Source organism: Cetorhinus maximus, chromosome 7 (assembly GCF_964194155.1).
Source record: "Cetorhinus maximus chromosome 7, sCetMax3.hap1.1, whole genome shotgun sequence".
In the NCBI taxonomy this organism is placed as follows: domain Eukaryota; kingdom Metazoa; phylum Chordata; class Chondrichthyes; order Lamniformes; family Cetorhinidae; genus Cetorhinus; species Cetorhinus maximus.
In genome coordinates, this window is record NC_135885.1 from 2,858,073 (window position 1) to 3,002,251 (window position 144,179).

At 47.2% G+C, this 144,179-nt stretch overlaps 3 protein-coding genes across 12 annotated transcripts in view; 2 read left to right on the top strand and 1 right to left on the bottom strand.

The window, feature by feature from the left end:
- Window positions 1-1,250: 1,250 nt before the first annotated feature.
- rrm1 (ribonucleotide reductase M1 polypeptide) lies at window positions 1,251-52,605 on the bottom strand. 6 transcript variants are annotated; one of them, XM_078544940.1, is made up of 19 exons: window positions 52,453-52,605; window positions 34,418-34,506; window positions 32,100-32,277; window positions 31,567-31,667; window positions 30,382-30,441; window positions 30,262-30,301; window positions 29,313-29,475; window positions 26,396-26,537; window positions 25,296-25,379; window positions 21,276-21,437; window positions 20,433-20,512; window positions 19,512-19,713; window positions 18,306-18,455; window positions 17,553-17,774; window positions 7,056-7,132; window positions 5,879-6,014; window positions 5,660-5,755; window positions 3,046-3,234; window positions 1,251-2,003 (listed from the first exon to the last, which is right to left on the bottom strand). In XM_078544940.1, exons 2-19 carry the CDS (start codon window positions 34,484-34,486, stop codon window positions 1,809-1,811), a joined length of 2,346 nt encoding a protein of 781 aa, XP_078401066.1. In that variant the 5' UTR covers window positions 34,487-34,506; window positions 52,453-52,605; the 3' UTR covers window positions 1,251-1,808. The 6 variants fall into 6 exon arrangements, with proteins under 6 accessions (XP_078401066.1, XP_078401065.1, XP_078401067.1 ...); XM_078544939.1 differs by lacking the exon at window positions 52,453-52,605 and adding an exon at window positions 52,155-52,375; XM_078544941.1 differs by lacking the exon at window positions 52,453-52,605 and adding an exon at window positions 50,832-50,850.
- A 69-nt stretch (window positions 52,606-52,674) lies between these two features.
- On the top strand, window positions 52,675-113,705 carry slc6a7 (solute carrier family 6 member 7). Of its 5 annotated transcripts, XM_078544945.1 has the most exons (17): window positions 52,931-53,003; window positions 54,069-54,158; window positions 66,523-66,638; window positions 68,810-69,038; window positions 87,308-87,439; window positions 88,511-88,659; window positions 91,108-91,157; window positions 91,534-91,672; window positions 92,382-92,516; window positions 94,502-94,605; window positions 99,317-99,441; window positions 102,644-102,756; window positions 106,057-106,191; window positions 106,519-106,618; window positions 108,084-108,202; window positions 109,454-109,627; window positions 112,983-113,705. In XM_078544945.1, exons 3-17 carry the CDS (start codon window positions 66,597-66,599, stop codon window positions 113,115-113,117), a joined length of 1,881 nt encoding a protein of 626 aa, XP_078401071.1. In that variant the 5' UTR covers window positions 52,931-53,003; window positions 54,069-54,158; window positions 66,523-66,596; the 3' UTR covers window positions 113,118-113,705. The 5 variants fall into 5 exon arrangements, with proteins under 5 accessions (XP_078401070.1, XP_078401072.1, XP_078401073.1 ...); XM_078544944.1 differs by lacking the exon at window positions 54,069-54,158 and having other exon boundaries at window positions 52,675-53,003; XM_078544946.1 differs by lacking the exons at window positions 54,069-54,158; window positions 66,523-66,638 and having other exon boundaries at window positions 52,675-53,003; window positions 106,057-106,128.
- Window positions 113,706-126,562: 12,857 nt separating this feature from the next.
- Window positions 126,563-144,179, top strand: part of LOC144682529 (short transient receptor potential channel 2-like) — a 50,692-nt gene continuing 33,075 nt past the window's right edge. The window contains exons 1-3 of the mRNA XM_078544948.1: window positions 126,563-126,635; window positions 129,625-130,326; window positions 143,758-143,958. Of these exons, the coding sequence (XP_078401074.1) occupies window positions 126,621-126,635; window positions 129,625-130,326; window positions 143,758-143,958 (918 nt within the window). The 5' untranslated portion in view covers window positions 126,563-126,620. The remainder of the gene's footprint in view (window positions 126,636-129,624; window positions 130,327-143,757; window positions 143,959-144,179) is intronic.

Genomic DNA, 144,179 nt, shown 5'->3' on the forward strand with positions numbered 1-144,179 from the left:
ACCAAAAACTGAACTGGACTAGCCATATAAATACTGTGGCTACCAGAGCAGGCAGAGGCTGGGAATTCTGCAGGGAGTAACTCACCTCCTGACTCCCCAAAGCCTGTCCACCACCCACAAGGTACGAACAGCTTCTCTTTTGCCACCCACTGAACGGTACTCAGACAGAACATCCTGGGTTCAAGTCACATTCCAGAGACATAAACCATAATCCAGGCTGACAGAACGCCCACCTCAAGGGCCAGTACTGAGAAAGTACTGCACTGTCAGATGTCATCTTTTAGTGAGGGGAGTCCTTCACAAGGGGCCATAATGTTAACATTAGAGCCAGGCTATTCAGGGTTGATGTCAAGGAGCACTTCTTCACACAAAGGATAGTGGAAATCTAGAACACTCTCTCCCAAAAAGCTGAAGTTGGGGGTTATTGGAAATATTAAAACTGAGATTAATTGATTTTTGTAAACACACCGTGTCCTGCATCCGTACAATGGTCCTTTCTCAAAAGATCATTAATTTGTAAGGCACAATTTGTCTTGTAGAAAGTTGTTCTGGATCTCCAGGTCTTCTGATATTAATTCTATTCTACATTATGACATTTAGATTCATTCTGACTACTGAAGTTAATCAGTGTACATTTTGTACTGGACTCCAGATGAACAGTATTGGTGCAGAGTTTGGAACTGTTTCGATATTTCCTGCTGTGAACATTGAAACAGGAATAGCCCATCCAGCCCCTTAGGGCTGTTTCACCATTCAACCTATTCCATTTACCCATCTTTGTTCCATATTTTTGATTCCAATGAAACAGGCATTCAACTTAATTTCTAGAGTGAGGGGCAAAAAACCTCCAAGTGCAGTGCACACTCAGCATCAGCCTAGATTACGCACACAAATCCCTATCTATTCTATCAATTCCAACTTCCAAAGTGATGGCAACTGAGCAAAGATGTCACTACCTTGTCCCTCAGGAAAAAAAACTTTTACATAACACCTTTCACAACCTCAGGACATCCCAAAGTGCTTCACAAACAATGAATTGCAATATTGCCACTAGTGTAATGTATGACACCCTGAAAGTGCAACACTCAAAAGCACTGCGCTGCGAGTGTCAGTCTAGATTATGCGCTCAAATCTCTGGAGTGGGGTTTGAATTTATCACTTGACTGAAATGAAAGTACATTACCATTGAGCCATGATTGACATCTGGCCAGCAGGATCCAGCCAAACCTTCAGAAAAAGAATCAAAATGCTGTATAGGAACGTTTAATGATGGGTCACCATTCATAATAGTTAGAAACTGTACAAAGAATATACACTAAGAATCATGAGCTTACAGGAAAACAGGTGACAGCACCATAGATAAACCACTCGTCTAATCCAATGGCAGTGAGCAAAACTAGCACCGAGGACATACATACTTGCTCGTTATCCACTGTCATTAAAACCATATCATCAGCAGCCACCTGCTCAAAAGGGCACCCACCCATCACTAGAGCACACACAGATTTACCAAGCCCAGTCCCAGCGATTGGAAAGCTGGTTGATAGCCATGACTGGGTGCTGCACCTCCCAAAGCTCACATCAAGTATGAGGATAAAATTGTCTCCTAGCGTCGACCCCGTTAGTTCTGCAATTAAATCCAGGTTATGACAAAGATTCACAGGACATCGACTCTGTTAACGGTTGAGGTCTGGTGAACAGAAAGGGCTCCTAGAATGTTCCTTGTCATTGGGCTGCCAGTGACTTTTACATCCAGTATTAAAAAGGGCTGTAGGGCACTGGCGAGGCATATGGGAACGTCCCTGGGTTTAAGAGCCACACATCAGGCAATCTGCCCTGTTCTCCAGTGAGCACACCATAGCTGCTTTGTTCTTCTCCTTCTCCTTTTCCTTCTCGTCTGATGCCACAGCTGCGTTTTCCTGGAGGTTTTCCTTGTTCAGAGTGAACTGGATAGGATTGGCTGCAGGCCTGGTCCTTAAATAATACATCCCAGTCTTCAGTCCCTGTAAAGCGAAGGAGAAGGACTGTCAATGCAGCAGGTTCAGACTTGCAGCACTCACTGCATAAATACAAATGATTGTATCTCTAACAAAGTACAACCTTCCAAGGTATTTTTAATACTTCAAATTTGACACAGCGATAAATAAGGATTCATTAGGGCAGGTGACCTAAAGCTTAGTCAAAGTCATAGGTTTTAAGGAGTATTCAAGGAGGGAGCAGTGAAAAAGTAGTGTTTAGGGACGAAATTCCAGAACTTACAGTTGAGGCAGATCAATGACTGCCAATGGTGGAATGATTAAAATTACCAATGCGCAAGATGGCAGAATTGGAGGAGCATTGAGATCTCAAAGGCTTCAATACAGAATGTTCTCCAGGGTCCTATAAATCTTTGTATTTTCATTCATCTTCCTTCCATGTGCCCCCAAATTCACTCCCCTCCTGAAGACACTCACTCTCCCAGGGAAAGGTGCTAAGGGTTTTTCAACTTTGGAACTCTGCCTCAGAAGGTGATGAAGGCGGGATCATTGAATATTTTTAAGACAAAGGTAGATAGATTCTTGTTAGGCAAGGGAATCTAAGGTTATCAAGGTAGATGGGAATGCAGAATTCGAAACAAACAGATCAGCTGTGGTCTTATCGAATGGCAGAGCAGGCTTGAGGGGCCAAATGGCCTACTTCTGCTCCTATTTCGTATGTAAACACCAACAGCCTCAGTGAGTCAGAGTGAGCCAAAACATTGTTAATAGCCGATTCAACTTGTGGGGAGGGGTCAGATGGAGGGTAGTGGAAATAGGATATTTACCCCAGTGTCCAATCAGTTTTCCACATATCTATTCTCCTTAGATGTTGGAATTTCTTTTAATCTCCAGTGCTGCTTGAGAACTCATTTATTGCAACCCCATCTCCTGTAGACAAATACTTACAACCCAAGTCAAAAAGCCCGAGATCAATCTCTAACCATCTGGATCATCCCTTTGCACCATCAATCCCTTCACTTAGAATCTGCCATTCGGCAGGTGAAATTTCTCACCACCTGTTATTTACCTGCTTCCAGCCGTAGAAATGCATGCTAGTCAGCTTGCCGTAATTGGGCTCAGCAACATGTATATTCAGTGACTGGCTCTGGTCAATGTAAGCTCCGCGGTCTGCCGCCATCTTAATCACAGTCTTCTGTGATATCTCCCAAACTGTCTTGTACAGTGACTTTAGGTCATCAGGGATCTCTTCAATACTCTGCCAAAAGAAACAGGATTTGCAGCTCCAATAGGAAAGGCATCACATTGATCATTGCAGGCTTAGGACTTTCTGGCACGAGAGAAACTCAAAACAGTGTGCAACATTAGATGAGATTCCACAATCGGACAACATTTACTAAACAATGCTAAGAATTACACTGACAACCAATTCAAGATTATCGGTCGGGCTTGCAGTGTGTGGTACACTTACACAAGCTAGATGCTACATATATTAATACACAGGGCCCAGGTCTTTGCTGACACCAAGAACATGTACACACATTGAGCCCGTTCTGACTAAACAAAATTGGTGACAGCCATTTTCTGGTTCATTCCCCAGGTTGGACTTTAAACAAAGCTTGGCAGTTAACCTTTAGTCAGCAGTTGACTGGTGCATTTTCCATGGCAATGCCCCTGCCAGAGTCCACTTGCCAACCAATCAGCACTCTCTTTTTCAAGCATAAATTGTTGTTCCCTTTACATTTGGTATTCCTGCAAATTGCCCTGATGAGTGTATGTCAGGAAAATATAATAATTTTCATAATGTTATTGGAATTTATTGTAAAGTAGAAATAGTGTGTGTCTGTGTGGGAGACTTAATTGAATTAGAGACAACTGGTCTGAAGTCTTTGATGTATCAAAAAGAGAAGCTAGGTTTGAAATGTTAAATAGGTAAACATGGGTGAAGTTTTAGAATGTGCGGTGTAAAAAGAACATTTGCATTTTTAGATAAATTAGAGTAGTTAATTTCAAAGAGGTGGTAAGATGTTATACCTAGCCAACAGAGGCTAAACCAAACAGTGTGTTTATTTTTCCCAAAGTCTACTGATAAAATTGGTACTACAAAAGATTATTATTAGAAAAGTAGTCCAAAGCCATAGTGAAACAATGGGAATTTGCATTCAAAGGAGAAAATATGTAAGTAGGAGAGAAAGGCTGTGTGCAAGAGAAGGCATTTTAAGGTCTAACACAAGTATGAAAAGCCTCCAGTATCTAAGCCTCAAGCTGCTGTCTACGAGGAAAGAAGCTGAGAAAAACTCACTTTGAATTTGACTGTTCAGGGTATCGTGTTACTTTGCCTTGGTCTTTTAAAATCTGCGTGTTTTATTGTTGCCTTAACGGGGATGTAACTGGGAGTTAGATTAATCAGGGGAGCTAGGAGTTATCATGGTAGAAATTTGTAGAGCTGTGTGTGCTTAAAATTATTTCTTTTATTAATAAATGTTTAATTTAGTTTTGTGAAAACCCTCTAAGACTCGGTGGATTTATTACTACTGAATTCAAGGCACGCACCACAAAATAAATACACAAATTGCAAAATAGCTGTGGCAGTTGTTTCAAGTTTCCCTTTGGGGTTTGAGCAGCTCAGCCTTTACCATTGGCTGTGACATAATAGTGCAAGGCGAAAAGCTTCGACAACACGTGGCTTTTTTTCAGCAATACTATTTGAGAAGGTTTTTGTTCAGCAAGAATATTAGAGACTACAGAATCAAAACGTGTCGGGGTGGAGTTAATGTACAGGTCAGCAATGGTCTGATGGAATGACAAAACAGGCAAGGGGCTGAATGTCCGAATGTTGGTCTTATGTTCCAAACCTGTATTGTGTTGAGCCATGTAATACTGGGGTGACGGTTTGGTGGTTGCAGGCCTGTCACTGGGGTGGGAACACTGGGATCAATTTAAGTTAACGCATTAAAAACACAAATGAATTGAATTCAGCGGGCCCTCATTAGAAAAAAATATATTGAATGTCTCAAAGTGCTTTATGGCCAATGAAGTACTTTTGAAGTGCAGTCGCTATTGTAATGTAGGAAATGTAGCAGACAATATGCACACAGCAAACTCCCACAAACAGAAATGTGATAATGACCACATAATCGGTGATGCTGATTGAGGGATAAATATTGTCCAAGACACTGGGGAGAACTCCCCGCTCTCCACCAAAAGAACGTCATGATGGGTTCTTGTACATCCACCTGCCTCCTTAACAGCACCCATACCACATATACTGCAGTGGTTCAAGAAGGCAGCTCACCACCTTCTCAAGGAGCAATTAGGGATGGGCAATAAATGCTGGCCTAGCCACTTATGCCCACATACAGTGAACGAATAAAATAATCCAAGCAAGCAGATGGGACTTTGGTTTAACGTCTCAACCAAAAGACAGCACCTCCCTCAGTACTGCAGTCGAGTGCTCAAGCCCCAGAGTGGGACTTGAACCCAGAAACTTGTGACTCGAGACATACGAGTGCTACCAGCTGAGCTATGGCTGACATATTGTTGTTAGTATACTTCTGCAGGGGGAAAACAAGACACCAAGCTCAGACGTGATGGATATGGGACCAACTAGTGTTAAACCAATGCTAGCAACTGGAGCTCACCAAAGTGAACCAAGTTGAGCAGCAAGGTGCAGCGTTTCCTACCTGGATCGACCCATTCTGAAAAATGATTTGGTTCTTCATATCTTCACTCCACAGTCCACGTTCAGTCAGGTCTTTCAGTAAATGCGGGTTAACAATCTGAGAGAATTACACACAACATTACAAGGTGCTGCAGCCTGCCTATTGTCCCCCGTTTCTTTACACATTACACTTCCCACAATATTTAATACTTTCAGCTCATTTGGTATGAAGGGGACTGACCTGGAACTCCCCGGAGAGTACTCGGCGTGTGTAGATGTTGCTGGTGTATGGTTCAATTGATTCATTGTTACCCAGAATCTGAGCTGTAGAGGCAGTCGGCATTGGGGCAAGCAAGAGGCTGTTCCTAATACCATGTCTAAGTGGGGTGAAGTGTATAAAGAGCGTGAGACCTCATCATAATCAAGAATTCTCAAGAAAAGGTAAAGTTTAATACAAAGCAAGAAAGGACATAACCCAAACAATGAGATGTGTCTCATTATAGATCATAGTCAGGCAGTATTAAAGGTGGCCATTCAGCCCATCACATCTGTGCCAGCTCTTTTGACAATTGTCCAATTTGTCCCTTCCCCCTGCTCTTTCCCCATAGCCCTATATTTTCCCCCACATCTCTGGTGCAAAGAATTTTCAGGTTCAATGGGCTCAGATAGCCTGAATTTGTTCGAGATCAACTGTCTCTCCTCCTAAACCAGGTAGCTACAGACCTATTAGTTTTGATCAATGGCAGACTGAGCACTAACAATGGGTAAATAGGGAGTTGAGCTGGTTTTGTAAAGGGCAGGTCATGGTTGACCAATCAAGGAAATTTGCAAATACATAGTTAACAGGGACATACTTTCTGAAAAAAACATCCTTAAAGGCGTCTCAGATCTTTGAAAAGTGAATAGATATAAACTCAGCAGTTAACATTGAGGGGCAAGGGCAGATACATAGATGGGGGAAAGAGAGAGGCGCACCTCAGAACTTTATCATCAAGAGGACATGCAGAGGAATCATGTAGATTCATTGGGAGGATTACAGCCACTGGATAAATCAGGCTGTAGATACCAGAGCAGAGAAGATTAAACAGGGGGCTCTAATCAAAGGAGTCAAATGGTGAAAGATAACCTCCAAATTAGGGCCAGGCGCACTGAAGAGGAGGGGGAGGAAAAACATAATACAAAGTCTAATTGGACAAATGAATGGATCACAAGGGGCATCAAAGGCATTAGATAAACCACCAAAATTAATAAACAGTGAGGAGAAAGAGCAAGGGAAAATCCACCTACTTCTCTCCCATCCCCCAACTCCACCTATTCACCGCGCCCCTCCCCACCCAAAATCCTTCAACCCCACCTACCCACCGTCGCCCTACATCCCTCAGCTCTTTGCCCTTTCAAAATGATTTTCGGAAACCTACTTTGCGATCTTCTCCTTTAGCCCCTTCCAGTCCCAAAGATCAGTTGGAGTGACGTTCCACATGTCATACTGAAGGATCTGAAAGCAAAGCAGTCAGAATGTGACACATTCATGGGTCATGTCATGGTTAGTACAGAACAATTGCAACTGTTGGAACTTGAAACCGTTGGCAAATGGACACACACAGACAGAGTGTTGCAGAGAGCACATACCGTGCTCTCAGCTCAACACCACATGAGACATTGCAACGTCTGATGTGGAAGTGCAGAAGGAGCTTTACTCCATCTAACCTGTGCTGCATGGACACATGCTGCAGTAATGGTTCCAAACACAAGCTGTCCTGCAGTACTTTATCCAACTTGTGAGCAAGAACCTGCAAACACATCAACCACACAGTGCAGTCAGTCACACCTCACCTCACACAAGAGAAATCATTGGATAGCTATCCATAGCAAGTATTTCCCTTTTATAACCCAAGGAGTCAACACCTTGGCTTATATTAGTTAATTGGGTGCAGTAGTTATTTCACTGAATTAGTAATCCAGAGGCCTAGACGAATGATCCTGAGAACATGTTTCCACTAGTGGGGGAAAATCTCAAACTGGGGAGGGGGGGGGGAATCTCAAACTAGGGGACATAGTTACAGAATAAGGGGACACTCATTTAAAACTGAGATGCGAAGGAATTTCTTCTCTCAGAGGGTAGTGAATGTCTGGAATTCTCTACCCCAGAGAGTTGTGGAAGCCAGATCACTGAAAGTATTTAAAGAGGAGGCAGATAGGTTGTTGAAATTTGGGGAGTTGAGGGTTATGAGGAGCTGGCATGAAAGAGGAGTTGAGGACTGCGGCAGATCAACCAAGAACTTATTGGATGGCGGGGCAGGCTTGAGGGGCTGAATGGCTACTCCTGCTCCTACTTCTTACATTCTAATGTAACATACGTTCAGTCCAAAGAATGTTTAATAAAAGGTAGTTTACCAACAGTCTTGTCTCCAGCAGTCTTTATCTATCCTAACCAAGGACAACCTAAGCTAAGGCACACAACAATAACAGGTTGTGACAGCAATAAGACAACGGAAAAAAAGGAGTAAAAATCCCAGCAACACTGAAGACAGAGGGTGGGGGGGAGAAGCCCAGCAACTGAAAAACAGCAAGCAACAATGCTTGGAGGAAAGGACAGCCCAGGAGAACACAGTCAACAGAACTCAAAGAAAGGCTCAAGTGAAAAAAAAAGCCATGGAGAAAATCTTATTACCAGAATGCTTCGACCACCTGGAAGGCCTAAATCAAGCAGAGTGGCAAAACTGGTGTTGTAGGTTTACGGTGCAGAACCATTTTGGGACTAGCAGAGAAGCCTAGCAAGCAACAAATCGGTGCCCTTCTCTATGCCATGTGAGGAGAGGTGATGACGTATTGGTATTGTCGCTGGGCTAGTAATCCAGAGGCACAGGGTAATGCTCTGGGGACCCGGGTTTGAATCCTGCCACGGCTCATGGTGGAATTTGGATTTAATTTTTTTTTAAATCTGGAATTAAAAGTCTAATGACAACCATGAAACCATTGTCGATTGTTGTAAAAACCCATCTGGTTCACAGATGTCCTTTAGGGAAGGAAATCTGCTGTCCTTACCCGGTCTGGCCTACATGTGACCCCAGACCCACAGCAATGTGGTTGGCTCTTAAATGCCCTCTGAAATAGGGCAATAAATGCTGGCCTAGCCAGTGACGCCCACATCCCATGAATGAATATTTAAGAAATGGACAGTAGTGCAGACAACATATTGGTCAGACAGGGCATTAATGAAGAAATGGCAACATACAAAGATGTTATAAAAGCTATTGATACACATCAGCCTTAGAAAGAAAACAATCATAGAAAGGGCAAAGTTCAGTAGAAATACCCAAAGACAAGAGAGCGCATCGATTTCTTCATTAACAATTTATATCGACAGCTGAGACTTGCAAATATAGTGCCCTGGAAAACATTAATTCGGGATCGCATTGTTGTAAGAGTCTTAGAGAAGACTTCAGATTTTCTACAGTCAAGGGAGGCTGAAAACAGCCGATCACATAAAGCCCTGATGCCAAACCAGTGTGCTTGTTCACCCAAAAGAAAGTTGCACACCCACTTTTACAGAAGACAAAGCAAGAAATTGAGTCAATGCTGCATCGGGGAGTCAGATCACCTGTAACAAAACCTACAAGTTGGTGTTCAGGTATGTTTCTAGTACCAAAACCCAACGGCTCACTGAACCGGTGTTGACCATGCAGTTAAACAAAGCTGTGGATGAGAGTCTGGCAAAGCTAGACAAAAAGCACCATTTTTGTCAAACTAGATGTAAACAGTGGCTTTTGGTAACTACGTTTGGACGAGGGATCCAAATTACTGGCAACACTCATCGTTCTATCTGGAAGGTAATACTTCAATCGGCTACCCTTCGGTATTACATCAGCAAAGATTTCTCTGAGATTATGAAGGTATGTTTGTCTTAAAAAGAAAAATATTATTTCTAATGCCTTTTTTCTGGCTGGATTTTTAGTGAACAGTAATCCCATTAAGACATTGGAAAAGACTGGCAGCCAACCAAATATACAACTTACATTCCACCCCCAAGTGGGATGAAAAGGAACAGACACACAAGCCAATACCCTCACCCCCAGGGAGCAGGGAAGACCCCACCTCCTGTTGACTTCTACACTATTACTCCTCAAAGGTTTCTAAAATGAGATATCAAAAAATGTAATTACCTGTTCTTCAGCACTATGACTACAGCAGGCATGATAATTGAATTCTGCTGGAATAAACCACCAAAGAACTGTTTTTTTTAAACTGAGTCAGGGCAAGAGGCCGGAAGGATAGACTGAAAGGCTGCAAAACCCAAGAGCGAGAGCGTGTGAATGTCTGCCTTACTCCCAGTCTCAGGTTTCTCACTCACTCTCAACATTCACACACTCTCAGTGGATGAGGGTGAATGAGTGAGCACCCAGAGACTGGAGTGAGTCAAACACATGCTCTCTGACCCTCTCACTCTAGTCACTTTTATTAATTACTCTTTTTAACTGAACAATTTATTGCTAGGACATTGCTTTACTTTTGCTCAGCAACTATTTTTCTTTAATACCTCAACTATTTTTTTTGAAATCCAGTTTAATGCTATGCCAAACCTCATCTTTCAGAAAGTTGCTCACTGAGTGGGAAAAAAATGGAAACGTGGACCCCCAAGTGAAAAAGTTAGGCAAGCCTGTTTATGCAGTTCACAGAAGCCAATTTATCCACATGACCAACTCACCCAGAGACCCACAAGCTAATTGTGAGGCTGAAAGAGGCATAAGGACAGTAAAGGCTTTGTTGAAGAGAAATGACAATATCACACTGTTGAGCTGCCATTTCACCCTGCTCCAGAATGGGCTGGTTCCTTGTGAATTTCTAATAGGAAAGCAACTGTGGACTCAACTTCCTGCTCTTCTGCAGCAATTTTTTTTTTTATTATTCATTCAGGGGATGTGGGCTTCACTGGCTGGGCCAGCATTTATTGCCCATCCCTAATTGCCCTTGAGAAGGTGGTGGTGAGGTGCCATCTTGAGCCGCTGCAGTCCATGTGGTGTAGGTACACCCACAGTGCTGTTAGGGAGGGAGTTCAGGATTTTGACCCAGTGACAGTGAAGGAACGGCGATATATTTCCAAGTCAGAATGGCGAGTGATTGGGAGGGGAACTTCCAGGTGGTGGTGTTCCCATCTATCTGCTGCCCCTGTACTTCTAGATTGTAGTGGTTGCGTGTTTGGAAGATGCTGTCGAAGGAACCTTGATGAATTCCTGCAGTGCATCTTGTAGATGGTACACACTGTTGCCACGGTGCATTGGTGGTGGAGGGAGTGAATGTTTGTGGATGTGGTGCCAATCAAGCAGACTGCTTTGTGCTGGATGATGTCAAGCTTATTGAGTGTTGTGGGAGCTGCACTCATCCAGGCAAGTGGTGAGTATTCCATCACACTCCTGACTTGTGTCATGTAGATGGCGTCAGGAGGTGAGTTACTTGTCGCACTATTCCTATCCTCAGACCTGCTGTTGTAGCCACAGTATTTATATGGCTGGTCCAGTTCAGTTTCTGGTCAATGGTAACCCCCAGGATGTTGAAAGTGGGGGATTCAGTGATGGTAATGCCATTGAACATCAAGGGGCGATGGTTGGATTCTCTCTTGTTGGAGATGGTCATTGCCTGACACTCGTGTGGTGCGAATGTTACTTGCCACTTGTCAGCACAAGCCTGGGTATTGTCGAAGTCTTGCTGCATTTGGACATGGGCTGCTTCAGTGTCTGAGGAGTTGTAATGGTGCTGAACATTGTGCAATCATCAGTGAACATCCTCACTTCTGACCTTATCATGGAAGGTCATTGATGAAGCAGCTGAAGATGGTTGGGCCAAGGGCACTACCTTGAGGAACTCCTGCAGTGATGTCCTGGAGCTGAGATGACTGGCCTCCAACAACCACAACCATCCTCCTTTGTGCTATGTATGACTCCAGCCAGCAGACAGTTTTCCCCGATTCCCATGGATTCCAGTTTTGCTTGGGCTCCTTGATGCCGCACTCGGTCAAATACTGCCTTGATGCCAATAGCAGTCACTCTCACCTCACCTCGGGAGTTCAGCTCTTTTGTCCATGTTTGAACCAAGACTGTAATGAGGTCAGGAACTGAGTGGCCCTGGCGGAGTCCAAAATCGGCATCAGTGAGCAGGTTATTGCTCAGCCACTTCATAGCACTGTTGATGACCCCTTCCATTACTTTACTGATGATCAAGAGTAGCCAGGTAGGTGCCATTGTAGCTGTACTGGAAAAGCTTGGCTAGGGGCCTGGCAAGTTCTGGAGCACAAGTCTTCAGTACTATTACCGGAATATTGTCAGGCCCCATAGCCTTTGCAGTATCCAATGCTGTCAGCTGTTTCTTGATATCATGTGGAGTGAATTGAATTGGCTGAAGACTGGCATCAGTGATGCTGGGGACTTCCGGAGGAGGCTGAAATGGATCATCCATTCTGTACTTCTGGCTGGAGATTGTTGCAAATGCTTCAGCTTTATCTTTTGCACTTATGTGCTGGGCTCCATCATTAAGGATGGGGATGTTTGTGGAACCTCCTCCACCAGTGAGTCGTTTAATTGTCCACCACCATTCACAACTGGATGTGGCAGGACTGCAGAGCTTAGATCTGATCCGTTGGTTGTGGGATCGCTTAGCTCTGTCCATCACTTGCCACTTATGCTGTTTGGCACACAAGAAGTCCTGTGTTATAGCTTCACCAGGTTGACACCTCATTTTTAGGTATGCCTGGTGCTGCTCCTGGCATGCCCTCCTGCACTCTTCATTGAACCAGGGTTGGTCCCCTGGCTTGATGGTAACGGTAGAATGGGGGGTATGCCGGGCCATGAGGTTACAGATTGTGTTCGAGTACAATTCTGTTGCTGACGGTCCACAGCTCCTCATGGATGTCCAGTTGAGGTGCTAGATCTGTTCGAAATCCATTCCATTTAGCATGGTGGTAGTGTCACACAACACAATGGAGGGAATCCTCAATGTGAAGGTTGTACTTCGTCTCTGCAACAACTGTGCGGTGGTCACTCCTGCTGATACGGTCATGGGCAGGTGCATCCGCTGCAGGTAGGTTGGTGAGGATGAGGTCAAGTGTGTTTTTCTCTCTTGTCGGTTCCCTTGCCACCTGCCGCAGACCCAGTCTAGCAACTATGCCCTTTCGGACTCGGCCAGCTTGGTCAGTAGTGGTGCTACCGAGCCATTCTTGGCGATGGACACTGAAGCCCCCCACCCAGAGTACATTCTGCCGCCTTGCCACCCTCAGTGCTTCCTCCAAGTGATGTTCAACATGGTGCAGCACTGATTCATCAGCTGAAGGAGGGCGGTACATGGTAATCAGCAGGAGGTTCCCTTACCCATGTTTGACCTGATGCCATGAGGCTTCATGGAGTCCGGAGTCAATGTTGTGGACTCCCAGGGCATCTCCCTCTTGACTGTATACCACTGTGCCGCCACCTCTGCTGGGTCTGTCCTGTCGGTGGGGCAGGACATACACATGGATGGTGATGGAGGAGTCTGGGACATTATCTGTAAAGTATGATTGCATGAGGATGTCTATGTCAGGCTGTTGCTTAACTAGTCTGATAGACAGCTCTCCCAATTTTGGCACTAGCCCCCAGATGTTAGTAAGGAGGACTTTGTAGGGTCAACAGGGCTGAGATTGCCGTTGTCGTTTCCAATGCCCAGGTCGATGCCGGGTGGTCCATCTGGTTTCATTCCTTTTTGTGACTTTGTAGCGGTTTAAGAACGTAAGAACTAGGAGCAGGAGTAGGCAATTCAGCCCTTCGAGCCTGCCCTGTCATTCAAGACGATCATGGCTGATCTCATTTTGGCCTCAACTCCAATTTCCCACCCTCTCCCCATACCTTTCAACCCATTACTAATTAAAAATCTGTCTATCTCCTGCTTAAATTTATTCAGCGCCCCGGCATCCACTGCATTCTGAGGTAGTGAATTCCACAGATTCACGACCCTTTGAGAAAACTAATTCCTCCTCATCTCTGATTTAAATCTACCACCCCTTAGCCTAAAACTATGGCCTCTCGTTCTAGAATGCCCCACAAGGGGAAACATCCGCTCCACGTCTACTTTGTCTATCCCCTTTAGCATCTTATATACCTCAATTAGATCTCCTCTCATCCTTCTAAACTCTAGTGAGTATAGGCCTAAACTGCTCAATCTCTCCTCATAAGACAAGCCCCACATCTCTGGAATCAATTTAGTGAACCTCCTCTGAACCGCCTCCAATGCAACTACATTCTTCCTAAAGCAAGGGGACCAAAACTGTGCACAGTACTCCAGGTGCGGTCTCACCAAAGCCTTGTACAGTTGCAACACTTCATTATTTTTATACTCTATTCCTTTAGCAACAAATGACAAAATTCCATTTGCCTTCTTATTACCTGCTGTATCTGTATACTAACTTTCAGCGATTCATGCACGAGGACACCTAGATCCCTCTGCACTGAAGCATTCTGAAGTTTCCCTCCATTTATATAATAAGTCGCCTTTTTATTCTTCCAACCAAAATGGATAACCTCACACTTATCCACGTTAAACTCCATCTGCCAAATTTTGGCCCATTCACCTAACCTGTCCATATCCATTTGTAAATTTCTTATTTCTTCATTGCAACTTACTTTCCCACCTATTTTGGCATCATCTGCAAATTTAGCTATAGTACCTTCTATCACCGAATCCAAGTCATTGATATAGATTGTAAATAGTTGGGGCCCAAGGACCGAACCCTGTTGCACCCCACTAGTTACAGCTTGCCATCCATTAAAAAGACCCATTTATCCCGACTCTCTGCTTTCTGTTGGTTAGCCAATCCTCTATCCAAGTTAATATATTACCCTTAACTCCATGTGATCTATCTTGAGTATTAATCTTTTGTGCGGCACCTTATCAAAGGCCTTCTGGAAGTCCAGATATACATCTACAGGATCCCCATTATCCACTTTGCTTGTCACATCTACAAAGAACTCTAGCAAATTAGTCAAACACGATTTACTCTTCATAAAACCATGCTGACTCTGATGGATTGCATTTTGACTTTCCAAATGCCCCATTACTACTTCCTTAATAATGGATTCCAACAATTTCCCAATGACAGACGTTAAACTAACTGGACTATGCTTTCCTACTTTCTGCCTCCCCCCAGCTTTTTGAATAAGGGCGTTATATTAGCATTTTTCCAATCCACTGGAACCTTTTCAGAATCCAAGGAATTTTGGAATATTATAGCCAATACATCCACTATCTCCACTGCCACTTCCTTTAACACCCTGGGATGTAAGCCATCAGGTCCAGGGGACTTGTCACCCTTTAATCTCAATAGTTTGCTCAGTGCTTTTTCTTTAGTGTGGTGATTGCTCTAAGTTCCTCCATCTCTATACCCTCTGCACTACCTGTTACTATTGGGGGTGGTACCAGTGTCCTCCACTGTGAAAACTGAGGTAAAATATTGATTAAGCGTCTCTGCCATTTTGCGTTCCCCACTATTAACTCCCCAGTCTCATCCTCCAAGGGACCAACATTCATTTTAGCTACTCTCTTTCCTTTTATATACTTGTAGAAGCTTTTGCTATCAGTTTTTACATTTTGCGCTAGTTTTTTCATAATTTACCTTTGCTCTTTTTATTACTTTTTTAGTAACCCTTTGTTGATCTTTAAAAGTTTCCCAATCTTCCAACCTGCCACTGACCTTTGCAATTTGATATGCCTTAGTTTTTGCCTTTATGTTATCTTTAACTTCCTTGCTTAGCAATGGATGCTTTTTCCCCCTTTTACCATCTTTCTTCCTCTTTGGAATATATTTTACTTGGAAGGAATTGAATATCTCCTTAAATATCTGCCACTGCTCATCAACTGTCCTACCTTGTAATCTTCCCGCCCAGTCCACTAGGGCCAAATCTGCCCTCGTGCCTATGTAGTTACCTTTGTTTAACTCCAGAACACTAGTGTGGGACTCAAGTTTCTTGTTCTCAAACTGAACTTGAAATTCTAGCATGCTATGATCACTCTTCCCTAGGGGACCCTTTACTATGAGATCATTAATTAATCCCATCTCATTACACAAAACCAAATCCAGAATAGCCTGCTCCCTGGTTGGTTCCACAACATATTGCTCCAAGAAACAATCTCTAATGCACTCTATGAGCTCTCCCTTGAGGCTACCCTTGCCAATTTCATTAGTCCAGTCTATATGCATATTAAATTCGCCCATGATTATTGCCGTGCCTTTCTTATATGCTCCCAGTATTTCCTGGTTTATACTGTGCCCTAATGCTGAACTACTGTTTGGGGACCTATAGATTGCTCTGACCAGTTGTTTGTTACAACTGAGTTGCTTGCTAGGCCTTTTCATTTGCTGATGACACAAAAATAGGTAGGAAAGCAAGTTGTGAAAAGGACTTAAGGAGGCTACAGAAAGATTAGACAGATTAAGGTGAGTGGGCAAAGATCTGGCAAATGGAGTATAATGTGGAAAAATGTGAAATTGTCCATTTTGTCAGAAAGAATAAACGAGAAGCATATTATCTAAATGGAGAGAGACTGCAGAGCTCTGAGATTCAGGGGGATCTGAGTATCTTAGTGCATGAATCACAAGAGGCTTGTTTGCAGGTCCAAAAGTAATTAGGAAAGCTAATAGAATATCATTTATTGTGACAGGAATTGAATATAAAAAGCAGGGAGGTTATGATTCAGTTAAACAGAGCACTAGTGAGAGCACATCTGGAGTACTGTGTACAGTATTGGACACCTTACTTAATGAAGGATGTAAATGCATCGGAAGCAGTTCAGAAAAGGTTTAACAGGCTATTACCTGGAACGTGCAGGTTGTCTTATGAGGAAAGGTTGGATAGGCTAGGTTTGTACCTGCTGGAGTTTAGAAGAATAAGAGGCGATTTGATTGAAACATATAAAGGTCCTGATGGGTCTTGACAGGGTGGATGTGGAGAGGATGTTTCCTCTTGTGGGAGAACCTAGAACTAGGGGTCACTATTTAAAAATAAGGGGCTGCCCATTTAAAACAGAGAAGGCAAAATTTTTTTCTGAGGATCGAGAGTCTTTCGAGCTCTTCATGAAAAGGTGGTGGAAGCAGAGTCTTTGAATATTTTTAAAGCAGAGGTGGATAGATTCTTGGTAAGCAAGGGGGGTGATAGGTTATCGGGGGTAGGCAGGATGCAGATTTCAGGTTACTATCAGATCAGCTATGATCTTATTAAATGGCAGAGCAGGCTCGAGGGGCCGAATGGCCTACTCCTGCTCCTTGTTTGTATGCCTCAAGGCTGAGATATAGGGAGAGCAAGGCAGAAGGATGAGTATAGTGTACATAAAACCAGAAACTATAATCAATGACAGTATGGGATTTACCAGAACTGCAGGAAAGGTGAATCAGAATGGATTTGTGATCAGAATTGCAAAGGCCAGTATTTGATAAAAACACTACATCCACAATGAATGGAATGGACCAGTTACCCAGATGATCAGGAAGACAACCTAACGGTGAGCTGACATTCTCTGATAATTCACATATACTCTACAGAGTTTGAGAACATTGAATTCTATACACCCTCAGAGAGCTGAGAACAAGCTCAGGAAGAATGGTGAAACCACAGCGGTTATCTCTGTGAACCAGGGGTGAAGGCAGAGACTTCAGGGGGAGATGCATTGTAAAGGATTAATACTAAATATGTAAATAGACAATCTACATTATCGGTGATGTAAGATCACATGACAACAGACCTGCCCAAGGGGTGATTCTGCCTGAAGCCCCGTGCTAAGCCTGGTCCTTGAAGAATGTTTAATCAAAAGTAAAGTTTACCAACAGCCTTGTCCCCAGCAGTCTTTGTCTAACCAAGGACAACCGAAGCCAAGATCCGCAACTATGATAACAGATCACTTACCCCCTTGCTGACAGGGCAGCCCTGGTAACTCTCATAAGGGCCCAGTTCCTTGGCCAGGTCACAACTCGCATCAAGTGCTGCATAGTAAATGGTTTCAAAGATCTGGATGTTGAGTTTCTGTGCTTCTTCACTTTCAAAGGGGTAGCGCATCAGGATGAAGGCATCTGCTAGTCCCTGAACTCCAATTCCTATCGGCCGGTGTTTTTTGTTAGAATATTCCGCCTAAAACAAGTGGTAGAATGGCAGAAGCACTCAGCAAGGTTAAACACTCATCAAGCCATGTGATTTCTAATGTTTTGTCAGTAATATTCCGGACCGCAGCAACAGCCTCACAGCCCAAATAGCCTGCTCCTGTGCTCATGAAACCCAAGAAGCCCAATCATTTTCATAGTTCAACCTCAGAAACATAGAATTGAACATTTATGCACAGGAGACAGCCAATCAGTCCATCATGCCTCTGCCAAAAGAGCGATTCAGTCTAATTCCACTTCCCAGCTCTTGGTTTGTAACCCTGCAGGTTAGAGCACTTCAGGAACATATTCAACTGTAGGAACATATTCAATTTTTTTTCTCCCCCCAAATGTGCTGAGGGTTCTGTTTTCATCACCTTTTCAGGCAATAAGCTCCAGACCCCCAATTACATCAAATCTTTGCCCTGTATTTGACCATTTGCCCACCTCTCCACCCTACACCCCTTGGCCCTCACCCCCAATCTAAGAACTGGATTCTCCATCCTGCCAACTCTTAACTTACCTCTGGAATCGGATAGTAGTTCACTTCGATGATTTTATTCAGGTTCCGAACCACCACCCGGGTGACATCAGCTAGTTTGTTGAAGTCATAGGTACGATCTGCAGTGACATACATATTCAACGCCAGGGAAGCCAAGTTACAAACTGCAACCTGCCGACAAAAAACAAAGCAGGCGAATAGCATCAGCCGCAAGTATCTCACAATAATGCACAAAGAACACATTCCCAGCAACAATGAACTCCAGGCAGCTCCCCCGGTGGCCAAGAGAGAAAAGGCACCAAGTCATTGTGTTCCAGATGCACATTAACCACGAGCCCAACACTAGCCAGTACTGAATTAAAGTTGATTAAATTCAGCGAGAACATTTTTTGTTTTAGCTGGGCCTCAGAGACAAGGAAAAGGAATGATCAATGTCCATTAAAACCAGGTTTACACCAATAATCAACCATAAATTACCAAATTACTTTGGAGTAGACAATTAGCAAAAACTGACTTCCTGTCAAAATTGAGTTGAGTTGTGTCACAGGCATCATAGTATCAGTGAACATAGGGGGCAGCCTCCAACAATACTGCAATGTTTTCAAAATGAATATATTGTACTACATCCAATAACCCCAAAAGTATCAAAGTGGTTCAGTGGACAGCACTCTTGCCTCTAAAATTGCAGGTTAAAGTCCCACTCCAGGGACTTGAGCTCATAATCCAGGCTGATACTACCGTGCAGTACTGAGGGAGTGCCGCACTGTTGGGGGTGCACTTTGTCAGATGCAACACTAAGCTGAGGCTCCGCCCAGCTCCTCAGCTAGATGTGAAAGGTACCATGGCACAATTTAAAAGAGCAGTTCCCTGGTCAATATTTACCTTCAATTAATAGCACCAAATACAGATTACCTGGTCATTATTTCAGTGCTGTTTGTGGGATATTGCTGTGCACAAATTGGATGCTGCATTCCCTACATTACAAAAGTGACTACTCTTCAAAAAAAGTACCTCATTGGCTGTAAAGTACCGTATAAATGCAATTTTTCTGTGTCTAACAGCAGCAGAACGCTGGTAATGAACATGCTAATTCTTCAACCTGCCAATTAAAAGCAAGTTTAATTAAAAACACTTGATTATGTTGCAATGATTTTAACTGTTTCTATCAGGGTTTGATCAGCATTTCATAAATTAACAGGGTGATAATTAAGTGTGCACTAAACTCACCTCATTATTACTGGTATATTCCACAATCTCAGTGCACAGATTGCTGCATTTGATGGTGCCCAGGTTCTGCTGGTTACTCTTCCTATTGCAGGCATCTTTATACAGCATATAGGGAGTTCCCGTCTCCGTCTGCGACTCTATGACTGCGTACCACAGCTGCTGTGCCTTCACCACCTTGCGGGCACGTCCCTCTTTCTCATACCTGTCAGGAGAGAAGGCTGGTTTGCTCAGTCTGATGTTTAAATAAATCACTAGTTGCTCCGAAGATCAGCGTCTATGCCCATTTAAACCAATTCACTTTTGTCAGAAACAGGTTAGTTCAGTGGTTGAAGGGGGGAGATTTAAAAAAAAATAATCGAGGGATGCGAGAACAGAGTGAGCACATGGGACTAGAATAACAAACCATAGGGGTAATAAGCATCAACACAAATTCATTCGACTAAACAGCCTGTTAAGTGTTATAAAAACAAAAAACTGCGGATGCTGGAAATCCAAAACAAAAACAGAAATACCTGGAAAAACTCAGCAGGTCTGGCAGCATCGGCAAAGAGCAAAGTTGACGTTTCGAGTCCTCATGACCCTTCAACAGAACTAAGTAGAAATAGGAAAGGGGTGAAATATAAGCTTATATTTCACCCCTTTCCTATTTCTACTTAGTTCTGTTGAAGGGTCATGAGGACTCAACAGGGGCAAAGTTGACGTTTCAAGTGTTATAATTCCTCTCCAACTTTATTGTCAGATAGTAGCAAAATTCTGCCAAAAAGGGTCCATACTAACCTGGACTGTAATCAGTGTTACTGGTGAGAGACCAATCCCAGCCAATACTGTACCCTAGTGTTATACAGTGGCAGAATGCAAGTCATTCTTTCAGATATTTTAAACCTAGGTAGCCCCTCTTTCCTGGTTAAAGTGTCTGCTTACCTCTCGTACAGAGTCTCAAACTCTTCCCCCCAAGTATCATCCAGGCCTGGACAATCGTGGGGACACATTAAAGACCAGTCCTGCAAAAAACCAAAGCAATGAATTCAATATGAAAAGCAGCTGCCGTACCAAAGGAGCCCACTCACTACATTACACCTCAACTCTAAATCCCTGCTCCAATCCGACTAACTCCTGTCTGTTCTGGCCAGGCTGACTGTCAAGACACCACATCCTGCTCTTAGACCACACTGTCAAAGTTGTGGGTTCAAGTCCCACTCCAGACTTCATCACATAATCCAAACTGGCACCCCAGCAACAGAGGGACCATTGCACTGGTCAGGTTTGGGGTGGGGTGGGGATTGAAGGGATAGGCATGGCCAGCAACGAGAGTGCACACCATTATGGATGGGACAGTACCGAGGGAGCGCTGCACTGTGCGGAGGTGTCACTTTTCAGATAAGACTTTAAAGTGAGGCCCAGTCTACCCTCTTGGGGATCTCAAAGGCTCCAGGGACACTATTTAAAGAACAGCAGGGAGTTCCCTTGATGTCCTCACTAATAGTCATTCCTTAATTAAAATTGCAGAAACTAATTATCTAGTCATCTTCACATTGCTGTTTGTGGGTGCTTGCTATGTGAAGATTTGCCACAGTTCTTACATTACAACACTGAGTACACAGTTCAAAAGTACTAATAGGCTGTAAGTCACTTTGGGACATCCAGAGATCATGAAAAGCACTAGAGACAACAGGTGTCTTTATCGGCAACTCAGTAAATTGTCTTATCCCCAGCACTGGGGCTTCCTGCTCTGCAGGCCCTTAACCATCATCTCGATCTGCTTACCTGGTTGTTCTCTACGCGCTTCATGAAGAGATCCGGAATCCAAAGTGCATAGAAGAGATCACGAGCTCGCTGCTCCTCCTTTCCAGTGTTCTTCTTTAGCTCCAAGAAGTCAAAGATATCCATGTGCCAGGGTTCCAGGTAAATGGCAAAAGCCCCTGGTCTCTGCAGCAAAAGATCATAGCAAATTCCGTCAGATCGGTCACTGCATATAGTCAAGCTATACTAGACATTACGACAACTCTAACCTCCTGAACCATTTTCTAGACACAAACAAGAACTTAAGATACCCACTTACTCGGAAGCTTCGTTTAAGCCACAGCTCAAAGACTGGCCATCCACGTAAATCAATACAAATTACTAGTAGGCATCCATCTGTCTCAGGAGATGATGGACTGCGCCCAGGGTGTGTGTCACTTCTGGATTGAACATTGCCTGTAGAGGCCAACTCAAATGACAATCCCTTCCACAGCTCGCACATCTAAATAGCACTGGCCCAAGGTTGGCTTGTGTTTTTTCCTGCTGAAATCTCTTGCATCATCTGGTCATTTCTTATGCCCTATGCTTTCTCCATGCCCTTCCTGACTGCTCGTCTCCAGGCACTCTGGTCAGCAGCAAGGATTTCCCATGCAGCGACTCAGATCCTGGTCAGCTTGCAGTCTCGCTTGCAGGCATCCTTGTATCGCAGACGGGGGCGACCAGTTGATCTCGAACTGATATCAAGCTCGCCATAGAGCACGTCTACGGGATTAACGTGGCCGTCATCCATTCGGCTCACATGACCCAGCCGAGGGAGTCAATACTGACTCAGAGCAAACATGCTGGGGATCCCTGCCCGGGGGTGTACTTCCATATTCGACACTCAGTCCTGCCAGGAGATGCCCAATATTCATCTGAGGAAGCGGTGGTGGAGGCTGTTCAGCTGCTTTTCTTGCCTTGCATAAGTTGTCCATGCCTCACTACTGTAAAGGGGGGTGTTGGGAACGTAAACCTGGTATACGTGGAGTTTTGTATTTCAGGCTAGTTTGTTGGTCCATACTCGGCTCCTCACTTTTGACATGACAGCTTAGCATTCCTGGTGCTGATTTCAGCATCAAGGGCAGGTTGTTGAAAATTGTAGAATGCATGATACGTGAAGTCGTCAATGACCTCCAGAGTCAAAGTGGAGTCTCTGCTTCCTGGCCCATAACCTTAGGTCTTCCTGATAACAATAATCAGTCCAAACTCCTTGCAGGCCTGGGAGAATTGATCCACAAGCTGCTACAGGTGAAATGAGTATGGGATGCCAGTGTTGGCATCACCAGCAAACAGCTCATGAGCTAGAACATTTTGCATTTTGGTCTTGGCACGTACAGTCTTGCCAAGTTGGACAGGTTGTCGTCAACTCTGGTATGCAGGCAGAAACCCTCATTTGAGTCACCAAAAGCATAGAATAACAACATGGAGAAGAATATGCCAGTGAGTTGGAACGAGGACAGCCTTGCTTTACCCCGCTGATCTTGATGGCATCTGATGTTGCTCCATTGTAACTAACAAAACTGTGCATATTATCATAGAAAGAAGAAATGATGCCCAGGTGTTCAGAGGGGCAGCTTATTTTCCACAGCAGTTTGGGAAGTCTGTCTCTGCTAACAAGGTCAAAGGCCTTGGTGAAGTCTAGGAAAATAATGTAGAGCGGTCTGTGCTGTTCACTACACTTTTCATGTAATTGCAGGAGTGAGAAAGTCATGTCAGCTGTTAAACTGCCAGCTCTGAAGCCACACAGACTCAGGGTAAATGCGTGATTTTTGTACAAGGTGACTATTTTTGCGTTGCACATGTCTTCAGGCACAAACCTTTCCTCCCAACAGAGAGACAAACTTTCATGGAGATGCTGCAGTAATGCTGGTTTTCCACTTTTGATAATTTCAGATGGAATGTCATCATTTCCTGGGGCTTTACTGCTGGTAAGGTGGTCAATGGCCATGTTCCTTGTTGAGCTCTACTATGCAGACTCGATGTCCAGCTCCTCCATGACAGCAAAGTCTGAAATAGCTGTTTGGTAGTACTGAACTTGAGTATTGCTGAAAAAAGAGACATGTCAAAGCTTTTTGTCTTGCACTCATCAGGACACTTTGCAAGAATACCAATAAGGGGAAAACAACAATTTATATTGTATGAGAAGAGAGAGTGCTGATTGGTTGGCAAGGTGTTGCCATAGAGAATGCACCAGTGATGGTGACTGACAGCTGCCAAACATTGTTTGAAATTTAAACCAGGCAGCTTGATTCTGATTGGTCAAGGCATTGTCCTGAGGAATAAGGCAGTCAATGGCTGTCACTTATTAGGTTTAGCTGAAACAGGCACAATGTACTTACATGTTCTGTCTGTATACACATTACACTTGTTTCAGTTTAAAAAAAAGTGACAGCCATTCACTGACATTCCTCAGGGCAATGTCTTGACCAGAGTCAAGCTGCCTGGTTTAAATTTCAAACAATGCTTGGCAACTGTCAGTCACCATCACTGGTGCATTCTCCATGGCAACGCCACTTGCCAACCAATCAGCACTCTCTTCTCATACAATATAAATGGTTGTTTCCCCCTTCTATTCATATTCTTGTGAATGCCCTGATGAAAAGCTTTGACATGTCTCTTTTTTCAGCAATACTCAAAAGTCTGGAATGACACAGAGCTTCTTCACTGACAATGCTCTCCCTTGCTTAGAGTTTGAGCTAGTGCTCCTCTCATCTTTCCATCTGCTTGCTAGGTTCAGTGATCATCCCAGTGTCTGTCTTCAAGGGAGCTGATTTGGTTGTTACTGGACCTGTTGCTTCCTTAATTCCTTCATACATCCCTCTAGTATTCCCGGATTCATCAGCAGTCAAGCTACACTACACTTTGGGATGACTTGAACCTCTTAAGTTTCTAGGCACAAACAAGGATTCAGAGACCACTTACTCTGAAGCTTCATTAAAGCTACAGCTCCAAGAGTGGCCACCCATGCAAATCTATACAAATGACTATTTAACTGCAAATTACACACATGCACTTAAAAGGCCACTCCATGCACACCCCCAGCACACACCACCACCCCGCCCTAACCATCTCACAAACCCAAGATAGATTGAAGTCAACTGTAGTCCTTGATTACTGAAGCGAGTAATACCAGGTAACTCAGTAAAGACTGCTAATTAAAATTAACTAACTCAGTTACCTTATGGAACATGTATTGATTCTGAGGGAGCTTGATAGGGTAGATGCTTCCCCTTGTGGGGGAATCCAGAACTAGGAGACACAGTTTAAAATAAGGGGTCTCCCATTTAGGGCCGCGACGAGGAGGAATTTTTTTCTTTCAGGGGGTCATTAGTCTGCAGAATTCTCTTTCACGGAGAGCAGTGGAGGTTATTCAAGGCGGAGTTAGACATTTCTTTATAATCTACAAGGTAGTCAAGTGTTATGGAGGGGTCCGGCAGGAAGGCGGAGTTAAGGCCACTATCAGATCAGCCATGATCTTATTGAATGACGGAGCAGGCTCAAGGGGCAAAATGGTCTATTCCTGCTCCTGATTCGTATGGACACAAGCCCTCAAAACTTCACTCGGGAATGAGCATTCAGCCTCCTGAACCTTTGAAAATTTCAACACAGCACCAGCATCTAGTCTTTTGAGAGTTCTCCAGATTTCCACTAGACTACCTCCTGATCTCACTCCGGAGTTGTCCAGCTCTAATTTTATTACACCCTCTTGATCAACCAATTCCAGAGCTAGGAAAAACAGAAAAAGGTCTGACAGAATTGTCCTCTCCCCATCTCCCTTTGCCAGCTCTGTACTTGCTTATAAGCTATTCCATCTCCAGCTTCTTCCAGTTCTGGAGAGAGGTTAACAACCTGAGGCATTAACTATTTTCCTTCACAGATGCTGCCAGATCTGCTGAGTGTTTCGAGCATTTCATGTTTTGTTTTCTAATGTCCAGAACCCACAGTATTGTGTTTTTAATCTCAGTACTGGAGTGTAGCAGGCAAATCTAATATTAACACACTTACCTTGTTTCCACCCTGGTCCACGTAGCGTGCTGTGTTATTGTAAACCCTCAACATTGGGACAAGACCATTACTGTTTCCATTAGTCTGAAAGGATAAGAGAAGCTGTTACCAACACACAACAACTTTTTATATTTACATAGCGCCTTTAATTTAGTAATATTGAGGCACTTCACAGAAGCACTACCAAACAAATATTTGACATCAACTAGGAGAGATTAGAACAGGTGAAGTTCAATCAAAGAGAGAGGTGGAGGGGTTCAGGGAGAGAATTCCAGGGCTTAGGACCCAGGCAGCTGAAGGCGCGGCCACCAATGGTGCAGTGATTAAAATCAGTGTTACACAAAAGGCGAGCATTGAAGGAGTGCAGAGATCTCAGAAGGCTGTGCAGCTGGAGGAGGTCACAGTGATTGGTGGGAGGGAGGTGAGGCCATGGAGGGATTTGAAAACAAGGATGAGGATTTTAGAAGTTTTCTGACTGGGAGCCAATAAAGGTCAGCGAGCACAGGGGTGATGGGTGAACATGCAAGTTAGGATAATGTCAGCATTTCATTCCACTAGGGGTAGAAAAACATTCCTCCAGCTCTCTCAGGATTCCTGTCCAATTATTTTCAGTCAAGAGTATATTCCTGCCAAGTTTGTGAAAAGCTAGTCAGGTCACTGAAATTAGCTTAGAGTTGAAGGTCTTCACCAACCATTGCTCCTTTTCATAACCATGTTTCCACATGTGGGAGATCAGAACTAGTAGCCATGCATATAAGACAGCTACTCATAAATCCAGTCGGGATTTCAGGAGAAACCTCTTTACCCAGAGAATGGTGAGAATGTGAAACTTTCTGCCACTTGGAATAACTGAGGTGACCATCATAGCTACTTTTAAGGGGAAGCTGGATAAACACACAAGGAAGAAAGAAACAGAAGAAGGATATGCTGGCAGGCCAAGATGAGAAAAGGACAGGAGGATGCTCGTGTGGAGCAGAAACACCAACACAGAACAGATGAGTCAAATATTTGTACGGTAATGCAATGAATGCACCCTCGCATAGTGTGGATGCCCATTGCCCACGTGTCAAGTGTACAAACTGCTGTCTCTTCATACTCACGCCTGCAATGTAGCTTCCCGTCGCTCGGATACAGCTCACAGCAACACCAATCCCGCCAGCAGATTTGGAAATCAGAGCGCACTGCTTCAAGGTGTCATAAATCCCTTCAATGCTGTCATCCTTCATGGCCAGCAGAAAACAGCTGCAAGACAAAGCCGGTTCAGAGGGTGAACGGAGGACGAGAGGAGGGAGGTTCTGCCCTTTCTCACCATTTCACAGGTCACCAATTTTGAAGAGCAGAAAATAAAATCTAGATTTTTTTTCTATTCATGAGATGTGAGCGGCACTGGCAGGGCCATCATTTATTGCCCATGTCTAATTGTCCTCGAAATGGTGGGGAGCTACTTTCTCGAATCACTGCAGTCCTTGTAATGAGTACACCCACAGCGCTTTTTCCTGTAGCAGCTTGATATAACTGAGTGGCTTGCTAGGCCATATAGCGGGGGCAGTTAAGAATCAACCACATTGCTTGGGGGTCTGGAATCACACATACGTTCAGTGTAAGGACAGCAGATTTCCTTCCCTAAAGGGCATAAAAACACATCAGCTTCATGTACAATATGACAATCCAGTAGTTTCATCATTAATAATGAGACTAGCATTTTATTCCACATTTACTAATTGAATTTAAATTTTCCCAGCCATGGTGAGATCTGACTCATGCCTTCAAAGCATTCACCCAGGCCATTGGACTACTCACACAGTAACACAAGCACTATGTTACCAGCCCCTGAAGTGAATCAGGGAGTAGCTGTTGCCCAACACAGAACTTTGACTTCGAACAACGAAGATTGTTGGAGGAAGGCAAGACAGAGGGTCTAGTACTCAGAAGCTGGAAAAAAACAAGGGGCTGAATTTTTCACTGAGCAGGCGGGCCTGCACCTGACCCGCTCGAGTGTAAAATGAGGCGCAATATTTCGGTCGGCAGCGTGTACGCCGGCAATTAACAGGCCTATTAAGGCCATTGAAGTATTAATTGAATTCAATTTTTCACTGCCCACCCAAGCTTACAGTTGGCAGACAGGCAAATCGGCCAGGCAGCCTTTGGATTTTTTAATGAAACCTCATCCATGGGTGGGATGAGGTTTCCAACAGGAATTTTAAAATTGAAGCGTCATTTACAACACGTCCCTGCTCATCCCACGAGGGGACGTATTTTTAACATTTGTACGTTTTTTATTTTTGGATTTTAAAAATCTTCAGCTCCGAGGCAGCTCTGTGCCTCAGGAAGCTTTCACTGTGCGCACCAACGCACATGCGCAAACTTCCAAGCTCGCCCTCCTTTCACCCCCACCCCGGCAGCGCTCAGCACTGTAGCGCGCGCGCACGCACACGTTTCACGCTGGCTGGCCAATTATCGGACAGCATGAAATCGATGTCGGGGCCCAATCGCAGGCAGCCGGCGTCTTCACGGCCACTCCCGGGACCACCCACCACTCCTGCCCGACAAAAATCCTGCCCAAGAGAAACAATCCTAGCAGTGGTAATGAAAGAGACTGGAAACAAGCCATGGAAGTATTATCAGACAAGGCATTCAATTGAATTTCTCCCACGAGTGCCAGAGATAATAGGAGGTCTGAGACAAGGGAGCAGCATTTGATTGGATTTTATTAAGAGGTTAAATGAAAAGGAAAAAGTGGATCTTGGCAATGATAAAGCTGAACTTCTTTGGAGTCATCAGCAACGGAATATGATGTGAGAGTGAGGCTAAGAGTGGCAAAAGAATAATAAAGAGTGATAATGTAAAAGTTAAGAGGTGGTGACTGTGTTTGCAAACTCTCAGGTAAAGCATTGCAGCGGCTGCAGCACTGGACTAACAAGCCAGTGGTTGAGAGGTCAATAAACCTGTCAATTTGTGAGTAACCACCAGGCTTAACTCTTGAGGCCAACCTCATTCTAATAAAAACGTGTTTATTAACTCCAATCAGGGAAGGGAAAGTGCCAACCCTATCCACTCTGAACCAAACAATTCCAGTCCGCAACAAAAACAGAATTACCTGGAAAAACTCAGCAGGTCTGGCAGCATCGGCGAAGAAGAAATCAGTTAACGTTTCGAGCCTTCACGGCCCTTCGGCAGAACGGGCCGTGAAGGCTCGAAACGTTAACTGATTTCTTCTCCGCCGATGCTGCCAGACCTGCTGAGTTTTTCCAGGTAATTCTGTTTTTGTTTTGGATTTCCAGCATCCGCAGTAGCTTTTTGTTTTTAATTCCAGTCCACACTATGTGGTTGACTAAATACCCTTTGAAGTGGCCTAGTTTCTTTTTACTCATTCGCAGGGTGTTGGATGTCAGTGGTAAAGCCGCTATGTTACCCATCCCTCACTTCCCTGGGAACCACTACACTACTGCCCCCTTGTTAGTGATTTGATACAACTGAATGGCTTGCTGGGACACTTCGGAGGACAGTTAAGTGCCAACCTCAGAGACTGGAGTCACGTATTCAATGGAAAATACAATTCTCCAATAACGCTTGACTACCGAAGGTAGATCTTCCCATTGTAATGTCTGGTCATATTGACACATTTAAAAATTTTACAGACTCCAAAGTACACAAATGCTAATAATGAGCCTCATTAACCATATATTAATTTATTAACCACTTATGACCAAGGTTCCCTGGTTCAGCTCCCCCCGAATGAAAAGCTTAACATCCATTGTCCATGACATCAGGGATTGAAGAACACAAAGTATATCCAGTAATCAGAAGATAAGGATGGGTTGAGAGAAGCTTATAGATTGGAGGAGGATAGGAAAGCACAGAAGTTAAGGAGTTCCAGAGGTCTGGAGTCCATGAAAGCGTGATGGAGAGGAGTTGATGGGGTTTGGTTTCAATGGTGAGAATTTCAAGGACAAGAAAAAAATACCTATGAGTTCAGGCCTTGGAGACAAGGGGGTAAAGTTGAGAACAGCACTATACCTGGAGAGTTGAGGCCTGTTGGTACCAGCGTTGAACAGGGTGGGAGAAGCATGAGTGAACCATCTCTCCGACAATAGGTTGTATGTTTCAATGGCAGCATCAATGTCATGCTTATGGATTCCAACAGCAACCCTCATAAGCATGTGCTGAGGACGCTCTGCCACTGAAAAACAAGAGCCCACGTCAAACACAACTTAGCTGATCAGTTGATACAGAATTAATTATGGCAGTGAATCCAGTGCTGCCACGGGATTGCCAGGTCTCTTTTGGGAAACAAGTTCTGCTCAGGTTCAGGCTAACCAGACAAACAAAAAAAAAATGGCCCCTCCATTTTCAAGGGCTGTTACACTTCAATGAGATTCAGCACTAAACTGGTAAATTAACTCAGGTACCATGGCGCAGGGCACAAAATGACTGGTGCTGGAAATAGAGCCATGCTACCCCACTGCAGTAGGTGCCCTGTATCAGCCAAATTAAATAACCTCCAGTCAATCCCTATGCGCAATGGGTACCCAGAATTAGTGCACCTCCCCACGCAGAATAAAAATAATCAATAACATTGATACTCGAAACTTGAGCTACCATTTTATATGATACTTATACCAGTTTATCATGTGAAGAGAATGAATCCAGTGCTCTGCCAACTCAGGCTCATAATGATAGAGAAATTACACATTGCACTACAAAAGTGAATTAAATCATCACCCCGCACTCAGCTCAACGTGAAACCAGTTCCCAGAAGCAAAAAGGCGCCATTAAGGCAAACGCCCAACATTCAGAAAGAGATCAAGTTCCTGTGTTAAGGATTGGAATATTGGTCCCAAGGGGAGTGATGGTCTCTTGACCCTCTGCACTACCAACATATCGTCTGAAAGGGATCCAGAGAGATGTCAAACCACTACTATCTTACATCAACCACCATCAAAAGATAACTGCAGAGCATACATACCTTTCCCATTGACCTTTAGCAGATAGGAGCGTTCCAGTGTCTGTAAAAAGATATGGTATGAATAAGCCAACAACACACAAAGGAAATTAAATAACATGAGCAACTCATCAACAAACTCACCTTGAATCCAAAGTAATTGTAAGAGAAGTCCCGGTCATAGATAATGGCAGAATTCAGGCGCTAAACGAGAAGAATAGTGACACTTTAGTACAATTTCAGAACTCAGCCAAGTCCTATCAGCACCACACACAAACAGACAGACATTTGGCATTGTGTAGTTCTACAGAAACTGAAATCTTGATGGGTGTTGTGTTATCCAGCTGCAGTCACTGGATAGGGAATCAGGGTAAAAGCAAAATACTGCAGATGCTGGAAATCTAGAACAAAAACAAAAATACCTGGAAAAACTCAGCAGGTCTGACAGCATCTGCGGAGAGGGATACAGTTGACGTTGAGAGTCTGTATGACCCTTCATCAGAACTAAAAAACATAGAAGTGAGATGAAATATAAGCTGGTAGAGGGGGATGGGTGAGACAGGTAGAGCTGGATAGAGGGCCAGTGATAGGTGGAGGCCAAGAAGAGACTGCCAAAGATGTCATAGACAAAAGGACAAAGGGGTATTGACGGTGGTGATATTAGCTAAGGAATCTGCTAATGGGGACATTAAGGGTAGAAAGCAGGACAGGCTAGGGGCAGATGGCCCTAATGGGGGTGGGGTGGGGGGGAAGGGATCGAAATGGGCTAAAAGGTAGAGATGAAACAATAGATCGAAATAAATTTAAAAATAGGTGGGAAAAGAAAAATATATTTGTAAAAAAATTATAAATTATTGGAAAAAGGGGGATCTGAAAGGGGGTGGGGATGGAGGAGAGAGTTCATGATCTGAAATTGTTGAACTCAATATTCAGTCCGGAAGGCTGTAAAGTGCATGAGTGCAGGGTGGAGTGTTGAAATGGCAAGCGACAGGGAGGTCTGGGTCATGCTTGCAGACAGACCGAAGGTGTTCTGCAAAGTGGTCACCCAGTCTGCGTTTGGTCCCTCCAATGTAGAGGAGAATGCATTGGGGAAAAAGGGGGATCGGAAAGGGGGTGGGGTGAATCAGGGATTCGGACATCCATAACCAGAGGATACGGAGGCCATTTGCTGTATCCACAATAGACCCCAACTATAATTAGCACAGTTCCAGGATAAATTCTAGGTTACATCAGACTGAGCAATTTAACGTTATATCAGTTGCAGCTTTGGGTGTCTAAAGGGGAGCCAGAATTCCTCCCCCACCATACCCAGAGTAGGAAAGTACTTACATCCTTGTTTTCCAGTACAATGTCAAGGGTTTCCTTGGAAATCATGGGTGAGTGAGAATTAGTAAGAGGGTTCATATAATTAAATAAATCTTCCATGACCTCTGAAAAAGAAAACAGATATCAGACAAAAGGTGATACCTCCAAACCAGGTCCAAACCTAGTGATAAGGACAACCTACTAGTTACCAAGTCCCTGGAATACCCAAAGCAATTTCATCAATTTCAAACCAAAGAATGACTGGCTTGCAAAATGAAACAAAATTTTGTACCAACTTGCTGGCGTTAACAAGGTTAAGGCACATCACTTCAACAAAGCAGAGGGAGCTTTACTCTGTATCTAACCCCCTGCTTATCTGCCCTGGGAGTGTTTGACCCAGATGCATTACAACAACTGCTTGAAATCAGAAGCATGGCCTGTACATGTGGTCAGTCTCACTGGGGATTAAGACGTAAAGGGCAATGCACAATTGTTCAGGTATATGTTGATTGTGGCACCGATAAAGGATTTTCTTGCTCATATCAAATATTACTCACCGCAGAACACCTTCTTGGTTTCTTTGTGGAGGTTAGAGACTGCAATCCTTGCAGCCAGAATGGCATAGTCAGGGTGTTTGGTGGTCATGGTAGCAGCTGTTTCTGCTGCTAGCGTATCTAGTTCAACAGTGGTAACACCGCTGTACAGGCCCTGAATCACCTTCATTGTTATCTGCGCCTAAAAGACAAGAGAAACCATCACAGCAGGATTACAGAGTGTACAACTTTGAATCATCAGTTAGTGCAGAAAACACAAAGGTACATTCAATTTGTCATTTTAACATAAGCAACAACTTCTTCAGGGGCACGGATTACCCAAACAACAATTCCCCCATTGCTCCTTGCCAAAGGCCAGGTGGATAACAGTGAGGTTGAGTGTCTTGGGCTACAGGAAGATATAGGCGGGATGGTCAAATGGGCAGATGGAATTAAACCCTGAAAAGTGAGGTGATACACTTTGGAAGGAGTAATTTGACAAGGAAGTATTCAATGAACAGCATGACACTAGGAAGTTCTGAGGAACAAAGGGACCTTGGCGTGTGTGTCCATAGATCTCTGAAGGCGGAGGGGCATGTTAGTGAGGTGGTGAAAAAGGCATATGGGACACTTGCCTTTATCAACCGAGGCATAGATTACAAAAGTAGGGAGGTCATGTTGGAGTTGTATAGAACCTCGGTGAGGCCACAGCTGGAGCACTGTGTGCAGTTCTGGTTGCCACATTATAGGAAGGATGTGATTGCACTGGAGGGGGTGCAGAGGAGATTCACTAGGATGTTCCCTCCGATGAAACATTGAGGTTGGATAGACTTGGGTTGTTTTCATTGGAGCAGAGAAGAATTAGGGGCGACCTGATCGAGATGTACAAGATTATGAGGGGCATGGACAGGGTGGATAGGGAGCAGATGTTCCCCTTAGTTGAAGGGTCAGTCGCGAAGGGACACAAGTTCAAGGTGAGGAGCAGGAGGTTTAGGGGGATGTGAGGAAAAACTTTTTTACCCAGAGGGTAGTGACGGTCTGGAATGCACTGCCTGGGAGGGTGGTGGAGTTGCCTCACATCCTTTAAAAAGTACCTGGGAGAGCACTTGGCACGTCATAACATTCAAGGCTATGGGCCAAGTGCTGGTAAATGGGATTAGGTAGGTAGGTCAGGTGTTTCTCACGTGTCGGTGCAGACTAGATGGGCCGAAGGGCCTCTTCTGTACTGTGATTCTGTGAAAGCAGTAATGAACAGTCGCTTGGTAGTACAGAACTTGAATATCACTGAAAAGAGACATGTTGTCAAAGCTTTTCATCTTGCACTCATTAGGACAAATGCAAGAACGCCAAATTTCAAACAATCACAACAATTTATACATGAGAAAAGGGTGCTGATTGGTTGGCGAGTCAGCTCTGATTGGCCAAGGCGTTGTCACGGAGAAAGTAATGGGGAACTATAGGCTCTCCAAGCTCCCGAGTAATTCAAAAAAGGCTTGCAAAACCCAAAATAAAACATCTACTGTTCAGCAGCACTTGAACAATCCCAAGCGTGCTAACAGCTGCACTAACAACCAATTTAAGGTAATTAGCCAAGCCTGTAACATGGTTCAGTTATGCTTGCTAGAAGCAACATACAGGGATCCATCCTCTGCAAGCAAAAGGAATATGTTCAAGCCTTGCACCTCTTTGAATAACCCATCATTTAAATGTTCAGGAATAAATATTGTCCAGGACTGTGTATCTGTCCACATGCGCATGTGTCTGGGTGCATGAACGCAGCTGGTAGGGTGGAGGTGCAGTACACATGGGGAAACTTCTACTCATTCAAAAATCGGGTCATTGCATCTACTTTAGGCTGTGTGCAAATAGGTTCCTGCATGTCAGAAGTATTTCACTGGCTGCAAAACACTTTTGGATGTCCTGAGGTCGTGAAAGATGCCTTATAAAATGCAAGTTTTCTTTATGCTCTATACAGTTTAATGCCTTGCAGGCAACATATCTATCCCATTACAAAAACAGAATTACCTGGAAAAACTCAGCAGGTCTGGCAGCATCGGTGGAGAAGAAATCAGTTAACGTTTCGAGTTTATTTCTCCTTTCTCCTAACTATGCTTCAGTTCTGCCGAAGGGTCGTGAAGACTCGAAACGTTAACTGATTTCTTCTCCACCGATGCTGCCAGACCTGCTGAGTTTTTCCAGGTAATTCTGTTTTTGTTTTGGATTTCCAGCATCCGCAGTAGCTTTTAGCTTTTTGTTTTTATATCTATCCCATTAAATCAGAGTCAACAATCAATTACTTCCTAATGATGGATTCAAGAGAAAATCATTGTCAAGCCACTCACTGGATCCACGAAGTCAGGGTTGAGGCCATAGCACAGTTTCTGTATCCGGGAAGTTATCTTGTCAAACATGACTCGCTCCTGACGACCATCTGCACAACAAAACATTACAAGTTTAAACACTTCACCCTCCATTTGATAGCACCTTTAACAGAATAAAAGGTTTCAAGGAACTTCAGTGATTATAAGGTGTCTTAAAGGAGGAAAGAGATAAGAAACCGCAGAGAATTAGGGAGGGAATTCCAGAACTGCAAAAGAGGTTGGTTCAGCCTCAAAACAATTGCCAGAGAGAGGGGTGGAATTAGTGGTGAGGGTGCAGAGTTTGTGGCTAGGGCTGAGGACAATGGTTGAGATTCCGAATGCTTAACCGGAGCAAACTTCTATTCATCCAATACTGGATATCAGATAAGCAGACTGACAATTTAAATGGCAGAGGAGTAGAAGATAAGCAGTAGTGAGAGAATAAATAATTTGGGAGTGGTCATTAGATACAGGAAGGGAAAATCTCTCTAATCAAACACACACGGGCTGCCACGTTAAGTACATGCATTGCAACCTTTTTATAACAGAATTAAATTCCCATTTTATGTAAAATCAGCCCACTTGTACAATCAAATGGTGCGGGGGTAGGGAAAAGAGGGCAGCAGGGAGAGAAAGGCAGGAGAGCAGGGTGGGTTCAGTAACCATACAATTGCCAACATCCAATAAATGCAATCGGTACAAAAAATTTGGAACTTTGGCTTCCAGCCCAGCCTTATCCCCAAGGCCTGGGAGGACAGCAGGAAAGCATGCAGGTGGTTGGTCAAGGGGTGAGGAGGGGATCACAAATCAAACAAAGGGCAAAGGTTCACTGTGTGGCCTGTCTGGCTAAGAGAATCATAGAATGACAGCACAGAAATCAGAGTGGAAAGGTTACAGCATAGGAGCATTTAGCCCATACTACTTCTCTGCAAGAGCTATTTAGCTTGCCCTGCTCTCCCACCCTTTTCCCTATTGCACTCCATTTTTTTCTCCTTTATGATGCTTATCCAATTCCCTTTTGAAAGCCATGAATGACCCTGCCTCCATCACACTCTCGGGGCAGTGCATTCTAGATCCTAACCACGTGATGCATAAAAAGATATCCCTTATGTCACATTGGCAAAAGAAACAGTCACCTTAAATCAAGGGTGTCCTTGAATAGTTCTCAGGACTTCCACCAATGAGAAGTTGCTATCTATTCTGTCTAAGCCCATGAATTTGATTCCACTATCAATCAAATCTGCTCTCAACTTCCTATGGTCCAAAGACTAGAACCACAATTTATACAATCCATCCATCCATGTAACTGAGGCTCCTCATTCCTAGAATTATTTTTATAAAACTTTTCTGCACTCTCTGTAATGTCTTCGCATCCTTCCTTATATGTAGTCCCCAGGCCCTGCTGCTTCCACACTCCCTTTAGTAAAACATCCTTTATTTTATATTGTCTCTCTGCATTCATCCTAACAGAATGAATTACTTCCGAGGATGTGATTAGGGAAAAGCAAAAGAAATGGGAAAATAGGTGAACCCTGCGAGGGAATGGAGGGGCCAGGTTGTTTTTATTCATTCACAGGGTGTTGGTGTCCCTGGCCAGGCCAGCATTTATTGCCCACCCCTAATTGCCTTTTAGAAGGTGGTGGTGAGCTGCCTTCTTGAACCACTGCAGTCCATGTGGTGTAGGTACACCCACAGTGCTGTCAGGGAGTTCCAGGATTTTGACCCAGCTACAGTGAAGGAACAGCGATATATTTCCAAGTCAGGATGGTGAGTGACTTGGAGGGAAACTTGCAGGTGATGGTGTTCCCATCTATCTGCTGCGCTTGCCCTTCTAAATGATAGTGGTCATGGGTTTGGAAGGCATAGTCTATGTAGCATTGGTGAATTCCTGCAGTGCATCTTGTAGATAGTACACACTGCTGCTAATGTGTCAGCATTGGAAGGAGTGAATGTTTATGGATGTGATGCCAATCAGGCAGCTGCTTTGTCCTGGATGGTGCCAAGCTTCTTGAGTGTTGTGGGAGCTGCATTTATCCAGGCAAGTGGAGCATCACACTCCTAACCTGTGCCTTGTAGATGGTGGACAGGCTTTGGAGAGTCAGGAGGCAAGTTACTCGCTGCAGGATTCCTAGTCTCTGACCTCCTCTTGTAGCCACAGTATTTATATGGCTAGTTCAGTTCAGTTTCTGGTCAATGGTAACCCCCCAGGATGTTGACAGTTGGTAATTCAGTGATGGTAATGCCATTGAACATCAAGGAGCGATGGTTAGAATCTCTCTTGTTGGATATGGTCATTGTCTAGCACTTGTGTGGCATGAATGTTACTTGCCACTTGTCAGCCCAAGCCTGGACAGTGTCCCGGTCTTGCTGCATTTGGACATGGACTGCTTCGGTATCCATGGTTGCGCAAATGGAGCTGAAAATCATGCATTTAACAGCAGACACATCTACTTCTGACCTTATGATGGAAGAAATGTCATCGATGAAGCATCTGAAGATGGTTAGGCCTAGGACATTACCCTGAGAAACTCCTGCAGTGATGTCCTGGAACTGAGATGATTGACCAACAACCAACGGACCATCTTTCTTTGTGCTAGGTATGACTCCAATCAGTGGAGAGTTCCCTGATTCCCATCGACTCCCTAAGACCATAAGACGTAGAAGCAGAAGTAGGCCATTCAGCCCATCAAGTCTGCCCCACCATTCAATGAGATGATGGCTGATCTGATAATCTTCAACTCCACTTTTTCTGTCTTTTCCCATAGCCCTTGATTCCCTTACGGATTAAAAATCTGTCTACCTCAGGTTTGAATATTAACGACCCAGCATCTAAAGCTGTCTGCGGTAAAGAATTCCATAGATTCACTACCCTCAGAAGAAATTCCTTCTCATCTGTCTTAAATGGGCGACCCCTTACTCTGAGATTATGCCATCTGGTCCTGGACTCTCCCACAAGGGGAAACAACCTCCGGTTTTGCTAGGGCTCCTTGATGCCACACTCGGTCAAATGCAGCCTTGTTGTCAAGGGCAGTCACTCTCACCTCACCAGTTCAGCTCTTTTGTCCGTGTTTGAGCCAAGGCTGCAATGAGGTCAGGAGCCGAGTGACCCTGGCAGAACCCAAACAGATAGTCAGTGAGCAGATTATTGCTAAGCAAGTTAGCAAGGGATAGTCAGCATGGCTTTATCAGAGGGAGGTCATGCCTAACAAATTTGATTGAATTTTTTGAGGAGGTGGCCAGGTGTGTGGATGAGGCTAGTGCAGTTGATGTAGTTTATATGGATTTCAGCAAAGCCTTTGACAAGGTCCAACATGGGAGACTTATAAAGAAGGCAAATGCACATGGGATACAGGGTAATTTGATAAGGTGGATTCAAAATTGGCTTAGTTGTAGGAGACAGAGGGCGATGACAGAAAGATGCTTTAGTGACTGGAAGCCAGTGTCCAGTGGCGTACCACAGGGATCTGTGCTGAGTCCCCTATTATTTGTCATTTATATAAACGACATAGATGACTATGTGGGGAGTAGGATTAGTAAGTTTGCGGATGACACAAAGATTGGCCGGGTGGTTAACAGTGAGGTTGAGTGTCTTGGGCTACAGGAAGGTATAGGCGGGATGGTCAAATGGGCAGATAAGTGGCAGATGGAATTTAACCCTGAAAAGTGAGAGGTGATACACTTTGGAAAGAGTAATTTGACAAGGAAGTATTCAATGAACAGCATGACACTAGGAAATTCTGAGGAACAAAGGGACTTTGGCGTGTGTCCATAGATCTCTGAAGTCAGAGGGGCATGTTAGTGGGGTGGTGAAAAAGGCATATGGGACACTTGCCTTTATCAATCGAGGCACAGATTACAAAAGTAGGGAGGTCATGTTGGAGTTGTATAGAACCTTGGTGAGGCCACAGCTGGGGTACTGTGTGCAGTTCTGGTCACCACATTATAGGAAGGAAGTGATTGCACTGGAGGGGGTGCAGAGGAGATTCACCAGAATGTTGCCTCAGATGAAACATTTACGTTATGAAGAGAGGTTGGATAAACTTGGGTTGTTTTCATTGGAGCAGAGGAGACTGAGGGGTGACCTGATTGAGGTGTACAAGATTATGAGGGACATGGACAGGGTGGATAGGGAGCAGCTGTAACCCTTAGTTGAAGGGTTAGTCACAAGGGGGCATAATTTCAAGGTGAGGGGCAGGAGGTTTAGAGGGGAAGTGAGAAAAAGCTTTTTTACCCAGAGGGTGGTGACGGTCTGGAATGCACTGCCTGGGAGGGTGGTTGAGGCGGGTTGCCTCACATCCTTTCAAAAGTGCCTGGATGAGCACTTGGCACGTCATAACATTCAAGGCTATGGGTCAAGTGCTGGTAAATGGGATTAGGTAGGTAGGTCAGGTGTTTCTCACGTGTCAGTGCACACTCGATGGGCCGAAGGGCCTCTTCTGCACTGTGATTGTGAAGTGCCGCTCGATAGCCCTGTTGATGACCCCTTCCCAACATTTTACTGATAACAGAATAGGCTGATGGGACAGTAATTGGCCAGGTTGGATTTGTCTTGCTTTTTGTATACAGGACATACTGGGGAATTTTCCATATTGCTGGGTAGATGCCAGTGTTGTAGCTGTACTGGATCAGCTTGGTTAGGGGCGCAGCAAGTTCTGGAGCACAAATCTTCAGTACTATTGCTAGAATATTGTCAGGCCCCATAGCCTTTGCAATATCCAGTGCCTTCAGCTGTTTCTTGATATCACATGCAGTGAATTGAATTAGCTGAAGAATGACATCTGTGATGCTGGGGACCTCCAGAGGAGGCAGAGATGGATTGGCACTTTTGTCTGAAGATTTTTGTAATTTGATTCGATTCTGGGTCCCCAGAACATTACCCCAGGTCTCTGGATTATTGGTCCAGTGACAATACCACTACGCCACAGTCTCCCCAATGCATGGTGTTTGTTCCCATGTATCTGCTGCCCTTGTCCTTGTAGATGGCAGATAGGGCATCCCCCAATCACAGTGTACAAATTTAAAATATTTGCTTTGAAATTGACTCTCATGCTTTCGTTCAGAAGCATTTGAAGAAATAATCTCATCCCAAACACTGTCCTTCTCACTCACTCACTCTCCCTTCCACTCCACTGCCCTTTCCTCCCTCCACACCCATTCACTCAACCCTTCCTTCCCTCCCCATCCAGTCCCACTCCTCCTCCACCCTTGTTTCTCCACCTTGCCACACTCGACACCTCATCATTGCTGTTGCGCCTGCTGTCAGTGGGACTGTACAGCTCCTCCTCAGCTACCACCACCTGGATCTACAATAATAGGGAAGAGTGAGACTCCTCCCCAATGGATAGGGCTCAGGCCCCAGAGGCTCAGATTCTGGCAGGTCAGGAAGCACAGCCTCTATCAATGGATGCTTGGGTTGCACCAGGGTCCTGAGCAAGGCAAGCCAGCGCTGTGTCCTGCCTGACATGGGAGGACAGCAGGTTTGGAATTTTGGAAGAAGGTACAGAGCAGAGTTGGGAATAAATACCACCTGCTCTGGCCTCATTACTGGCACAGACTTCCCCCACCCCCCAATCCTTCTTTCATTTCAGTTTCTTCTCCTCAGCCTCCCAGAGGAAGTCAAACAATTGGTGACAGGCAGCTGAAAGTCTCCTGCACGGCAGCTGCGTGACTGGACTGTATAATTGCACCAGTTTCTCAAACCACAGGCTCCCTAACTTCCCCCCCCACCCCCTGATGCTCCTCCAATCAGATTAACTGTCTCTGAAAGAGCAGCAAGAGTGGGTGGGCAGGACCCTGCGATTGGAGGAGCTGCAGCAGCCAGTTTTGGGAGTTACCGAATAGGTGATTGGGAGGGGGAAACAGTTCCACATCTCCCCTACTGGCTGCTCCTCCAATTGTAACCCTGCAGTCAGTTCCTGCTCTCTCCGACAGCAGGGTTGCAAACTTTTTGAAGCCCTGCAAGTCGGAACATATATTTAAAACAGCAGATTTCCAAGATACCAATGTTAGAAATTCAGAACTTTCACATCCCTGGTTTATTAATCAAAACTGGGGGAGGGGAAAGGAGAAAATAGAGAAAACCATTAAAAAAAAAACGAAATTCGGGTAAAAACACGTCCATGCGCTTCACTTGTCTCTGCATTAAATTTCATTTGCCGTTACCCACTCCCAACAACCTATCTGCCTTTATCACCCTCACAGTTCACAATATTTCATAGTTCTGTGCGAATTCTAGAAACTTTGTAATTGTACATCCAAGCCTAGGTCACTAACATAAATCAAGATATTCAGTAGTACTTGTACCAATCCCTGAGAAATCCACCGTATTCCAGTGAATACTTCCTCCAGTGAAAAAAAAACACAATTGTTGACCACTGAGCTCAATCCACCTTTCAATCCATTTTCTTTGGTAGGGCTTACAACCTAGTTTCTCTTAACCCATGGGCCCTGCAAACCATCCTCTTTAATAATCAATCAAATTTCCCTTTTGAAAGTCAAATCCGCCTTTTTGAAATCCCCTCACCCAAGCTCCGAGTGAAGCCACAAGCCCAGGCTCTGTAGCAATCACTAGCCAAGCAGATACCAAATAGAACACATCACGGTGCCAAACTTTGCACAATGTCACAGATATTCTCAGACCTGCCGCCCATTGTCTGTTACAAAAGGTCCACTTCTGGCTGGTTAAAAATTGTATAATCAGCCTTCCAATGTGGTCTTTTCAGGATATAACAGGTGCATGCACAAATGACTCACTCATGTCTTGAGGTACTGGCGCCCTAATCTGAAAGCATTTGTTTTAGTTAGTCGTCTTCAAATCTGTCCGAAGTTAAAACTTTTCCTTCACATCCTCACTCAGATCTGACCCACTTTTAAACTCTTGATTTCTATTTATTTTTCCTGGCTCTTACCCATTTCACCGACGTGACCTAGTTTAGTGCAGTTTCATTGGCAAGCTCCCAGTTTCCCCCCCGAGTCTGATCCCGCTCGGATGTTTTGCTTTTATATCCAATGTCGAGAGTTTGACCTGAAGTTCTGCTCTGCCTGTCTGTCTGTCTGCAGCTTCCCGGGGTACGGCTGTTTAAACTTATTGCCGTGTACACAGTTCCGGGTGAGATTCCCGCCAATCTGTTATAACCAACCGCTTGGGCGCCAAATTTAAACTATACACAGGCGGGAGCTGGATCACGCGGGGAATAAATTGCTCTACATAGAGGAACATAGAACCGGGGAATTAAAAGGAGCTGGAAAAAGGGCCCGGTAGACACAGTGGAGAGACAGCAAATATTAAAAAAAAGCATGCAAACAAATCAATGAGTGATTCCAATCAACAGCAGGATGATCGCCCTTTACCCCAGCACCTTAGAAAAAAATTAAAAGGTAGAAAAGACAACGAGCCTGGTGTAACTGGCAGCAGAAAATAACGTTTTTATAAAACATACGGCAACTAACAGGGAGCAATGAGCAGCCCCAACATTGGCAGAGGGAATCAAAAGTTATAAACACAAAGGAATCAACAGGGCAGCAATAACCAGCCCCCCCGCCCCGTGTAAGAATAAAAAAAAACAAAACGGTAGATTGATGGACAGGCACCATCAGGCCTTCATCAGTCCCCGAGTATAACAGAAATTCAACCATTAACGAGAGCCACAAAATTTATAATCCTCTCCAGGCCAGGAACTGAGAAATTGCCGGGCAAAAAATGTCCAAGGTCCACTCAGGTCACCTTCTATCACCCTGACAATCGTATGAGAGTGATAAGGGAGGGTTGGCTAATCTTAGCAATCAGTACATGAGGTGAGGACCACCCCCCCCGCCCCCTCAACACAGCGGGAGAGATTTGTCCAGTCACCTGTACCCTTCAAGCTCACTCCATTCACATGACACACCTCAATTTACCCAGATTCTAAAGTAATATGTCATTTACCGAAAGATATCCAACATACATTTGAATGAGTCAACTATTTGGTTCCACTATCTCACTACTGTGTGCGCCGACAGACTGGGATACTGCATTCTTAGAGAGCCCTTTCCACAGACTGATCAGATAGATCACTGATCATTCTAAAGTGAGATTGTATTACATTCTGAGAGAATAAATCTCCTGCAACGAGGGTTCACAGATTCAGTGGCTCTGGTGATCTCCTCAGCTTTCCTGAAAGTGGCTGCATAACTACAGTCCAAAACCACCTGTACCCCTCTCCCTCTGACAATCTAATACAGCACTGGGATCAGAGCCCCACACTTGCAGGGGACCTACTTCATGTAATCCCTCCATGCTTCTATCCCACGTTTATACATACACACATTAGGACATCTGTCCACACCCAACTTTTCATTTTCTAAACTCCTATGCCACCATTTATAATGGAGACAATTCATGTAAACATGTCACTGGATGAGTAATTCAGAGACCCAGGCGAATGCTCGGAGGTTCAAATCCCACCACAGCAGCTGGTGGAATTTAAATTCAATTAATAAATCTGGAATTAAAAGCTAGTCTAATGATGACCACGAAACCATTGCCAATTGCTGTAAAAACCCATCTGGTTCACTAATGTCCTTTAGGAAAGGAAACCAACTGGTCTGGCCTACATGTGACTCCAGGCTCACAGCAATGTGGTCCACTCTTAAATGCCCTGAAATGGCCTAGCAAGCCACTCAAATTTATCAAACTGCTACAAAGTTTAAAGGAATGAGACCGGTCAGACAACGCAGGATCAACCTTAGCAGTAGAAACGACAACAGCAAACCCATTCATTGACCCTGCAACGTCCTTACTAACACTTGGAGACTTGTGCCAAAATTGGGAGACCTGTCCCACAGGCTAATCAAGCCTGACATTTTCTGTAAGGTATGACTCTGATAGTATGACCAAGTCCCAGGCACCACCATCCCTGGTTATGTCCTGTCACACCAACAGGACAGACCCAGCAGAGGTGGCAGCACAGTGGTATAGTCAGGAGGGAGTTGCCCCTGGAATTCTCAACATTGACTCTGGACCCCGTGAAGTCTCATGGCACTAGGTCAAACATGGGTAAGGAAAAGGAAACGTGGGGCGAAAGGGGGTCAAAGGATATGGGGAGAGAGCGGGAGCAGGCTATTGAGTTGGATGATCAGCCATGATCATAATGAATGGCGGAGCAGGCTTGAAGGGCCGAATGGCCTACTCCTGCTCCTATTTTCTATGTCCTACTGATTACCACGTACAAATCCCACCCCCCTGGCTCAATGAAGAATGCAGGAAGGCATGCCAGGAGCAGCACCAGGCATACCTAAAAATGAGGTGTCAACCTGGTGAAGCTACAACACAGGGCTACTTGCATGCCAGACAGCATAAGCAGCAAGTGATAGACAAAGCGAAGTGATTCCACAACCAATGGATTAGATCTAAGCTCTGCCGTCCTACCACATCCAGTCGTGAATGGTGGTGGACAATTAAACAACTCACTGGAGAAGGAGGCTCCACAAACATCCCCATCCTTAATGATGGAGCAGCCCAGTACTGCAGTGCAAGTCCTCCGAAAGTCCCCAGCATCACAGATGCCAGACTTCAGCCAATTCAATTCGCTCCACGTGATATCAAGAAATGGCTGAAGGTACTGGACACTGCAAAGGCTATACGCCCTGACGCATTCCAGCAATATTACTGAAGGCTTGTGCTCCACAACTAGCCATGCCACTAGCCAAGTGGCTGGAAAATGTGGGAAATTGCCCAGTATGCCTGCCCACAAAAAGGAGGAAAGATCCAACGCCCATTGGTCAACTCGCGATCATCAGTAAAGTGATGGAAAGGGTCAGCAACAGTGCTATCAAGCAGCACTTGCTTAGCAATAACCTGCTCACTGACGCTCAGTTTGAGCTCCACCAGGGTCACTCAGCTCATGACCTCATTACAGTCTTGGTTCAAACATGGACAAAAGAGCTGGACTCCCAAGGTGAAATGAGAGTGACTGCCCTTGACATCAAGGCCGCATTTGACCAAGTGTGGCATCAAGGAGCCCTAGCAAAACTGGAGTCAATGAGAATCGGGGGAAAACTCTCCACTGGTTGGAGTAATATCTAGCATAAAGGAAGATGGTTGTGGTTGTTGGGAGGTCAATCATCTCAGTTCCAGGACATCACTGCAGGAGTTCCTCAGGGTAGTGTCCTCGACCCAACCATCTGCAGCTGCTTTATCAATGATCTTCCTTCCAACATTAAGGTGAGGATTTTCACTGATGATTGCACAATGTTCAGCACCATTCACACCTCCACAGATACTGAAGCAGTCCATGTCCAAATGCAGCAAGACCTAGGTTTGGGCTTACAGGTGGCAGGGAATGACTATCTCCAACAAGAGAGAATCCTTCCATCTCCCCATGACATTCAACGGCATTACCATTGCTGAATTCTCCACTATGAACATCCTAGGGGTTACCAATGACCAGAAACTGAACTGGACTAGCCATATAAATACAGTGGCTACAAGAGCAGGTCACAGGCTAGGAATCCAGCGACACGGAACACGTAGCAGCAGTGTGCTCCATCTACAAGATGCACTGCAGGATCTCACCAAGCCTCCTTAGACAGCACCTTCCAAAGCCAGAACCTCTACCATCTAGAAGCACAAAGGCAGCAGATAGATAGGAACACCACCACCTGGAAGTTTCCCTCCAAGTCACTCACCATCCTGACTTGGAAATATATCGCCGTTCCTTCACTGTCGCTGGGTCAAAATCCTGGAACTCCCTTCCTAACAGCACTGTGGGTGTACCTACACCACATGGACTGCAGCGGCTCAAGAAGGCAGCTCACCACCGCCTTCTCAAGGGCAATTAGGGATGGGCAATAAATGCTGGCCCAGCCAGCGACACTCACATCCTGTGAACAAATATAAAAAACAAACAGCACCTTATGGAGGTAAAGTGCCAGCACTGGCATTAGGGGGTGATTGCAGCATGGCATGTTTACATTGCAGCTTCCAATACAAATATGGACATTAGAATTTAGAATGGATATATCTAGAAATCAGAACATGACTTTAAAATGGGGGCTGAATCACCACTGTACAATTATCCTTGCCTTCACCTGAAGATTACATTTGATTTTCACTCTGCATGGAGCAGCACAGCAGATTGACTCGTCTTAACATCGCCCTCAGCCCAACGGCCACCTTTGTGTGCGGCTGCATCAAGCTGTGCATAGACCCTCAGTACGCAAACAGCAAGTGTCACTACGTGCTGAGGTTCTCTCTGTTCCCAGTGTTGCGAAGGACGGGTCTGGTCATGCTGCCGTAGAACGCTCCAAGTACCACCTGTCCCTCATGGAAACATTTATGCAGAGAAACACCTTTGACCACAAGGCCATCAGACAGCGGTCGGCAGGTAACATCCTAGAGGCCCTGTGGGAAAAGGAGATGGTGGACCCTGTCGGCTGCTTCCCCAAGCAGACTGTCAGTCATTTGAGAATGCCCCATTGCCAGAACTTTCCAACAAGGAACAAGATGTAGCTTGGCTGGTGATGAGAAATGCCCTCCCTGTCAGATCCTTCCTACACAGGAGTCTCTCCCCCTCCACATGTTGCCCTCAAGGTGACTCAAGGGATGTGCCTTTGCAAAGAAGGTCTGGAGAGAGATGCAGTGGTTTTTGTCGAGGTTCATCTTGAGCAGATCTGACACAAGACACTGTGCTCTACAGGCTGTTCCCAGGGACACACACCAAGACAAACATCACCTGCTGCTGGAGGATCATCAACTCGGTGAAAGACACTCTTTGGTCTGCCCAAAACCTGTTGGCCTTCCAGTGCAAGGAGTTGTCCCCGACCAAGTGTTGCAGACTGGCACATTCCAAGGTCCTACATGCTGAGGGACGCACTAAAGCTTGGGGCAGCTGCTGCAAAGGCGCAATGGAGAAAAGTCACTGCCTAAAACCTTTTAGCCATAGTAGACCGAGGGGCTGGGAATTGTATAGACCCCTCGGGCTGTACGACTCACATTGAATGTGTGCAGTGAATACTAAATGTATCATAATTGTATTGAAGCACCTCAGAGTGCAACATGACCTATGTAGATAGTGCAATGGTATTTAAGTTGTCTGTAATGACCATGTTGAAATGTCTGTAATGTTCACTGATTGTATTGAAGCACCCCAGGATCTATGTGGAAAACATGAACATGATTGCACTTTTTGTGTTGGCCATTTTGAAATGTTTTCAGTATATTTTTCCAAAAAAAAGAGCAAATTGACTAGTGTTTAAAGAAGCATTTCCACATCAGCAATTACTCCAACCCTAACACAGCAGGGTAGGGGGGTTCAATCCAACACTGCACCATGACCTCTGCCAGGGAACCCAAATGGAACCCAGTCTCCACCCCCCCCCCCTCCCCAAGGACCACAATTTACCCCCTCAAGCCCCCCAAAGACACTACTCACCTATCCACCCACCGCCCTCCCGTACCAGGGACCACAGTCCATCCCCACTCTGCTAAAGGACCACAGTCACCCCCCCATCCCCCCCTCCCCATCCCCCCCTCCACACCCCCCCCCCATCCCCCCCACCACACCCCCCCCACCACACCCCCCCCACCACACCCCCCCCACATCCCCCCCCCCCACCACCCCCCACACCCCCCCCATCCCCCCCCCCACCACACCCCCCCCATCCCCCCCCCCCACCACCCCCCACACCCCCCCCATCCCCCCCCCCCCACCACACCCCCCCCATCCCCATCCCCCCCACCACACCCCCCCCATCCCCATCCCCCCCACACCCCCCCATCCCCATCCCCCCCACACCCCCCCATCCCCCCCACACCCCCCCATCCCCATCCCCCCCACCACACCCCCCCCATCCTCATCCCCCCCACCACACCCCCCCCATCCCCATCCCCCCCACACCCCCCCCATCCCCCCCACCACACCCCACCCCCAAGCACCTCAGTCACCCCATTGTCTCCCCACCCCCCCCCGGGCCGGTACCTCTCTTAATGACGAACATGTTTCTTGGGAACCGGGAATCTCTGTCCGCCGGGGGCTGTGAGCGGGCGGGTTGATCTCGGGGTGATCCTGGGTGATCCAGTGAGACTCGGGGTGACGGGGAAATTTTTCTTCCCCTCCGCCGATCAGGATAAAACGGCGCGCGCCTTTCCCGCCGGTTTATTTATCAGCCTCACAGCCAATCAGCGGCCGGGCGCCCCTTCGCTTTATCCAATCAGAAATCGCACCTCCGCCATGCAGCCAATCAGCAAAAGGTTAGGGGCGGAACCCATATTCACCAATCAGAGTAGAGCCCGCTTATCAGCCGTTGCCATGGTAGCGCTGGGCCTGCTGGTGCCAGTGAAGCCTGAGGCTGGATTTAAGAGCCTTCCCCAGTGAAACCAGCAGGCTCTCCTGCTTAAGGAAAAACTGATTTAGGAGGATTCACATTGAAACAGGGCTCAGGATAACAACAGTTAAGAGTTAAGGAGCATTAGTCTCTCCAACCTGCTCTGCCATTCAATAAGACCTGAGGAAAATATCAATCAACAGTCTGCAAGCTATCATCAGAGTAAATGGAGAGGCAATTGAGGGAGAACAAACTGCCAAACAAATCTGGTCTCAGATCCACATGCCGGAGCTGAGGCAGGAACATACTGACATGGCCGACCATTGGGCTACAGCACAAGGAGGGTCTGGGAGACTTCTTCAAAGGGGGACATATCATCAGGTCTGGTGAAAGGTGATTGACCTGAGATGTTAACTCTTGTTCCTCACTCCACAGATGTTGCCTGACCTGCTGAGAATTTCCAACATTTTCTCTTTTTATTGCACACCTGCATAAGACCATAAGATGTAGGAGCAGAAGTCGGCCATTCAGCCCATCAGTGTCTGCATCAGACTAAATCGTCTGGTGTTCCACAGGAAAAGAAGTGGGACATTCCTACACAATCAGAACTACTTTATAAGATATAGCAGCAGGGGTAGACCATTTGGACCTTCCAGCCTGTTGTGCCTCATTAAGATCATGGCCAATCTTCTACCTCAATCCATTTTCCTTCACCATCCCCATATCCCTTAATTCCTTCAGTATCCAAAAATCTATCAGCCTGTCTTGAATATACTTAATGACTAAGAATCCACAAGCTCTCTGGGAAGAAATTCCAAGAATTCACAACCCTCTGAAGAAATTTCTCATCCTTTCCAACCCTTTATTCTAAGACTCTGAGCCCCTAGTTGTAGACTACCCAGCAGGGGGAAACATCTTAACATCTACCCCATAAATGGACCATAAACCAGGCAAAGGCCCCAGTGACATGAGTAATTGCCAACCTGTCAGCCTAGGGAAAGCAGTTGGAGAATGTCATCACATATCATCTCCAACATCATCTTAATGGCTTTGGCTTCAAATCAGGTCCAGCAAGGTTCAGCAGAGGAAGAAATATCAATGGCGACTGTTGCATCTGTCAGTTGCATCCTCCAAGCTGTTAACAAGACCATGTGCATATTGACGGTGAACCAGGATGTGGAGAAGGCTTTTGAGAAAATTTGGCTCGATGGGCTGCCGCTGTATGCCAACTTTCATCACTACACCCCTACTCAGCTGATTGAAGAACTTCCGACTTCCCGTCAGAGCACACAATTGGAGTCAAGAAAGCTCCAGAGAGATTCGGGTCCTTGGGAAGATGGACTAGCCAATGGGGAATTACACTGAGCCTTGGAAAATCACAGTGGGTGCTATTCCCTAAGAGAAGGATGAGGGACAGGTTGATGTGATTGAGCTGCTGTTAAAGCAAAGCAATGAGCAGAGATTCCTGGGTAGAACTTTTGTATGTCAGCCATAGCTCAGTGGGGAGCACTCTTGCCTCTGAGTTGGAAGGTTCTGGGTTCAAGTCCCACTCCAGTTTTTGAAAGCAGTACCAAGAAAACACTGCCCTGTTGAAGGCGCCATCTTTCAGATGAGATGTTAAACAGAGGTCACAGCTGCCCTCTCAGGTGGATGTATAAGATCCCAGGGTGCTATTTGAAAGATGAGATGGGGATTTCTGTCCTGGGGCCAATGTTTGTATATTTATCACTCAACCAACCAACATCACTTAAAATAGACTAGCTGCTCATTATCACTTTGCTGTTTCTGGGAGCTTGCTGTGCACAAATTGGCTGCTGCATTTCCTATAACAACAGTGATTACACATCAAAAGCCATTTGTGAAAATTGCGATAGAAATGCAAGTTCTTTCTTTAATTCTTAGGGAGATTGGAGAACCTATAATTTCACACTGCTTTCTCAATAACAATGCGTCAGCCAATCAGAGTCTACTTGCCAACCAATTCGCACCCTTCTCTCCTGTAGCATAAATTGTTGTGATTGTTTGAAATTTGGTATTCTTGTGTTTGTCCTCCCGAGTGTAAGATTTAAAAACTTCAGCAACATGTCTTTCTTTTCAGTGGTATTCAAATTCTTAGATGCTTAAATTGTGAGTGCCTAGAGGCTGATTTGCATTCATCTGCATCCAACCTTTACACATGCACCTTCCAATAGGAGTTGGGAGGTGTCAGCTGTGGCTCAGTTCATAGCACCCTCGCCTTTGAATCAGAGGGTTGTGGGTTCATGTCCCACTCCCGGAAACCAAGAACTGTGATTGTACTCGAAAGAGATGCAATCTGTGACTGTTGATAACTCGAAAGAGTTTCCAATAGGAGTTGGGAGGTGTCAGCTGTGGCTCAGTTCATAGCACCCTCACCTTTGAATCAGAGGGTTGTGGGTTCATGTCCCACTCCCGGAAACCAAGAACTGTGATTGTACTCGAAAGAGTTGCAATCTGTGACTGTTGATAACTCAAAAGAGTTTCCAGTAGGAGTTGGGAGGTGTCAGCTGTGGCTCAGTTCATAGCACCCTCGCCTTTGAATCAGAGGGTTGTGGGTTCATGTCCCACTCCTGGAAACCAAGAACTGTGATTGTACTCGAAAGAGTTGCAATCTGTGACTGTTGATAACTCGAAAGAGTTTCCAATGGGAGTTGATGATCAGCATTGGAAATCAGTTATAGCACCTCTACTGAAACTCTCACTGAGATCAGCTGGTTTGCCATATACTTAGGGATTTTGTGAGCGATATCGACCATGTGGTACTGAGCCATTAGTGATGTCCTCTGCCAGAGGGAGTGTGGGAGTACATGTAGGGACTGGTTAATCCAACAGAGCATTATCCTGCTACTCAATTGCACTGCTGCACACTTCCCTGTGCTATAGAACAGAAGGAGGACATTCAGCCCCATCCTTTCTCCCATAGTCCTGAAAATTTCCTTCCGTTCAAGTATTCACCCAATCCCCTTTTGAAAGTTCCTACTGAATCTGTATCCACCGCCCTTTCTGGCAGTGCATTCCAGATCATAACTCACTGTGTAAAAAAACAATTCTCCCTTCTGGCTCTTTTACCAATTACCTGTAATCTGTGTCCTCTTGTTACCGAGCCTCCTGACAATGGAAACAGTTTCTCATTATTCATTCTTTCAAAACCCTTCATCAATTTGAACACTATAGTTAGATCTGACCCTAACCTTCTCTGGTCTAAGGAAATATAGAAGATCCAAATAAAATCTATAGTTAAAAATCAAGAAGACAAGAGCTAGCAGTTGAAGATAAAATCTCTTATCTGGCTCAGGTGTGTTTTTAACCAGCAGAGTCTACTGAGCTTCAATAACTTTTAAGGTATGTTGTTTAACTAGTTTTGCAATCAGCCTGAAGGATGCAACCAGTGGAACAAGTAATTCCTTGGTGGGTGAGACAATAATTAATTGGCACTTGGAAAAATATGCATTAATGAGTGAAATCTGCACAGATTTGTTAAGACAAATCATGTTTGATTAACTTGATTGAGTTTTTTAATGATCTACCAGAGAGAGTTGATGAGGATAGTGGATTGATAGGAGATTTAAGAGGTGTTCAAAATCATGTAAGAGTTTGATAGAGTGAATAAGGAGAAACTGTTTCCAGTGACAGGAGGGTCAGTAACCAGATGGACACAGATTGAAGAGAATCAGCAAAAGAACCAGAGGGGGAAGATGAGGAGAATTATTTTACACAGTGAGTTATGGTCTAGAATGCGCTGCCTGAAATGTCAGCGGAAGCAGATTCAAAAATAACTTAAGAAGGGAATTGGATAAATACTCAAAGAGGAAATATTTACAGGCCTATGGGGAAAGCAGAGGGGAGTGGGACTAACTGGGTGGCTTTTTTAAAGAGCCAGCACAGGCATGATGGGCTGAATGACCTCCTTCTGTTCTCTGATTCTGTGTCACTTCCTGGACCTATTAAGAAATAAAGAAGAGCTAAGGAACTTTATGAAATACTTTTGAAGTGATATGATGTAGAAAACATGACAGCTAATTTGCACACTGCAAGATCCCACAAACAGCAATGATCTGTTTTAGTGATTTTTACCAATCTTCCTTAATTTCTCTGCCCCTTTGCCCTCGCTTAATTCTATTCTTTCCATGCCAGTCACAACCAGAGCATCTTCAGCAAAGTCTTCTCTTCCTTCTCCTGTGTCATTACCTCCAGACGCCCCCAAGGATCTGTCCTCGCGCCTCATCATCCTCATCCACAGGCCGCCCTTGACGGCATTGCTCACGATATGGGGTCAGCTTTCATGTGTATGCTGGTGACACCCGGCTGTACCTCTGCAGTGTCTCTCTCAACCCCTCAACTACCTCTTGTGCTGTCACACTGCTTGTCCTGAATGAACTGCAATTTCTTCCACTTACACCTTGGGAAGATAGAAGCTATTGCCTTCACTCCCCACCACACACTTCATTTCCTTGCCATTGATTCCATTGCACTCCCTGGCCACAGCCTTCAGCTGCAAACATCCTCAGCATCCTTCTCCAACCCATCACAAAGACCGCCTGTCCACACCGCAGTAACATCGCCCCACTGCTCTCCTTCAAGATACTGGCTGTGGGTTAGGGTTTTACATTGAGCTCAAAGAGCAGATGGGGATCTTGTTTAACGCCTCAGCCAAAAGACTTCAACTGCTGCATTACAGTTATCCTTTCAGTACTGACCCACTGATAGTGCAGCGCTCTGTCAATACTGCATTGGGCATATGGGCCTAGATATTGTGCAAGGTCTCTGGTGTGTCCTGCTCCTGTTCCGAGGTGATTTCAGGGGACGTGCTGTTTTGTTTGTGCTTTATATTTTTGCCCTACCACCACAGGTTGAAAATGTTCCACTGACACCAAACACTTAGCTAATCCGGAAGAGTTGGCGTGCGAACAGCTCCACCCTCTGTTACTCTGGATCATTATACCTGTGATAAACACTGTGGCCTCCAGGTATTTTGTCCCTGTCTCTATGGAGACAGGTGAAGGATCATCTTACAGGTGAGACGCTGGTGTTCTCTGAGTTTGAGCTGGGAACAGTTTGCCTGTCAGCACCTTTCTCTCTGCCTCTCACTGTGGACTTGCCTTCACTCCAGCTCCAGCTTATTTATCTCTTGATGTCAACCAAGAGCAACTTAAAGCTGTTCTAAATGCGACTTCTAGAAAAATGGGCCAAATACATGAAGAACACAGACAGCGTCAGTCAGGAAGTAAAACCATCTGGAACCCAACAGGTGAGGTTTGTTCTTGGGGAAGGGGAGGGAGAGAGAGGCTGTAGGCGTTTGGTAAATCTACCCTGAATCCTTTTAACTCCCAACAACTTTCAATCGTTTCACGGATCACTTGAAAACATGTCAAGAAGGCGACTGTAAATGGAGACCCTGCAGACGGGGATTGAAACAGAAATGCCTTTGGTGGGAAATGTACCAGATTAGTCCAATGACAAAGAGGAAAACAAGTACCCTGGGGCTATTGGCAATACAGAGAGCCTAGGAGTGGAGAAGGTGTGTCTTCGACAGAACTCTACCCCAAGCATTAACTACTCTTGTGTTCTGGTTGGTAATTGTAAACCCAGGGAGAGCGTTAACTAGCTGTTGGAGGGGTAGAGAGGAGCTGTCTGATGTTGGAGTTATGTTCACCATACCTGTATGCAAAAAGGACTCGCTTTTCTCATGAAGGGGAGGATGGTGGAGTAGTGGTACTGTCACTGGACTAGTAATCCCAAGGCCCAGGCTAATGCTCAGGGCAACATGGGTTCAAATCCCACCACAGTAACTGGATGGAATTCAAATTCACTTAATACAATCTGGAATATAAAGCTTGTCCCAGTACTAGTGACCATGAAACTTTCATCAATTGTTGTAAAAACCCATCTGGTTCACTAACACCCCTTAGGGAAGGAAATCTGCTGGCCTTACCTGGTCTACATGTGACTCCAGCCCCACAGCAATGTTGTTGACTCTTCACTTGCCCTCTGAAATGGCCGGGCAAGCCACTCAGTTCAAGGGCAATTAGGGATGGACAACAAATGCTGGCCTTGCCAGTGATGTCCACACCCCATGAAAGAATTTTAAAAATGCTTTGGGACAACCTGTGATTGTGAAAGGCACTACATAAGTGCAATTATTTTCTTTCTAACCTGTTGCTGGCATTTACTGATTGCCGGATGATTGTTTGAGAGAGAGAGTTTAGAGAGTTTGAGGAAATGTTTGGTGAAGACAGCTTTTCTCTCATTAGCAGCACATGACTGGATGAATTAGTGACTCACTAATTCTAATTGAAGTTCTGAATCTGAACAGGCCTGATCACTGCTTCTGCTCATGCCTGAGCATGACCTGGCTGACAGAGTAAAAAAAAATTATCTAATTTTTGGTAACGAGTAGGAACAGGTAAGTGACCTCACTGCAGCATCAGCAAATGTCTATGACTGCCATTTGCTCACAAGAGAAAGAAAGACTTATAGCATTCCACAGCACAGAAGGAGGCCATTTTGCCCATCATGCCTGTGCCAGCTCTTTGAAAGAGCGATCCAATTAACCTCACTCCCCTGCTCTTTCACCACATCCCAGTAAATGTTTCTTTGGATTGTATTTATCCAATTCTCTTTTGAGAGTTCATATTGAACCTGCTTCTGTTGTGATATTGTACGTATGCCAATGCAAACAATGGCACATACCTTTAAGAAGCTGCATAGTGACATCACTGTGACATCACCGTGTGTAAGGCTGGAGGATAAAAGGCACAACCTCCATGTTAGATATTCGTTATTATCTGTGATCTCTACTGCAGATGTTCACTACTGTCTGTGACTCTGTATCAGTAAGACTTCATGTATACCTTATGAATCAGGCTTATAGTCAAACAATCATTCTGTGTAACTGTTAGGACCCAGGCTAGATCAAGGCCTGTGCAGAACTGAATATAGTTGTTGCTAGTAATAAAATTCATGTAATTGTGTTCGACCAGAACCCTCGTCATTCTCTTGCTTAGCATAGATAGCATAGAGACAGATCCCTTGAGGTCCACATCAAGACCCTCGACTGTAAGAGACCATGACAGCTTCTAGCATCCTTTCAGGCAGTGTATTCCAGATCACAATAACTCACTGTGTGAAAAAAAAAGACTTGCATTTTTATGACACCTTCCACAGCCTCAGGACATCCCAAAGCATGTTGCACTACCACCTTGTTAAATAGGATAGATTTCGAATAGATCTAGCAACTCAAGACTGGGCATCCATGAGGCGCTGTGGACCATCAGCAGCAGCAGAATTGTACTCGAACACAATCTGTAACCTCATGGCCCGGCATATCCCCCACTCTACCATTACCATCAAGCCAGGGGATCAACCCTGGTTCAATGAAGAGTGCAGGAGGGCATGCCAGGAGCAGCACCATGCATATCTAAAAATGATGGGTCAACCTGGTGAAGCTATAACACAGGACTACTTGTGTGCCAAACAGCATAAGCAGCAAGTGATAGACAGAGCTAAGCGACCCCACAACCAATGGATCTGGTCTAAGCTCTGCAGCCCTGCCACACCCAGTCTTGATGGGTGGTGGACAATTAAACAACTCACCGGAGGTGGAGGCTCCACAAATATCCCCATCCTCAATGATGTGGGAGCCCAGCACATCAGTGCAAAAGATAAGGCTGAAATATTTGCTACAATCTTCAACCAGAAGTGCCGAGTGGATGATCCATCTCAGCCTCCTCCGGAGGTCCCCAGCATCACAGAAGCCAGTCTTCAGCCAATTCGATTCACTCCACATGATATCAAGAAATGGCTGAAGGGACTGGATAGTGCAAAGGCCATGGGCCCTGACAACATTCCAGCAACAGCACAGAAGACTTGTGCTCCAGAACTTGCCGTGCCCCTAGCCAAGATGTTCCAGTACAGCTACAACACTGGTATCTACCCGGCTATGTAGAAAATTGCCCAGGTATGTCCTGTACACAAAATGCAGGACAAATCCAACCCGACCAATTGCCGCCCCATCAGTCTACTCTCCATCATCAGTAAAGTGATGGAAGGAGGTCATCATCAGTGCTATCAAGCGGCACTTGTTTAGCAATAACCTGCTCACTGATGCCCAGTTGGATTCCGCCAGGGTCACCCATCTCCCAACCTCATTACAGTCTTGGTTCAAACACGGACAAAAGAGTTGAACTCCCGAGGTGAGGTGAGAGTGACTGCCCTTGACATCAAGGCAGCATTTGACCGAGTGTGGCACCAAGGAGCCCTAGCAAAACTGCAGTCAATGGGAATCGGGGGGGGAAACTCTCCGCTGGTTGGAGTCATACCCAGCACAAAGGAAGATGATTGTGGTTGTTGGAGGCCAGTCATCTCAGCTCCAGGACATCACCGCAGGAGTTCCTCAGGGTAGTGTCCTCGACCCAACCATCTTCAGCTGCTTCATCAATGATCTTCCTTCCATCATAAGGTCAGAAGTGGGGATGTTCGCTGATGATTGCACAATGTTCAGCACCATTCGCGACTCCTCAGATACTGAAGCAGTCCATGTCCAAATGCAGCAAGACCTGGACAATATCCAGGTTTGGGCTGACAAGTGGCAAGTAACATTTGCGTCTCACAACTGCCAAGCAATGACCATCCCCAACAAGAAAGAATCTTAACCATCGCCCCTTGATGTTCAATGGCATTACCATCGCTGAATCCCCCACTATCAACATCCTGGGGGTTACCATTGTCAGAAACTGAACTGGACTAGCCATATAAATACTGTGGCTACAAAAGCAGGTCAGAGGCTAGGAATCGTGCGATAAGTAACTCACCTCCTGACTCCCCAAAGCCTGCCCACCATCTACAAGGCACAAGTCAGGAGTTTGATGGAATACTCCACACTTGCCTGGATGAGTGTAGCTCCCACAACACTCAAGAAGCTTGACACCATCCAGGACAAAGCAGCCCACTTGATTGGCATCACATCTACAAACATTCACTCCCTCCACCACCGACGCACAGTGGCAGCAGTGTGTGCCATCTACAAGATGCAAGGCTCCTTGGACAGCACTTTCCAAACCCACAATCACCTAGAAGGACAAGCAGATACATGGGGACACCATCCTGACTTGGAAATATATCGCCTTTGCTGTCACTGGGTCAAAATCCTGGAACTTTTCTTTTTATTCATTGGATGTGGGCATCACTGGCTAGGCCAGGCCAGCATTTACTGCCCTTGTTCAGGGGGCATTTAAGAAACAACCACATTGCTGTGGGTCTGCAGTCACACATAGGCCAGACCAGGTAAGGATGGCAGATTTCCTTTTGGGAAAAGAATCTACCCTGAAGGGCATTAGTGAACCAGATAGGATTTTACAGCAATCGAGAATGGCTTCATGGGTCATCATTCGACTTTTTTCCCAGATTTTTATTGATTTCAAATTCCACTATCTGCCGTGGTGGGATTCAAACCTGGGTCTTCAGAGCATTACCCTGGGTCTCTGGTCCAGCGACAATACCACTACACCACCGCCTTCCTCCCTAACAGCACTGTGGGTGTACCTACACCACATGGACTGCAGCAGCTTAAGAAGGCAGCTCATCACCACCTTCTCAAGGGCAACTAGGGATGGGCAATAAATGCTGGCCCAGCCAGCGAAGCCCACATCCCATGAGTGAACTTAGAAAAAGTACTTTTTTGAAGTCTAGTCATTGTTGTAATGTAGGAAACGTGGCAGCTAATTTACATACTGCAAGATCCCAGAAATAACAATTTGACAATGACCAGATTAGAACATGAAGAACATAAGAACTAGGAGCAGGAGTAGGCAATTCAGCCCCTCGAGTCTGCCCTGCCATTCAATACGATCATGGCTGATCTCATTTCAGCCTCAACTCCAATTTTCCGCCCTCTCCCCATAACCTTTCAACCCGTTACTAATTTAAAAATCTGTCTATCTCCTCCTTAAATTTATTCAGCGTCCCGGCATCCACTGCACTCTGAGGTAGTGAATTCCATAGATTCACGACCCTTTGAGAAAACTAATTCCTCCTCATCTCTGATTTAAATCTACCACCCCTTAGCCTAAAACTATGGCCTCTCGTTCTAGAATGCCCCAGAACGGGAAACATCCGCTCCACGTCTACTTTGTCTATCCCCTTTAGCATCTTATATACCTCAATTAGATCTCCTCTCATCCTTCTAAACTCTAGTGGGTAAAGGCCTAACTGCTCAATCTCTCCAAGTCATTAATATAGATTGTAAATAGTTGGGGCCCAAGGACCGAACCCTGTGGCACCCCACTAGTTAAAGCTTGCCATCCAGAAAAAGACCCCTTTATCCCGACTCTCTGCTTTCTGTTGGTTAGCCAATCCTCTGTCCAAGCTAATATATTACCCCTAACTCCGTGTAATCTTATCTTGTGTATTAATCTTTTGTGCGGCACCTTATCAAAGACCTTCTGGAAGTCCAGATATACTACATCTCTGTTTTCCTAAGTGACGTTGGTTGCTGGATAAATATTGGCTTGGCCAGAGCAAAGAAAGAAAGTCTCGTACTTCCAGAGCATCTTCACAACCTCGGGATGTCCCAAAGCACACCACAGCCAATGAAGTACTTTTGAAGCAAAATCACTGTAGTAATGTATGGAACATAGTAGCCAATTAGTGCACAGCAAGATCCTACGAACAACCATGTAATAATGACCAGATAATCTGTAGTTTTTTTTTAGTGGTGTTGTTTGAGGGGTCAACATTGGCCAGGATAATCGGGAAACTCCTTTTTGTTCTTCAAAATAGTGGCCGTGGAACCTTTCGCATAGACCTGAGAGGACCCTCTACTTTACAAACGCTATGGGACTGAGATTTCTTTCAGATGAGACCTTAAACCAAGTTTTTTGAATTTCATTTCAAAAATGTGCATCGGTCAAACGGTCAAATTCTGGGGGAGCATCCAGTGCCTGTAGATCTGTGAATCAGCACCTTCAGCAGGGAAATAAGGGAATTTGGGATCAAAAGGAATCAGATGGATTGCTAAAAGTGAGATACCAAGTTGGTTCTTTTAAAATCAAACCGCGTGTGGTTTACACGTCAATAAAAGTTTGATAAACATGGGGCCACACATGGTGTCAGACTGGCTCAGTTGGGTGCTCTCTATCCTGTGAGCGAAGGAGCTATAGGTTGGATCTTTGCCCTGGGTGCTGAGAATGTGATCCGAACAAATCTGCAGCAGACAGAATTCAATTATGGGAAAGTGCAAAGTCATCCAAATATTTTCCAAAGACATGAGCAGCCAGGAACTGTGGAGGAACAGAGGAACTTAGGGATCAAAGTACAGAAATCATTAAAAACCAAAGGACAGCGACAAAAAATAATTAAAAAGCCTAATCGAATGTTGGCCTTGATGTTGAGGAATGGAATACAAAGGGATGGACGTGATGCCTCAGTTACATAAAGCTCTGCTTAGACCCCCCCATCTGGAGTAACCGTGTTCAGTTCTGGTCACCACATCTCAGGAAGGATATTTTGGCCTTGAACGAAGAAGATTCACCTGAATGATATCAGGGCTAAAAGGGTTAAATTATGAGGACAGGTGGCATAGACTAGGCTTGTATTCCCCTGAGTTTAGAAGATTGAGGGATTAAAAGAGTTGATAGGGTCGATGGAGGGAAACTATTTCCTCTGGTGTAAGGGGAATCCAGAACAAGGGGGGCAGAACCTTAAAATTTGAGCCAGGCCGTTCGGCAGTGATGTGAAGAAGCGTTTCCTCACACAGAGGGGAGTGGATATCTGGAACTCTCTCCCCAGCACCCCCAACCCCCACCACCCTACCCCGCCCCCCCCCACAAAAGCTGTGGAAGATTGGAAGTCAATTGAGCTTTCAAGACTGAGATCGATAGATTTTTGTTAGGCAAAGGGACCAAGGGTTACAGAATCAAGGTGGGTATGTGGAGTTAGGCGGCAAATTATCCCTGATCCCATCGATTGGTGAAACAGACTCAAAGGGCCGAATGTCCTCCTGTTCCTGTCTACAATGGCAGTGAAGCAGAATTGTATAATACTACCGTGTGGGAAGTGGTCATTTGGCCCAAGTGTTTAAAAAATTAAAATGTCAAGCCCTCACCTCCACCCAACCTCTCTCAAATAATTCTATAGCGAGTCACACCACGGGCTAAACACCCTCCAGTACTTCCTGGTCAAGGACTGTCATAATTTCCACCTTTTTCCCAAGTCATCTTCCTTCTGATGAACCATAAGCCTGGACTTGGACCTGATGACCTGGATCCTGTGGCTGTAAATGGGGTAGCGGCAGAGATAGTGGATGTGTTAGTTTTGATCTTCCAGAATTCCTTAGATTCTAGAACAGTTCCCAAGGATTGAAAGGTAGCAAACATAATCCCGCGATTTAAGAAAGGAGAGAGAGAGAGAGAGAGAAAATGGAGAACGACAGGAAAGCTCGCCTAACATCAGTAGTAGGCACATTGAGAGAATCTATTATTAGGGACAAAGGAGACAGTAGCTTAGCGGTCATGTCACTGAACTAATAATCCAGAGGACCAGGCTAATGCTCTGGGATCATATCCGATTAATAAATCTGGAATATAAAGCTAGTCTCAATAATGGTAACCATGACAACTATCATTGATTGCTTGTAAAAACTAATGGTTCACTAATGTCCTTCAGGGAAGGGAATCGGCCGTCCTTACCCGGTCTGGCCCACACGTGGCTGCAGACCCACAGCAATGGGGTTGACTCTTAGTTGCCCTCTGGAATGGCCGAGCAAGGGCAATTAAGGATGTGCAACAAATGCTGGCCTTGCCAGTGATACCATGAAAGAATACAGAAAAAAAACGTGGTGATACTTTGACAATCAACATATTATTGAGCAGAGTTGACGAGGGAAAGGGAAACCGTGTTTTGACAAATTTTGGTAACCCGTAGGAACAAGCAGTTGAACTCACTGCAACATCAGCAAATGTCTGTGGCTGCCCTTTACTCACAAGAGAGAGAAAAAGACTTGGCTTTATTGACAAAGCATCTTTCAACACAGGCCATTCAGCCCGTCAGGCCTGTGCCTGCTCTTTGAAAGAGCTATCCAATTATTAAGCACATAGTACAGGGCACCTAGAAAATCAAAATAAGGTTAAGCAGAATCAACACAGATTAATGAAAGGGAAATCGTGTTGGACAAATCGGTTTTTGAGGATGTAACCGGTATATAATGGGCAGCCAGTGGACGTCGTGTATTTGGATTTTCCGGAAGAGTTCAATAAGGTGCCGCATGGGCAAGAGGTTATTACACAAAATTTAGGACTCGTGAGACTGGAGGTCGGGTATTCGCATGGATTGAGTTCGACTTGAACAAGAGTGCTGGGAGTTGGGTTAGCGAGGGAGTTTGGTGAGGAGGGGAGTGAGGGGCTTCTTTGCTTTTTCTACCTTTTTCAATGTTCAGGAATTGGTTCTTACTCTACCACAGGGTAAGAAGCTAACTGTTTGGGTATCTGGCAAACGGTTAAGGTCTATTTTATTCCTGAGATTTAAAATAGTACACAAACTGGTGATAATGTTAATAAAATATGTAAAAAGGGAAAATAATTAATTGAATAAGATAACTAAGTAGTTCATTAAAACATATCAAGGATAGTAGGACAGATAATGCGTCATGGCTGCAACATGGAGGAGCTCTTGGATGCCGTTGTGAACCAGGGCAAACACATCTGAGGCTCGAGGAGCTTTGGCTCAGAGTCATTGAGCCGGAGGCCGAGCTGCAGACACTGCAATGCACCAGGGAACGGGGAACATTACCTGGACGCTTTTGTACCAGGAGGCGGTTACACCCCTTAGGACAGGGTCTTCTGATTTGGTCTGTGATCAGGGACAGGAGGTGAGGCAGGTTCAGGGGACCCGGAGGGCAGGAAAGCAAGAACCTCAGTCTTTGCAACTGTCCCAACAGGTTTGAGGTTTTTTTCAGCTTGTTTGAATGAGGGTGGGGGCTGCAGGGTGGATGAGCTGACTGACCAGGACTCCGTGGTACAGGAAGCCATTCAAGTGGAGGGGAGCAATAAGGAATGTAGTGGGAGTAGGAGACAGTATAGTGATATACTGTGATAGATCCGGATGCAGTGGGTGACCGGTATGTCTTCCGTGTCTTGTTGAGCTCTACGGGTTCCACAACAAAATGCTGACCCACCTTTAAGACCATCAGACCTTCGATTGCTTTCATCCACCCAGTCCACCGGTACCCGCCTTTACATGCCAAGGTAGGCAATTCCTAAGTCATCAAGAGTAGGAAATTCTACATCTAACGTCACCTGGTTTGCCCCACCCGCTGAAGCGGTTTACTGGGGCGTGGCCGCTGTCGCATTCTAACAACTACTTGGAGCGTTGGGTGAAGGTGAGAACCATTACAGGATGAGCCACTCCAAACAGTGCAGCAAACCCACCTGTGGGAGGTGCTAACCTCCCTTACACCCCTTACACCCCATCACCATGAATCACAGAAAGTTAACATGCAGGCAGAGCAAGCAATTAGGAAGGCAAATGGTATGTTATCCTTGAGTACAAAGGAATTGGAGTATAAGAGTAAAGGAGTCTTCCTACAATTATACAGGGTATTGGTGAGACCACACTTACAGCACAGTACTATGTGCAGGTTTAGTCTCCTTATTTAAGGAAGGATATAAGACATAGGAGCAGAAATTAGGCCAATCAGCCCATCGAGTCTGCTCCGCCATTCAATCATGGCTGATAAGTTTCTCAACCCCATTCTCCCGCCTTCTCCCTGTAACCTTTGAACCTATATTGCCTGAGAGAAAGGGTAATGAAAGTTCACTAGACAGATTCATGGGTTGAGCGTTTTATCCTGTGAGGGAAGATTGATTGGCTAGGCCTAAATACCTGAGAGAAGAACGGGAGGTTCGCCAACTGACAGGGTGGATGCTAAGAAAGTATTTCCCTGGGCTGGGGAATCTAGCACACAGTCTCAGAAAAAGGGGTCGGCCATTTAGGACTGAGATGAGGAGAAATTCCTTCACTCAAAGTGTGGTGAGTCTTTGGGATTCTCTAGCCCAGAGGGTTGTGGATGCTCAGTCAATGAGTATGTTCAAGACGGAGGTCGATAGATTTTTGGGCAAGAAGGTAATTAAGGGTTGTGTGGATCAGCCTCCCATTATACCGAACCCATTATACCGAACAGAACTTTCTTTCCATGGACTTCAACAGAAGCCTGGGGGGTGCAGTGTAACAGGCGTTCCCACTGAAGTTAACTTGCACTCCTGATTTTGCCCTCTCTGATGGATTTTACCTCACCCACTGTTTCTGGTCAGGCATTCCATGTCATAATGACCTACTGTGGAACAATAACCCTTTCATTCAGCAGTTGTGCTGCATTGCTATCGATGTCACCCTCCAGGTGAGATGCTTAAACCGATGACTCTGCTCTGTGTAGAGCTTCTGGAACATTCCTTCACTATTCCTGTCAAATGTGCAATCATCTTGTTATTCACCTCACTGTTGCTTCTGTCTCTATCTAAAAATAGTTAATTATACTGAATGTATTAGAACATTCTTGCTGATGTCAAAAATAGCAGTACAGATTCCTTTTGTTCCTGTCAGTCTCCATTGCAGTCGGTGTAATCAGGGAAAGATTTGACTGCTTTCAGGATTTATGTGGCTCTGTTGGTCGCGCTCTCACCTATTGTGTCAGAAAGTCATGAGGTGAAGTCCCACTCAGAGACTTGAGCACATAATTTGTGCCTGCATATTCAGTGCAGTACTGAGGGAGCGCCGCACTGTCGGAGGGTCAGTACCGAGGGAGCGCCGCGCTGTCGGAGGGTCAGTACCGAGGGAGCGCCGCGCTGTCGGAGGGTCAGTACCGAGGGAGCGCCGCGCTGTCGGAGGGTCAGTACCGAGGGAGCGCCGCGCTGTCGGAGGGTCAGTACCGAGGGAGCGCCGCGCTGTCGGAGGGTCAGTACCGAGGGAGCGCCGCGCTGTCGGAGGGTCAGTACCGAGGGAGCGCCGCGCTGTCGGAGGGTCAGTACCGAGGGAGCGCCGCGCTGTCGGAGGGTCAGTACCGAGGGAGCGCCGCGCTGTCGGAGGGTCAGTACCGAGGGAGCGCCGCGCTGTCGGAGGGTCAGTACCGAGGGAGCGCCGCGCTGTCGGAGGGTCAGTACCGAGGGAGCGCCGCGCTGTCGGAGGGTCAGTACCGAGGGAGCGTCGCGCTGTCGGAGGGTCAGTACCGAGGGAGCGCCGCGCTGTCGGAGGGTCAGTACCGAGGGAGCGCCGCGCTGTCGGAGGGTCAGTACCGAGGGAGCGCCGCGCTGTCGGAGGGTCAGTACCGAGGGAGCGCCGCGCTGTCGGAGGGTCAGTACCGAGGGAGCGCCGCGCTGTCGGAGGGTCAGTACCGAGGGAGCGCCGCGCTGTCGGAGGGTCAGTACCGAGGGAGCGCCGCGCTGTCGGAGGGTCAGTACCGAGGGAGCGCCGCGCTGTCGGAGGGTCAGTACCGAGGGAGCGCCGCGCTGTCGGAGGGTCAGTACCGAGGGAGCGCCGCGCTGTCGGAGGGTCAGTACCGAGGGAGCGCCGCGCTGTCGGAGGGTCAGTACCGAGGGAGCGCCGCGCTGTCGGAGGGTCAGTACCGAGGGAGCGCCGCGCTGTCGGAGGGTCAGTACCGAGGGAGCGCCGCGCTGTCGGAGGGTCAGTACCGAGGGAGCGCCGCGCTGTCGGAGGGTCAGTACCGAGGGAGCGCCGCGCTGTCGGAGGGTCAGTACCGAGGGAGCGCCGCGCTGTCGGAGGGTCAGTACCGAGGGAGCGCCGCGCTGTCGGAGGGTCAGTACCGAGGGAGCGCCGCGCTGTCGGAGGGTCAGTACCGAGGGAGCGCCGCGCTGTCGGAGGGTCAGTACCGAGGGAGCGCCGCGCTGTCGGAGGGTCAGTACCGAGGGAGCGCCGCGCTGTCGGAGGGTCAGTACCGAGGGAGCGCCGCACTGTCAGAGGTGTTATCTTTTGGATGAGGCATGAGGTCCCTGTGCCCTCTCAAGTGGTCATAAGAAACCTGATGCCCGCTATTTTGAAAATGAGCACGGGAATTAACCCTGGTGTAGTGGGGCCATTATTTATCCCTGAGTTAACATCACTGAAAATAAACAATCTGATCATTATCTTGTTGCTGTTTGTGGGAGCTTACTGTGTGCAGATTGGCAGCGATGTTTCCTGCATGACAATGGTGTTGTGCGGTCAGGAAAGGTGCTATGTAGATTCAATTCATTTTTCCTCAGATGAACCACCCTTGGCGCTAGCGTATGTTATTGGATCAGTGAAGCTCACTACGCAGCTTCCTGTTATGCAAAGCAGTCACAACTTGTCGCGTGCAGTACAAGAAGGTACATCGCCAGGAATGCCTGTCGTACACACCTATAGAAATCACACCAGTTTTAGCTAAATTTAGGGCAGACACAGTAACGACATGAAGAGACACACCCCTGTGACACAAGGACACTGAAGCTACGGAGAGGGTGGGGCAGATGGGTGGATGAGGAACAAGGAATCTAAATAAATAAAACAAGGCATCTTTATCTTACACCCCATCCACAGGTGTCAACTGACACGGGTATAGTGACACAGGAGACATATACTCCAGTACTCCTCAGCCAGAATATCCTAGTAGGGTGTTCAGTATGAATCCCGGTATGATTGTGGTAGCCTACTGCTGTCTGCTGTCCCTGAGGGTGTCCTTTCAATCCCCTCCAACGCAGCTCGTGAAAATGAATTCAATTCCCAGAAAAAATGGCCATGAAAGCTGCTGAATTAGTGTAAAAATTCAACTGGTTCTTCTCTTTACCAATTGTATTGTCACAGCAGTGTCCGTACCTGGACATCATACCTCGGGTTGGATATATTGAGGGTCTGCAGGGCAGATTCACCAGGATACTATGGCAAGATGTGGCTTGCATAATCTAGGCGTTATTTTTTATTCTGCGTCGCTGGCCGGGCCAGCATTTATTGCCCATCCCTAGTTGCCCTTGAAAAGGCGGTGTGGAGCTGCCTTCTTGAGCCGCTGCAGTCCATGTGGTGTAGATACACCCACAGTGCTGTTAGGGAGGGAGTTCCAGGATTTTGACCCAGCGACAGTGAAGGAACGGCGATATATTTCCAAGTCAGGATGTTATGTGGCTTGGAGTGGAACTTCCAGGCTGTGGTGTTCCCATGTGTCTGCTGCCCTTGTCCTTCTAAATGGTAGTTTAAATGTGGGTTTGGAAGGTGCTGTCTAAGGAGACTTGGTGAATTCCTGCAGTGCATCTTGTAGATGGTACACACACTGCTGCTACTGTATGTCAGTGGTGGAGGGAGTTAATGCTTAAGGTGGTGGATGGGGTGCCAATTAAGCATCTGCTTTGTCCTGGATGGTGCCGAGCCTCTTTATTAAAATTCCTTCACAGGATCTAGACATCGCTGGCTAGGCCAGCATTTGTTGCCCATCCCTAATTGCCCTTGAGACGGTGGTGATGAGCCACCTCCTTAAACCATTGCATTTCCATCTGGTGTCTGTAGCTGTTTAATACAACTGAATGGTTTGCGAGGCCATTTCAGAGGGCAGCTGGGTGTCAACCCCATGGCTGTGGGTCTGGAGTCACATGTAGGCCAGACCGGCCAAGGACGGCAGATTTCCTTCCCTAAAGGACATTAGTGAACCAGATGGGTTTTTATAACACTTAATGATAATTTCATGGTCACTATTACTGAGACTAGCTTTATATTCCAGATTTATTAATTAATTAATTCAATTTAAATTCCACCAGCTGCCATATTGGGATTTGAATCTGTGCATCCAGTGCATTAATCTGGGCCTCTGGATTACCAGTCCACTGACAATATGCTCTGTGTAGATGATGGACAGAGTTTGGGGAGTCAGGAGGTGAGTTACTCACTGCAGGATTCCCAGCTTCTGACCTGCTCTGGTAGCCACAGTATTTATATGGCTAGTCCCGTTCGGTTTCTGGCCAATAGTAACCCCCAGGATGCTGATTGTTGGGGTTCAGCAATGGTAATGCCATTGAATATCAAGGGACGATGGTTAGATTCTCTCATGTTGGAAATGGTCTCACCCCTAGAACAGGTACAGCATGGAGTTAGATACAGAGTAAGGCTCCCTCTACACTGTCCCCATCAAACACTTCCAGGACAGGTACAGCACGGGGTTAGATTCAGAGTAAAGCTCCCTCTACACAGTCCCCATCAAACACTCCCAGGACAGGTACAGCACAGGGTTAGATACAGAGTAAAGCTCCCTCTACACTGTCCCCATCAAACACTCCCAGGGCAGGTACAGCACAGAGTTAAATACAGAGTAAAGCTCCCTCTACATTGTCCCCATCAAACACTCCCAGGACAGGTACAGCACGGGGTTAGATACAGAGTAAAGCTCCCTCTACATTGTCCCCATCAAACACTCCCAGGACAGATACAGCACGGGGTTAGATACAGAGTAAAGCTCCCTCTACACCGTCCCCATCAAACACTCCCAGGACAGGCACAGTATGGGGTTAGATACAGAGTAAAGCTCCCTCTACACTGGTCCATCAAACACTCCCAGGACAGGTACAGCACGGGGTTAGATACAGAGTAAAGCTCCCTCTACACTGGTCCATCAAACACTCCCAGGACAGGTACAGCACGGGGTTAGATACAGAGTAAAGCTCCCTCTACACTGTCCCCATCAAACATTCCTTCACATCACAAAGGTACGAACCTGGAGTAAAAGACCCCACAGCCTGATTCAAAGTTGAGCAGAAATTCCTCCTGGTGTTTTAGAAAATTTTCATCCAACCAGTGTCATGAAAAACCAATGAACTGGTCATTTTTCCCATATACTGTTTGTGGGCTCCTGCTGTGCATAAGTTAGCTGCTGCATTTGCTAAATCACAAGAGGGATTGCATTTCAAAGGTGATCTATCAGCTAATATGGGCTTTAGGATGTCCTGAGAACGTAGCGTTACTTGCAGCTTTACCCAGAGAGCGTGTAGACCGTCAAACTCGCGATCACAATCTCTTCTGTCATTGAGGCGATTGGTCGTCTCCATTCATTTAAGGTTAAAGGGAAGTTTGATGGAGCTGGTCAAAACTGTGAGAGGTGTTAAGGGTGGATAGGGAGAAACTGTTTCCAGTGGCAGGAGGGTTGGTCACCAGAGGTCCCAGATTTAAGATAATTGATGGGTGATGTGAGCTTTTTTTTTACACAGTGAGTTTTGTGAGCTGGAGTGTGACAAAGGGCAGTGAAAAGTAGATTCGATTAGATAAATACTTGAAAGCAAAGTTTTGCAGGAGGATGGAGAAAGCGCAGGGGAAATGGAAATAATTGGATAATTTTTATAAAGAGCCAGCGCAGACACAATAAACTAAATGGACCCCCTGCTGCGCTAAAAAGGAACAGCCTGTTCCACCCAATCACGTGGATCATAGCTGATTGATATCTTAACTACATCTTCCTCCTCGATTCTGTAACCCTTAATGTCTTTGCCTCATAACCATCTTATCAATCTCAATTTTGAAATTTTTAATTGACCCTCAACCTCAACAGCTTTTTGGGGAGAGAGAGTTTCAGATTCCCACTACTTGTGTGAAAAATTGCTTCCTGACATCATCCCTGAAAGAACTGGTTCTAATTTTAACCTGGTCCTCTTATTTTAACCCTTTTAGACCCAGGATCATTCTGTGAACCTGCACTTCACTCCCCCCACCTCAGACCGATATATCCTTCCTGTGCTGAGGTGCCCAGAATTGAACACAAGTCAGTCCAGATGGGGCCTCAGCAGAGCCCTTTGTATCCCAACCCCATCGAGGTAATGGCCGGCATTCTGTTAGACATTTTCATTAGTGTGATTCGATACAAGTGTCAGAAAAGATGCATTTAAATCGAAGGCTATGACAGAGAGATAGAGTTATGCTGGTTGAGTTTGAGGAAGGTTGGGAGGAGAATAGACGCCAACATGGACTGGTTGGGTTGAAAGGCCTGGTTCTATGTAATTGCATGTAAAATCTCAGCCTGTGCCTACATTGCTAACATCCATCTATCTCTTTCCCACACAGGCGTCTGTGAATCCAAGCAGCAGGAGTTTGGAGAACAATGTCAGGACCCAGGAGGAGGTTGAACCCCAGCCCCAATCCCCCCCTGAGGCCTCAATGCCTGCCCCTGAGGCACTGCCATCCCGAGGCACCTGGGGTGGCAAGCATGAGTTCTTGCTGTCCTGTATCGGATACTGTGTGGGGCTGGGCAACGTGTGGAGGTTCCCATATCTGTGTTATCGCAATGGGGGAGGTAGGAAACAGTGTCCCATCTGAATGATATGGGTCATAGCTTTTCACTCTCTCTACTTTTCCTTTCTGCTCAGTGTCAAACGTTACCCCCTCTCTGCCCTACCCCACCCTCATAAATTGCCCTGAAACCTCTTTGTGCATAATGGGTGCGAGAGAAATGCAGTTTGCCATTACAAGCTGGTGTCAATCCGTCAATGACTGAGCAGGTGAGGTTGGTATGAGGGTAAACAGGACCCAGCATCAGGCTGCAATCCAGGCTTACCCTCTCCCATCTCTCTCTTTTGTTTCGAGGGGCCCAGAACACAAAGGAAGTGATGATGCTGCTCTAGTTGTACACAGTCTTGGTCAGACTCCATCAGGAGTATTGTGCCTAGTCTGGGAATGGCGCCTTGGGAAGGATATATTGGCCTTCAAGGGGGAGCAGTGCCGAATCACCAGAATGATACTGGAACTAAAAGGATTAAATTATGAAAACAGGTTTCACAGACTAGACTTGCATTCCTTTGAGTTTAGAAGATTAAGGGGTGATCTAATTGTGATATTTAAGATGATTAAAAGATTCAATAGAGTCGATAGAGAGAAACTATTTCCTCTGGTGGTTGGGGCAGGGGGGAGGGTGGAGTCCAGAACAAGAGGGCAGAACCTTAAAATTATAGCCAGGCCTGTCAAAGGTGATGTCAAGAAGCAAGTCTTCACACAAGGAGTAGTACTCCTCCCATATCTTTTGTTCTTATGGTTTGAACAAGAGTACGAGAATTTTCAGAGGCATTCCCAGACAGGAAGCCAGTGTAGATCAACAAGTACAGAGTGATGAGTGAACGGGACCTGGTGAGAGTTGCAATAAGAGGGGTAATAGGTGTTGCGTGTCAGTCAGCATGGATTTATAACTGGCTAGTCCTGTCTAACGAACCTAGTTCGATTTCTGATGATGTAACTAACGTGGTAGATAAGGGAGTGTCTATGAATGTTATATGGACTTCCAGAAAGCATTTGACAAAGCTCCAAATGAGAGACTGTTAACAAAAGCACCAACTCCTGACATTATACAGGCAGGCGTCTTTACGTATACCGCTTGGCTTGCACTGCGCAGTTTCTCTTACCGTTGATGTAATTGAGGTGCACCCATCAGCCAAATATACAAGTTTGCAGGTGACACTAGGTTAAGCGGCACAATGAAAAGTGTAGATGGGAGCAGGAAGTTGTAAAGGGACAATGACAGATGAAGCGAGTGGACAGAAGTGTGACCGATAGAATTCGATGTGGGGAAGTGTGAGGTCATCCACTTTAGACCCAAGGAAGATAAATCAGTGTATTTTCTAAATGGTGAGAAGCTAGGAACTGTGAAGAAGCTGAGAGATTTAAGGGTCTGAAAATCATTAAAAACTAGTGAACAGGTACAAAAAATGATTAAAAAGGCTAATGGAATATTGGCCTTTATCGCAAGAGGGCTGGAATACAAAGGAGTGAAAGGGATGTTAAACTTATCAGACCCCATCTGTAGTAACTGGGTGCAGTGCAGATTATAAGGGCAAACTGCACAGACTAGAATTTATATTCCTTCGAGTTGAGAAGATTGAGGATTAATTTAATGAAGGCGTTTAACATGATTAGCAGATCTGATAGGGCAGATAGAAACTATTTCCTCTGGTGAATGGAGTCCAGAACAAGGAAGGAGAACCTAAAAGTTAGAGCGAGGCTGCTCAGGGGTGATGTTAGGAAGCACTTCTTCACACACTGAATCAAAAAGATCTGAAGCTGACACTGAGTTATGTCAGTGAAGAAGGAGCTTGACTCTGTCGCTCTTTTTCTTCTTCTTCTTCTTCTTCTTCTTCTTCTTAGGCTGTCCCTCGGGACCCAGGGTGACTTTCTTCCACTCTGGGGTTGTGGGTCCTGAGATGAGTAAAAAGTCCAAAGCTGGATGTGCACACTCTCCCTCAGGTGGGGCAGGTAGTGTTTGGTGAGGTGGGTGGGTGGGCTGCTCGGATTTTGGGGCGCTCCTCCCGCTGTTCACGCTTGGTCTCCGCCTGGGCCCGTGGGAGACGCTCGAAATGGTCGCCCCCCCTCCGCGGACGCTTCTTCTCCAGTTTGGGTGGTCCCGAGCAAGAGATTCCCACAGATCGGCGGGGACGTTGCATTTCTTCAGGGAGACTTTGTGGATGTCCCTGAAGCGTTTCCTCTGCCCTCCTGGAAATCGCTTTCGTGACGAAGATCGGAGTAAAGAGCTTGTTTTGGGAGTCTCGTGTCGGGCATGTGGACGATGTGGCCCACCCAGCGTAGCTGATTAGCCATAACCAGTGCCTCAATACTGGGGGTTTTGGCCTGAGAGAGGACAGTGATATCGGAGTGCCTATCCTGCCATTGAATTTGCAGGATTTTGCGGAGGCATCACTGGTGATATTCCTCCAGGGATTTAAGGTGCCTGCTGCACATTGTCCATGTCTCTGACGCATACAGGAGGGCAGGTAGCACTGCAGCCCTGTAGACCATGAGCTTGGTGCTGGATTTGAGGTCTTTGTCATCAAACACTCTTCTCCTCAATCGGCCAAAGGCTACGCTGGCACACTGGAGGCCACGTTGAGTTTCATCGTCAATGTCTGCCCTCACTGAGAGGAGGTGCTTTATGGGAAATTTAGAGGCGGAGCTCCAATCAGGTTTCCATCCCTGCCACAGTACCTAAACCACTCTTATCAAAGTCACAATTTACATTGTGACAAAAGTAAACATTCCTTCCTCATCCTCCCCAACCTGCTTGCAGCCTTTGGCAAAGTTGACCGCACCATCCTTCTCCAACGTCTACATAAGAACAGGGGTAGTCTGTAGAGCCTTCTCCCCAATCCAGGAAAATAATGGCTGATCTGATTGTGGCCTTAACTCCACTTTCCTGCCTATCCCCCCATAACCCTTGACTTCCTTGTAGATCAAAAACCTCTCTAACTCTCCTTGAATATATTCAATGACCCAGCCTCCACTCTTCCCTGGGGAAGAGAATTTCAAAGAGTAATGACCAGCTGAGAGTAGAAATTCCCCCTTACCTTATGACTGTACAAAGAACAAAGAACAAAGAAAAGTACAGCACAGGAACAGGCCCTTCGGCCCTCCAAGCCTGCACCGATCATATTGCCCGTCAAACTAAAACATTTTGCACTTCTGGGGTCCGTATCCCTCTATTCCCATCCTATTCATGTATTTGTCAAGCTGCCTCTTAAACACCACTTTCGCACCTGCTTCCACCACCTCCTCTGGCAGCGAATTCCAGACACTCACTACCCTCTGCATAAAAAACTTGCCCCGCACATCTCCTCTATAGTTTTCTCCTCTCACCTTAAATCTATGTCCCCTAGTAATTGACTCTTCCACCCTGGGAAAAAGCTTCTGACTATCTACTCTGTCCATGCCACTCATAATTTTGTAAACTTCTATCAAGTCGCCCCTCAATCCCCGTCGCTCTACTGAGAACAATCTGAGTTTCTCCAACCTCTCCTCATAGCTAATAACTTCCCGACCAGGCAGCATCCTGGTAAACCTCCTCTGCACCCTCTCCAACACCTCCATATCCTTCTGGTAATGTGGCGACCAGAATTGCACGCAATATTCCAAGTGTGGCCTAACCAAGGTTCTATACAGCTGCAGCATGACTTCCCAGCTTTTACACTCAATACCCCTACCAATGAAGGCAAGCATGCCATATGCCTTCCTGACTACCTTATCCACCTGCGTTGCCACTTTCAGTGATCTGTGGACCTGTACACCCAGACCCCTCTGCCCGTCAATGCACTTAAGGGTTCTGCCATTTACTGTATAATTCCTACCTGTATTAGACCTTCCAAAATGCATTACCTCGCATTTGTCAGGATTAAACTCCATCTGCCATTTCTGCACCCAAGTCTCCAACCGATCTATATCCCGTTGTATCCTTTGACAATCCTCTTCACTATCTGCAACTCCTCCGACCTTAGTGTCGTCTGCAAACTTACTAATTAGCCCAGTTACATTTTCCTCAATCATTTACGTATACAACAAACAGCAAAGGTCCCAGCACTGATCCCTGCGGAACTCCACTAGTCACAGCTCTCCATTCAGAAAAGCACCCTTCCACTGCTACCCTCTGTCTTCTATGACCAAGCCAATTCTGTATCCATCTTGCCAGCTCACCTCTGATCCCATGTGACTTTACCTTCTGTACCAGTCTGCCATGAGGGACCTTGTCAAAGGCCTTACTGAAACCCATGTAGATAACATCCACTGCCCTTCCATCGTCGATCATCTTTGTCACTTCCTCGAAAAACTCGATCAAGTTAGTGAGACACGACCTCCCCTTCACAAAACCATGCTGCCTCTCACTAATACGTCCATTTGCTCAAATGGTGGTAAATCCTGTCACGAAGAATCTTCTCCAATAATTTCCCTACCACTGACGCAAGGCTCACCGGCCTGTAATTTCCTGGATTATCCCTGCTACCCTTCTTAACCAATGGAACAACATTGGCCATTCTCCAGTCCTCTGGGACCTCACCCGTAGCCAGTGAGGATACAAAGATTTCTGTCAAGGCCCCAGCAATCTCCTCCCTTGCCTCCCTCAGTACTCTGGGGTAGATCCCATCTGGCCCTGTGGACTTATCCACCTTAATATTCTTCAAGACGCCTAACACCTCTTTTTTGATCTCAACATGATCCAGGCTATCTACACACTCTTCCCTAGACAAATCGACCGCTAAGTCCTTCTCTTTGGTGAATACTGATGAGAAGTATTCATTTAGTATCTCTCCCATTTCTTCTGGCTCCATACACAGATTCCCACCTCTGTCCCTGAGTGGGCCTACCCTTTCCCTGGCTACCCTCTTTCTTTTTACATATGAATAAAAGGCCTTGGGATTTTCCTTAATCCTGGTTGCCAATGACTTTTTATAACCCCTTTTAGCCCTCCTGACTCCTTGCTTAAGTTTCTTCCTACTTTCTTTATATTCTCCACGGGCTTCATCTGTTCCCAGCCTTCTAGCCCTTACGAATGCTTCCCTTTGCTTTTTGACTAATCTCACAATATCCTTTGTTATCTAAGGTTCCTGAAACTTGCCGTTCTTATCCTTCATCCTAGCAGGAACATGCTGGTCCTGAATTCTTATCAACTGACGTTTGAAAGCCCTCCACATGTCAGTTGTTGATTTGCCCTCAAACATCCTCCTTCAGTCTAGATTCCTCAGTTCCTACCTAATATTGTTATAATTAGCCTTCCCCCAATTAAGCACCTTAACCCCAGGACTCCTGTTATCCTTATCCACCAGTACCTTGAAACTTACTGAATTATGGTCACTTTTCCCGAAATGCTCCCCTCCTGAAACTTCAACCACCTGGCCGGGTTCATTCCCTAATACCAGGTCCAGTATTGCCCCTTCCCTAGTTGGACTATCTACATATTGTCTCAGGAAACCCTCCTGGATGCACTTTACAAATTTTGCACCGTCCAAACCCCTAGCACTAAGTGATTCCCAGTCAATATAGGGAAAGTTAAAATCACCCACCACAACAACCCTATTGCTATTACATCTTTCCAAAATCTGCCCACATAACTGTTCCTCAATCTCCCACCGGCAATTGGGAGGCCTATAGTAAACCCCCAACATTGTGACTGCACCCTTCCTATTCCGGAGCTCTACCCATATTGCCTCACTGCATGAGCCCTCCGAGGTGTCCTCCTGTCGTACAGCTGTGATATTCCCCTTAACCAGCAGTGCAACTCCCTGACTTCTTCTACATCCCTCTCTATCCTGCCTGAAACAGCTAAATCCTGGAATTGGAATATCTGCCAATCCTGTCCATCCTTCAACCAAGTCTCTGTAATAGCAATAACATCATAGTCCCAAGTACTAATCCAAGCCCTAAGCTCATCTGCCTTGCCTGTTATACTTCTCGCATTGAAACAAATGCATTTCAGACCACCAGTCCCACTGTGTTCAGTAATTTCTCCCTGCCTGCCCTTCCTTTTAGTCCTACTGGCCATATTCACTAGTTGCCAGACATTTATTTCACCTGCTGACCTATTGCTCTGGTTCCCACCCCCCTGCCATACTAGTTTAAACCCTCCCGAGTGACACTAGCAAACCTCGCAGCCAGGATATTGGTGCCCCTCCAGTTTATATGCAACCCGTCCTTCTTGTACAGCCGCACAGGAGGCTGCTCAGTAAGATAAGAGCCCATGGTGTTAGAGGCAAGGTACTAGCATTGGTAGAAGATTGGCTGTCTGGCAGGAGGCAGAGAGTGAGGATAAGGGGGTCCTTCTCAGGATGGCAGCCGGTGACTAGTGGAGTTCCGCAGGGGTCAGTGTTGGGACCACAACTTTTCACTTTATTCATTAATGATCTATATGAAGGAACTGAGGGCATCCTGGCTAAATTTGCAGATGATACAAAGATAGGTGGAGGGACAGGTGGTATTGAGGAGGCGGGCAGGCTGCAGAAGGATTTAGACAGGTTAGGAGAATGGGCAAAGAAGTGGCAGATGGAATACAATGTGGGGAAGTGTGAGGTCATGCACTTTGGTAGGAAGAATAGAGGCATAGACTATTTTCTAAATGGGGAGAGAATTCAGAAATCTGGAGTGCAAAGGGACTTGGGAGTCCTAGTCCAGGATTCTCTTAAAGTTAACTTGCTGGTTGAGTCGGTAGTTAGGAAGGCAAACGCAATGTTGGCATTTATTTCGAGAGGACTAGAATATAAAAGCAGGGATGTGCTGCTGAGGCTTTATAAGGCTCTAGTCAGACCACATTTAGAATATTGTGAGCAATTTTGGGCCCCATATCTCAGGAAGGATGTGCTGGCCCTGGAGAGGGTCCAGAGGAGGTTCACGAGAATGATCCCAGGAATGAAAGGCTTAACATATGAGGAACGTTTGAGGACTCTGGGTCTATACTCGATGTAGTTAAGAAGGATGAGGGGGGATCTGATTGAAACTTACAGAATACTGAAAGGCCTGGATAGAGTGGATGTGGGGAAGATGTTTCCATTAGTAAGAGAGACTAGGACCCGAGGGCACAGCCTCAGAGTAAAGGGAAGACCTTTTAGAACAGAGATGAGGAGAAACTTCTTTAGCCAGAGAGTGGTGAATCTATGGAATTCATTGCCACAGAAGGCTGTGGAGGCCAGGTCATTGAGTGTATTTAAGACCGAGATAGATAGGTTCTTGATTGGTAAGGGGATCAAAGGTTACGGGGAGAAGGCGGGAGAATGGGGTTGAGAAACTTATCAGCCATGATTGAATGGCGGAGCAGACACGATGGGCCGAATGGCCTAATTTCTGCTCCTATGTCTTATGGTCTGATGGTCCAGGTCCCACCTGCCCCGGAAGAGATCCCAATGATCCAGATATTGGAAACCCTCCCTCCTACACCATCTGTTCAGCCACGTGTTCAGCTGCACTATCTTCCTATTTCTAGCCTCACTGGCACGTGGCACAGGGAGTAATCCTGAGATTACAACCCTAGAGGTCCTGTTTTTTAACTTTCTGCCTAACTCCCTGAACTCCCGCTGCAGGACCTCGTCACTCTTCCTGCCTATGTCGTTAGTATCAATGTGTACCACGACCTCTGGCTGTTCTCCCTCCCCCTTCAGAATGTCCCGTACCCGATCAGAGACATCCTGGACCCTGGTATCAGGGAGGCAACATACCATCCTGGTGTCTCTTTCACAACCACAGAAGCGCCTATCTGAGCCCCTGACTATAGAGTCCCCTATGACAATTGCTCTTCTGTGCTTTGACCCCACCTGCTGAACAACAGAGACAGCCCAACCTTCTCAACCTTTGCTCATATGACAACCCCTTCATCCCAGGAATCGGCCTAATGAACCTTCTCTGAACCACCTCCATTGCAAGTAAACCCTTCCTTAAATAAAGTGACCAAAACTGTACACAGTGCTCTACGTTCAGTCTCACCAACACCTTTTACAGTTGCAGCAAGACTTCCTGACTTTTATACTCCATCCCCTTTGCAATAAAGGCCAATGTTTCATTTGCCTTCCGAATCACTCACTGTACCTGCGTACTAACGTTTTGTGATTCATGTACAAGGACACCCAGATCCCTCTGCATTGTAGCATTCTGCAGTCTCTCTCCATTTAAATAATATTCTGTTTTTCTATTCTTCCTGCCAAAATGGACAGATTCACATTTTCCCACATTATACTCCATCTGCCAAATTTTTGCCCACTCACTCAACCCTTTTATATCCCTTTACAGGCCCTTTGTATCCTCCTCACAACTGCTTTGCCATTTCTCTCCACTGTCCACTTCCCAATGCCGTCCAGCTGGGTGGGACCGCTCTCACCTGGCTCCATTCTTATCTATCTAATAGTAATCAGAAATTCACTTGCAATGGTTTCTCTTCCTGCTCCTGCACCGTTAGCTCTGATGTTCCCAAGGATCTATCCTTGGCCCCTCCTATTTCTCATCTACATCTGCCCCTTTTTGGCATCATCTGAAAGAACAGCATCAGTATTCAAATGTTCGTTGCTCCTACCTAGCTCTACCTCACCACCTCTTTCAATTCCTCCACAGTCACTAAATTATCGATGACATTAACTACATATCTGACATCCAGTACTGGATGAGCAGAAATTTCCTCCAGTTAAATATTGGGAAGACTGAAGCCATTGTTTTCAGTACCCACCCCAAACTCCATTTCCCTAACTACCGACTCTATCCCTCTCCCTGACAACAGTCTGACACTAAGCCAGTCTGTTTGCAACCTTGGTGTCACATTCAACCCTGAGATGAGCTTCTGACCACATATTCCCTCCAATACTCAGAAGCCTATTTCCACCTCCATAATATTGCTCTTGTCTCAGGTCAATTGCTGCTGAAACCCTCAGCCATGCCTATGTTAATTCTAGGTTAGACTATTCCAACACTCCCCTGGCTGGTCTCTCACATTCTACCCTCTATAAACTGAGGACATCCAAAGCCATGCTGCTCATGTCCTAACTCACATCAAGCCCTGTTCACCTCTGCGCTCACTGACCTAAATTGGCTCCCAGTTAAGCAATGCATCAGTTTTCAAATTGCTATCTTTTTTTCCCTCCATGGCCTTCCCTCTCTCCATCTCTGCAACCTCCTCCAGCCCCACAACAGTCTGAGATCTCCACACTCATCTAATTCTGGCCTCTTGAGCATCATTCAGGTCATACCTTCAGGTGCCCAGGCCCTCAGCTTTGGAAATCTCTCCCTAAATCTCTCTGCCTCTCTACTTTGCTTTCTTCCTTAAAGACATTCCTTAAAACCTACTGAAATATATTTGCAAGACCAAAGAGACTTTGTGCCGCCTGGAAGTCAACTACCCAGGTGAACTGGTTTAATACAGTTTGATTTATATACACACACAAATGGCCACAAGAGGGTGCTATTACATTCCTCCATCCTCAATGAAAAAGCTACACAATGTTCAAAATTTCATACATATTAATATACGTCTCTTGTTTTTCTTTTATTTACAAATCAAACCACAGGGTTTCCTGTTTCTGAGAGGATACCTCCTTTCTTGATCCAAACTTTCAGAACTTGGGGAAGGACCATGACCCATCTGGGCCTGAGGAGAAGTTTCCTCCAACAAAGACTGATTTTGCCCTTGACCTTCAGTTGAATTTTCCACTTCATCAGACATGTCTCTCAGACTCTGACTTGGATCTGAATTGGTTTCAGGCACCACTTGTATTGGAACAACTATTGGTACTCTACTCTTGACTATCCGATTCATCGCTCTCATTTGATTCTTCCCAACTTCCTCCTTCTTTGTGAAGCTCTGAAGGTAAAACATGATCTACGTGTACAAACCTAACCTTTCCATGACCAAACATCTCGACCAAATAGATGCGAGGATCACCCTATTTTCACAACTCTTCCTGGTAGCCACTGACGATGATGACCTTTCACCTTAACCTTCTGATTCAGTTTCAGACTTCCTTCTCTCACTCTACCCCTATCATGAATCTCTTTCTGCCTGGGTTGTTTCTTTTCCACTGACTGTGCTAAATGTGGTTTCAGCAGTGAGAACCTTGTCCTCGGCTGTCTTCTAAGAAATAATCCAGCTGCCTTTCTGATGGGAGTAGTGCGAGACGTATGATGATAAATGAACAAAAAGTTCTCTGGCTTGTGATCCAATGACAACTGGCGTTTCTTCCAATTTGTCTCTAGCATTTGTTTAACAAGAGCATACTTAACAATTTATACTGTGCACTCTGTTGCTCCATTTGAAGCAGGATGTTATGGTAACAACTCTAGTGTGTTTAACCCCATTCATTTTCATGAATTTTACAAACTCTTCTGAACAAAACTGAGACAATGAATGGCTTTTGCCCTTTGAATTCTGCAAAATCTATGTTTAGCCTCTGCCACACTCTGGCTACCCATTTCCATGGACACAAAGCACTGATATTTGCTTCTTTTCCACAGCTTGACATATTTGACATGGTTTCACTATGTCTTTTATGTCCTTATCTAACCCTGGCCACCAAAGATAGCCTCTCACTAGAATATTTGTCAAGCTCTTCCCTGAGTGTTGATCACGCAGATCATGTAGCAACTGTGACCTGTACCTTTCAGGAGTCACAACTCTGGCTCCCCACATAACACAACCTTTATCAATGGACAGCTGATCCTTAAGCATAAAAAGTAGCCTGATTTCTAAATCCAGTGTCTGTGATGGCCACTCATTTGTAATACAGTCACATACCCTTGCTAATACAGGGTCCCCACGAGTTGTTCTATCAATGTCATCTGCTGTGACTGGCAACTCATCGATGTGTGAAAATAAAAACACATCCTCCCTGTTGGGTCTCCCTCTGATGGGAATGGTAATCCAGGCATCGCATTGGCATGACAATGATCTTCCAATCATCTGTATTTAATGTCGTACTGATAAGCAGACAAAATCAAAGCCCATCACTGCGTTCGGGCTGTAGCTGAAGTGAGTGCTGGAGACTTTGGATTCAAAATAGCCATCAGTGGCTTCTGATCAGTGTCGATCGTGGAACTATGGCCATGCAAGTATTTATGAAACCCAAAAATCAAAGACAATGGCCCACGTTCTACCTGAGCATAAGTTTGCTCACTAGCACTGATGGTGCAGTTGGGGTCCTCTCGCCATGATCCAACACAACAGAGATCACAGCACCTACTCCAAATGGAGAGGCGTCACATGCTAGCCTAATCTCTTTAACACATCATAGTGTACATGCATTGTACCATCAACTAATTGACTTTTACACAACTGGGAACACTTGTTAAACTCCCTTGTCTAATTCCATGGAACACCCTCCCTCAAGAGTTCATTCAGTGGGTGCAATAAGGTTGCCAAATTTGCTAAGAATTTAGTATAAGTAATTCATTAAGCCGAAAAAGATCTGAGTTCAGAGATATTCTGAGGGGGGTGGCACATTTCTTGTTGCTTGTACCTTCCTCCTGGTAGGATGTAACCCATCTTTGTCTACCCTGTCACCCAAGTACTTGACAGAGTCTTGAAACATTGCACATTTGTGTGCCTTCATCCAAACCCCATGCTTTCCTGAACATTGGAGCACCTTATTCAGCCTGTCATCATGGGTCTGCCTGTTTTGGAGCTGAAGTAAGCATGTCATCCAAATAGCACTCTACTCCCGGAACTCCTTGTGACATTTGGTTCATCGCCTTTTGGAAATTCTAGGGGCTGAAGAAACACCAAATAGCAGCCAATAAAACTGAAGTAGATCCATGTGTGTATGAATAGTCAAAGATGACTTAAACTCATTGTCTAACTCAAGTTGCAGTTATGATGTTTGTCAGATCTAACTTTGAAAACATCTGGTCTCCTGACGACATTGTAAACAGATCCCCCACGTTTGACAATGTATCGGGTGGATTACATTCAAAACCTGGTTTACAGCTACCTTGAAGTCACCACATATTCTGACGCGATCATCTGACTTTGGTACTTTCACTATGTGAGAAGTCCAATTACTGCATTCTACTGCATTCGTTGCTCCCAATGCGGTCTCCTCTACATTGGAGAGACCAAACGCAAACTGGGCGACCGTTTTGCGGAACACCTGCGGTCTGTCCGCAAGAAAGACCCAAACCTCCCTGTCGCTTGCCATTTTAACACTCCACCCTGTTCTCTTGCCCACATGTCTGTCCTTGGCTTGCTGCATTGTTCCGGTGAAGCCCAACGCAAACTGGAGGAACAGCACCTCATCTTCCGACTAGGCACTTTACAGCATTCCGGGCTGAATATTGAATTCAACAACTTTAGATCTTAAACTCCCCCTCCCCCCATCCCCACCCCGTTTCTTTTCCCCCCGCCCCCCCCTTTTTTTTTTCAATAATTTATATAGATTCTTCTTTCCCCACCTATTTCCATTATTTTTAAATCTAAAACTAAAACCTTTAGTCTTTCCACCCCACCCCCACTAGAGCTGTACTTTGAATATCCTGTATTCCATTCTTAATTAGCACTTTTCTCAGACAAAGACCACCACCTTCAACACCTCTTTGACCCTTTTGTCTCTGACATCTTTTGATTATCTGCTCACACCACACCCTCAATGTGTCTCTTCCCCCCCCGCCCCCCACCCACCTTAAACCAATTTATATTTCTCCCTTGTTGAAACTATGCTGCAGTTCTGCCGAAGGGCCATGGAGGCTCGAAACGTTGACTGATTTCTTCTCCGCCGATGCTGCCAGACTTGCTGAGTTTTTCCAGGTAATTCTGTTTTTGTTTTGTTTTAGTCCAATTACTCTGTTCCATTTTAGAGATCTCCTCCAGGGATCCCCAGCATCACAGATGCCAGTCTTCAGCCACTCACTCATTCAATTCACTCCACATGATATCAAGAAACGGCTGAAGGCACTGGATGCTGCAAAAACTATGGGCCCTGACAATATTCCAGCAATAGTGCTGGAGACTTGTGCTCCAGAACTTGTCGTGCCCCTAGCCAAGCTGTTTCAGTACAGCTACAACACTGGTATCTACCCAGCTATGTGGAAAATTGGAAAATTGCCCAGGTATGTCCTGTACACAAAATGCAGGACAAATCCAACCCGGCCAATTACCGTCCCATCAGTCCACTCTCGATCATCAGCAAAGTGATGGAAGGGATCATCAACAGTGCTATCAAGCGACACTCGCTTGGCAATAACCTGCTCATTGACGCTCAGTTTAGGTTCTGCCAGGGCCACTCAGTTCCTTACCTCGTTACAGCCTTGGTTCAAACATGGACAAAAGAGCTGAACTCCCGAGGTGAGGTGAGAGTGACTGCCCCTGACATCAAGGCAGCATTTGACAGACTGTGGCATCAAGAAGCCCTAGCAAAACTGGTGTCAATGGGAATCAGGGGGAAAACTCTCCACTGGTTGGAGTCATACCTAGCACAAAGGAAGATGGCTGTGATTGTTGGAGATCAATCATCTCAGTTCCAGGACATCACTGCAGGAGTTCCTCAGGGTAGTGTCCTAGGCCCAACCATCTTCAGCTGCTTCATCAATGACCTTCCTTCCATCATAAGGTCAGAAGTGGGGATGTTCGCTGATGATTTCACAATGTTCAGCACCATTCGCGACTCCTCAGATACTGAAGCAGTCCATGTCCAAATGCAGCAAGACCTGGACAATATCCAGGCTTGGACTGACAAAGTGGCAAATAACATTCATGCCGCACAAGTGCCAGGCAATGACCATCTCCAACAAGAGAGAATCTAACCATCTCCCCTTGACATTCAATGGCATTACCATTACTGAATGCCCCACTATCAACATCCTGGAGGGTTACCATTGACCAGAAACTGAACTGGACTAGTCATATAAATACTGTGGCTACAAGAGCAGGTCAGAGACTAGGAATCCTGCAGTGAGTAACTCACCCCCGACTCCTCAAAGCCTGTCCACCATCTATGAGACACAAGTCAGGAGTGTGATGGAATACTCCCCACTTGCCTGGATGAGTGCAGAACCCACAACACTCAAGAAGCTCGACACTGTCCAGGACAAAGCAGCCCACTTGATTGGCACCCCTTCCACAAACATTCACTCCCTCCCACCACCGACGCACAGTAGCAGCAGTGTGTACCATATACAAGATGCATTGCAGGAATTCACCAAGACTCCTTAGACAGCACTTTCCAAATCCATGATCACTACCATCTAGAAGGACACCCTGGTCCAGTCCTCCATCACCCCCTACACTTCAACCCCTCCCACGGCACCTTCCCATGCAACCGCAGAAGGTGCAACACCTGCCCCTTCACTTCCCCCCTTCTCACCGTCCAAGACCCAAACACTCCTTTCAAGTGAAGCAGCATTTCACTTGCACTTCCCTCAATTTAGTCTACTGCATTCGCTGCTCCCAATGCGGTTTCCTCTACATTGGAGAGACCAAACGCAGACTGGGTGACCACTTTGCAGAACACCTTCGGTCTGTCCGCAAGCATGACCCAGACCTCCCTGTCGCTTGCCATTTTAACACTCCACCCTGCTCTCATGTCCACATGTCCATCCTTGGCCTGCTGCAATGTTCCAGTGAAGCTCAACGCAAACTGGAGGAACAGCACCTCATCTTCCGACTAGGCACTTTACAGCCTTCTGGACTGAATATTGAGTTCAACAACTTTAGATCATGAACTCTCTCCTCCATCCCCACCCCCTTTCCGATTCTCCCTTTTCCAATAATTTATAATTTTTTTTTTACAAATATATTTTTCTTTTCCCTCCTATTTCCATTATTTTTAAATTTATTTCGATCTATTGTTTCACCCCCACTAGGGCCATCTGCTACTTGCTCATCTGCGTTCTACCCTTAATGTCACCATTAGCACATTCCTTAGATAATATCACCACCGTCAACACCCCTTTGACCTTTTGTCTGTGACATCCTTGGCAATCTCTTCTTGGCCTCCACCTATCACTGGCCCTCTATCCAGCTCTACTTGTCTCACTCACCCCACTCTACCAGCTTATATTTCACCTCATTTCTATATTTTTTAGTTCTGTTGAAGGGTCATACGGACTCGAAAAGTTAATTCTGTATCCCTCTCCGCAGATGCTGCCAGACCTGCTGAGTTTTTCCAGGTATTTTTGTTTTTGTTCCAGTCCCAGTGTTGGCCTCAGCACTGGTAACCGAACATTGTCGTACCTCTGCTACCTCATTGGGGTTTTCAGCTGTCTCAGCTGCAGCTTATTTACCTGCGGCTGTGAACTCTTGACTCCTATTGAGTAACATTCCACTATGTCCATGGACAATGCTGTTTGACAAGCCAACATCAAAGGTTAACTTTGGCAATGTCAGCCACCCACTGCCAACACATCCCCTTTTTAAATCGCAAACAAATCTGTCCCACAATAGGCTCTCCCTTGAGATTCTCCAAAATTACATTGAATGGGCAGCTTTTGCAAAGCCACGATAAACTCTCCAACGTCCTCGCTGAGAAACCGATTCCTTGTCCCAGACCAAAAACGTTCAGCCATCTCCAATGGCTTGGGAATTTCGTGCTGCCCAAGCTCGTGTAAAATGTCCAACAGCGGCCTGTCTTTTGGCTTAGCAAGGGTGCGCAAATTCTTGAGCATGTCATCCACTCCTGGGCCTACCTCTGTTAAAGAGGTTGTACCTTTCCTCTGCCCTGCTGCCTGATTAACAGCTGGATTATCAGGATCTTCAAGGATATTATTAGCAGTGTAAAACGTCTTGAGCCAGTCCACACATGCATCAAAAAGACCGTCAGTTGTGACTGTACTCTCCCGGTTGCCCAATAATACCCGTTGATGCAGCCATCTTTGAAGGTCAGTCCACCCACATGTACCAACAGCCTTTTCTCCCTAAGACCACATTTTAAGCCTATTTCTCAGCAAAACAAAAACCTTCAATTCCTCCAAGATAAAAGCAAAAAACTGCGGGTGCTGGAAATCCAAAACAAAAATACCTGGAAAAACTCAGCAGGTCTGACAGAGTCTGAATCGGACTCGAAACGTTAACTATGTTCCTCTCCGCAGACGCTGTCAGACCTGCTGAGCTTTTCCAGGTATGTTTATTTTTGTTTTTGCCTTCAATTCCTCTGCTGGTTTGCAGGAAGTTTAGCAGGAAGTTTTGCCAACCCCAACTTGTTCAGCTAGGGAACACCATATCCCTTATCGCCAGACTGTAATGCCTTTGCAAGGACAAAAGAGGCTGTGTGCCACACGGAAGTCAAGTGCCCAAGTGAACTGGTTTAATCTGGTTTGACTTCTATGCATACATACATAAGTGGCCACAAAAGGGCGATATTACACTGACCTCCTGGACCAGGCTTTTGGTCATTTCCCCTAATATCCCCCTATGTGGCTTGGCCTTGAATATCGTTTTGTAATGTTCCTATGAAGTGCCTTGGGGTGTTTTACTCTGTTAAAAGCGCTATAAAATTATAAGTTGCTGTTATTGACCTGACATCAGCATATTCAGCATGGAAGTGATGCAGAAAGCAGTCAGCATAGATCCAGCTGTGTTCCTGACCCTGGACCTCCCAGGCTAGATTGGCAGTGGGGTCAGGAACCAGTGCGGGCAGAAATTCAAAATGGTGATCCTGAAGGTTGTGTTCAGAAACCCGACTCGCCTGGGGCAGTTTTGAATTTTCAAAGAGACAGGGAGGTGGGAGGGAGCCAGAAACCTGCTCAGTGTCAGTTGACAACCCATTGTGCTAATTCAGGAGCTGGTTAAGGGTCCTGTCCGTCAGGAATGCAATTTTCAATGCATTTTCCGGCAACCCCGAACCATCTTTTTGCATATTGATTTACAGTTTGTCTGGTTCCACACGGGATCCCAAGTAAGATTTTTCATAGTTGATATTTATTCCAACATGTGGAGCCAACTAACGCCGGCCGAGGGCTGGTCCGAAAGCTGTTCTGCACGGGCCGCTTTCCGCTGCATTCAATCTCCCGGCTTTCTGAAGAGCTGCCCGCACAAACCAGCAAGGCAGCAGCAGTCCACAACATGGCTGCCGCCTGCCTCTACTGCTAGTGCCAGGCAGGCAGCTCCAATCTGCTGGAGGCTCTCAGCGCCGATCTTGAACTCCACTTTTGTGCCTTCACACCAGATGTGTTCCTGATCATTTTGTCTGTCTGTCACTATTCCAGATGTGATCCTGATCCTGTACTCTGTCACTATTCCAGATGTGATCCTGATCCTGTACTCTGTCACTATTCCAGATGTGATCCTGACCCTGTACTCTGTCACTATTCCAAATGTGATCCCGTACTCTGTCTATCACTGTTCCAGATGTGATCCTGACCCTGTACTCTGTCACTATTCCAGGTGTGATCCTGATCCTGTACTCTCACTATTCCAGGTGTGATCCTGATCCTGTACACTGTCTATCAATGTTCCCGATGTGATCCTGACCCTGTACTCTGTCTATCACTGTTCCAGATGTGATCCTGATCCTGTACTCTGTCACTATTCCAGATGTGATCCTGACCCTGTCTTCTGTCTGTCATTGTTCCAGATGTGATCCTGACCCTGTTCTGTCTGTCACTATTCCAGGTGTGATCCTGACCCTGTCTTCTGTCTATCACTGTTCCAGATGTGATCCTGACCCTGTACTCTGTCTATCACTATTCCAGATGTGATCCTGACCCTGTTCTCTGTCACTATTCCAGATGTGATCCTGACCCTGTTCTCTGTCACTATTCCAGATGTGATCCTGACCCTGTATTCTTTGTCACTGTTCCAGATGTGATCCTGACCCTGTACTCTGTCTATCACTATTCCAGATGTGATCCTGACCCTGTTCTCTGTCACTATTCCAGATGTGATCCTGACCCTGTTCTCTGTCACTATTCCAGATGTGATCCTGACCCTGTATTCTTTGTCACTGTTCCAGATGTGATCCTGACCCTGTATTCTGTCTATCACTGTTCCAGATGTGATCCTGACCCTGTACTCTGTCACTGTTCCAGATGTGATCCTGACCCTGTACTCTGTCACTGTTCCAGATGTGATCCTGACCCTGTACTCTGTCACTGTTCCAGATGTGATCCTGACCCTGTACTCTGTCACTGTTCCAGATGTGATCCTGACCCTGTACCCTGTCACTGTTCCAGATGTGATCCTGACCCTGTACCCTGTCACTGTTCCAGATGTGATCCTGACCCTGTACCCTGTCACTATTCCAGATGTGATCTTGATTCTATGGTCTGTCTATCACTATTCCAGATGTGATCCTGACCCTGTACTCTGTCTATCACTATTCCAGATGTGATCTTGATTCTATGGTCTGTCTGTCTCTGTTGCAGGTGTGTTCCTGATTCCATACTGCATCATGATGCTGTTTACAGGGCTGCCACTCTTCCTCATGGAGCTGAGTCTGGGACAGTACGGAGGAGCTGGACCAATACATGTGTGGAAATGCTGCCCTCTGCTGAAAGGTTCTATATATTGCAATCTGCCAATCCTCATCCCAGTGCTGCTCTTGGCTTCTGTATTTTAACACCACCACCACACCCACCCTCTCCATTCTGAAGGAGCTAATTGCTACTGGGAAAACTCCACCAGGTCAGAGGCAGCTCTCTCAGTCACTGACAGGGTCAGAAAGGCATGAGCTCGAGGCTCCCTCCAGAGATTTGGGTTGATAATCTGGACTGACACTCCCCCTGTTGTACTGAGGGAGTGCCGCACAGTCAGAGGGTCAGTACTGAGGGAGTGCCGCACAGTCAGAGGGTCAGTACTGAGGGAGTGCCGCCCTGTCAGAGGGTCAGTACTGAAGGAGTGCTGCACTGTCAGAGGGTCAGTACTGAGGGAGTGCTGCACTGTCAGAGGGTCAGTACTGAGGGAGTGCTGCACTGTCAGAGGGTCAGTACTGAGGGAGTGCCGCCCTGTCAGAGGGTCAGTACTGAGGGAGTGCTGCACTGTCAGAGGGTCAGTACTGAGGGAGTGCCGCCCTGTCAGAGGGTCAGTACTGAGGGAGTGCCGCCCTGTCAGAGGGTCAGTACTGAGGGAGTGCTGCACTGTCGGATGGTCAGTACTGAGGGAGTGCTGCACTGTCAGAGGGTCAGTACTGAGGGAGTGCTGCCCTGTCAGAGGGTCAGTACTGAGGGAGTGCCGCCCTGTCAGAGGCCTTTCAGCAGAGTTATTAAAGATTCTGCTATTTCTATAAATCAGCTTCCAGGTTATAGGAAGAGGTTATTCAGTCCCTTGAACCTTTTTCACAATTCAGTTGGATCCTGGCTGATTTGTATCTTAACTCCATTTAACTGAGTTTTTATACCCTTACCTGACAAAATTTGTCAATCCCAGTCTTGAAAAATCTCAAAACTCCCGTACCTGAAGTATTTTGGGGCAGTAAGTTCCTGGTCTGCGCTACCTGCAGCCTCTCAGACAGCTAAAACCTGCAGGGCTGCAGATGACCAGAGCATTTATTAGCAATCACCAGTTGCCCTTAGGGCATTAATCAGGATCGTGTAATACAGTGAGGTTTGACATTATTCCTACCTTTCCAGGGATTGGGATTGGGATGCTTGTTGTTGCCTCTTTGGTTTCACTTTACTACAACGTGATTATTGCCTGGACATTCTTCTACCTCGGGAACTCCTTCCAGAACCCTCTGCCTTGGTCCTGTGAGGCCCCAGCAAACTTTCACCTGTGTCAGGTAAGGAGAGCGCTCTGCCTCTCGATTCCAGGAGGGAGGGGATATCTCTGGTTGCGGGGGAGCGGGGGTGATCCAATGGGGAACAGAGAGAACTCCTGTCCATAGAGACAGCCTCCCACATCGTACAATACCTCACCCACAGCGATGACAGGAATAACCGCTGAACCTGTTTTTGTTGGTTGAGGGGGAAATGTTAGCCAGGATACTGAGAGAGAGCTCTCAGCTGGTCTACCAACACTGGGAACGTTAAAAGCCAGCAGACTGTGTAGCTGGGATTACTGTTTAACACCCTTTAAAAAGTACCTGGATGAGCACTTGGCACGTCATAACATTCAAGGCTATGGGCCAAGTGCTGGTAAATGGGATTAGGTAGGTAGGTCAGGTGTTTCTCACGTGTCAGTGCAGATTCGATGGGCCAAAGGGCCTCATCTGCACTGTGTGATTCTGTGATTCATATTAATGGCACATCCGGCAGTGCAGGATAGGGCCAAGGGTCAGAGTGCAGGATAGGGCCAAGGGTCAGAGGGCGTGACAGAGACCTGGGTCAGAGGGCGTGACAGAGACCTGGGTCAGAGGGCGTGACAGAGACCTGGGTCAGAGGGCGTGACAGAGACCTGGGTCAGAGGGCGTGACAGAGACCTGGGTCAGAGGGCGTGACAGAGACCTGGGTCAGAGGGCGTGACAGAGACCTGGGTCAGAGGGCGTGACAGAGACCTGGGTCAGAGGGCGTGACAGAGACCTGGGTCAGAGGGCGTGACAGAGACCTGGGTCAGAGGGCGTGACAGAGACCTGGGTCAGAGGGCGTGACAGAGACCTGGGTCAGAGGGCGTGACAGAGACCTGGGTCAGAGGGCGTGACAGAGACCTGGGTCAGAGGGCGTGACAGAGACCTGGGTCAGAGGGCGTGACAGAGACCTGGGTCAGAGGGCGTGACAGAGACCTGGGTCAGAGGGCGTGACAGAGACCTGGGTCAGAGGGCGTGACAGAGACCTGGGTCAGAGGGCGTGACAGAGACCTGGGTCAGAGGGCGTGACAGAGACCTGGGTCAGAGGGCGTGACAGAGACCTGGGTCAGAGGGCGTGACAGAGACCTGGGTCAGAGGGCGTGACAGAGACCTGGGTCAGAGGGCGTGACAGAGACCTGGGTCAGAGGGCGTGACAGAGACCTGGGTCAGAGGGCGTGACAGAGACCTGGGTCAGAGGGCGTGACAGAGACCTGGGTCAGAGGGCGTGACAGAGACCTGGGTCAGAGGGCGTGACAGAGACCTGGGTCAGAGGGCGTGACAGAGACCTGGGTCAGAGGGCGTGACAGAGACCTGGGTCAGAGGGCGTGACAGAGACCTGGGTCAGAGGGCGTGACAGAGACCTGGGTCAGAGGGCGTGACAGAGACCAATATTCATGGTCACAGTCAATTAACCCTTTAACACCTTAACCTCAAGTTCTGAAATGATTCAAAGTGATAGCCTTATTGGTGACTGGTTCTATTTTGTTCAGCATTAGCAGGACCTGACACGTAGTAATGCCTGAGTAGTAGTATCATTGCAGCATTAGGCCCTGGGTGTAAGTATGATCCCTCCTCCCTGGGTCATGCCTCACCTCATGTTGTGTCAGTCAATGCAACACACAAAACCTCCACAATTTCTGTACTCGTGGGATCCCTCCCTTCACACCCTTTACACAGCAAAGCCAGTGGAGACCGACTTACCCCAATCGTTACCTTGCTGTCATTGGCCGGCCCAATCGCAAACGCTCTTACTCACCCATCAGCTTTCCCGAGCCAGATCGGAGACTCAGGATCTGTGACTCTCCCAAAATCGGACTCGACATCAGCTGGTGAGCGTTCTGACGCCAAGCCCGGCCAAAGAGAAAAGCAACAGTGACCTTGGTATTCGGCAGTTTGCCTCAGTTCCACCCACAGCTGAACCTCGGAGATTCTGCTGAGGTGGTTTTCTCCTCCTCTCACAGCCTGTGCTATTTTTCATGTTCCAGCAGATTTCTGTCGAAGTCTCTAATGTTTTACCGTTTGGGTCAGTGAAGGGGCCACAAATCACATTTCCCCATCAGGTCACCTCTCAGCTGCATTTTACCCACAGCCCATCAGAAACAGGGTTCAAAAAACAGCGCAGGATAAGATTCAGTAGAACAATAGGATTAAGAAATGTAGAGTCAGTCATAGTATTTGAGTTCGTTTTTAACTAATTAGCAAGAAAACCTGAGGGAGGAATTTCCCAAGATCCTTACACCTGAGAAGGGTAAAAGCGTTGGGATGAACCAGGTCAATGACCATAAGCTTGGGATGCAAAACGAAGCTGTTCCTCCATCATCGCTGGGTCAAAATATTTGAACTCTCCACCTAGCAGCACTGAAGGAGCATCCACACACAGACTGCTAACGTTAACTGCTCTCTCTCTCTCTCTCTCTCTCTCTCTCTGCCTCTCACTCCCTGCAGAATTTAACTGCTAACCAAACTCATCAGAGTGCCAGTGAAGTTTTCTGGAAGTAAGTTTATTTTTCTATTTTGCTCCAGTTTTATTCCTGACCATGTTGTTGTCGCATTATTTTGACCTGCAGAAATCCTTGCATAATACAGCGCCTTAGCAAATCTCAGAAACATCTTAGATGCGTAAGAATTACGTTGAGTCCTCGGCACAGGAACAGGGTGTTCAAGTCCAGCAGGTTTGTGCTGGTGTTTTGCCCCATGAGAGTCTAAATTAGCATTCACACCGGATGTCGAAATGGTGATGGCTGTGCATGATCTTGGTTTAGTGATTCCCTGGTAAACACTGTGATTCTTAGCCTGTATCTTAAAGCCATCTTCTACTGTGGCAGCAGCCTTGGCACTGACGTCTGACGCAGTGGGTTCCTTGTTTTGCAGTGAACGGACCCTGGGACTGTCCAGGAGCTCAGGCCTACATGACCCAGGCCCTGTCCGTTGGGAGCTGGCGATTTGCCTTCTGGCTGCCTGGGTCATTATCTTCTTTTGCTGTCTGAAAGGGATCCGCAGCTCAGGCAAGGTGAGCTAATCACAGAGAATATCCATCTCCTGGAATTAAACCCAGCCACAGAACATAAGATAAATAGCTGATGGGAAAAGACCACTTGGACCATCAACTATTAACCCTCCCATCGAATCCCAGTCCCACATTAACCCATCCATCGAACCCCAGTCCCACATTAACCCTCCCATCGAACCCCAGTCCCACATTAACCCTCCCATCGAACCCCAGTCCCACATTAACCCTCCCATCAAACCCCAGTCCCACATTAACCCTCCCATCGAACCCCAGTCCCACATTAACCCTTCCATCAAACCCCAGCCCTCCAGCACTCCCCACACCTCCACCTTGACCTTGCAAAGCAGCCAACTTTCAGTCAATTTACCCCCATGCCACCTCACAACTCGACACCCTCTCCTGCTCAGTGAGATCACCAATTGGAGTTAGATTGTGCTGCAGGATCAAACTCAATAGGAATTGGTTTGAAGCTGTTTTAAACCGATTCCACACAGATCTCTCACCGCTCCCGAAATCACAAAGCCTGATCTGGGTTGAGTGCTGCTTCTGGATGTGAAAGGCCGACTCTGTGAACTCGTTCTGCAAGTTTTGTAAGATGTGGGAAATATCAGCAGATTCCCTCAGACCCTCTCCTCAACATAACCATGTGTGTTTGACTTGCTGATGTTGGGTTTGTCCTGATGTTCTCCCATCTCTTTGTGCTTTTCAGGTGGTTTATATAACAGCGACTTTCCCCTACCTGGTGCTGATGGTGCTGATTATCCGGGGTGCCACACTCAAAGGCTCCTTACAGGGGGTGAAGTTCTACCTCAGCACCAACTGGAAGCGTCTGGGGAGCGCTCAGGTACAAAGCAGCTCACACATTGACGCCCTCTTCCTCCTCCCCGCCAGCCCCTGTCTGTTAAAGCTGAGATGCCTGACACTGTTTCTTACTCACGTTCTTCCTTTCCCAGGGCCTGAACAACCTGGAACTCTCTCCTTTTCCCCCCCGCCTACCCTTCCTACTGACTTTTAGAAGATAACTCACCAAATCACAAATACCTTGTCTTCACACCTAATCCTAAAGTTAGCGCTTGGCGAGAGACCAGGAGCTGTGGTGGATCAGAGAGATCTGGGAGTGCAAGGACCTGAATCATTAGAAGCTACTGCAGTTTACAAAGAATAATTTTTTTAAAAACCCCAATGGAACATTGTCCTTTATCCCAATGGGACTGGAATACAAAGGGCTGGAAATGATGCTTCGGTTACATTAAGCTCTGATAAGACTCCATCTGGAGTGACTAGGTATAGTTCTGGCACTGCACCTCAGGAAGGATATCTTAGCCTAGGCGGAGGTGCAGCCCTGCCGGGGGTGCAGCCCTGCCGGGGGTGCAGCCCTGCCGGGGGTGCAGCCCTGCCGGGGGTGCAGCCCTGCCGGGGGTGCAGCCCTGGTTCACCAGAATGACCCCGGGGCTGAAAGGGTTTAAATTACAAGGACAGGCTACACAGACCAGACTTGCAGTCCCTCGAATATAAAAGATTAAAGGATGATCTAATTGAAGTGTTTAAACAGATGAAAGGATTTGATAGGGTCGATAGAGAAACTATTTCCTCTGATGGTGGAGGTGGTGGGTTGGGGAGGGTGCATGGGGGAGAGTCCAGAACAAGGGGGCAGAGCCTTAAAATTGGAGCCAGGCTGTTCAGGGGGGATGTCAGGAAGTGTTTCCTCACACAGAGGGGAGCGGAAATCTGGAACTCTCTCTCCTAAAACAGGTGTGGAGCTGACCGAGAGACATTCCAACATTGAAACAGGCCATTAGGACAAAACCAGTCGGTATTGGTCATCCTCCACATCCCAATCCTAGTTCTCCCACCTCCTTTATTCACCATCCCTTCCACCAGCTATCTCAATGTGCTGGTACAGTAATGCGGTGGCCTCATTACCGAACTGGTAATTCGGAGACCTGGGCTAATAATCCAGAGAATGTGGGTTCAAATCCCACCGTGACCCTTTCGAGGTTTCAGATTCGATGTTCCTATAAGCTGAGCGACAGATGGACGAGTGGCCACACGAGGAAAACCTTTTTCACCCAGCGAGTGGCTCGGATCTGGGATGCGCGGCTTGAGAGACTGATGGGGGCAGGGCCAATTAAGGATTTCAAAAGGGAACTGGATCTGACGAGGAAATATTCGCGGGGCTATGGGGAACAGGTGGTGATGGGACAGCTGAGTTGCTCCCTCAGAGTGCCAGCATGGACACAATGGGCCGAACGACCTCCCTCTGTGCTGTAACCATTCTATGATTCTCTGCTTCGAGTAGTCTGCAGAAAATCTTGGAAAAACTCAGGAGGTCCGGCAGCATCGGTGGAGAGAGAAATAAGAGTTCACATTTCGAGTCCGTACGACCCTCCTTCAGAGCACAGGGACTGGAAATGTTAACCCTGTTTCTCTCTCCACAGAGGCTGCCGGACCTGCTGAGTTTTTCCAGCATTTTCTGGCTTTGTTTCAGATTTCCAGCATCCGCAGTCTTTTGCTTTTATCTAGTCTGCAGCCTCTGTGCACTCAATTCTTCACATTTAATCTTGCACCAGCCTCCCTTTGTTCTAGAACCTCTATCAATGGAATCAGGATCACACCGTGGCCCCTGATTCACCGATGCCAACTCCGCCAGTGAGCGGACTCCCTCGGTGGGAGCATGGGACCTGGCCTTGCAAAGATAGCCGTCCGTCACTGGTGTTCCATCCCAGGTGCTCAGCACTGTCCGTCTATCGCTGGTGTCCTGTCTCTGATCTTCAATCCCAGTGTCAGTGCAAGAATATTCTATCATAATTTTTTCACTATTCATCCTAGGTGTGGAATGATGCTGCCTCCCAGATATTCTACTCCCTCGGGATCGGTTTTGGAGGTTTACTTTCAATGGCATCTTACAACAAGTTTGACAACAACGTTGTCAGGTAATATGGTACCGAGTGAGGAGGGCTGGTATGATATAGTTACTTAAATCTCCCTCTACACTGTCCCCATCAAACACTCCCAGGACAGGTACAGCACGGGGTTAGATACAGAGTAAAGCTCCCTCTACACTGTACCCATCAAACACTCCCAGGACAGGTACAGCACGGGGTTAGATACAGGGTAAAGCTCCCTCTACACTGTCCCCATCAAACACTCCCAGGACAGGTACAGCACGGGGTTAGATACAGGGTAAAGCTCCCTCTGCACTGTCCCCATCAAACACTCCCAGGACAGGTACAGCACGGGGTTAGATACAGAGTAAAGCTCCCTCTACACTGTGCCCATCAAACACTCCCAGGACAGGTACAGCACGGGGTTAGATACAGAGTAAAGCTCCCTCTACACTGTCCCCATCAAACACTCCCAGGACAGGTACAGCACGGGGTTAGATACAGAGTAAAGCTCCCTCTACACTGTCCCCATCAAACACTCCCAGGACAGGTACAGCAAGGGGTTAGATACAGAGTAAAGCTCCCTCTACACTGTCCCCATCAAACACTCCCAGGACAGGTACAGCACGGGGTTAGATACAGAGTAAAGCTCCCTCTACACTGTCCCCATCAAACACTCCCAGGGCAGGTACAGCACGGGGTTAGATACAGAGTAAAGCTCCCTCTACACCGTCCCCATCAAACACTCCCAGGACAGGTACAGCACGGGGTTAGATACAGAGTAAAGCTCCCTCTACACTGTCCCCATCAAACACTCCCAGGACAGGTACAGCACGGGGTTAGATACAGAGTAAAGCTCCCTCTACACTGTCCCCATCAAACACTCCCAGGACAGGTACAGCACGGGGTTAGATACAGAGGAAAGCCCCCAGCTGATATGGTGGGATTCAAACCCTTGTCCCCAGGAGATTAGTTTGGGCCTCTAGATTACTAATCCAGTGACATTACCACTACACCACCATCTTCCTTCAAATTACAGCACGTGGGATTTGGGATAATATACTGACATGGATTGGGGATTGGTTAATGGGTGGAAAACAGAGCAGGAATAAACAGATGATTCTCAGGTTGGGAGGATGTGACCAGTGGGGTACCACAAGGACCAGTGCTTGGCCCCACCTGGTCACAATCTGTATCAATGACTCAGGTATGGGGACCAATTGTAATATTTCCAAGTTTGCTGATGACACACAACGTGTTGAACTGTGAGTTGTGAGGAGGATGCAAAGAGGTTTCAAGGGGGTTTAGGCAGCCTGAGTGGCAGATGGAATATAACGTGTAAAAATGTGAAGTTATTCACTTTGGGAGGAGGAAGAGAATTGTGGAGTATTTCTTAAATGAGGAGAGATTGGGAAGCATTGATGTCCAAAGAGACCTGGGTGTCCTTGTTCATGAGTCACTGAAAGGTAACCTGCAGGTGCAGCAAACAATTAGGAAGGGATTTTATCCCAAGGGGTTTTGAGTACAGGGGTAAGGAAGGTTTGCTGCGATTGTATAGCGCCTTAGTGAGACCTTCCCTGGAGTATTGTGTACAGTTATAGTCCCCTTACCTAAGGAAAGGTGTACTTGCCATGGAGTAAGTTCAGTGGAGGTTCACCAGAGTAATCCTGGGACAGTGGGATGTGGAGAGATTGAGGAGACTGGGCCTGTCTCCTCTAGAGTTTAGAAGAATGAAAGATGATCTCATTGAAGCCTACAAAATTCTTACAGGGCTCGACAGGGTAGATGCAGGAAGGGTGTTTCCCCCTGGCTGCTGAGTCTAGAACCAGGGCACACAGTCCCAGAATAAGGGGTAGGCCATTTAGGACTGAGATGAGGAGGAATTTCTTCACTCAGAGGGTGGTGAACCTGTGGAATTCTCAACCCCAGAGGCTTTGGAAGCTCAATCATTGAGAAGTCAGAAAGGGAGCAGAGAAGAGGTTACCCCCTCACAACACTCCCTGTTTACACTGGGAGGATCTAAAGTACAAGGATGTTCGATTGATAACCCTTAACTTTCCAGGATGTCCAACACCAGTCCCTCCCCTTGCATTTTTGAGGTTTGCTGCTTAGACCCCTTTTGTCTAAACTCAAACAAAATCAAAGACTTGCATCTCCATAGCACCTTTCTCTACCTCAGCTTGTTCCAAAGCGCTTTACAGCCAAGGAAGTACTTTTTCAAGCATGGTTACTAAACATGGCAGCCAACCTGTGCACAGCAAGCTCCCACAAGCAGTAATGACCAGATCATCTGTTTTTGTGACATTGATTGAAGGACATTCTCCGGATTCGATGGGAGGACCATCGAACAAACATTAATGCCCTCCCTGATCCAGCTCCACAAGATTCAGGCAAAACTCCTGCAGAACCAACTTGGATGGACTGGACCCTGTGTCCAGACAGCTGGAAACCACCTCCCTGTCTGGCCCTGTTTTCTCAAATGGCCAACAATCTAGGGAAGGACAAAGAAAACGCTTCCTAGACACTCTGAGGCTCTCCTTGAAGTGCGGCAGCATTGACATTAATGACAGGGAGGAACTCACTACCCATCATTCCACATGACAAGTTGTCCATCGAGCTGCGTTACACTGAGTCCTCATCTTAATGATGAGGCAGAGCAGCGACAGGGGGGGAAAGAAAAGGAATCAAACCCCTCACTCCGGATCCCACTGCCTCACGGGACCTCCTGCTCCACTTGCCCAAGGATCTGCAGGTGGAGAATCTGCCGGTTCAGTCACAGGGAAACTAACGGCAATAACTTGTGAATGAGCAGACGTCATCCTCAAAGCGAGGGACCTGACAACAAAATATCATCAGCCAGGACACCGGGGAGAACTTCCCGGCTCTCCTTCGAAATACTGCCCTAAGGATCTCTTACATCCACGTGACAGGTCAGACGGGGTCTTGGTTTACCATCTCAACCGAAAGATGGCGCTTCCATCAGGGAGCACTCCCTCAGTACTGCCCCTCTGGCATTGTGGCACTCCCTCAGTACTGCCCCTCTGACAGTGCAGCACTCCCTCAGTACTGCCCCTCTGACAGTGCAGCACTCCCTCAGTACTGACCCTCTGACAGTGCAGCACTCCCTCAGTACTGACCCTCTGACAGTGCAGCACTCCCTCAGTATTGACCCTCTGACAGTGCAGCACTCCCTCAGTACTGACCTCCTGACAGTGCAGCGCTCCCTCAGTACTGACCCTCTGACAGTGCAGCGCTCCCTCAGTACTGACCCTCTGACAGTGCAGCGCTCCCTCAGCACTGACCCTCTGACAGTGCAGCGCTCCCTCAGCACTGACCCTCTGACAGTGCAGCGCTCCCTCAGCACTGACCCTCTGACAGTGCAGCGCTCCCTCAGCACTGACCCTCTGACAGTGCAGCGCTCCCTCAGCACTGACCCTCTGACAGTGCAGCGCTCCCTCAGCACTGACCCTCTGACAGTGCAGCGCTCCCTCAGCACTGACCCTCTGACAGTGCAGCGCTCCCTCAGCACTGACCCTCTGACAGTGCAGCGCTCCCTCAGCACTGACCCTCTGACAGTGCAGCGCTCCCTCAGCACTGACCCTCTGACAGTGCAGCGCTCCCTCAGCACTGACCCTCTGACAGTGCAGCGCTCCCTCAGCACTGACCCTCTGACAGTGCAGCGCTCCCTCAGCACTGACCCTCTGACAGTGCAGCGCTCCCTCAGCACTGACCCTCTGACAGTGCAGCGCTCCCTCAGCACTGACCCTCTGACAGTGCAGCGCTCCCTCAGCACTGACCCTCTGACAGTGCAGCGCTCCCTCAGCACTGACCCTCTGACAGTGCAGCGCTCCCTCAGCACTGACCCTCTGACAGTGCAGCGCTCCCTCAGCACTGACCCTCTGACAGTGCAGCGCTCCCTCAGCACTGACCCTCTGACAGTGCAGCGCTCCCTCAGCACTGACCCTCTGACAGTGCAGCGCTCCCTCAGCACTGACCCTCTGACAGTGCAGCGCTCCCTCAGCACTGACCCTCTGACAGTGCAGCGCTCCCTCAGCACTGACCCTCTGACAGTGCAGCGCTCCCTCAGCACTGACCCTCTGACAGTGCAGCACTCCCTCAGTACTGATCCTCCGACAGTGCAGCACTCCCTCAGTACTGACCCTCCGACAGTGCAGCACTCCCTCAGTACTGACCCTCCGACAGTGCAGCACTCCCTCAGTACTGACCCTCCGACAGTGCAGCGCTCCCTCAGTACTGACCCTCCGACAGTGCAGCGCTCCCTCAGTACTGACCCTCCGACAGTGCAGCGCTCCAGTGTGGGAGGTACAGTCTTTCAGATGATATTGAAACATAGAAAGTGAGGTCCTGTCTGCCCTCTCTGGTGAATGTAAAAGCTCCAGTGACCCCTGTCGGAAGAAGAGCAAGGGAGTTCTACCCAGTTTCCTGGGACTAATGTTTTTAAATCACTGATACCAAATTTCTGGTCATTATCACATTGCTGATTGTTGGATCTTCCTGTGCACACATTGGCTGCAAGATTTCCTGCATTGCAACAGTAACTTCCCTTCAAAAATACCACACTGGCTGTAAAATGCTTTGGGACCACCTAACGATGTGAAAGGTGCCATAGAAATGCAACTTAAGCCTCCTGAGACGAACTCAGGTTTTTAAGTAAGACCATGTGATAACATGAGGGCAGAAGGCGTTTCCTGTGCGGTCCGGTAACTTTAACCATCAGTAACCAAGGTTTCTCTCCTAGGGACACTCTGATCATTGTGACTGGCAACTGCATCACCAGCTTCTTTGCAGGATTCGCTATATTTTCCATCCTGGGTCACATGGCATGGAAGAAGGGTGTGGCTGTGGAAGATGTTGCAGATTCTGGTAAGACCACTGGTCAACAATCATCTTACACTGTCCCCTTCAAACACTCCCAGACAGGTACAGCACGGGGTTAGATACAGAGTAAAGCTCCCTCTACACTGTCCCCATCAAACACTCCCAGGACAGGTACAGCACGGGGTTAGATACAGAGTAAAGCTCCCTCTACACTGTCCCCATCAAACACTCCCAGGGCAGGTACTGCACGGGGTTAGATACAGAGTAAAGCTCTCTCTACACTGTCCCCATCAAACACTCCCAGGACAGGTACAGCACGGGGTTAGATACAGAGTAAAGCTCCCTCTACACTGTCCCCATCAAACACTCCCAGGACAGGTACAGCACGAGGTTAGATACAGAGTAAAGCTCCCTCTACACTGTCCCCATCAAACACTCCCAGGACAGGTACAGCACAGGGTTAGATACAGAGTAAAGCTCCCTCTACACCGTCCCCATCAAACACTCCCAGGACAGGTACAGCACGGGGTTAGATACAGAGGAATCACTACTCCAGTAATATAACCCGCCAAACTACCACTCCCATATGTACCAAAGTAGCCATTTCATGACCAGCTCTACTATTTTACTAACCCCATCACTAACCAACCCAACCAGCATACAGAGAGATAACAATGGCAAACATTTAAATAATTAATTCTTAATTCACAAAGAATATACATTCCCTTAAGAAATAAAAATGTCACGGGTAAAGTGATCCAACCATAGCTAACACGAAGAATTAAAGATTGCATTAGATCAGAGGAAGAGGGTTAGAATGTTACCAAAATAAAAGTAAACCTGAGGATTGTGTGGATTTCCGAATACAGGATAGAAAGACCAAGTAATTGATAAAGAATGGGTAAAGAGAATAAACGGGACAAAGAAAGGAGGGAGATAGAAAAGAAGGAAGTATCAGCTTAGTTAATCTGAAATCAGTAGTCAGGGAAATACTGGAATGTATTATTTGGCACTTAGAATAATACAAAGTGATTGGGTGGAGCCAACACAGATTTATGAAAGGAAAATTATATTTGACAAGTCTGCTTGAGGTTTTTGAGGATGTAACAAGTAGGATAGATAAGGGGGAACCAGTGGATGTGGTGTAATTGGACTTACAAAAAATATTTGACATGGTGCCAGACAAAAGGTTAGTTAATGGACATAAAACAGGGAGTAGGAATAAATGGGGTCATTTTCGGGTTGTCAGGCAGGGATCAGGACTTGGGCCTCAGCTATTTACAGTCTATATTAATGACTTGGGAAAGGGACTGAATGTAACGTATCCAAACTGTTGGTACAAAGGGCTGAATTTTGCCCTTGGCGGGCGGGCAGCCGATCACCGCTTCGGGCCCCACCGCCATTTTAAGTGGGCGGGCCAATTAAGGCCCACCCAGCGTGCGCTCCCTGTGCGGGCGGGGGTTCCCCAAATGCGAGAGTGCGCTGTTTCACGCATACGCACGACAGACCGCACATCTCCCTGAGGCTAAGCGCTGCCTCAGGGAAATCGCTGAAAGGCTGTGAAAGATTAAAAATAGAACAATAAAAAAATTCATTAACACGTCCCCCTCATGTGAAAATGTCACACGAGATGGGACATGTTAATAAAGTGCGCAAAAATTTTATTAAACTTTTTAAAATCCAAAATCAAGCCTCATCCCGCCAGTGGATAAGGTTTGTTAAAAAATCACCTACCCGCCTGCCCCTTGGGCCCGTGCGCTGAGCCGAAGTTCGCACGGGCCCCTCAAAATCGTCGTCAATTGCTGACTTAATGGCCTTAACAAGGCCTTTAATTAATGGCGGGCGCGTGTCCCGCTGCTGAGCGCGCCCGCCGACCAAAACATCGCGATGCCGCGCGCTGACGTCAGGACGCTCATGTGATGTCAGCACGCGGCATTTTAAGCGCTGACGTGCGGCATTTTAAGCGCTGACGTGCGGCATTTTAAGCGCTGACGTGCGGCATTTTAAGCGCTGACGTGCGGCATTTTAAATGCAGAGTGCGGGCTCCGCCACCCACACGTCAGCCAGAAAATTCAGCCCAAAGTGTGATGGGCAAGTAAAGGATACAGAGGCTTCAAAGGGTTTTGGATGGATTGAACGAGCAGGCAAGAACATGGCAGATGGATTGTAATGTGGAGAAACGTGAAGTTATTTAGTTTTGTGGGAAAAATAGAAAACAGAATATTTTTGAATGTTGCTGAAAAAAGAGAGATATTGGAGCTTTTCGTCTTGCACTCACCAGGACACTTTGCAATAATACCAATATAGGGGGAAGACAATCATTTGATGACAACAATTTTAAATTGTTCTCCCCTTGCATTGGTATCCTTGCAAAGTGTCCTGGTGAGTGCAAGATGAAAAGCTCCAACATGTCCCTTTTTTCAGCAATGCTCAAGTTATGGACGACCAACCGACTATATTTTGAGTGGTTAGAGTCTGGTAAACCATGATATTCAGAGGGATCTGGGTGTTCTTGTATCCAAATTTTAGAAAGTTAACATGCAAGTACAGCAAGCAATTAGGAAAGCTAATGTTATGTTAGCTTTTGTTACATAAAAGTTTGGAGTATAACAGTAAAGAAGTCTTGCTGCAATTATATAGGGCTTTAGTGAGACCAGACCTGGAATACTTTGTCCAGCTTTGGTCTCCATATTTAACAAAGGATATACTTGCACTAGAGGAAGTACAGCAAAGGTTCACTAGACCGATTCCTGGCAGGAGGGGATTGTCCTATGAGGGGAAATTGAGTAGACTAGGGCTATATTCCCTACAATTTTGAAGAATAAGAGTTGATCTCATTGAAACATGTAAAATTCTCAAGAGATTTAACAGGGTAGAGTTGAGGTAGAAGGTCATTCATGACCTTATGGAATAGCAGAACAGGGATCGAGAGGCCAAATTACTTACTCCAACTCCTATTTCTTAAGTTCTTACATTCTTAGATCTACATCCTCCCTCTCTCCTGCTCTTTCTTTCTGGACTGGATTTGAACTCTGTCCTTGAGATGAAGAGACAAGAGTCTGACCTGCAATGCCCAGCTCCTGTGAATAGCTGGATATGCTGATAGGATGATGAAGAGGGATGGGAGAAGTCTGTTGTGGAGTATAAACACCAGCATGTGCTGATTGAGCTGATTGACCTCTTTCTGTGCTGTAGTTGGGCCGAATGGCCTCCTTCTGTGCTGTAACTTGCTGTCTGTTCACTGTAGGTCCCGGGTTGGCATTCGTTGCTTACCCAGAAGCCCTTGCACTGCTGCCTGGCTCGTTCTTTTGGTCGATCCTGTTTTTCCTGATGCTCTTCACCCTGGGGATTGATACGCTGGTAACTATGGCCCTTGACACTGGCTGAGGGGGTTCCCCTACTCCCCACTGTCAATAATGGGGCACAATCAGCCCGCCCAGTCACAGTTTCTGCAATTCGGGGAGTCATGATGATTGATGGGATGGCCCAAGGAGCCATTGTGACAGATGGGATGGTCAAGGGAGTCATGGTGATAGATGGGATGGCCTAAGGAGTCATGGTGACAGATGGGATGGCCTAAGGAGTCATGGTGACAGATGGGATGGTCAAGGGATTCATGGTGACAGATGAGATGGTCCAGGAGCCATGGTTATTATGTGTCACCATCTGACCACTTTTCAATAATAGAGCTTTAGACAGGGTTTGGGTGGATGGGTGGGATCAAGGTAACACAACTGTCTCAGACCGTTTCTGCACGCCCTGTACTTTTCAGCTGGGCTATTGGATAGACATGAAGAGCAAAAACTGACTTTTTTTCTCCTCCATAACCCAGAGGGTGTTGTCTGTTAAATGATTATTATTGATGGCATCAGAAGTCCTGTCAACAAGGCCATTGTCTGTTTTGAGGGGCGGCTGTGGTGAGGGGGGCATTGATGGGTAATAACAAGGTTTTACCACAAGAGCCGGAGATATTGGCACAAGATCAAAGTCCAACATGGTTCTTTGAATTCAAAGTCTTGACAAGAGGTTGTGCGAAATGGGTACTACCCCCAAGTTTTGACACCTTTGGGTGAGCTGATACCTCTGCCTGTGAGGCAATTCCCAATACAAGGACTGGTCACCCTAACTCCCTGAGGAAATTGGTCTTCGTAGACTCACGGGCAGCCTCCATAGAATAGGAACATGGAAACAGGAGGAGGCCATTCAGCCCCTCTGGCCTGTTCCACCATTCAATTAGATCAAAGCAGAAGTCCATCTACCCACCTTTGCTGCACATTCCTTGACACCCTTACCCAACAAACGTCTATTCATCTCCATCTTGAAACCCCCCCAGCTGTTTTTTGGAGGAGAGAGTCCCAGATTTCCGCTCCCCTTTGTGTGAGGAAACGCTTTCTGACATCCCCCCCATGGACGGCCTGGCTCAGATTTTAAGGTTCTGTCCCCTTGTTCTGGACTCTCCCCCAACACCAGAGGAAATAGCTTCTCTCCATCAACCCTGTCAAATCCTTTAATCATCTTAAACACCTCGATAAGATCAGCCCCTAATCTTCTGTATTCAAGGCAATACAAGCCTCCTGTAGGCAACTGATATCAATGATATAAATATGTGTTAAAAAAGGAGCCAGCTGGCCTGGTAGGGGGTTATGACCTTCACCGGTCTGATTCGAGAGCTAATAATCTGATTTCAGATTAACCGGTACCGATTCCCAGTTCCCTCGGTAGTGCGGTAGGCTGCAGTACTGGTCTTTGTCCTTCAGGTGGCAGCAAAGCTCCTGATTCAATCTGCAGATGGGGTGACTTGGACCTTCTCACAAGACCAATCAGAACATTTTTTTTGTGTGGCTTTAGTTTATAGCCTTGGTCAGCGCCCCAGCCAACCTTCCTTCCAAAAGAAGGAGCAGAGAGATTGGCAGTGGTTAAAATTTTCAGGACTGAGAGGGGGCCAGGGGAGAAATGTGCAGAATGGGGATTGGCCCTCATGTTGAAAGGCTTCCCTGAATGTGGATAATGAGCCCCATCACTTCCTCTGCCTGGGTAAACAGAATGGACCGTGAGCAGAGACCGAAAGGGGCACAGATGAAAGGGAGACGAGATGCAATTAGATGGGAGAAGCTGTTTTATTTCTGTTCTAAAGAGGCTGGCGAATGCGGAATGGGCAGTGGATTCTGTACTGCCTCTTAATCAGGAGCTGGATCACTGCCCAGCTAGAAACGAGATCTGAGAATATAGGAAAAGGGACCAAAGGGGCCACGCTGATAGAATCTAACGTGAACAGGGGCAGGAAGAACAAGGGTCATTCCCGGAGGACTGCGGGCGCAGGAGGGGGAGGGGATAAGAGAGGGGAGGGGATGCATGTTCTGATGGTTTGCATAATACAGGGATCAATGAAGATTCCGAAAGGGCTTTCCCTCAGATGATTAAATGGAGGTGGGTGGGTAGAGTCAGTGATAGGGGGAGAGTGTACATGGGACTGTGGGAGGGGATTAAATGGGTGGGTAGAGTCAGTGATAGGGGAGAGTGTACATGGGGCTGTGGGAGGGGATTAAATGGGTGGGTAGAGTCAGTGATAGGGAAGAGTGTACATGGGGCTGTGGGAGGGGATTAAATGGGTGGGTAGAGTCAGTGATAGGGGGAGAGTGTACATGGGGCTGTGGGAGGGGATTAAATGGGTGGGTAGAGTCAGTGATAGGGGAGAGTGTACATGGGGATGTGGGAGGGGATTAAATGGGTGGGTAGAGTCAATGATAGGGGAGAGTGTACATGGGGCTGTGGGAGGGGATTAAATGGGTGGATAGAGTCAGTGATAGGGGAGAGTGTACATGGGGATGTGAGAGGGGATTAAATGGGTGGGTAGAGTCAGCGATAGGGGAGAGTGTACATGGGGATGTGGGAGGGGATTAAATGGGTGGGTAGAGTCAGTGATAGGGGAGAGTGTACATGGGGCTGTGGGAGGGGATTAAATGGGTGGGTAGAGTCAGTGATAGGGGAGGGTGTACATGGGGATGTGAGAGGGGATTAAATGGGTGTGTAGAGTCAGTGATAGGGGAGAATGTACATGGGGCTGTGGGAGGGGATTAAATGGGTGTGTAGAGTCAGTGATAGGGGAGAGTGTACATGGGGCTGTGGGAGGGGATTAAATGGGTGGGTAGAGTCAGTGATAGGGGAGAGTGTACATGGGGATGTGGGAGGGGATTAAATGGGTGGGTAGAGTCAGTGATAGGGGAGAGTGTACATGGGGATGTGGGAGGGGATTAAATGGGTGGGTAGAGTCAGTGATAGGGGAGAGTGTACATGGGGCTGTGGGAGGGGATTAAATGGGTGGGTAGAGTCAGTGATAGGGGAGAGTGTACATGGGGCTGTGGGAGGGGATTAAATGGGTGGGTAGAGTCAGTGATAGGGGAGAGTGTACATGGGGCTGTGGGAGGGGATTAAATGGGTGGGTAGAGTCAGTGATAGGGGAGAGTGTACATGGGGCTGTGGGAGGGGATTAAATGGGTGTGTAGAGTCAGTGATAGGGGAGGGATATGGGTTTGCCAATTCATGTTGGACATGTCGACGAGTGGGTCAGCACCTTGCGGAATGTCCAACAGGTACAGTAAATAGAAGCTTTTAGACTGTTTCTGTCTTATTGTGGATTGTTTGTGTGGGTCTTTTTTGCAGTTTGGCAACATGGAAGGAATCACCACGGCGTTCCTGGATGAGTTCCCAGTGTTACGGAAGGGCAAGTGGAAGGTGATGTTCCTGGCCGCACTCTGCTTCGGTTTCTACCTCCTGGGCTTGCTGCTTATCACTGAGGTACAGCACAGGGTGATCCCACAGCCTAGGGTCAGCTCCATCAGGAACGGGGACCAATGCAAATGAAGGGGTCAAACCCAATATAATAACCAATACGAATATGAACACGAATCAATCCAAAATACAATTAACCTGTAAGATTAACATTTGGAAAACACAGTAACCCGCAGAAATACAGGGCTATTCCCAACAAAATGACCCGTGAAAATAAAAGGGGTTGATTCACACCTGGATCTAATGGGAGGCTCAGATCACAGCCCAGTGTGTCTGTCGGTGTGTTTGTCCGGACCCGGTTAATCAGCTCTATTCATTGCTCTTTTCACATAGGGTGGTATCTACTGGTTCACTCTCATCGATTCGTACAGCACCAGCTTCGGACTCATCATCATCACCCTCTTCATGTGCCTGGGGATTGCATTTTTCTACGGTAAACCCTCCCTCGGAAGCTTCTAGAAAGGGACAGCACCGATGCTGACTAACTGCATTGGAGAGGTTTAGGAAACATTGAGAGCACCAAGACTGTCCTTTCTTGAGTGAATGTTTTTGTTCACGTCCATTGCACCTGTCAGGTGAAGGATGCAAACGAAGAGGGAACAGGATAATTTCTCGTGATCTGGAATGCGCTGCCTGTAATGCGCTGGAAACAGATTCAATAGTAACTTTCAAAAGATTATTAGATAATTTAACCTAGGAAGGGAAAACTTCACAGGGCCCTGGGGAAATACAGGGGAGTGGGATTAATTGGATAGCTCTGCCAAAGAGCCAGCATGGGTATGATGGGCAGAATGGCCTCCTTCAGTGTTGTATAATTCTATGTTTAGACACGCTTGTCACGCTTCTCCACCTCTGCTGGAAACAGCATTGATAGATTGCATTTATACAGAGCCTGTAATGCAGAAAAATATCTCAAGGGGTATAGAGAATAAAATGAACACCAAGCCACATAAAACGGTATTAGGACAAGTGATCAAAGGCTTGATCAATGAGGTAGGCTTTAAGGAGTGTCATTGAGGAGGAAAATGGTTGAGAGAAGCAGAGAGGTTTTGGGGAGTGAATTCCAGAGCTTGGGGGCCCAGCAGCTGAAGGCACGGCCGCCAATGGTGGAGCGATTAAAATCGGAGATGTGCAAGAAGATTTGGAGGACAGTAGAGTTTGTTGGACTAGTCAAGGTTAGGGACAAGGAGGGGGAAGGGATGATGGGATTTACATGCAAGTTTGAGAATTTGGAATGAGACACTACTAGACCAGGAGCAAGAGGGACGATTAGTGATGGGACTTGAGAGAATGTTTAGATGGGGGCAATAGGGTCTGAGGTGATCTCAATTAATGGAGGGCAGAAGATGGGAGGATAGGGATTATACTACATTGTTTACCGTGATTGGCACTAACTGTTGAGGGGCTCCCCTTGGCATGTTGGCCGTGGCTTTAGTGGGTAACACACTCATCACCGAGTCCAAAGGCTGTGGTTTCAAGACCCACCCCGGGGGTTTGAGCACCAAATCTAGGCTGATCCTCCTGGTGTGGTACTGAGGGAGTGCCGCACTGTGGGAATCACTGAAGGCCCTGTCTGCACACTCAGGTTCTCAGGTGGATGTAAAAGATCCCAAAGCGAGAGCCGGGGGGTTCAGCCCAGTGTCCTGGGGCCAATATTTATCCCTCAAGCTGAAATCACCGTTTATCTGGTCATTTATCACTGGTCATTGCTGTTTGTGGGATCTTGCTGTGTGCAAATCGGCTGCCGTGTTTCCAACATTACAAAACCGACGACTCTTTTTTAAAAAAAGTACTTTATTGGCTGCAAAGCGCTTTGGGACATCCTGAGACGGTGAGAGGCGCTATAGAAAGGAAGTATTTCTATCTCTCATTCTGCTGTCTCCCCCCACCCCCCACAGGTGTTAACCAGTTCTGTAATGACATTATCGACATGATCTGCCTCTGTCCTCCCTGGTGCAGCAAGCTGCTGCTCTACTTCAAGGCATGTTGGGCCCTCTTTACACCACTGCTGCTCTTGGTAAGTCTGCAAATCTACCCGCTTTTTCAAAATGAATCATTCCCTTTCTCTCTCCCTCCTCCGTTCCCGGACATCGTGATGGGATACAGTTCCAATGGCACTAGCCCCACTCCTCCAGCTTGAATAAGCGGCCAATCTCAGTGCACTGACCCAGTGTCTGCAGCGTTGTCTCTGACCGTCACTGCCAGCGATGTTTACCAGCTCGCAGTTACCAGCAGGAACCCGGCCTCTTGTGACCCCCCCCGCTCCAGTGTACAGAGAGAAAGTTAACTCATGGTGGTACTGGACTAGTCAGCCAGAAGTGGTCAGTTCAAATCCTTCCGCAAAATTGAATTCAATTAAGTGCCCAGGAAAAGCCTCGTAGAAACATAGAAACTAGGAGCAGGAGAAGGCCATTCGGCCCTTCGAGCCTGCTCCCCCATTCATCATGATCATGGCTGATCCTCTCTCCCTCTGGTTCATGGAACCTCAGCTGGTTGAGTGAAGACGTTGGTGGAACTGGTCACCCTTATCCAATCTGGGCCATCGCAGGGTTCCAGTCTGGGCTAATCTGTTTACCCTCCACAAGCAGCCAACCAGCAGCTCAGTTGTCAGGGATTGACCACAAATGTGTTATCTTCACATCCTAAGAACAGATTTTTAAAAAAGCAACTTCCGTCCACTGCTGTCCCCACTCGGACCCTGCTGACTGGGGTGCTGCTCGAACCGGTCTCCCTCTCTGTGCCTCACTCAGCTTCCCACAGCCTCAACCCCTTGGACCATGCAGAAAGACCCAAGTCCTAGACACTGCTGTTAATCCTCAAACGATCCATCACCTCGAAAGTCCTGGTTTAATCTGTCATCACTAGAGCCCGGCTTTCAACTGAGCGTATGTTACATTTTTCATTGAACCGCAATGTACAGAAGGAGGCCATTCAGCCCATCGTGCCTCTGACAGATCTTTGAAAAACTATTCTATTTGTCCCAGTCCCAGCTCCTTCCCACTTAGCCCTGCAATTTTTTATCCGTTACTCAGTTGGCTTCTCAAAGTCGCTGCTGAGTCTGCTCCCATCACCCTCTCTGTGTAATAGAAAATCCTCATCTCCCCCTCTGGTTCTTTTGCCGATTCCCTTCCATCTGTGTCCCTCTGGTTACCGACCCTCCTGCCGCTGGAAACAGTTTCCCCCTATTTATCTACGTATGTGCTGGTGTGTGGTGTGGTGTGTTCTGTGAGTTATATCTCTATGATACATTTCTTTGTCTTTTTTACAGTTCATCCTGATGTACGTATTTATTGAGATGTACAACACTCCCCTGCACTATGGCCCCTATGAGTTCCCCGCCTGGGGGAAGGCACTAGGAGTCTGTCTCGGGGTGCTCTGCTGTATACAGATCCCATTCTGGGCTGTGGTTGCTGTGCTGAAGGAGTCTGGAACATGGAGAGATGTAAGGGCCTCATCTCATTCCTGCATGTGGTGTTGTTTAGTTTAGATTAGAGTAATCTTCCTCTGGCCCCTGTAAGAAAGGAATGACACATGAGGCTTTTATGGAGTGCTTTATCACTTTGGAACATCTCGTATACAATCCATTATTGCAGACATGCAATGTCCTATTATGTAAGCAAAAATACCAGCCAACCTCCCACAACAACAGTCAGATGAAAGGTCAAATAATCTTTATCTTGAACAGAAGTGAGTGTGGTACAAGTCACTGGAGCAAGCTTCCTGCTCTAGTGTCCATGGCATTTTCAGTCTCCATCTGAATGACACCTCAGTTTAATGTCTCATCCGAAAGACAGCACCTCCGACAGTGCTGCACTGCCTCAGCACTGTCCCTCCAACAGTGTGGCACTCCCTCAGTACTGACCCTCCAACAGTGTGGCACTCCCTCAGTACTGACCCTCCAACAGTGTGGCACTCCCTCAGTACTGACCCTCCAACAGTGTGGCACTCCCTCAGTACTGACCCTCCAACAGTGTGGCACTCCCTCAGTACTGACCCTCCAACAGTGTGGCACTCCCTCAGTACTGACCCTCCAACAGTGTGGCACTCCCTCAGTACTGACCCTCCAACAGTGTGGCACTCCCTCAGTACTGACCCTCCAACAGTGTGGCACTCCCTCAGTACTGACCCTCCAACAGTGTGGCACTCCCTCAGTACTGACCCTCCAACAGTGTGGCACTCCCTCAGTACTGACCCTCCAACAGTGTGGCACTCCCTCAGTACTGACCCTCCAACAGTGTGGCACTCCCTCAGTACTGACCCTCCAACAGTGTGGCACTCCCTCAGTACTGACCCTCCAACAGTGTGGCACTCCCTCAGTACTGACCCTCCAACAGTGTGGCACTCCCTCAGTACTGACCCTCCAACAGTACAGCACTCCCTCAGTACTGACCCTCCAACAGTGCAGCACTCCCTCAGTACTAGAACCATAGAAAAGTTACAGCGCAGAAGGAGGCCATTCGGCCCATCTTGTCCATGCCAGCCCGAAGACACCCAGGTGCCCTTTCTAATCCCACCTTCCTGCACCTGGCCCATAGCCCCGCAGCTTACAGCACTTTAGGTGCAGATCCAGGTACTTTTTAAAAGAGTTTAAAGTTTCTGCCTCTACCACCAACTTGGGCAGTGAATTCCAGACACCCACTACCCTCTGCATAAAAAAGTTCTTCCTCATGTCCCCCCTACACCTTCTGCCACTTATCTTGAATCTATGCCCCCTGGTTCTAGAATTCTCCACCAAGGGAAACAATTTTATCCTGTCCACTCCATCTATTCCCCTCATCATTTTGTACACCTCAATCAAGTCACCTCTCAGCCTTCTTTGTTCTCAGGAAAATAACCCCAACCTATCCAATCTCTCATAGCTACACTTTTCTAACCCTGGCAACATTCTTGTAAACGTCCTCTGCACTCTCTCCAGAGCTATTGCATCCTTCCTGTAATGTGATCAGAACTGCACACAATACTCCAGTTGTGGCCTCACCAGTGTTTTATACAATTCCAACATTATATCCTTACTTTTATATTCTATACCTCTGCCAATGAAGGAGAGCATTCCATATGCCTTCTTTACAACCTTGTCTACTTGAACTGCTGCCTTCAGGGACCTGTGTACTTGTACGCCAAGATATCTCACTTCATCTACCCCTCAGTATATTCCCATTTATTGTGTAATCCTTGTAATTGTTTGACCTCCCTAAATGTATGACCTCACACTTCTCTTATGTTAAAATCCATCTGCCACTTTACCGCCCAGTCCACCAACCCATCTATATCGTTTTGGACTAATCCTCCAACAGGGCAGAACTTTCTTTGAAATTAACTGAGAGTTTCAATCTGGATTATGTGCCCAAGTATCTGGCATAGGTCCTTCTGACTCCGAGCCGGGTAAGTTTGTTGAGCCATGCCCAATGGGCAGTGTGATGATAGGCAGGTACTGAAGGTGACTCCCTCATGTATCTACCCCAAGCGTCTCAGTGTTCCATGGATTGAACGATGACAGTGCTAACTCGATCCCTAGTCAGTTGGCGAAGTATGAAACTGAGACATTAAAACTTTTCTTGATAATATGTTTATTCACAGAATGCAGCATTATATTTGCCTGCTTCCTCCCCACCAACCCAGTGTCCCAGCAGTCTCCCTTTATAAGTTCCTTAGGTTCTTGAGTAATCAATACCCTTCATCATAACAATATCATTAAGATACCAATAGCAGACGATGCTGGTCCAGTCCTCTGTTATATCTCTCACTGCACATTTCTCCTCTTGCAGATTTCAGCTCCAAATCCCCAAATCTTTTCAGTGGGTCAGTTCCCACCCGATGCCAGTCTCACCCCATCCAGCATCTTCCAGCACAAGTCACTGGATAGTGAGCTGGGCTCTCTCTGGGTTCCCTCAATGACCAAATTACCTCTACCCACTGCACCCAGAGAAGGTGCTTCACCCGCCAGTGTCTGAGGCTGGACCTGTCCCCAGAGAGTGAAAGGTCAGACTCTGGCCAATTGACTCACCCGGCTCTGGATCCCTTTAAGCTGCAGAAACCACAGTCGGACAGAAACGCAGCCATCGGCCATCACTACTGACCCGATCAAACGCTAACCTGTTTGTGGCGAGTTCCTGTTGCCTGCCATTTCAGCAGAGATACTAATACATTTACAACACACATAAGGACATAAGAAATAAGACCATAAGACCATAAGACATAGGAGCAGAAATTAGGCCATTCGGCCCATCGAGTCTGCTCCGCCATTCAATCATGGCTGATAGGTCTCTCAACCCCATTCTCCCGCCTTCTCCCCGTAACCTTTGATCCCCTTAACAATCAAGAACTTATCTATCTCAGTCTTAAATACACTCAATGACCTGGCCTCCACAGCCTTCTGTGGCAATGAATTCCATAGATTCACCACTCTCTGGCTAAAGAAGTTTCTCCTCATCTCTGTTCTAAAAGGTCTTCCCTTTACTCTGAGGCTGTGCCCTCGGGTCCTAGTCTCTCCTACTGATGGAAACATCTTCCCCACGTCCACTCTATCCAGGCAGGAGTAGACCATCTGGCCACTCGAACCACTATTCAGTACAATCATACCTGGTGTTTTGCTTCAACTCCACTTTTCCGTCTCCTCCCGACATCGCTTGATTCCCTGAGAGATCGAAAATCCATCTATGCTGTGGCCCTTGTAAAGAGCAGAGAGAGAGAGGGAGCTGGTGTGTGGGGTTCGGTGACGGTGGTGGTGGTGGTGGTGGTGACGGTGAGGGTGGTATCGGATCCAGCTGACAGTTTTATCTGTTGCTGTTTGTCTCCAGCGGTTTAGGAAAGCCATCCGACCCCTGAACTCCTGGAAGGTCACTGGGGGTGACCGGACATTCACGCATCAAACGGTCGATGTGCCATTCTCGGTGACGCTGACTGACCACGACGTGAATGAGATGCAAGCCTGAGAGCCCCAACTCGGCCGGCAACAGTGACGATCTTCACACCGGGGGGAGCGGGGAGGTGGAGGCTGGGGATTCTGCCACAGATCATCCCCTTGAAGACAGAGGCGGACTGGGTCCTGTCGAGGGATTCCCCCTCCCCCCTGGTTGTAGAGAACACCGGACAATGCGGGACTGCTACGGTGCTGCCACTCGCGAGGGGAGTTTACCCAGACTGAGAACTAAACCCCCCCTCTCCCTACCCACACTCCCAACTCCCGGGAGGTCCTCGTATCCCCGAAGGCAACACTCCATCATCAACACCTTCCCTCCTGCAGGAAGACCAAACGGAATCACTCCAAACGTTCCGGCCTGACAAGGAGACCTTGCCATCGTGGTGCCAACAGCACACACCAGTAAAGCAGATAAGCCGTGTCCTTTCCTCTGCACAAAGACTGTCAAATTCTTGCAGCTCCCACTTCTTGCTGGGGATGGAGTTTACATCGTCTCCCCTCTTCTGAAGCCGCTGACTGTTGTAACGCAGGAAAAGCAGCAGCCAATTTGCGCACAGCAAGATCCCCAAACAGCAGCAAAATAAATGAGCAAATAATCTTGTTTTTGTGGTGATATTGTCTGAGAAATTGGCCCAGGATATCGGGGAGAACTCTGCTACTTTCCTCTCATTAGTCGCCGCGGGATCTTTAACGTCCACCCGAGAGGGCAACAGGACCTCAGCTTAACTCCTCATCCAAAAGATTGCACCTCCAACAATGCAGCATTTCCTTAGCACTTACCCACCAACAGTGCAGCACTCCCTCAGTACTGCCCCTCCGATAGTGCAGCGCTCCCTCAGTACTGCCCCTCCGACAGTGCTGCACTCCCTCAGTACTGCCCCTCCGACAGTGCAGCGCTCCCTCAGTGCTGACCCTCCGACAGTGCAGCGCTCCCTCAGTGCTGACCCTCCGACAGTGCAGCGCTCCCTCAGTGCTGACCCTCCGACAGTGCAGCGCTCCCTCAGTGCTGACCCTCCGACAGTGCAGCGCTCCCTCAGTGCTGACCCTCCGACAGTGCAGCGCTCCCTCAGTGCTGACCCTCCGACAGTGCAGCGCTCCCTCAGTGCTGACCCTCCGACAGTGCAGCGCTCCCTCAGTGCTGACCCTCCGACAGTGCAGCGCTCCCTCAGTGCTGACCCTCCGACAGTGCAGCGCTCCCTCAGTGCTGACCCTCCGACAGTGCAGCGCTCCCTCAGTGCTGACCCTCCGACAGTGCAGCGCTCCCTCAGTGCTGACCCTCCGACAGTGCAGCGCTCCCTCAGTGCTGACCCTCCGACAGTGCAGCGCTCCCTCAGTGCTGACCCTCCGACAGTGCAGCGCTCCCTCAGTGCTGACCCTCCGACAGTGCAGCGCTCCCTCAGTGCTGACCCTCCGACAGTGCAGCGCTCCCTCAGTGCTGACCCTCCGACAGTGCAGCGCTCCCTCAGTGCTGACCCTCCGACAGTGCAGCGCTCCCTCAGTGCTGACCCTCCGACAGTGCAGCGCTCCCTCAGTGCTGACCCTCCGACAGTGCAGCGCTCCCTCAGTGCTGACCCTCCGACAGTGCAGCGCTCCCTCAGTGCTGACCCTCCGACAGTGCAGCGCTCCCTCAGTGCTGACCCTCCGACAGTGCAGCGCTCCCTCAGTGCTGACCCTCCGACAGTGCAGCGCTCCCTCAGTGCTGACCCTCCGACAGTGCAGCGCTCCCTCAGTGCTGACCCTCCGACAGTGCAGCGCTCCCTCAGTGCTGACCCTCCGACAGTGCAGCGCTCCCTCAGTGCTGACCCTCCGACAGTGCAGCGCTCCCTCAGTGCTGACCCTCCGACAGTGCAGCGCTCCCTCAGTGCTGACCCTCCGACAGTGCAGCGCTCCCTCAGTGCTGACCCTCCGACAGTGCAGCGCTCCCTCAGTGCTGACCCTCCGACAGTGCAGCGCTCCCTCAGTGCTGACCCTCCGACAGTGCAGCGCTCCCTCAGTGCTGACCCTCCGACAGTGCAGCGCTCCCTCAGTGCTGACCCTCCGACAGTGCAGCGCTCCCTCAGTGCTGACCCTCCGACAGTGCAGCGCTCCCTCAGTGCTGACCCTCCGACAGTGCAGCGCTCCCTCAGTGCTGACCCTCCGACAGTGCAGCGCTCCCTCAGTGCTGACCCTCCGACAGTGCAGCGCTCCCTCAGTGCTGACCCTCCGACAGTGCAGCGCTCCCTCAGTGCTGACCCTCCGACAGTGCAGCGCTCCCTCAGTGCTGACCCTCCGACAGTGCAGCGCTCCCTCAGTGCTGACCCTCCGACAGTGCAGCGCTCCCTCAGTGCTGACCCTCCGACAGTGCAGCGCTCCCTCAGTGCTGACCCTCCGACAGTGCAGCGCTCCCTCAGTGCTGACCCTCCGACAGTGCAGCGCTCCCTCAGTGCTGACCCTCCGACAGTGCAGCGCTCCCTCAGTGCTGACCCTCCGACAGTGCAGCGCTCCCTCAGTGCTGACCCTCCGACAGTGCAGCGCTCCCTCAGTGCTGACCCTCCGACAGTGCAGCGCTCCCTCAGTGCTGACCCTCCGACAGTGCAGCGCTCCCTCAGTGCTGACCCTCCGACAGTGCAGCGCTCCCTCAGTGCTGACCCTCCGACAGTGCAGCGCTCCCTCAGTGCTGACCCTCCGACAGTGCAGCGCTCCCTCAGTGCTGACCCTCCGACAGTGCAGCGCTCCCTCAGTGCTGACCCTCCGACAGTGCAGCGCTCCCTCAGTGCTGACCCTCCGACAGTGCAGCACTCCCTCAGTGCTGCACGGGGAATGTCAGCCTGGGTTGTGTGCTGAAGTACTTGGAGTGGGAGTAGAACCCACAACCTTCTGACTCCGATTCAAGAGTGAGTCCCATTGAACCATGACTGATCCCAGATGTGGGTTTGTTGCTGCAGGTGATGGTGTGGAGGATTGCCCCTGTCACCATGCCTATTGGTCAGCATGACAGCACTGCCTGTTCAGAAAGTGTGGCCAAGCCTCAGTCCATCGATGACCATTATTGTCACCGCACTTGCCAGTTTATTGTTTACTGATGGGTATGAATTCCCTGGCAGCAGCTGGCCCTCCTCCACATCTGGTTGCTGATAACCCAGACCCCGAACCCAAAATCCCCATAGACATTGCCAGCTGGTGCTAGCTGGCATCGATTACAGGGTAGCCTAACTCTTGACCCTCTTGTCACTGGCTCCTTCTATGTGTTGGCACCAAAAGCATTGCTTACAATGATTGCTTCCAAGGAATTTGGCCGTTTACCCATTTGGTCTGCCACACTAACTGGGAATTCTACCAACCTGTCTGAGGGAGTGTTCCATTGCTTTGATCCTCACATAGTGAGGAACGTTCACCCTGTATACACATGTGGCTGGTCACAGAGCTGCTCTTGTAGACCCTGGCCCACCGAGGATCCCTCATTCTGCTCCTCCCCTTCCCCTCACGGACAGCGGAATTCCCATTGGGAAACCCATTGGTGCCCAATAACGTTATGGAGAAAAAAAGTAAATAATTAACAAATGGGCAAAAAGGAAGATCTGGGGACAAGCAGCGGGGGTTGGGGGTAAAGGAGCCAGTTAACAAATGGTTGAAAGATCATCTTTGGCAGTTAACAAATGCGTAAGTTTGAAAAGATGTCACAGAACTCAAAAGGGTTAATCTGCATCATTTGATTTCAAAGCAAAGTGCAGTGGTAAGGCACTGTGCCTGGGCGTTTCTGTTCACTGCTGATGAGATTAGTTTACTCTGAACAGTCGTCCTTGATGTGAATCTGGTTGCACGTTAGGAAGTTGAGAAGGTTGAACCTGCCCACCCTTTCCCTTTACATTATTGTACACTGTCCGTGATGAAAAATATACTTCCCATCGTGTAGCAGCCCAAGAAGCTCCATCACATCAGAAGACTTACATTTTTAATTTGTTCTTGGGATGTGAGCACTGTTAGCAAGGCCAGTATTTATTGCCCGTCCCTAATTGCCCCTTGAGAAGGTGGGTGGTGAGCTGCCTTCTTGAGCCGCTGCAGTCTCTGTGGTGTAGGTACACCCACAGTGCTGTTAGGGAGGGAGTTCCAGGACATTTGACTCAGTGACATTGGCGATCTGTATGTCACAACATACAGGAAATGAGATGTCAAGCGGATAGACCCCCAGTTAATATTTAAATAAGACACCTGAGTCACCTGTTGGAAAGTCTGGATTTTATTGTTGCCAGGGCTTCCAGCAACCAAGGCCCTGCTCCAGGCTCCAACCCATCCATCCTCACGTCCCTCCATCCCCAACATCAAGTGTAAAGTTAACAGATTCTTTGTCACTCAACTAGATATTCCCTGACAGCCAGTCAAACAGCCATTGGCCTCCTAGGCCAATATTCCTACAACTAATCAGTGGAGATGCTTTAATGTCTCTGTAATTTTTTTTCTCCTGGGGTGTTTGCAGTCGTCCTGAAGTGTTAATTCCCGGAACCTCCTGGCTAGTGCTGAAGGGTTGCTGAGCCTATAATGGTGAGGCAGGAGGGGTGTGAAAATGATAGTTCCCATGCTCGCATCTTGAAAATATTGTCCATTGAAGGGAAGGGGCCAGTCACGTTGCAAGGGTTTATATCGGACTAGGTGCAGGACTCCACACTCTCTCGAGCTTGTACCTATACCACAGGGATTGAGCTTCTCTTTGCTCTACAGGGTGTGATCTCAGTACATCTCATTATCATCAGCCTGTATAAACAGGTGGATCTCTCCACAGACACCTGGCACATCAACCCTCTGAAACTCAGCCTCCTCCTACCGCACATGGGCCCAGCCAAGTGAGCTCATCACACAACAACAGTTTATATTTATATAGCGCCTTTCACATAATAGAACACTCAAAGGTGCTTCTTCAGGAGCATTAGAAAGCACAATTTGACAATCAGTCACATAAGGGGATATCGGGTCAGATTTTGGGCCCCGTATCTCAGGAAGGATGTGCTGGCCCTGGAGAGGGTCCAGAGGAGGTTCATGAGAATGATCCCAGGAATGAAAGGCTTAACATATGAGGAACATTTGAGGACTCTGGGTCTATACTCGATGGAGTTTAGAAGGATGAGGGGGGATCTGATTGAAACTTACAGAATACTGAGAGGCCTGGACAGAGTGGACGTGGGGAAGATGTTTCCATTAGTTGGAGAGACTAGGGCCCAAGGGCACAGCCTCAGAGTAAAGGGAAGACCTTTAAGAACAGAGATGAGGAGAAACTTCTTTAGCCAGAGAGTGGTGAATCTATGGAATTCATTGCCACAGAAGGCTGTGGAGGCCAGGTCATTGAGTGTATTTAAGACCAAGATAGATAGGTTCTTGATTGGTAAGGGGATCAAAGGTTACAGGGAGAAGGCGGGAGAATGGGGTTGAGAAACTTATCAGCCATGATTGAATGGCGGAGCAGACTCGATGGGCCGAATGGCCTAATTTCTGCTCCTATGTCTTATGGTCTTATGACTAAAGGTTTGATCATAAAGGTAGGTTTTAAGGAGAGTCTTAAAGGAGGAAAGCGAGGTAGAGAGATGGAGAGGGTTAGGGAGGGAATTCCAGAACTCAGGGCCCAGGCAGCTGAAGGCACGGCTGCCAATGGTGGAACAATTAAAATCAGGGGATGTCAGGAGGTCAAAATTAGAGGAGCGCAGAGATCTCAGAGGGTTGTGGGGCTGAGGGAGATTACAGGGATAGGGAGGGGGTGAGGCCACAGAGGGATTTGAAAACAAGAGTGAAAATTTTAAAATCAAGGTGTGACTTCACCGGGAGCCACTGTGGGTCATCGAGCACATGGATGGTAAGTGAGTGAAACTTGCTGCAAGTAAGGGCATGGGTAGCAGAGTTTTGGATGACCTGAAGTTTACACAGGGCAAACTGTGGGGAAGCAGCGAGGAGTGTATTGGAATAGTCAAGCCTAGAGGTGATGAAAGCGTGGTGAGGGTTTCAGACGAGGTGGAGGTGGTTGATGTTATGGAGGTGGAAACAGATGCTCTTAGTGAGGCTTGGACATGTGGTTAGAAGCTCATCTTTGAAATGACTGTAACACCAAGATTGCAAACAGATTGGGTTAATCTCAAACTGTGGCCAGGGAGAGGGAATAGATTTGGTAGCCGGAGAACAGAGTTTGGAACGGGACTGAAAATAATGGCTTCAGTTTTTCCCAATATTTAATTGGGGATAATTTCTGCTCAGCCAGCGCTGGGTGTCGGACAACTTAGCAACAGTGGAGGAGTTGAGAGAGGTGGTGGTGAGGTCGAGGTGGGTGTAGTCAGTGTACACGTGAATACTAACACTGTTAGAAATAAGAGGGGGTCAAAGATAGATCCTTGGGGGACATCAGAGGCAACAGTACAGGAACAGGAAGAGAAATTACAGAGGGGGAAATAGACGGTCTTAGTAATGCTGTAAAGGGGAAGCCATTGCAGATGATTCTCTGGCATTATCATCAAAACCTCCTCCTCCCTGGAAGCTACTCTCCACCCGCACTGAGCTCCCTCTAGGACCCTGCAATCTGAAGTATGTTTGGGATAAAATTCAAGTCATTGTTCACGGGACAGGAGTCTGCGTACTGCACAAGCACATTATTTCGGCACCATGTGAGCTTTACGTGGGATTGTATTATTCTGGAATGTCAGTTTTGTTGACAAGGCCAGCATTTATTGCCCAACTCGAATTTCCTTTGAGAAGCTGGTGGTGAGCTGCCTTCTTGAACTGCTGCAGTCCATGTGGTGTAGGTACACCCACAGTGCTGTTAGGAAGGAGGTTGCCCCACTAACAATGGAGTTACCATTGACCAGAAACTGAACTGGACCAGCCATATAAATACTGTGGCTACAAGAGCAGGTCAGAGGCTGTGATCTTGTGCTGAGTAACTCACCTCCTGACCCCCCAAAGCCTGTCCACCATCTACAAGGCACAAGTCAGGAATGTGATGGAATACTCCCCACTTGCCTGGGTGAGTGCAGCTCCTACAACACACAAGAAGTTTGACACCATCCAAAACAAAGCAGCCCACTTGATTTGGCACCACATCCATAAACATTCACTCCCTCCACCACTGACGCACAGTAGCAGCAGTGTGTGTACCATCTACAAGATACACTGCAGGAATTCACCAAGGCTCCTTCGACAGCACCTTCCAAACCCGCGACCACTACCATCTAGAAGGACAAGGGCAGCAGATAGATGGGAACACCACCACCTGCAAGTTCCCCTCCAAGTCACTCGCCATCCTGACTTGGAAATATATCACTGTTCCTTCACTGTCCCTCCCTAACAGCACTGTGGGTGTACCTACACCACAAGAACTGCAGCGGTTCAAGAAGGCAGCTCACCACCATCTTCTCAAGGGCAACTAGGGATGAGCAATAAATGCTGGCCCGGCCAGCAAAGCCCACATCCCATGAATGAGTATAAAAAATATTTGTCCCAGCGACAGTGAAGGAACGGCGATATAATTCTAAGTCAGGATGATGAGTGACTTGGAGGGGAACTTCCAGGTGGTGGTGTTCCCATGTGTCTGCTGCCCTTGTGCTTCTAGGCGCTAGTGGTCGTGGGTTTGGAAGGTGCTGCCTCAGGAGCCTTGGTGAATTGCTGCAGTGCAACTTGTAGATGGTACACACACTGCTGCTACTGTGCGCAATAGTGGGGGCAGTGAATTCAGTGGGATTGAGGGATACAGGAAGAGATGAGGTAGGTGGGATTGTGAGATTAAGGGGAGAGGATCGTGCGGTGAAGTTGAGTTTATGCAAAGAAGGTGGTTTGGTCGGGGGAAAATGAATGGGTTTGTTCTTCCAGTTCTAACAATGGATCAAAGGATTTGGGAACAGGGAAGGAAAGAAATCATATTGAATAGCGGGAGCAGGTTCAAAGAGCCATATAATCTACTCCTGCTACTATGTTTTCTGTATGTTGGCGTAAATTGTACATATTACCACCCGTAGCCCCTTGTCTTGGCCTCTCATGATACAAACCCAAGTGTCTAACATCCGTAGGTTTCATATTTACGGGACTTTTTCCATCAGGATCTCCAGGATACTCTGAGCAGCTCATAAATCTTCCCCAGGGAACCCCTGCCACCATCCTCACAGGACAAGGAGTGAGAACAACAGCTGTAGATTTAATAAATACATTTTATATAAGGAAGACTGGGCCCCATGAGGGGTGCTTTGTGCCTCTCAGCGTTTGGAATTGGTTGTGTTATTAGACAGTGTTTCATGGTAATCAGCTGATTCCTGTTGCTGCATTTTCCCTGGGCATGTTTTGGGTGTGCGGTGCCAGTTGGAAGAGTTTATTGCTGTGTTGCAGTGGCCAGGTGTGCAGGAGGCGCAGTGCGTGGCTGACACTGGTCCCTGGCCCAGGGCGAGATGGTTTGGAGCAAAGGGGCAGTTCCTGACTTCTTGGCCCAGTCACCGTCCGAGATTGGAGGAACAGCCGGGAGTCAGCGTCGCCCACTTTGATTTGACAGTGTTTATCACATGGACCACCAAACACCCTGCCCCCACTCTCCCACCACTGATCCACCAATGTGGCAACATTACCACTCATCTGAGGGATGCCCTGGTAGAGATCTTTAAGATTATGGAAGGGTTTGATAGGGTAGACATGGCGAGAGTGCTTCCACTTTTGGGTAAAACCATTAATATACGATAGTCCCCAATCAATCCAATTAGGGATTCAGGAGAAACTCATCGCCCAGAGAGAGAGGTGAGAATGTGGACCTTGCTACCACAGGCAGTGGTTGAGGTGAATAATATAGATACATATAAGGGGAAGCTGGATAAAGACATAAGGGAGAAAGGAATGGAGTATAAGCCCCAGCACAGACCATACTCTGCCCCAGCGTTCTATCTACAATGCGGTTTTATAAGCTTTTAATGTTTGGGAGTCACAGATTACCCAAAATAGGTGGTCGAGAATTCATAATCGATTTTAAGGTAGTTTATTATGTTTGTTAAGAAGTGATAGTTTAGATATGATGTATAAACTAAATAAACAGGAAAAGCACACGAGCTGTAACAGTTGAGAGTGGTTTACTGATTCTGGAGGATGGGTGGCACAGTGCGTTGATCTCTGTAGCTCGAAGTATTAGGAAGTTCTTTCCTCTTGTCTTGCTCCGTCTTCCTTGGTCTCCTGCCATCTGAAGAAGACCTGATGATGATTGCCCTCTGCCTCCAAACGCCCATTAATGTGTTTTATTTCCAGCTGCTGGCATTTTACCCTGTGACAGTAACATGTTCAAACCCTTCTAACCAATGGATGCAAGACAGGCACCCAATGTGCCAGGGTGGTCACCTCCCTCCTTGTCCATCATTTCAGCTCGAGGACATCATGATGAGAGTCAATTGTTTGTCCTCACCAGGCACTTGTATAGATAAACGGGTACACAAGGCACCAGAAGACTCCCTGTTATTAATTCCAGAACGTGGACATCTTTGTTTTGCCTCAGTCGCTGATAACTAAGGATGTTTCTTCCTGAAGAGAGAGAGAAAATTAAAGCATACGACCTGCAAGGGTTCACAATACAACGCTTGCTAAATCTATAAAGACACATTTCTTACAGTTTTACAGGAGTATTGTTGTACCATGAATACATTTTTAAAAATTATGGCACAGCAAGAGGCCATTCACCCATCATGTCTGTGCTGACCAAAACAAAAAGCTATTCATTCATGTGGCCTTGCTGGTCATTGTGGATCAGGAATACGCGGCAGCTTAATCTTTCATTCTGCAAGACTCCAGGGCAACCCAGGAGGGTGGGAAGCCCCTCATGGGCATCAAGATAACCTCCAGGGAGCTCTTCCCCCCGGGGGCGGCTCTTGCTGACAGGAGGGCTCTCCATAGAGCACCCAATCAGGAGGCCCCTTGGACCAAAGCCCTCGGGGAGGCTGCCAGGGTATAGCTGGTGACCTGCCCACCTGGCATGGCTTCCCCCCCCCACTGGTAGAATAATTGGCCACTTAAGGACCTCAATTGGCCTCTGGACAGAATGACCGACCCTTGACCTTCTCACCTCCAGCTTAACTTGGGGAATCAAGAAGATGACCAAATCTCCACCCAATTGCACAGCCTTCCCACACCCCCCACCCGCTCCCCACACCCCTACCAGCCTGCTCCCTGTCCATGGTGGGGGACGGGGGTACAGGGGGGTGGAAACACATGCTGGGCATTAAATTCTGCCCAGACTGTGAAAGTGAGGCAGAGAGAGACACAGATAGCGACACAGAGTGAGACACAGAGAGAGACACAGAGTGAGACACAGAGAGAGACACAGAGAGAAACACAGAGTGAGACACAGAGAGAGACACAGAGAGAGAGACAGAGAGAGACACAGAGAGAAACACAGAGTGAGACACAGAGAGAGACACAGAGAGAGAGACAGAGAGAGACACAGAGAGAAACACAGAGTGAGACACAGAGAGAGACACAGAGTGAGACACAGAGAGAGACACAGAGAGAAACACAGAGTGAGACACAGAGAGAGACACAGAGAGAGAGACAGAGAGAGACACAGAGAGAAACACAGAGTGAGACACAGAGAGAGACACAGAGTGAGACACAGAGAGAGACACAGAGAGAAACACAGAGTGAGACACAGAGAGAGACACAGAGAGAGAGACAGAGAGAGACACAGAGAGAAACACAGAGTGAGACACAGAGAGAGACACAGAGAGAGACACAGAGAGAGAGACAGAGAGAGAGAGACAGAGAGAGAGACAGAGAGAGAGACAGAGAGAGAGACACAGAGAGAGAGACAGAGAGAGAGACACAGAGAGAGAGACAGAGAGAGAGACAGAGAGAGAGACAGAGAGAGAGAGACAGAGAGAGAGACAGAGAGAGACGTGTTGAGGCTGGAGAGCCAGTGGGAAACCCCCCGCTGCTGGTTTTCAGGCAGGCCCACCAACCCACAAGCTAATCAGGCGGTGGCGAGGTCAGCAGAGGACATTCCCCTGGAATTAAGACTCCGGGCGGGGGCGGGGGAGGGGGGGGGGGGGGGGGGTGTCGTTGGGGGAGGGGGTATGGGGGTTGGGGTTGAGGGATTGGTGGGGTTGTTGGGGAGGTGGGAGGGGAGCGTGGTGGGGTTGGTGGGGTTGTGGGGGAGGGGTTGAGGGGCAGGGGGTGGGGTTGTGGGGTTATGGGGGAGGTGGGAAGGTGGGGTTGGGGGGGAGGTGGGAAGGTGGGGTTGGCGGGGTTGTGGGGGAGGTGGAAGGGGGGAGGGGGGGTTGGGGGTTGGGCGTTGGGGGAGGGGAGCGTGGTGGGGTTGTGGGGTCGTGGGGGAGTCTCACCCACCAGAGGCCGGTGGGTCTTGTGCTCAGCAGCACCACTGAGGAGGCGGTGGCTGCTGCCAGAAGTACAGGCACCAGAGTCCCAGGATCATGGAGTGACCCAGGCCACAGGTGAGCAACATAGGGGGGGAGGGGTTCGTGGGGTGAGGGTTGTGGGGATAGGGGTGTAGGGGGGTTGGCAGAAAGGGCAGAGGGGTGGGTCTCAGAGGGCCCCCCCCTTCCCGATCGGGGGACACCTGTGTGGCCCCCAGGAGATGACCAGCTGGCCACACGGTTTTAGCTGCCATGCACACCTCATGGTGACAGGCCCACCCAGCACTGGGTTAATACCAGCGGCAGTGGTACGAGGCCCTTAAGTGGTCATTAACTGGCACCTTACGTGTCTCAATAGGTGGTGGGGTGGAAAGGTCCTGCCCGGAACTTAATGGTGCCACACCATCCTCCTGCCTAGATACATGGCCCTCCTGCCTTACAGCTCATCAGTGAGAGCCGAAGATTCCGCCCACAGAGTGAGACAGGGAGGAAGACTCTGCAGCAACAACCGCTGTTGGCATTTATTTAGCATCTTTAACATAAAAAATATCCCACGACACCTCACAGTGAGATTGTGCCTCTGATGGAATGTTTCACGTCCTGTTATTGAACTCCTTCACTGTCACAACATGGCTGTTGAAAATAATATTTGATAAAAAAACATGTTTGTATGTTTCGATCTCCGAGGGAGACTTTGGTCCCTGGAGACGGGAAAGGTCCAAGATTCGTGCCAGAGTCAAGATGACACGTCAGCCAGATTTAATCAAGCAGAGCCAGTAAACTGAATATGTCTCTCAGTCTCCAGCAGCACAGAACTGGACTTTGAACAGTCAGAAATAGAAGAGAAATGGGGAAGAGACAAAGGAAGGAATAATGAGTGAGAGAGAGAGAGAAATGAGAGAGTATTAATTCTCAGGAGATCCATTCTTCTCTTGTCTCCTTTTCTTCCTGGGAACAAATGCCCTCTCTCTCTCTCTCCCTCTCTCTCTTTCTCTTTGTCTCCGTCTCTCCCATTCTCTCCATTTCCCTCTCCCGAGCTTGGCATTGTTGGTTCAATGATCCATGATTAGCCCATCTCCCCCCTGTGAGCATCAGGACTTCGGCTCGAATCCTCAGGTACACGGGAGAGTGGGAAAGAGGGAGAGGGAAATTAATCACAGAGCATGGAACTCACAACAAGGTACCAAACAGAGAGAGAGAAGAGAGAGAGTGTGATAGACAGAGAGAGCAAGCGAGAGAGAGAGGTAAAAAGGGAATGGGAGGGAGAAAGACAAAAGGATAAATATTGACTTTGTACTGTACAATTTTTCATCAACTAAGGAGTCCAGTGTTATGGGGGTGGGGAAGGTGAGGTGGGAGGACAGACAGGAAAGTGGAGTTGAGGCCACATTCTGATCAGACATGACCATACTGAATGGTAGTGCAGGCTCAATGGGCTGAATGGCCTACGCCTGCTCCTTGTGCATTCTTGTGTGGACAACCGTGCAAAGTGGTCTATGAACGCACTAACGTCTGTTATAGGGTTACAGTTAGGGTCTATCCCAGAGGCAGATGGAAAGAGAGAATAAGTGAAAAAGAAGAGAGAGAGGAAGAGAGCGAGAGAGCGGAAGGACTGGGAGTTGTTAAATGAATTGAGTGGAACCTGCTGGAAGCAGACGCAGAAAAACACCTTTGTATTTAATTTGTAACACTCTCTTGCTGATTTTAATGAGTGGTTCATTTCTAGTTACTGAATCCTTCTGGAATTTTCCAAGGCCAGATTAATGTGCTCTGTGGGGAGCTGGGCAGGTACAAGAACCAATTACCACCCAGCAGGAGAGTCCCTGGGTAGTTAACACGGTAACAGTCTTAGCTGACTGACAAACCCAGGACCGCTGCACACGGTGTAAAGGCTTAGGATCAACCCCCACATACGACGCTGTCTATGTAACGCTGAGACCTGAGAGGGATGGTTCAGAGGCACCGGTGAGCTGCTGCAGGGAACACGGAGTGGACACAGGGAGCGGGCTAGACAACCAACACATCGCCATGGAGGCTCATCTCCAGGTGTTCTGACCAGGAGATTACCTAAGCAGCACTCTCTCTGTGTGTGTGTGTGTGGTCAGTGTGTGTCCAGGGACAGTGGCACCGCTCAGGATTTAACTGACTCGAGGAGTGACCAGGACAAAGGGTCAACCATGGAGCATCTAACGGTGAGTTACTGCAACATAGCACAGGGACAGCATTGCACAAAATTACACTAGGGCACCGATTGTGGATTATCATGCCGTGTAATTGGTGAAACTCTTTAATCTCTGACTGCAGAATATGGGATTGTTCTCCTTAGGGCAGAGAAGGTTAAGAGGGAGATTTAACCGAGGTGTTCAGAATCATGAGGGGTTTTGAGAGAGTAACTAAGGAGTTACCAGTGGCAGGAGGGTCGGTAACCAGAGGGACACAGATTGAAGAGAATCTGCGAAAGAACCAACGGGGGGAGCTGAGGACAGTTTTTTTTTGACCCAGCGAGTTGTTGTGATCTGGAAGGCGCTGCCTGATGGGACGGTGGGAGCAGATTCAAAAATAACTTTCAAAAGGGAATTGGATAAATACTTGAAAGGGAGGAATTTGCAGGGAAAGGGGGCAGGGCAGTCGAGACTAATGGATAGCTCTTTCAAAGAGCCAGCATGGATATGATAGGCTGAATGGCCTCTTCCTGCACTGTTTGATTGTGTGATTGTAGAGGTGTATGAGAAATGCTGCCTCTGCTTTGAATGAATGTGATAACTGACAGGGCCAGGGGGGAACAGCACCCTCCCATTAACATACCCGCTCCCCAAACACTGCAGGGTTCAGTTCCGTTGCCCCCAATTCGCCCTCTACTGATCATTGGGTGGGTCAGTTTAGAGTGTGTAATCTGTGGGTGTGTCGACATGGAGGGGTTGGTGTGAGGGAGGGGTTGGAATTTTTGCCCAAACTCAAACTGGCAACAATCTCTGGATTCCTACACCCTTCTGTCAGTATAACTGTGGTCCCTGCATGCCTGGAATCTTAGCCACCTTGGACCTAACCGACACCTCTCCCATATCCCAGAGGCAATGGAAACTCTAGCTTGGTGTCAGCGAATGATCACTCCCTGATTCACCCCGTCGTGACTCTTACCCCAGCCCCTGTTCTCCACCTTCACTTTAAATAAACAAGAATCTGCATCTAACCCCCGGCCGATAGCTAAATCTCCGAGAATCGATGTTTTTCCTCTCTCCTCCCACGCTCTCCGGCTCCCAGAGTGCAGCTCGGGTGTTAAAAGGGAGAAGGAGTGTGAATTTTACAGCTCAGAGAGGAGCTGGGCCCTGCGCTGATTCCAGCTGCTGGCTGAGTTTCAATAGCTGTCATCACCCTCAGTCAGAGACCGATTCTGGCTTTGTACAGTGGTGTAAGACTTCACCAGAAACACAAACCCGAAAAGATCTAAAACAACAGCAAGTTGCACTGAGATAGCACCTTCAGTGTAGGAAATACCCCTCTATTGCTTCACTGGAGCACTATCCAACAAAATTTGACACCGAGCCACATAGGGAGATATTAGGACAGATGTTCAAAGCTCGATCAAAGAGGTAGGTAGGTAAAGGAGGAGAGAGAGAGAGCGCGAGCGAGAGTGAGGCAGAGAGGTTTATGGAGGGAATTCAAGACCTTAGGGACCAGACAGCCAATGGTGGAATGATTAAAATCAGAGACACTCAAAGTGTCAGGAAAGGAGGAGCACAGAGATCTCGGAGTGTTGAAAGGCTGGAGGGGATTACAGACATTGGGGGGGGAGGGGGGGCAATGAGGCCATGGGGGGATTTGAAAAGTTGCGGTATTGCTGGATGGGGAGTCAGGGTTGGTCAGTGAGCCAGAGACTGATGGGTGAATGGGAGTTGGTGTGAGTTAGGACACAGCTAGTGGGTCAGGGTTGGGAGATCAGGAGGTGCCAGACCAAGGGGTGATGGGAGAATGGGGTTTGTTAACAGAACAACTACCAATTCCACATTTCCCATCTTTCTCTATGACAGAGTCACATTTACCCCCAGTATCCCTGCGGATTGGGCTCCTGTCCCTGATCATAACCCAGTGCCTGTGTGTTCGTCAGCCTGATAGTCAAATTCCAACTCCCCCTCTTCTTAAAACTCCAGGGATCGCCCCGTCTCCATTAAACCTCCGGGAACATTGCCCAGGTATGTCCTGTCCACAAAAGCAGGACAAATCCACCCCAGCCAATTACCGCCCCATCAGTCTATTCTCGGTCATCAGTGAAGTGATGAAAGGGGTCATTGACAGTGCCATCAATCTGCCTAACTTGACTGGCACCCCATCCACAAACATTCACTCCCTCCACCACCGACGCACAGTAGCAGCAGTGTGTACCATCTACAAGATGCACTGCAAGAATTCACCAAGGCTCCTTCGACAACACCTTCCAAACCCACGACCACTACCATCTAGAAGGACAAGGGCAGCAGATAGATGGGAACACCACCACCTGGAAGTTCCCCTCCAAGTCACTCACTATCCTGACTTGGAAATATATTGCCGTTCCTTCACTGTCACTGGGTCAAAATCCTGGAACATCCTCCCTAACAGCACTGTGGGTGTACCTACACCACATGGACTGCAGCTGTTCAAGAAGGCAGCTCACCACCACCTTCTCAAGGGCAATTAGGGATGGGTAATAAATGCTGGCCCAGCCAGCGAAGCCCACATCCCATGAATGAATAAAAAAACATTCCTCCCACTTAAAACCCTAGGGATGAACTACTGACCCTCCTTAAAACCTGAGAAACTAACCCCTTGCACTCTTTAAACCCCCAGGGATTAACACTTTGCCCTCTTCAAAACCTCAGGGATTAACCCCCCAGCCTCCTTAAACCCTCAGGGATTAACCCTAAACCTTCATTGAACCCCCAGAATTGAGCACCCCACAATGCACTATGTTGGCACTCATTCCAAAACCCTCTACCCCTCCTCCATTGACAGATTATCTCTCCCCCTCCTCACACCCCTCCCCCACCACACACAGAGTTAACTTTTTACATGACCCATGGTAGTAATGGGGAAAGAGGTGACCTTTGACCCATCAGTGATGATCCCGGGATGGGGGTGGGTATGGGTGGGGTGTTTGACCCTCTCGGCCCTCCGTCCTCTAACTCCTTCACCCTCTCTTTACAGGAGGACAACTGGAGGGAGATAGCTGGGAAGAAGATGAAATTCCCACCCAGCCTGATTGGAGCAATCTATGACGGGAATTTGGCCAAACTCTACAAGCTCTTGCAGACCAGCGATGGGCTCCTGAGGCAGCTGGATGACGCCGAGGACCGATCTTGGAGGGAGGCCCTCAATCTGGCCATCCGGATGGGCAACGATGAGATTATCGTCAACCTCCTTCGATTGGTCAAGTTTGACTTCCGGCAGATCCACGAAGCGTTGCTGGTGGCAGTGGACATGAACCTCATCAATGTGGTCAAACTCCTGCTGGACCGCTTGGACCAGCAGAAGGGAGTGAGCCACAACAAGGTGGACATCATGTCCTTCTCCCTGGCCCTGTTTGACCACTCCATCGACAGCTCTCGCTTCGCCCCAGGGGTGACTCCGTTGACCCTGGCTTGCCAGAAGAACCTGTTTGAGATTGTGGACCTCCTGATGAAGAAGGGTCACGTCATTCCCAACCCCCACAAAATCTCCTGTTCCTGCCCGGATTGTCTTAATAGCCGGCAGTACGACATGCTCAAGTTCTCTCTGTCTCGCATGAACACCTACAAAGGCCTGGCCAGCAGGCCGTACCTCTCCATCGCCAATGACGACGCCATGTTGAGCGCCTTCAAGCTGAGCAGGGAACTCAAACAGCTGTCCAAGAAGGAGCCTGAGTTTAAGGTTGGTAACTTTTTACAATGCAACAAACTCCACAGAGTTTTCAAACTGGGCGGCTGACAATTGAGAATCACACGCTTTGGCCAGAATTTAATCAGGGTTGGCAAGGGGCCAAACAATGGACCTGAAAGCTGAGGGGCAACCCTGACTCAGCTGTTTGTGGGACCCCTGGAAAGTTATTGGTTGGCCTCGGGACCACCGCCCCTTTGAGGGCGAAGATCCTACGGTGGGGGGGGTGGGGGCAGGGGGGGTTTGGGCAGCGGGGTGGGGGGGTGGTTGGGTGGGGGGAGGGCCATGTGCTCACATGAGCTGCCGCCAATTGGAGGGCCTGCAGCTCAGCAGTCTCGCCAGCGCCACCAGGAGCATGTGGCCACTACTGGGACTGCACACGGCTGAGAGGACACAGTGAAGTGTGCCACCCTCACAGTGAGGTAAGTGGGGTCTGGGAAGCCAGGAGCAGTCGGGCAGCCCCATTGAGGGGACGCGGTGCGGTTGGTGATGATGGGGGGAAGGTTACTGCGGGGACAGCCATTGCCAATCAGGCCCCTTTGTGGCTTGCAGCATAGCTGGAGAGGAGGTCCCCAAACCCCCGCACGCCCAGCTCAGGCACACCAGGCAGTGAAGTGCCAGCGGCAGTGGGAAGACGTCCTTATTGGGTAAACCAGCCTCTGGGCAGGAGGACAGTCCTCCATCATCCCCGCTATTTTACAGGTGCCGCTCCTCTCCCCGCCTCCCAGCTCGTCCCCAGACTGCAGGGAACATCTTATTACTCTCCCGTTTATCTAGTGGGTACCAAACTGAACGTCATGGGCCCCTCAGTCCAGAAATTTGAAGCACATAATCCTGGGACCTCAGCACTGTCGGAGGGTCAGTACTGAGGGAGTGCTGCACTGTCAGAGGGTCAGTACTGAGGGAGTGCTGCACTGTCAGAGGGTCAGTACTGAGGGAATGCTGCACTCTCAGAGGGTCAGTACTGAGGTAGTGCTGCACTGTCAGAAAGACAGTGCTGATGGAGCGCAGCACAATGACACGAAACTTATCATATTTTTCATAATATTATTGTGGGATGTTGTAAAGTAGGCTCATGTTTGTTTGTGTGTGGGGCTGATTCATTGAATTAGAGATAGGTAGGCTGCAATGTTTAAAGTATCAAAAGTTAGGTGTAAACAAGGCATTTGAAATGCTAAGAGATAAGCTAATTATAGGGGAATTTGCATTTTTAGATGAGTGGAGGAGTTGTTGGATTTTCAGAGACGTGATAAGGTTTTTACGACTGGCAGATAAATAGGGCAAGGTTATTACGTTGATTTTTCCAGAAAGTGCTGACCATAATGACAATATAATAGATTTTTATATTATGGGAAAAGTAATTTCCAAAAACTTGGGGGAACAATGGGATTTACAAATCAAAGAAGGATAAATATATTTAAAGAAGGATGGAAGCTGTGTGAGGTGTGTCTGTGTGAGATCTGATAGGTACACTGCCTGAAACAGACTTGGGAAAAAACCCCCAACCACTTTGTAGAAGTCTGCTATTCCAGTAACCAAAGTTGTGTTAAGAGCCTTTGGAATTCCACTGTCGCGTGGGTGCTTGTTATAACCTTGCTGGATTGTCTGTATAAATTTAAAATCTATTTTGGACTGTTGCCTTAAAGGGGGTTGCAGTTGGGAGCCTGGTTAATTAGAAAGTTTGGGAATTATTATAATATTAAGTAACTGTGTGCATGTTTTGTCCTTTCCTTTTGTTAATAAATCATTTAATTTAATTTTTAAAATCTCTAAAGCTGTTAGTGGACTCACTTCTGAATTCAGTGCAGAAACTTTCTCTGAATAAATACAAATTGCAAAACTGTGGTAATAGCATGGCCAGGATTCCCTTGTGGATTTGGTCAACGTGGCAAATACCACTTGCCGTATCAGAACTGTCAGAGGGTCAGTACTGAGGGAGTGCTGCACTGTCAGAGGGTCAGTACTGAGGGAGTGCTGCACTGTCAGAGGGTCAGTACTGAGGGAGTGCTGCACTGTCAGAGGGTCAGTACTGAGGGAGTGCTGCACTGTCAGAGGGTTAGTACTGAGGGAGTGCTGCACTGTCAGAGGGTCAGTACTGAGGGAGTGCTGCACTGTCAGGGGGTCAGTACTGAGGGAGTGCTGCACTGTCAGAGGGTCAGTACTGAGGGAGTGCTGCACTGTCAGAGGGTCAGTACTGAGGGAGTGCTGCACTGTCAGTGGGTCAGTACTGAGGAAGCTGCTGTACTATCAGAGGGTCAGTACTGAGGGAGCGCTGCACTGTCAGAGGGTCAGTACTGAGGGAGTGCTGCACTGTCAGAGGATCAGTACTGCGGGAGTGCTACACTGTCAGAGGGTCAGTACTGAGGGAGTGCTGCACTGTCAGAGGGTCAGTACTGGGGGACTGCTGCACTGTCGGAGGGTCAGTACTGAGGGAGTGCTGCACTGTCAGAGGGTCAGTACTGAGGGAGTGCTGCACTGTCAGAGGGTCAGTACTGAGGGATTGCTGCACTGTCAGAGGGTCAGTACTGAGGGAGTGCTGCACTGTCAGAGGGTCAGTACTGAGGGAGTGCTGCACTGTCAGAGGGTCAGCACTGAGGGAATGCTGCACTGTCGGAAGGACAGTACTGAGGTAGTGCTGCACTGTCAGAAAGACAGTGCTGATGGAGCGCAGCACAATGTCACGAAACTTATCATATTTTTCATAATATTATTGTGGGATATTGTAAAGTAGGCTCATGTTTGTTTGTGTGTGGGGCTGATTCATTGAATTATAGATAGGTAGGCTGCAATGTTTAAAGTATCAAAAGTTAGGTGTAAACAAGGCATTTGAAATGCTAAGAGATAAGCTAATTATAGGGGAATTTGCATTTTTAGATGAGTGGAGGAGTTGTTGGATTTTCAGAGACGTGATAAGGTTTTTACGACTGGCAGATAAATAGGGCAAGGTTATTACGTTGATTTTTCCAGAAAGTGCTGACCATAATGACAATATAATAGATTTTTATATTATGGGAAAAGTAATTTCCAAAAACTTGGGGGAACAATGGGATTTACAAATCAAAGAAGGATAAATATATTTAAAGAAGGATGGAAGCTGTTTGAGGTGTGTCTGTGTGAGATCTGATAGGTACACTGCCTGAAACAGACTTGGGGAAAAAACCCCCAACCACTTTGTAGAAGTCTGCTGTTCCAGTAACCAAAGTTGTGTTAAGAGCCTTTGGAATTCCACTGTCGTGTGGGTGCTTGTTATAACCTTGCTGGATTGTCTCTATAAATTTAAAATCTATTTTGGACTGTTGCCTTAAAGGGGGTTGCAGTTGGGAGCCTGGTTAATTAGAAAGTTTGGGAATTATTATAATATTAATTAACTGTGTGCATGTTTTGTCCTTTCCTTTTGTTAATAAATCATTTAATTTAATTTTTAAAATCTCTAAAGCTGTTAGTGAACTCACTTCTGAATTCAGTGCAGAAACCTTCTCTGAATAAATACAAATTGCAAAACTGTGGTGATAGCGTGGCCAGGTTTCCCTTGTGGATTTGGTCAACGTGGCAAATACCACTTGCCGTATCAGAACTGTCAGAGGGTCAGTACTGAGGGAGTGCTGCACTATCAGAGGGTCAGTACTGAGGGAGTGCTGCACTGTCAGAGGGTCAGTACTGAGGGAGTGCTGCACTGTCAGAGGGTCAGTACTGAGGGAGTGCTGCACTGTCAGAGGATCAGTACTGAGGGAGTGCTGCACTGTCAGAGGGTCAGTACTGAGGGAGTGCTGCACTGTCAGAGGGTCAGTACTGAGGGAGTGCTGCACTGTCAGTGGGTCAGTACTGAGGGAGCTGCTGCACTATCAGAGGGTCAGTACTGAGGGAGTGCTGCACTGTCAGAGGGTCAGTACTGAGGGAGTGCTGCACTGTCAGAGGGTCAGTACTGAGGGAGTGCTGCACTGTCAGAGAGTCAGTATTGAGGGAGTGCTGCATTGTCAGAGAGACAGTACCGAAGGAGTGCTGCACTGTCGGAGGCCCAGCACTACGGACTCCATCCCTCTCCTGATAACAGTTTGAGACCAACCCAGTCTGTTCACAACCTTGGTGTCACATTTGACCTTGAAGAGAGCTTCTGCCCATGTATCTGTGCTATCACTCAAACCGTCTATTTCCACCTCTGTAACATCGCTCAGCTTTGCCCCTGTCTCAGCTCATCTACCATTGAAACCCTCATCCAGGCCTTTGACTCGACTATTCCAACACTCTCCTGGCTGCTCTCCCACATTCTACCCTTGAAAACTAGAGGTCACCCAAAACCCTGCTGCCCGTGTCCTGGCTCATACCAAGTCCCGTTCCCCTATCACCCCCTGTGCTCACTGCTCCACACTGGGCTCCCAGTCAAGCATCCCATTAAAATTCCCCACCTTGTTTTCAAGTCCCTCCATGGCCTCACCCCCTCCCTATCTCTGTTATCTCCTCCAACCACACAGCCCTCCAAGATATCTGCTCTCCTTTAATTCTGGCCTCTTGTCTTGAGCATCCCCAATTTTAATCGCACCACCAATGGCGGCCATGTCTTCAGCTGCCTGGGCACCAAGTTCTGGAATTCTTTCCCTAAACCTCCCCCACTTCGAACTTGCTTTCCTCCTTTAAGACTCTCCTTAAAACCCTAGCTCTTTGACTGACCTAAATATCTCTTCATGTGGTTCAGTGTCAAATCTTGTTTGAGAATCGCTCCTGTGAAGCACCTTTGGAACATTTTATTAGTTTAAAGATGCTATAGAAATGCAAGTTTTAAAAATTGTTTTCATGGGATGTGGGTGTCGCTGGCTAGGCCAGCATTTATTGTCCATCCCTAATTGCCCTTGAACTGAGTGCTTGCTAGGCCATTTCAGAGGGCGTAGGAACATAGAAGCAGGTGTAGGCCATTTGGCCCTTCGAGTCTGCTCTGCCACTCAATAAGATCATGGCTTTGGTTTTGTCTCAACTCCACTTTCCTGCCTGCCCCTCATAACCCTTGAGTCCTTTAACTGTCTATCAAAAATCGATCTAACTCAGCCTTGAATAAATCTAAAGGCCCAGTCTCCACTGCTGTCCGGGGAAGAGAATTCCACAGACCAATGATCCTCTGAGAGAAAAAAATTCTCTTTATTTCAGCCTTGAAAGGGAGGCCACTTATCCTTAAACTCTGTCCGCTAATTTTAGCCTCCCCCACAAGAGGAAACATCCTCCAGGTATCCACCCTCTCAAGTCCCTCAGGATCTTGTATGTTTCAATAAGATCACCTCTCATTCTTCTAAACTCCAATGGGCATAGGCTCAACTTGTCCAAACTTTCCTCATAGGATAAGACCTTCATCCCAGGAATGGGTCGCGTGAACCTTCTCTTAACCTTTTCTAAAGCAGTTTTTTTTTATTCATTCACGGGATGTGGGCTTCACTGGCTAGACCAGCATTTATTGCCCATCCCTAGTTGCCCTTGAGCAGGTGGTGGTGAGCTGCCTTCTTGAACCGCTGCAGTCCATGTGGTGTAGGTATCTTTTATTCCTTTGTTCAAAAATCTTTTTTCAAATACGGAGACCAAAATTGTACACGGTATTCCAGATGTGGTCTCACCAACGCTCTGAAGAGCTGCAGTAAAACATCCCTACTCTTATATCCCATTCCTTTTGCAGAGAAGGCCATTCATTTGCCTTCCTTTCCACTTGCTGTACCTGAACGCTAACTTTATGTGATTCATGTACCAGGACACCCAGGTCCCTCTGTACCTCGGAATTCCGCAATCTCTCTCCAAGTTTAATAGCATTCTGCTTCTTTATTCTTCTTTCCAAACTGAAGACATTCACATTTTCCCACATTATACTCCATCTGTCAAACTTTTGCCCGCTCACTTAACCTGTCTATACCCCTTTGCAGACTCTCTACCTCCTCTTGACAACTTAGTTTCCTAACCACCTTGGTGTCATCGGCAAATTTAGCCACCATACATTCAGTCCCTTCATCCAAGGGCAGTTAAGAGTTAAGCATATTGCCGTGGGCCTGGAGTCACGTGTAGGCCAGACTGGGTAAGGACGGCAGATTTCCTAATACCAGGTATTAACAGGTATTAGTGAACCAGATGGGTTTTTAATCAGGAGAAAGAAAGAAATTGAAGTATGAGAGGAAGTTATCTAGAAATGTAAAAACGGGTAGCAAGAGTTTCTACAGGTATTTCAAAAGGAAAAGAGTAAGTAAAGTGAGTGTCGGTCCTCTAGAGAGTGACAGTGGGGAAATAATAGTAGATAATGAGGAAATGGCAGATGAAATGAGCAAATACTTAGTTTCTGTCTTCACTATAAAAGATACAAAAAACATTCCAGTAATAGCTGTAAACCAGGAGGTGGAAGAGAGAGAGGAACTTGGTGAAACTACACTCACTGGGGAAGCGGTACTGAGCAAACTGATGGAGCTGCGGGCTGACAAGTCTACAGGTCCAGATGGACTTCATCCTAGGGTCTTAAAAGAGGTGGCTAATGAGATAGAAGATGCATTGGTGTTAATTTTCCAAAATTCACTAGATTCTGGAAAGTAGCAAATATAACCCCTCTATTCAAGAAGGAGGGAGGCAGAAAACAGGAAACTATAGGCCAGTTAGCTTGATGTCTGTCATGGGGAAGGCGTTAGAATTGATCATTAGGGAGGTTATGGCTGGGCACTTAGAAAAACTCAAACGGGCAGAGTCAGCATGGTTTTGTGAAAGGGAAATCATGTTTAATCAATTTATTGGAGTTTTTTGAAGGAGCAACATGTACTGTGGATAAAGGGGACTCTGTAGATGTACTGTACTTGGATTTCCAGAAGACACTTGATAAGGTGCCACATCAAAGATTATTGCAGAAAATAAAAGCTCATGGTGATGGGTAACATATTAGCATGGATAGGAGATTGGCTAGATAACAGGAAGCAGAGAGTATGCATAAATGGGTCTTTTTCTGATTGGCAGGATGTGATGAGTGGAGTGTCACAGGAGTCCGTGCTGAGGCCTCAACTTTTTACAATTTACATCAATGACTTGGATGAGGGGAGTGAAGGCATGAGTAGCTAAATTTGCAGATGACACAAAGATAGGTAGGAAAGTATGTTGTGAAGAAGACATAGGGAGTTTGCAGACAGATGTAGAGATAGGTTGAGTGAGTGGGCAAAAATCTGGCAGATGGAGTATAATGTGGGAAAATGTGAAGTTGTTCCTTTTGGCAGGAAGGATAGAAAATAAGACTGTTACTTAAATGGAGAATGACCACAGAATTCTGAGGTGCAGAGGGATCTAGGTGTCCTAGTGCATGAGTCACAAAAAGTTAGTCTGCAGGTACAGCAAGTAATTAAGAAGGCTAATGGAATATTATCCTTTATTACGAGAGGGATTGAACATATAAGTAAGGATGTTATGCTTCAGTTATACAGGGCATTGGTGAGATCACACCTCGAATACTGTGTGCAGTTTTGGTCTCCTTATTTAAGGAAGGATGTAAATGCATTGGAGGCGGTTCAGAGGAGGTTTACTAGATTGATACCTGGAATAAGTGGGTTGTCTTATGAGGAAAGGTTGGACAGACTGGGCTTGTTTCCACTGGAGTTTAGAAGAGTGAGGGGTGATTTGATTGAAGTATACAAGATCCTGAAAGATCTTGACAAGGTGGACATGGAAAGGATGTTTCCTCTTGTGGGTGAGTCCAGAACCAGGGGACACTGTTTTAAAATTAGGGGTCGCCCTTTTAGGACAGAGATGAGGAGAAATTTTTTCTCTCAGAGGGTTGTGTGACTTTGGAATTCTCTGCCTCAGAAGGTGGTGGAGGCGGGGTCACTGAATATTTTTGAGGTAGAGATAGATAGATTCTTGTTAGGCAAGGGAATCAAAGGTTATCAGGGAATGTGTAATTTGAAACACAAACAGATCAGCCACGATCGTATTGAATGGTTTACTTCTGCTTCTAATTTGTATTTTTACAACAATCATTGTCATGATTACTGAGACTAGCTTTATATTTCAGATTTATTGATTGAATTTACATTCTAGCAGCCGCAGTGGGATTTGAACCTTTAGGCTATGATTCTAGTGATATGACCCACTACACCACAGGCTGCTGCTGCTGTTGCTATTCTTGAGTTGCTTTTAGGCTAAAGAGCCCCTCCTGTCATCTTGGTCTTTGTTTTTATTCATTTATGGGATGTGGGCGTTGCTGCCAAGGCCAACATTTGTTGCCCATCCCTAATTGCCCTTGAACTGAGTGGCTTGCTCAGTCATTTCAGGGGGCAGTTAAGGTTCAACCACATTGCTGTGGGTCCAGAGTCACATGTAGGCCAGACCGGGTAAGGACGGCAGATTTCCCTCCCTAAAGGGCATTAGTGAACCAGGTGGGTTTTTACAACAATTGATGATAGTTTCATTGTCACCGTTTCTGAGATTAGCTTTCAATTCCAGATTTATTTTCTAGGGTTTTGATTGGTTCCATACCATTTTTCCATCCATCATCCTGGACAGTGTTTTGTCTGAATATCACACTGGATTATCTGGGAAAGTATTACATTTAGATCAACAGGCAGGGGAATTTATTCTGAATAGGACAGTCAATTTCCATTGTGAATTAATAAACCCGTTTGCAAAAATAACTTTCAGCAACATGAGCTTGTTCCCCACAGAGCAGAGAAGGTTCAGGGGAGTATTAAAGAGATGTTCAAAAAGGGGTTTGATAGGGTAAATAAGGAGGAACTGTTTCCAGTGGCAGGAGGGTCGGTAACCAGAGGGACACAGATTGAGGAGAATCGGGAAAAGAACCAGAGAGGGAGAGATGAGAATTCTTTTTACACAGCGAGATGTTTTGATCTGGTATGTGCTGCCTGAAGGGTCAGTGAAAGCAGATTCAATAATACATTTCAAAAGGAAATCAGGTACTTAACAAGGAGAAATTTCCAGGACTAGGTGGAAAGGACAGGGTGGGTTGGATTAATGGGATAGCCCTTCCAAAGACCTGGCACAGGCATGAGGGGCTGAATGGTCTCAATCTGTGCTGCATGAGTCTAGGCATCTGGTTGTTGCTGGTTTTTGTTACTGCAATTCAGAAACATGGATCAGCGTCTCATGACAGACTTTCCCAATTTCCCGCGGGTCCTCACAATCACCATGAAACCAGTTTATATTAATACAGATACAATTCTGAGACTAATTGCTGGGTTTATACTGAGACGTGCCTGTCTCATTTTAAGAATGTATGCAATTCCACCCAAACCGTTACTGACCAGTTGTTAACGGGTATGTTCATTGTCTGATTAAGGTTATGGGCGCAGAGGTTAAAGGGCATTGATCGATTAAATACCTCGAGCACATATAAGAAGCACTGCTTCTGCTACCGGTGGGGCGCTGCAGGGTCTGGAGCGCATTGTCAGACCTCGGGAGCATTGTTTTCATTTGATAAGTTTCCTCTGTAAGTTTTGTTTGTGTTACAGTGCCCCTTTAAAGGGCTGATTAGCTGATCGGTCGTTTATTGGGTTTGAAGTTCTGATGAAGGGTCATACGGACTCGAAACGTTAACTCTGTCCTCCTCTCCACAGATGCTGTCAGACCTGTTGAGTTTTTCCAGCAATTTCTGTTTTTGTTTCAGTTTATTTGGTTTGTTTGGTACTCAACAGAATGTAGGCTGTTAGGACACTGGGTGTTAATTAGGGTGGAGGTAGATATATGTAATGTTGCATTCTGTAAAATATCTAGTGTTGCGTAAAGAGGTCGGTGCCTGGTTTCCACCTTCACCATCCGGCTTCAGAATGAATTAACATCAGTGCCTGGACTACGCCAAGATTAGGCCCTGACTTTTCAACTGCAGCCTGAGCAGAGCGGATCACGTTCCTCCCCCCACCTCCCACCTTCTAACAGTGTGGCCGGTGACCAGTTCTCAACCTTCAGACTGCTTCTTGTATGCCAAACCAGCCCAGAAAGAGGAGAGGGGGAAGGGGAAACCTCACTGAGAGAGGTCAGCAAATGGAGAGTGGAGGGACAGATCGCTCCCTGCTCCCTTTGGGGGCATTCGTCAGGGGTTTGGGGCCCAGGCAGGTTTTGGGGTGAAGCAGTGGGGGGGGGCTCTTGGCTGTGGGAGTGTTGGTCACTGACATTTGGGTCAGTAAGGGCATCATCCTGGAATTTCATCATATGACCTCAAATTGCCCCACCCAGTCAATAGCCCTTTTCCCCATTCCTAATATTTCGTATCAAATAAATAAAAGCAAAAAGTATTCGGAGAGCCAAATGGAAAGATCAGGGAATGGGGTGAGTGCGACCATTTAGTTGCTTTATCAAAGAGCTAGCGGAAACCGGATGGGCTGAATGGCCTCCTTCTGTACTGTATCCTTGAAACTGTTCAAAGAAAATGAAGAAAAATACACATTTTCCCTGGGTTTTTCCAAGGGATTAATCTTTAATTCCTAGAGGCTTCAGCCCTGGAACCCTATCTGAGCTGGATCGCAAAGTGTTCCATTTCCCCAGACACTGGGACATAGGAACAGGAGGAGGCCATTCAGCCCTGTTCCATCATCCAATGAAATCATGGCTGATCTGCAACCTAACTCCATGCACCTACCATTGTCCCAACAACAACTTATATTTACATAAGATAAAAGCAAAATACTGCGGATGCTGGAAATCTGAAACAAAAACAAGAATTGCTGGAAAAACTCAGCAGGTCTGACAGCGTCTGTGGAGAGAAAGACAGGGTTAATGTTTCGAGTCCGTATGACTCTTCAAAACTAAAGAGAAGTAGAAATGTGGTGAAATATATACTGTTTAAGGGGGATTGGGACAGATGAAGCTGGATAGAAGGCCAGTGATAGGTGGAGGCAAAGGAGAGATTGCCAAAGATGTCATAAACAAAAGGTGGAAGGGGTGTTGATGGTGGTGATACTGGCTAAAGGAGGTGCTAATGGGGACATTAAGAGTAGAAAGCAGGATGAGCAAGTGATTGATGGCCCTAGTGGAGGTGGAGGTAGGGGAGGGTGAGAAAGAAAAGATCAAAATAGGCTAAAAGGTGGGGATAAAACAATGAATGGAAATAAATTTTAAAAATAATAATAGAAATAGGTGGGAAAAAATATATATATAAAAACTTAAAAGTAAATATTTGAAAAAAGGGGATCAAAAAGGGGGAGGGGATGGAGGAGAGAGTTCATGATCTGAAGTTGTTGAACTCAATGTTAAGCCCGGAAGGCTGTAAAGTGCCTAGTCGGAAGATGAGGTGCTGTTCCTCCAGTCTGCGTTGAGCTTCACTGGAACAATGCAGCAGGCACACCGTCCCCTCCCCCCACCCCACCCCCACTCGGGCCAACAGTCACTTGCTCATCCTGCTTTCTACTCAATGTCCCCATTAGCACCTCCTTTAGCCAGTGTCACCACCATCAACACCCCTTCCACCTTTTGTTTATGACATCTTTGGCAATCTCTCCTTTGCCTCCACCTATCACTAGCCTTCTATCCAGCTTCATCTGTCCCAACCCCCCTTAAACAGTATATATTTCACCACATTTCTACTTCTCCTTAGTTCTGAAGAAGAGTCATATGGACTCGAAACGTTAACTCTGTCTTTCTCTCCACAGATGCCGTTTTTCCAGCATTTTCTGTTTCTGTTTATATTTACATAATGTCTTTAACGTAATGAAGTGTCCCAAGACACTTGACAAGAACACCATAAACCAAAATTTCACACCCAGCCTCAAAAGGAGATATTAGGCCACAGGGGACTAATAGTTTGGTCAAAGCGGTAGGTTTTAAGGAGAGTCTCAGTGGAGGAGACAGGCGGAGAGGGTGCAGAGAGGCCATTCCGAGCAGCTAAAAGCACGACTGCCAATGGCGGAGTGATTAAAACCAGGGATACTCAAAGAGGCCAGGATTAGAGGAGCGCAGAGATCTCAGAGGGTAGTGGGGCTGGAGGGGATTAGGAGATAGGGAGTGGGGGGAGGCCAAGGAGGCATTTTAAAACAAGGATGAGAATTTTAAGACGTTGCTTGATCAGGCGCCAATGTAGATCAGCGAGCACAGGGGTGAACAGGACTTGGTGCAAATTAAGACACAGGCAGCGGAGTTTTGGGTGACCTCAAGTTTACCGGGGGGGTTAGAATGTAGGAGGCCTTAACACTAACTTACTAAAGTCTCAGATTCAAAATTAATAATTGATTTTGATTTAGCATCAATTGCTATTTGCGGAACTGAGTTCTACACCCTTTGTGCGTAGAAAAGTTTCCTAATTTCCCTCTTGAGAGGTCTGTCTGTAATTTTTAGACTATGTCCCAGCCCAGCCCAACAAAAATAGTTAATAAAAACAGAAAATGCTGGAAAAACTCAGCAGGTCTGGCAGCATCTGTGGAGAGAAAGAAACAGAGTTAATGTTAGTAAATAACAGTAAATATTGGATTAAGAGTTCATGGTCTGAAGTTGTTGAATTCAATGTTAAGTCCGGAAGGCTGTAAAGTGCCTAATCGGAAGATGACCCAGATCTCCCTGTCGCTTGCCATTTCAACACTCCACCCTGCTCTCTTGCCCACACGTCCGTCCTTGGCTTGCTGCATTGTTCCAGTGAAGCTCAACGCAAACTGGAGGAACAGCACCTCATCTTCCGACTAGGCACTTTACAGCCTTCCGGACTGAATATTGAGTTCAACAATTTTAGATCATGAACTCTCTCCTCCATCCCCACCCCCTTTGTAAATCCAATATTTATTTATTGATGTATCTATCGATTTACATTTTATTCTTTTACTCATTTGTTAATTTTTAACCCTTTCCCACCCCCCCCCCAACAGGACCATCTGTCACTTGTTCTTCTGTTTTGTTTTCACAGAGCGCTGATCTTTGTTCTGCTATTAACACCTTCTGCTTTCAGACCTTTATGTCACCATCAGCACCATCTTTATTCTTTAACGCTACCGTTAACATTCCCTTTGTCTTGTGTCCATGACAATTTTGTCAATCTCTCCTTTTCCACCTGCTCCACCCCCTCTTTAACAGTATAAAATCCATCACATTTCTACTTCTCTTTAGCTCTGAAGAAGAGTCACACGGACTCGAAACGTTAACTCTGTCTCTCTCTCTCCACAGACACTGTCAGACCTGCTGAGTTTTTCCAGCATTTTCTGTTTTTATTTCAGATTTCCAGCATCCGCAGTATTTTAGTTTTACCTCAGCAAAAATAGTTTCTCTCAGTCTACGCTATCTGTTCCTTTTCATATCTTCAAAACTTGGATCAGGTCACCCCCCGCTAACCCTCTAAATTCCAGGGAATACAGCTGTTGAATCTCTCCTCGTCATTTAACACTTGGAGTTCAGGTATCCTGGTAAATCTGCGCCACACTCCCCTGAGTGATGTTACCGGCAACCAGGTGAGCACAAATCATTTTTGGGATCCAAAGCCGTGTTGATGTTCTTCTTTTGCAGCCTGAGTACCTGAATCTGGAGGAACTCTGTCAGGACCTGGCGGTGGAATTGCTTGGAATGTGCCGGAACCAGAGTGAAGTGAACGCTGTGCTGAACGACTGCGGTGAGGAAAACGTGGAGGATGTGGACAACCAGGCCTTTGAGGAAGGGATTCCCAACTTGGGCAGGCTACGTCTTGCTGTCAACTACAATCAGAAGCGGGTGAGTGTTACTGGGATGTCTGCCCTGGGGGAGGGACCAAACGATTTGCTTCAGAGGGGGAGGGGACTCGTAATAACATAGGAAATAGAAGCTGGAGTAGGCCATCCAGTCCTCTGAGCCTGCTCCACCATTCAACAACACCATCTCCTACCTCAAATCCACTTCCTCTCTCTCCTCCATTTCACTTAATTCCCTTAGTACCCAAAAATCCGTCAACCTCA

Excerpts from the sequence above, each read along its gene's own strand:
- rrm1 (XM_078544936.1), bottom strand. Across the intron at positions 7,133-17,552 it reads GCTGCCCTGTCAGCAAGGGG|ATCCTTCAGTATGACATGTG; the intron begins GTAAGTGATCTG and ends CTTTGCTTTCAG. Across the intron at positions 6,015-7,055 it reads CTAAAGGAGAAGATCGCAAA|ACATGGTATTAGGAACAGCC; the intron begins GTAGGTTTCCGA and ends CACCCCACTTAG.
- slc6a7 (XM_078544943.1), top strand. The coding sequence starts at position 52,920 with ATGCGACTTCTAGAAAAATGGGCCAAATACATGAAGAACACAGACAGC. Across the intron at positions 53,004-68,809 it reads AACCATCTGGAACCCAACAG|GCGTCTGTGAATCCAAGCAG; the intron begins GTGAGGTTTGTT and ends TTTCCCACACAG. Across the intron at positions 109,628-112,982 it reads AGTCTGGAACATGGAGAGAT|CGGTTTAGGAAAGCCATCCG; the intron begins GTAAGGGCCTCA and ends GTTTGTCTCCAG.